The sequence below is a fragment of the Girardinichthys multiradiatus genome, chromosome 15, assembly GCF_021462225.1.
Source record: "Girardinichthys multiradiatus isolate DD_20200921_A chromosome 15, DD_fGirMul_XY1, whole genome shotgun sequence".
NCBI lineage: Eukaryota > Metazoa > Chordata > Actinopteri > Cyprinodontiformes > Goodeidae > Girardinichthys > Girardinichthys multiradiatus.
The window spans coordinates 33316017-33423068 of NC_061808.1; the positions used below are offsets into that span (position 1 = coordinate 33316017).

The 107052-nt window shown below is 40.8% G+C and overlaps 1 protein-coding gene and 2 non-coding genes across 6 annotated transcripts; 1 reads left to right on the forward strand and 2 right to left on the reverse strand.

Moving 5' to 3' along the window:
• Positions 1-6924: 6924 nt before the first annotated feature.
• LOC124882193 (CD2-associated protein) lies at positions 6925-82853 on the forward strand. Of its 4 annotated transcripts, XM_047388432.1 has the most exons (19): positions 6925-7389; positions 23857-24014; positions 30699-30870; positions 34897-34997; positions 35340-35466; positions 37962-38170; positions 40176-40263; positions 41347-41450; positions 42772-42870; positions 43548-43601; positions 46526-46562; positions 48395-48457; positions 51865-51985; positions 57674-57783; positions 69066-69184; positions 70296-70379; positions 72761-72969; positions 73178-73241; positions 80159-82853. In XM_047388432.1, exons 1-19 carry the CDS (start codon positions 7386-7388, stop codon positions 80198-80200), a joined length of 1965 nt encoding a protein of 654 aa, XP_047244388.1. In that variant the 5' UTR covers positions 6925-7385; the 3' UTR covers positions 80201-82853. The 4 variants fall into 4 exon arrangements, with proteins under 4 accessions (XP_047244388.1, XP_047244389.1, XP_047244392.1 ...); XM_047388433.1 differs by lacking the exon at positions 42772-42870 and having other exon boundaries at positions 6927-7389; XM_047388436.1 differs by lacking the exon at positions 23857-24014 and having other exon boundaries at positions 6927-7389.
• Positions 82854-90176: 7323 nt separating this feature from the next.
• On the reverse strand, positions 90177-90287 carry trnal-caa. The gene is made up of 2 exons: positions 90250-90287; positions 90177-90222 (listed from the first exon to the last, which is right to left on the reverse strand). It is a non-coding gene; the product is annotated as a tRNA-Leu (tRNA).
• A 1985-nt stretch (positions 90288-92272) lies between these two features.
• On the reverse strand, positions 92273-92345 carry trnak-cuu. The gene has a single exon. It is a non-coding gene; the product is annotated as a tRNA-Lys (tRNA).
• Between the last annotated feature and the right edge of the window lie 14707 nt (positions 92346-107052).

A 107052-nucleotide genomic window follows, 5' to 3' on the forward strand; every position in this document is an offset into this window, starting at 1 on the left:
TTTTGTATTAACCGTTCTTAGATCTATGGTTTCCTTTATTGTTAATTAGTTCCACCTGTCCCTTATGCCTCCATGTCTCCTTGCCACACCTGTTCTTAGTTCCTGTGATTACCTGCCTTTGTTAACTCCTTGTATATTAGTTGGTCTGTGTTCTTTGTTTCCTGCTGGTTCCTCCGTCACTATTCCTCGTTCACTACCCCTGTTTATGCTCAGTTTTGCTACGGTACAGAACTGTGTACACATGTACGTTATTGGCTCGACTCATGTTTGTACTTGCTGGATTATGTTACGTTTTGGAGACCTTTAATTAAAGAGAAGCCTTCCTCTCATCATGCGGTTGCCAAGTTCTTATCTGCACTTTGGTCCGATCCAAACCCAGAACGTGATAAAATCAGCCTAGTGCTGTTCCCCTGATCCCTACAGCATATTCCAGCCTTTCTAAGAGAATATTATGGTAGACTGTATCAAATGCATCACTGAGATCTAACAGGACAAGTACAGACACAAGTCCATTATCTAAGGCCATAAGAATATAATTAGTGACTTTCAGCAGAGCTGTTTCAGTGCTATGATGAGCTCTGAAGCCTGACTGAAACTCTTCAAACAGGTCATTGATGTGTAAATGCTCACACATTTGATTAGCAACTATTTTCTCAAGAATTTTAGATAAGAACGGAAGATTGGATATGGGTCTGTAATTTATTAAATCATCTTGATCAAGCGAAGGTTTCTCAAGTAAAGGTTTAATTACAGCTACCTTAAAAGCCTGTGGTACATATGCTCTTACTAAGGATAGATTAATAAAATCTAGAATGGGGCTGGTAACCAAAGGGAACACTTCTTCAAATAATTTGGTTGGGATTGGGTCTAACATACAAGTTGAAGGTTTAGATGAAGCTAATATTTCTGACAACTTTGCTATACAAATGTGAAATTAGCTAAAGCAAAAGCTCCCCTCTGATGGATGCAATTTTGGTTCAGTCTCTTTCTTATTCATCAATCATGAACCAAAAAAAGCCTGCACTGCTTTAAGTGTTGTTAAGGGTTCTGTTAGATAGACAGGCCACTCCTGCGCGGGTTCACCACGGTTTCATGTTTACTCCATTTGTGGATACTGGCTCTCACTGTGGTTCTCTGAAATCCCAAAGTCTAAAACATGGCTTTGTAACCATTTTATAGACCGGTTGTCGATGATTTTATTTCTCTTCTGTTCTTGAATTTCTTTATATCCAGGAATGATGTTATGTTTCTTGACAGTTTTTGACACCCACTTCATGTAGTCAGACAGGTTCTATTTATGTCTTGATTCGACTAGCCTGGCAGAAATCAGGCCTCATTGTGGCTAGTAAAATGAAACCAAAACATGTGGTTCATCACACTTCATAACTTAACAAGGGGGGCAGTTATGTTTTAACATCGGGCCAGGTTAGTTTAGCATTTCCCGAAATCAATGAAATCATAATTTTAAACAGTTTTGTTTATTTTCTCAGGTGAAACTGACATTGAAATTTGTTTGATCTTAAACACTTAAGTGTGACAAAAAAACAAAATCAGAACAAATCCATAATGGGGGAACGCCTTCTTGTGGTACTCTAGATATTTAAGCCTGTATAATTTTGACCCTGTTTGGATTTAAGGGAAAAAGACACAATAAAGTAATTCCTGTGCACCCAAATTTAATTTTTACAAATATTTTTGGTTGTTCACTGTTGTTCCTCTCTAGAAATGCCATAAATATGTGCCCATAGTTGTTATCAAAGTTTACCCATGGTCCTTGTATGTAAACCTCCTGCTGGTCCTTTGTATTTCACTTCTATTTGGTGGTAAATTCCAGAGCAGTAGAAACTGCTCTATATTTACTCTCATTCACTTAAAACTGTGCACATATATTTATATTATATTGTAGATATGTTTATACTGTTTAATTTGTATTGTATTGCACCGACTACACCAAAACAAATTCCTTGTATGTCCAAAAACGTACTTGGCAATAAAGCTTTTCTGATTCTGATTCTGAAATGGGAAATTATTCAGAGTATTTCAACCAATTAAAGTGTCATGTACCAAGTCACCAATAATCTGGTTTGTGCAGCTCGCTAAACACATTTTCCTGTTTTGCAAAAATTTAAGTCAACAACAAACCACAAGGCTTTGTAATACACAGAAACCATTAGTACAATTTAGGGCAGTTGTGGTTTCTGGGTCCTGCTTGGGACAATGTTTCATTCACTGCAGCCACTGTGTGTGTGTGTGTGTGTGTGTGTGTGTGTGTTGTACTCCTGTGGTCAAACACATTTGCATAACATTTGTGTTTTGCATTGCCTTTAAACACTTGTTGACATTTTGCTCAAATGGCCCCTTTGAGAGTAAAAATTGCCCTCAACTACTTCCTTTTCCAACAGATCACTCTCTGGTGGCACCGAGATAAGCCGGGTAATTGGCAGTGGGCTCTGTGCCCGTCTGCAGCCTGAACTGTGGAGGAACAGCTCAGCTTTTCATAGCAGAGCAGGCAGGGATTGAGCACAAGGCAGTAGGATCATTTCCGTCTCTGGAATGATTACATGCCGCATATTCTAGGTGAGAAAAGTGTGTTTCTTAACACGTTTCCTGCTATGAAGTCTTACTGTGAGCTTTGACTTTATTTTTTTCACTTTATTTCTGCTGTTTGGGATCAGGCCCTAACCATTAACATGTTGTCAGTCAAGAAACAGTGGAAATCTGCTTAAAAATCATGAATTTCATCTGGAGTGCAGGTAAATCGGAGTGGTTTATGTGCAAAAATTAAAGACGGGCAGCGTGTGTGCGTGTGTTCACTAATGCTTCCGCAAAGCACCAAGCTGCTCTGAATGAGACACTAAAATAGCAGCATGGATTCTCACCCTTACTAACAAACCACAGCAGACATTCACACAGTCCTCACATAAGAAGCATAACCTTGTTCCTCCAAGGCTGGTTGCAGTTGAACATTGAGCTTGGTTATTACTCACAAATGTGGATACCTGTGACCAGTCTTAAGAGTTTATTCATTAATTTATTGGGATTTTATGCAATAGAGCAACACAAAGTAGCACATAATCATGAAGTATAAGGTAAACATGGTTAAATTGTTTTACTAATAAAAACCTGAAAAGTGTGGTGTGCATTAGATTCAAGTCCCTTAACTGCAAGGCCTCTAAACTATGGAAGCAAATGTGTCCCAATATTCAATTAAAATGGATTAATAGAAATGCTTTTTCATTTTCAAAATGAAGCTCATAATTTTTTGACTCATAAATAAATTGAATTATAAATCATTGAAACTGCATTTTCATTTTCTTCTCCAAGACTGCTCAATTTGTAAATTAATTAAAATGATGAATAAAATAACGTTTAACATTTCATTTTCAAAACGTCTCAGCAAAAAGTGACCAAAATTCATTTTGAAATGTCAAATTTGAAAATTAAAATTTATTTACAGAAATGCTTTTTCATTTTAAAGTCATAGCTGCATTTTTTGACTCATAAATGAAATTTCTAATAGATTTTCAAACTGTGTTTTCATTTTCTTCTTCTTTCTTCTAGTGGCAGCTTCATGATGTGGTGATGCTTGTCTTCAACAGGGACAGGGAAGCTGATCATTGTTGATGGAAAGATGAATGGATCTAAGACTTGGCCCAGTCAAATCCATTCTGAGCTTTGTTCCATTGAAGAATTGGGACAAATGTAAGTCTGTAGATGTACAAAGGATGTAGAAATATACAAATGGTATGAATACTTTTTCAAAGCAATATATGAAATGTGGGGGTAGTTTTACTTTTTTTACTGTAGCGAGAAAGAGTTTGCCATTTTTCCAAGGACCTGAAATCTAGAATGTTTGCTCCAAACTCAGACTGTGTAAAGCTGACAGAATCTGTAAAACCCATGTCAGACTTTGCAGGCCTCAAGTTAACATGCTTTTTCTTTAAGAAGATCAGCGAAAGATTAAGGTTTGCCAATGTTCATCTGAACAAACCAAAGAACGCTGGAAAATCCAACAGTGGAGATGTCTGCTCGTAATACGTGGCACGAGAGGAACCAAACACAGCATATCAGCTCAGGCCCTTAATAACAATGACATGCATGGTGGTGGAGGGTTAATGACTAGGGCTTGATTAGCTGAAACAGGACCTGGGGACCTCAGTATACCAAAGTGTCTTGGAGTCAAATATGAGGCCATATGCTAAAGGTTTCTAACACAAGAATATGATCCAGAAAACAGCATGGCAAAAAGAGAAAAGAGCAGCTGAATTGTTACATTGAATATTGAACTTAAACCTTCACATTTCTAGTCAGGTTTACATAGAATATTTTTAAAGTTTCTGTGATATTTACAAATTTGAGAATATAGAACAATGGAAAACTTTTTAAAAAATGAAATATTGCACGATTCAAAAGTAAAAGAATATACAGTTATAGCTGTCACTGTCTAAAGACACTTACTAAAGGTGGTGTGTGTCATAGAATCAGCTTAAGGAATTCATTGGTAGCTCACTTGTTAACTATAAAATATCCTGTTTTGCAACACCCATTTGGTTCAGATGTGTAAGAAGCTTAACAATAAATTCATTTTTTACTGAAGTAGGATAATCTCATTCTAAAAGATTTAGGAAACTTCAACCATTAACCTGAGTTTTAGCTGGAGAATATAAGCATACTGTCCACAAACTGATCTTTCTCCTGGATCCGTCCTGGATCCTTTATAGTTCACTCTTTTCCTCAGTTCACTCCACAGGTTGCAGCACTTTACATTTACACACGTGGACAAAATTGTTGGTACCTCTCGGTTAATGAAAGAAAAATCCACAATGGTCCCAGAAATAACTTGAATCTGACAAAGGTAATAATGAATAACAATTCTATGAAAATGAACAAATAAAAGTCAGACATTGCTTTATAAACATGCTTCAACAGAATTATTAAAAAAAATAAACTCATGAAACAGGCCTTGACAAAAATGATGGTACCCTTAACTTAGTATTTTGTTGCACAACCTTTTGAGGCAATCACTGCAGTCAAGCGATTCCTATTACTGTCAATGAGACTTCTGCTCCTCTCAGCAGGTATTTTGGCCCACCCCTCATGAGCAAACTGCTCCAGTTGTCTCAGGTTTGAAGGATGCCTTTTCCAGACAGCATGTTTCAGCTCCTTCCACAGATGCTCAATAGGATTTAGGTCAGGGCTCATAGAAGGCCACTTCAGAATAGGCCAATGTTTTTCTCTTAGTCATTCTTGTGTGTTTTTAGCTGTGTGTTTTGGGTCATTATCCTGTTGAAAGACCCATGACCTGTGACTGAGACCAAGCGTTCTGACACTGGGCAGCACATTTCTCTCTAGAATCCCTTGATAGTCTTGAGATTTCATTATACCTGCACAGATTCAAGACACCCTGTGCCAGATGCAGCAAAGCAGCTCCAGAACATAACAGAGCCTCCTCCATGTTTCACCGTAGGGACAGTGTTCTTTTCTTCATATGCTTCATTTTTCCATCTGCAAACATAGAGCTGATGTGCCTTGCCAAAAAGTTCAATTTTTGTCTCATCTGTCCATAGGACATTCTCCCAGAAGCTTTGTGGCTTGTCAACATGTAGTTTGGTAAATTTCAGTCTGTTTTTTTGATAATTTGTTTTCAACAATGGTGTTCTCCTTGGTCGTCTCCCAGTAAGTCCAGTTTTCCTCAAACAACGTCGGATGGTGCGATTTGACACTGATATTCCTTGAGCTTGAAGATCACTTTTAATGTCTTTAGAAGTTTTTCTGGGCTCTTTTGTTACCGTTCGTATTATCCGTCTCTTTGTTTTGTCATCAATTTTCCTCCTGCGGCCACGTCCAGGGAGGTTGGCTACAGTCCCATGGATCTTAACTTTCTGAATAATATGTGCAGCTGTAGTCACAGGAACATGAAGCTGCTTGGAGATGGTCTTATAACCTTGACCTTTAACATGCTTGTCTATGATTTTCTTTCTAATCTCCTGAGAACACTCTTTCCTTTGCTTCCTCTGGTCCATGTTGAGTGTGATACCAAACAGCACAGTGACTACCTGTAGCCCTATTTATAGGACCACTGACTCATTACAAGAATGTAGACACCTGTGATGCTAATTAATGGACACACCTTGATTTAACATGTCCCTTTGGTCACATTATTTTCAGGGGTGACATAATTTATGTCCAGGCCAGTTTCATGAGTTTATTTTTTTAAATAATTCTGTTGAAGCATGTTTGAAAAGCAATGTCTGACTTTCATTTGTTCATTTTCATAGAATTTTTATTCATTATTACCTTTGTCAGATTCAAGTTATTTCTGGGACCATTGTGGGGTTTTCTTTCATTAACTGAGGGGTACCAACAATTTTGTCCACGTGTGTATTACATCTAAGGAACAAAATAAGACTTTTCTTGAAGAAACAGTTTGTGGGAAAATCCTTTTTATAATTGCTTTTGTCAATGACAGCAGTTTGAATTGTTTAGAGATTTAATTAAAAGTTAAAAGTAATTAAGAGTTAGGGAATTTGTCTGATTGCAGGGTGTTATCCTATTTTTTAAAGTGAAATAGAGAGCACAGAATTTTTTTCCACACTTTAACAATCAGAGGAGCTGTCATTGTTCTAAACTTGACACTGGTGCTAAATAATAAATAAAAAAAAATGGGAAAGTTCTGTCATTTGCACTTCAACAGAATTTTCTACTGTGGGATTTGACAAGCCCTGAGTTTATGTAGAGCAAGTAGAAAATATACTCATCCTGTTCCTGCTTGCACAAAGGAGCAGATAACGGTCCTTCTGATGGGACCTCCGTTATATATTTGGCATCGTGTATTTCAATTCCAGAAATTTGACTATCCTATGTGGGCCTCTCAAATAAAAATCCCCATCGGGGCCCCATGCAATTTTGGACCGGCTCTGGTGGCCAAAGCGGCGTCTGTCACACGCACACCGTGACCGCGCTGGTACCGTAGTTACTGTACATGCTGGGCTGGATGGAGATTTAACATTCCATCGACTATTCTTCTCGCGGATCAGTCCCACCTGAAACCTCGCGAAGTTTCCAACTGGGCTGTATTTTGGTGGGCAGACAGACAGGAAAACAGGCACCGAGAGCGGTGTGGAGGCGAGTCCAAGAAAGGTGGAGACTCCTATTCCTGGCTAACTTCCTGCACTGTAATCTTCAAGAGAGAGAACTCAGGAGGACTGAAACGTTGCTCTGGCTAGGACGGATGGATTTACGGCTAATTTAGCTTGTTTTCGGCGGTAATTCGACCAACCCTTTCCCTGCTTTGGCTTGTTGGTCCCATCTACCTGGACAGTAGCGCGTTAGCTGTGAGGAAGATTCCCGACATTTGATTCTGCGGGGCGTTCCGAGAGACTGGAATGGGTGAGTTTTCCAATGATTTGGCGCTTGTGTTTTGACGCTGTCTGTATTTTATTTTCTCCTGTCAGTCTCTAGATGCCTGGTTGATCCTATATGCGAACCATTAAAGCAAGTGTCAGGGTCTAAGATTATTTTTTTATTCGCTTCTGGAAGCCGAGAGTTAAAGTTAGCAAAGCCCGGAGCTAGCTGGTTAGCCTAGCCAGTTAGCTCTGTGGTTGGCAGGATAACGCCAGTGGCATCCATGGATGTGACGGTGTTTTTAAATATATTTAGTAAACTGTGTTTAAGATGGAGTCGGTTTGCCTGTTGAAAACTCGAGTGAAACATTGAAGCTCCGTCCGAATTCCCGGTTTTATTTCCCACCTAACTTTGCTCAGTCACTCCTAAGTTTTGTGGATAACTTGGGAAACTTCAGCTATGAGCTATAAAGGTTAACATCCTCTTTTAGCGTTTGCTTTAAGGCTGACGGCATGAATATGCAAATCTACATGCCCAACAAGAGATCCATGAGACAAGCAGACCTGCTTAGAAAGATATCTGTGATCTGTCAGCTTGTGGAAGGAGGATCAGGAGTCTGTTTCTTCCAAAGTATCCCCAGAGTTCAGTCTGAGAACAGCATCTATTGTAATCTATCAACCAATGTATTTAAACGCATGAAGGCGTCTTCTGGTACATCTTGGGGTTTGAAATGAAACAGCTGCAGCTTAATCTAGAGGAAACATTTAGATGTTTCTTCATATTTCGCATCATGTCTCCAACCTATTGCATTGATGTGCAGGCTGTGGGTATTGTGGCTGGGTTTCTCTGAGACTTGCCTAAGGTTTCTGCTATGTGGTGAAACCGGTTCCTGTTAGGGCTGCGTCAAGCGTTCAGCTGCTGGTATGTTCAGAGCCAAAGCAATGCTTAAAACAGCATGGAGGCTGCCTAAACAGCTTCCTTTTAAAGTTTCTGTTTTCAGTCTGTACTTCTGAAGGGACGGATGTGTTCTCTGTTTTGGTGTGCTCTGTATCAGTTCATCAGGTTGTGTTTGAACATGTTCAAGCTGTCAGTGTGTGGCCCTCACCTTCATCCACTTCACTCAGTTTGTTTGGCTACATTCCACCAACAGGAGCTTTTCTTCCCTTTATGAAAGCATTGCGTTTGGGTTAAAACTGTCCTCCTCTTGTTTGTTTTTGTCAGATTATATTGGGAGAAAAAAAATGTGGTGTACTTTAAAACATTTCTTTTTTACGTTTAATTTTATTTATTTTTTAAAGAGCATGGAAATGTTTTTTAACTTTACCAGATCTACACCGATCAGGCTATTCCTGCAGAATTCAGCATTTAGGAGTGACAGACAGAAGTGAAAATGAATGAAATGAAAAACAGAATACAATGTTAGTGGATTCGTACCGGTCTAAGTTCCGAAGGCGATCGTGATTCTCTTATTTCACAATGTTACTGATCATCATGTCCAGTGGATCATCATTCATATGCTCGAGAGATATATTGCTGAACTAATTACAGCAGGTCTGTTCAAGATTTGTCAAATAAAAGATCTATCTGATTGGAAGAACAGACCTCAGAACCCATGTCAGGATTAGTTAAAAGTTGCTCATACAACATCGTGTTTACAAAGGCCAGCAAATCACTGTGAAACTCAATTTTTTGTGTCAACCTTATAGTTTAGCCATCTACCACTTGTCCCTACGACCCCTGGATGTTCACAATGCAGAAACATCTTTCTTTTAGTTGCACGTTTTGTAAAAACTTTGTATTTTTATGAAATCATGCAATGGAAATGGAAATTCCTATTTTTTGTATACTGTTTTTTTAAATAACTGAACAATTGATGAAAACGACATGCATCTCTGGCCATTTCAAGAAACTGTGTGGTTTGAGCTTATATTGTGCAAAATCCGGAATTCCAATCATTGCCACAATGTCAGTGGAGGAGCAGAGTTAACGCTGAGGTGACTGGTCAAGTAAAAGGTTTAGTTTTAGTACATATCTATCCTGGCTACAGTAACAGGGTGCCTTCCAACATTTCCACAGACTGACCCAAACAAAGGCTGAACAGGAGCCAGACATGTCAGCTTGAATATTAAACCCAGCCCCACCTGATCTGAGCTAATATTTACCAACCTATGGATGGTCTTGGTTTCCCACCCTGCTGTTAAATGATTTGATGAATGTCAGTTTATCAGGCTTGCTTTGTCAATAGGTGGGTTAAAACACATACTTACACTAAAACACCCTACTTTACAACACTAATATACAGTGTGCTACCTTTGTATCATTGCAGTTATCATCGCGTTCTTCTGTAAGGTGTGAGAAATCTAACGGATCTGGTGAGGGCAGAGTAAGATGGTGTTTCTGCACACTGAAATCTGCTGCAGATCCCAGCACATGGACACATTAGAGCAGCAGTTAACATGTTACTGCTCAGAGGAGAGCAACTGATAAAGTGGCTTTATTGATTTGTCTGCCAACATTTACTCATTGCTGTTCCACAGACGCAGGAGTACATGATGGCCCAAATACACACCGCAAGCTAGGCTTGCTTGGAGTTTTTGATGTAAAGTTATTTATAGAATATATTTTGCAATCTCCACTATTACAAGAAATGCTGTCCACTCATACATCCCCCTAAAGGCGTTATTTCTTAGTTTAGTTTTAAACAGGGACGTAGAAACACATTCTCTCAATAATAAAGCTATAAATGAAGTAACGTGTAATTAGGTTATGTTATTTTTGCCTCTGCAACAGAAGTATTAACTTGTCATTCCCTTATACATTTTTTTTTTTTTTTAAGCGTGTTTGGATAACTGGCACCTCTCTCTGTTTACCAGTGCTGAGTTTGTTTTTAATGGTGCAATGCTGTAAGACTGGACAAGGGTGCATGCAACGTCATGAGATGAAAGGAAGAAATTCAGGTGTTTCAGCAGCAAAGTAGAAGGCAAACGGAAGCATGCAGACACTCACAAAGGTAAAAACGATCAAAAACCAATAAAATAAGAGTTGACAGCAGAGTCAGGGAAAAAGTACACCATAAGAAAAACTATTCGGTACAGTTATTAGAAAGGGCATGCTCAGATTAAAGGAAATGTGCTACTCAGTAGGGTGATTTCCAAACTGTACAAAATTAGCATAGATATTTATGCATAAAAACAGCTTTGTAAATAAAATAAATCAGTGCAGACAACAGCAGGGATGGAAACACTTATTGAGTTTGTTGGAAGCAGTAATGGTTATAAAGTCGAACAGCTCCTTTGTGCACCTAGGTGCAGCGGTCTTTTACTGAAGGAGCTCTCCAGTTCTGCAACAGCTTCATGCACATAGTGAAAATAGGTCTTCATACGCGCCCCCTGCTCTCCAAAACAGCTCAGTCTCCTCAGCAGTACAGTCTGCTCTGACCCTTCCTGTAAAGATCATCATTGTTGGGACTCCAGTCCAGTTTATTGTTAAGGTGAACACCCACGTCTTTATATTAGTCCACTATTTCAATGTCAGTTCCCCAGATGTTCACCGGTGTCGGTGTGGTGGGTCTACGCCTGCAAAAACAATGTGACGTAAGAGCAGCGCATCTCTGTGAAATCTCTGCAAAAGCCAACCTTTCCAACTGAAGCTGGGAATTTTCTCACTTTTCCCGATCCCTGGACCGGACCAGCATTGTGAACGCGCCCTTATTGTGCTGCACTAGCATCGCAGTCACTAAAATCTTTATCAGGTTTATCAAGGACAGCGAGTCCATTCATCTGGCCTCATTGGCATCCAGAGCAATAATACATGACACTTGAACTTTCATAGTTGTGTGTATTCAGTCAAACACACACACACACACACATACTCTACTGAGTGTGTTTGGTCAACTCTAATTCTGCAGCTGCGTGTTCACACTTGAGCACCACTGTATGAACCAGCAGCTTCACACTCACCCAGTGTAAATGAAGCAGTTTAAATACACTTGGCCTCCATCATTGCATTTCCAAAGAGCGCAGCAAGTAGCTGGGAAGACTCTGCCTGAGGTGTGGAGACTTCCGCAGACTTATGAGTTCTTTCTGGTTTCTTCTAATTCAGCCAAAGAACCAGCCTGAGTAAACTGGGCTGGGCGATATGCCATTTTGTATTTAATAATGCCAAAGGCAAACCTAACATATAGGTTACAGATTTTTTTTCCCCCCATTTTTTAGCTTAGAGGTCTTCTATAGTTTCACATTGGTGCAAAAACATAAAAGCCAGAAATGTATAAGAAAGATTCAGCTCACGTTTTACACGGCCATAGCTTCCTGTGAGTTTCCAGTAGATACCATGGTAGTGACACTGAGTATTAATAATGTCAGACTTCTCTGTCATGTTTGGTTTTTTAACATCCGCCACTCACAACTGCTGTTTTCTCACTTCTGCAGTTCTTCTGAGCGCCTATGAAAGTTTCATTATCTGTAGTATGTGGTATAGAACCGGTCAAACGTAGCTTTGGAGTGTGTGTATGTGGAAGAAAACTGCAACAGACTTTATACCAATGAATAGCAGGATTCATCAAACAGTAGCAGCCCTTCCATTCTCTGGATTTGTTTAGGTAGAACTTTCCCCTCCGTATCAGCTACCTCTGGGACCAGTAGGAAGGAATGCAGTTATGAGTTTCCTCTTCCCTGACTGACTCACTGCTTCAGACTGGCTGCCTGGCATTCAGCTCGCCTGCGTGGCCTTTTGTAAATCCTCACTCTTATCCTCCTTCCTGACTCTTTCCCACTGCAGCTTCCTCCTTTCTGTCATCCACTTACATTGGATCCTCACTGTGCACCAGGGTGACCTGGAAACAGCATGCAGAGACAGGAAGTCCATCATCTTAACTTAAAAAACATGCCCAACAAAGAGATAACGTAGCTTTGCTGTTTTCCTGCTCTTTGGCTGTCTTTATAGTTAAAAACAAAGGTCTGGTTGAAATTTAGAACAACTTTAACATGGACAAGTCAACCTGTATGTAATTTAATCTGAATATTAATCCAGTTCTGAGAAGGGCTCTTAGGTTTGGTAGAGAACATTAGTGAACAAACACCTTCATGAAGACCAAGAAACACAGCAGACGGGTCAAAGAGAATGATGTGGAGAGGGTTAATACAGAGTTAAGTCATAAAGCAATATCCCAAGCTTTGAACATCTCACAGAGCTCTGTCAGAGTTGATGAGGATAAGGGTCAATACAGGACAAACCTAAACACACTGGCAGAGCTGCAATGCTGTTTAGAACAATGCAGTGTCGGAATATGTGTTTTCAAATCCTGTCACAAAGAGATTAGGGCTGTCAAAATAATTGATATTTCAATGTAATCAATACTAGAAAAATGGATCAATAAAAGATACTCATTTGCATCAAAACTGATACAAATTGACCCATTCACGTTTTCCCAAATTGTCGCACTTCTTCTAGCCACTGTAGCTAGAATACATTTACATGAAGCAGATCTTTGTTTACACTGTAAAACAACACGCTTTGAATGCAACCGATCCATGTTTGTTTTGAAACACAATTTATTTTCCTATAGAGTGATCCTTTATTTGTCCCGCAGTAGTAAAATTTATTTGCATCAACAAGTGTTATCTTGCCAAACAGGGAGGAAACACTTAAATTCTATATTTTTCAGAACGAAGGCTTACTTGTCCCCTACTTATTGGTTTTGCCCAAATTTGGAAACATAGCCTTTTTGCATATTGTAATTATTAATTATATTGTTTCCTCTTAACTAGGAAAAAAATGGTGCTGGGTTATTTTTCTAAGTATCGGTATCAAGCTTGAGGTTTTAGTGTTATAACCTTAATAGAGATCAAGAAAATAATATGCATGATCTGTCATACAGTTTTGAAGTGTGTGCACATGAAAAAGGAAGTAAAACCTGGCTGATCAAAGGGCTGCTGCTGCTGCTGCTGCTGCTGATAGTCACAAACGTTACGCCTGAAACAGGAGTCAGGGGTGAGTTTTGTCCAGGACTCCAAAACGAAACATCGGAAGCCCAATCCGGTACTCCAGAGTCAGACCGGGACATCTCTACTTGTAATGGGTAGTTTGCAAGTGTGTTCTGTCATAAAATGCTGTGTTACACTTGTGTTATTCAAGGTTCACTCTGATTGATGTTTCACAAAACCTATTTGCACAACCAGATTCCTTCCTCCCTGTTTGCTCATAATATCTTCAGTAGTTCTTATTGCGCTGCTCTCAGTTCAGCTTGTCATCTGCTCCAACTAAGGCTAATAATTAGGAAAAAATACAAAGTGCAGATCAGGTCTGTTGTGTGAACCGCCTGGCCTAACAGACCTGGTATCAGTGGACCAAAAGCACAGCAACCTGTAACATTGTTTTGGTGCGTGAGGAGGTTCCTCCCTAGATGCCGTTTGTGTCCGTAGTTCACAGTAAATTCCTTTCAGACAGCTCTGGACTGTAATCGTTCTCCTGTTTTCACCAGATTCACAAGTTCTGCTCAGGTGTTTGAGATGGGACCATCAGTGACTTGCTGGGTATGTTTTGAGGTGACTGTTCCCACATTGATACGACTCCTTCAGCTTGAGTCGACCTTTTTCGATCAGGTCTCCGTCGTTGCAGATATGTCAGGAATCCTCAAAAGGCCACTCCCAAAGCCTTGGTGTGAAACCACTGCTGGTGTAAGCTTCAAAGCCTACGGGCTGGACAGGAAGCTGCTCGCCGGTTTGATTTGTTTGGAATGAGCGAAAATCAGATGATATGAGAAATGCCTGATATTATAAAATCTTCTTATGGGGGTATCAGTTGCAATATGTGCCTATGTTTTTCTTTCTCATCTGTGCTTCAATCACACTATGACTTTTAGCCTTTTGGTAAATGTCTTTGGGTCGGTTGCATCTGCGGCTGTGAGACTCTGGCTAAAAGTTACATTAGCATGAAAAATGCAAGCTCATAACACTTGGAATATATTGGCCAACAACTATTGCAATCCAAACAGTCCTTTGCTATATAAATAGTGGAGACATTGATAGTACAATGATTATATTTATGTCTGTGTGCCGTTTATCCCCCATTTGTTTTCTGTCTCGCTCCATGTCCGTTCCAGGCTGGATGAGTTCAACAGAAGAGACTTCATAACCCATCAGTTTTTATTCATTGAATATGCTGCAGGACATGCAGCTCTCTCTGCCTCTTATCTTCACGCCTCTTGCTTCTTGTTGTAGGGTCATTTATTTAACTATGTAGTAAACTAAACCTGGATTAGACATGCAGTGATGACACAGCATTTAAAGCAAATCCAAATTTTCTGAATTATTTTTGTAACAGGAAACAAAAACTAAAGATGTTTGGATATGTGTGATGAATGACGGTTTTGTCTTGGAATGCAACAAGCTAAATGTTTCTCTGATAGCACTCATTCATTTGATCCCCATCCATATGGCCAGAGTATGCTGGCCTCGTCTTCTTTTGTATTCAGTATAAATATCTCTTTTGAAGCTCTGTGGCTGTTCCTCGGACAGTGGCCAAGACTGGATGAATGAAGTCATTCTCTGGTATCTGTAGCTCTAAACACTGCTTAAAGGTCCTGGCATGATGAGTCTGGAAACATTCACTCCAAGTTACGCTGTTCCCACAAACCTTTTCTCTCCGTTTGACCCTCTGAGCTAGTTCAGAAGTTAGAAGAACTCCTTTTGTAGCCGGCATTAAGTTTTGCCCTTTTCCATTAGCCCGATTTGGCCCTGCTCGACTCCACTCGGCCCGCATTGGGAGCGTTTACAGTGCTGTTTTTTTTTTTTTTTTTTTCTCAGAATCAGAATCAGAGGAGGGTGTATGGGGGTGGTGTTCTCCAAAAGTCCACCACCATTTCCACAGTCTTCACTGGGTTGAGTTCAAGGTAGTACGGGTATATAGTTTTCTTTTAGTCCCTGCTCCTGAGTAGGTCCAACTGAGGCTGAGTAGAGACTACATGTGGCGTGAACAGACTGCTGGTCACTGATTGGCCATGGGACCAGGAGAAATAAGAAGGTTTTCACTGAGGTAGAGCAGAGAACATTTTACAATAATATTGAGGTCCACTTTCGCCCGATCCGGTGAATTTGAAATATAATTTTACAATTTACAAATTATAAACCATGCCTGAAAGGCTGAAAGACAAGAAAAAGGACACATCAGCTTTCGGAATTACAGGCAGGTAGAGGGGGGTTTAAAAAAAACAAAACCATTATGAAACAGTGTGTTTGATTTGGAAATGTATTGACGGTCCTTAAGTGAACCAGCGACTGCAGGAGGAGGGAGCAGGCAGAGAGCAGCTGGCTGTAATCAGACTGTCTGCATCGGATTAAACTGGTGGAAGACGCTGCTGAATCTGCGGAGTGTTAATATCCAACCTAAACCAACTTCACCGCAGTCAGAAGTCCGTGGCTTTGCGCTTTAAATTCCTCGCCCTCATTGTTGTCATGAAAGAGACACAAACTTCCTGATAAAGCCCAACATTTTAAATTCTTCAAGCAAACTTTGGAGCTTCACCAGTTCAGACAGCAGCATCTCTCCTCTCTGCTCCTCCTAATACAAACATTATTAGTCCACTGCTCAAAAAAAATAAAGGGAACACTCAAATAACACATCCTAGATCTGAATGAATGAAATATTCTCATTGAATACTTGTTCTGTACAAAGTTGAATGTGCTAACAACAAAATCACACAAAAATTATCAATAGAAATCAAATGTATTAACCAATGGAGGCCTGGATTTGGAGTCACACACAAAATTAACTACAAGCTGATTCCAACTTTGATGTAATGTCCTTAAAACAAGTCAAAATGAGGCTCAGTATTGTGTGTGGCCTCCACGTGTCTGTATGACCTCCCTGCAACACCTGGGCATTCTCCTGATGAGACGGTGGATGGTCTCCTGAGGGATCTCCTCCCAGACCTGGACTAAAGCATCCGCCAACTCCTGGACAGTCTGTGGTGCAACGTGACGTTGGTGGATGGAGCGAGACATGATGTCCCAGATGTGCTCAATCGGATTCAAGTCTGGAGAACGGGCGGGCCAGTCCATAGCTTCAATGTCTTCATCTTGCAGGAACTGCTGACACACTCCAGCCACATGAGGTCTAGCATTGTCCTGCATTAGGAGGAACCCAGGGCCAACCGCACCAGCATATGGTCTCACAAGGGGTCTGAGGATCTCATCTCGGTACCTAATGGCAGTCAGGCTACCTCTGGTGAGCACATGGAGGGCTGTGCGGCCATCCAAAGAAATGCCACCCCACACCATTACTGACCCACTGCCAAACCGGTCATGCTGAAGGATGTTTCAGGCAGCAGATTGCTCTCCACGGTGTCTCCAGACTCTGTCACGTCTGTCACATGTGCTCAGTGTGAACCTGCTTTCATCTGTGAAGAGCTCAGGGCGCTGGTGGCAAATTTGCCAATCCTGGTGTTCTCTGGCAAATGCCAAGCGTCCTGCACAGTGTTGGGCTGTGAGCACAACCCCCATTTGTGGACGTCAAGCCCTCATACCATCTTCATGGAGTCGGTTTCTAACCGTTTGTGCAGACACATGCACATTAGTGGCCTGCTGGAGGTCATTTTGCAGGGCTCTGGCAGTGCTCCTTCTGTTCCTCCTTGCATAAAGGAGGAGGTAGCGGTTCTGCTGCTGGGTTGTTGTCCTCCTACGGCCTCCTCCACGTCTTCTGGTGTACTGGCCTGTCTCCTGGTAGCGCCTCCAGGCTCTGGACACTACGCTGACAGACACAACAAACCTTCTTACCACAGCTCGCATTGATGTGCCATCCTGGATGAGCTGCACTACCTGAGCCACTTGTGTGGGTTGTAGAGTCCGTCTCATGCTACCACGAGTGTGAAATCACCACCAACATTCAAAAGTGACCAAAACATCAGCCAGAAAGCAAAGGTACTGAGAAGCGGTCTGTGGTCCCCACCTGCAGAACCACTCCTTTATTGAGTGTCTTGCTAATCACCAAAGATTTCCCTCTGTTGTCTATTTCATTTGTACAACATCATGTGAAGTTAATTGTCAATCAGTGTTGCTTCCTAAGTGGACATTTTGATTTCACAGAAGTTTGATTTACTTGGAGTTATATTGTGTTGTTTAAGTGTTCCCTTTATTGTTTTGAGCTGTGTATGTAATTTTTTATGTTTTTCTGTTTTTGTATTTATTTATTTACTTTTTATCATTTCACGCAGATTACTTTAATGTGACAAAGTGACACAGCAACGTTAACAGCGCCACAGCGCACTACACTGTCAGTGGGTCTGCATGTATGGTAGAAATCTAACGCTGCACATCACCTTGAACACACCCTTCCCCAGAGTGGAACATGGCGGTGGCTGCATCATGGTGTGGGGTTGCTTTTTTTCAACAGGGAAGCTGGTCAGAACCGATTGGAAGATGGATGGAGCTAAATACAGGGGGTCCCTGGATGGAAACCAGTTGGAGGCTGGAAAAGAGTTGAGTCTGCGGGGAGCTTCATCAACACCCCTAAACATACGGCCAGAGCTACAGTGTAAGGATCGAGATTGAAGCATATTCATCTGTTACAGTGACCCAGTCAAAGTCCAAAACTAAGTCCAATTGAGAATCTGTGTCAGAACCTAAAAATTGATGTTCAGCAACACTCTCCATCCACTCTAAAGGAGCTTTAGCTGTTTTTGTTTGTAAAGAAATGTTGAAAACCAGGTATTCTTTTACTTCAACTTCACACTTAGGAACTACTTTGCTTTGATCTATGACATAATAGCCAAATTAAACAAATTGATGGCTGTAACATGAAAAAAATCAGAAGGAAATCGGGGGCATTAATACTTTGGCTACTAAATGATCACTTATATTTATGAACAGAAATGTAATGCTAAAAATGTTAGATCCTTTTTCCCCTTCTACCAAGTAATAATGATGATCATCGTTTCTAAAGGTTTGTTTTCTGGCAGCACACAGAAAATCGCACTGGCTAAACTCTAAAGCCAGAAATCATTTTCTGTTCTTGTTTTTTTTTTTTTTAGAAGTCATAAAGGTCGGATTAGTGTGTGAGGTCAGCGGCCTCTGAGCTGTTTATGTTTTACAGTTGCTGAGGTGGTGAGTTCTGTTGGAGACCTGCAGGATGTCCCATGTCCTTCAGAAGCTCAGTTTGCAGTTACTGTTTTGTTTACTACAGCAGTCTGTTTCTCTTCCTGTACTTACATGAACAGATCCTGTAAAATGACAGTCCACAGCCTTGGCTACGCAGTTGATTTGTGTGAATCCTGGGTGGAGCTGCTTCATGTCTGCTCTTCATGTGTTTAGGCCGTTTCACAGTGGTGTGAGCTAGATCTTTACGGTGTACCTCCAGACTTTCCATTAATGTGTGTAGGCCAAAAAGGTTGCAGTGGGAGGCCCCACCTGTGTGGAAGAAAAGAAGCTTTTCTTTCATCTCAAAATGTACAATCCAGACGTTCCACAGTGTGGATAAAGGAGAATTCCTCTGAGCAAAGTTGGGTTGGGAAGGTATGCTGTTAGAAACAGGTGCTGGGCCACACATTAAAATGTTACTCAAATGTTTCCTGCTTTTGTTGAATAATTTTACTTTAAAGCTAAGCCTGCAACAGACTGTAGTATTTTTGGTAATCGCTGAAGGTAGTTGGATTGTTTGACCATACATGTGTACAATGCTATGAAAAATTATTTCTCCCCTTACTGGTCTCCTCTGTTTGTTTGTTATTTCATTTTTGTCTCACTTGCATGTTTCAGATCATCATATAACATATGACTTAATGCAGTCTGCAGTTTTTAAATAATTGAATTTAGGGGACAAAGCTATTAATGCTATGCAGGATATGTAAATGCCCTCTTAACCTAAAACAGTTTGGAAAACCCTTGGCTGCAACATCTTCCAGCGAGCAATTGGGGTAACTGGCAATGAGTCCATGAATGGACATTTCAAGGTCATGCCCCAGCATCTCAGTCAGATCTGTCCTGACTTTGACTAGACCACCTGAAAACCTGTTTTCTGTCTGAGCCAGTCAGAAGTTGACTTTCCTGTATGCTTTGGATCATTGTCCTGCTGTACATTCCCAGCTTCTCTTGCCCTTAAGGACACAAACAGATGGCTGGAGCTTTTACTTTGGGATTTTCTAGTAGAGAGCAGACTTCAAGCAGGTCCTGAAGAAGCAAAGCAGACCCAGACCACCACACTGCCACCATCATGTTTCACTTTCTGTATGATGTTCTTTTTTGGAAAAGTTGCTAGTTTTATGTCAGATGTAATGTGTGGATGGGTCGATTACATATTCAAATAGGGTCCAGTAAGTGTACATAGCCTATAACAGTATTTCTTAATAAATTACAGTGTTATTGAAAATTTGTTTTATAACTCAATTAAATTGTTAAACTCTTACTTTATGTATATATAGAGTGATATATGTCAAATATTTCTTCCTCTGTGATTATGGTTTACAGTTAATGAAACGTCAGATTTAGTTTCTCAAATTGGAATATTTGATCAGACTAATAATGAATGATTTTTAGTACATAAATGCTATGTTTTGTCCATGCTCTGGCCTACACAAATCATGATGAGAGTCTGCTGACTGGACAGTTGTGAAGTGGACGGTCATTGACACCCTCCACAAGCAGATGGAGTCACAAACGTTCATTGCCAAGAAGCTGACTGATCAGAATGCTGTTTCTAAGCATATGAATAGAAAGTTGAGTGAAAGGAAAAGGCGTGGTGGTAAAAGGTCTAACACAAAGCTGCACAATATAGCAAATGTCATCGCAATTGCAAAATCGGTATGTGCAATATTGCAATTGCGAAGGAATACTTGGATGCAATATTTGAAAGGATATAATATTTCTAGTGTCAGTAAATCACACACTAAATATCCATGATATTTTTCATGGTATTGTGCAGACCTTGTGCAAAAGCAACAGGGATAACTGCAGCCTTGACAGGATTGTGATTGTGCTCATTTAAGAGTCACAATGTCGAAACCTCTTACCTGGGCTGAGGGGAAAAAGAACTGGACTGTTGCTCAAAGGTCCAAAGTCCTCTTCACATAAAAGCAAAGTTTGCATTTGATTAGGAAATTGAGGTTGAAGAATCTGGCAGAAGAGTGGAGAGGCACAGAATCCATGTTGTTCAAGTTCAAGGTTACTTTATTTATACCCGTAGGTAGATTTTTTTTGCAGTAGTTTAAAACACATACATACCCACATACACTGTAAAAAGTAAAAACGTCAGCATACCTTGAACCATTCAAACATAGGAATGCTCAAGGTGCTTTAGGCTCCACACGTCAAACACAGCAGGACACATAAGAGAGCCAGACTTTAAAATTAAAAACCGGACTGTAAAAATAAATAAAAGAACAAATAAAAAACACGACTGAAGTAAACACACTGGGCTGTGATTAACGTTTCCTTTTTAAAGAAATTCGAAATCCGTCAAAGTCCACGGAAGTCCATTAAAATCCTTTTAAAATTGAAGTCCAGTGTAAAGTTTCAGTGGTCATCAGTTCAGTGATGATCTTTGGTGCCATGTCACCTGCTGGTGTTGGTCCACTGGGTTTTCTAGAACCCAAAGTCAGGAAAACGTCACGCTTCCCTCAGCTGAAAACCTTTATGGTGATGGCAGATTTAGTTTCCAGCAGGTCTTGTCACCTGCCTACGCTGAATGCTAGCTTTAATGACCATGGTATCACCGTGTTTGATTGGCTTCAGACTGCTCTAATTAAACCCTACAGAGAATCTACAGAGGAAGTTAACAGACACTAGAGCCAGCTATTCATATGAGCAGAAAGCCGCTATTACGTCAACCAGATACTAATTTAACTAATTCCCATTTCAATTTAAAACTATAAAATAAAAAGATATAATAACAGCATTTGAACTATTATTTCTTTCCTTTATACTACTGCTATGATTACAGTTTAGCACCCTATTTTGCCACAGTTTCCATGTGTTGTCCTTAAGAACCAGGATTCTTTAACTCCAGAAGGCTGCCATATCCAAATCCAGCATATTCCATGACAGAACCAGCCTTCCTGTTCTCTGCTGAAAGGCTGGCTCTTACATCTCTGTGCATCCTTGGACTTCACTTTTAAACACCTTATTTATACTGAAAATAGCTAGCAGTGAGTCTCCTTTATTCAGCAGCAGCATTCATACTGAAGAGCAACCTGGTAGCACTGGGGTATGATGCGCTCATTAATTGACAAAAATATTGTACGGACGAGCTGCTCACCAGCTGGTCTCCGGTGTGAGCTGAAAATCAGCCAGTTCCAGTCATCGACCATTTACTGTCTCTTTAGGAAAAAATACCCGACTGGTGAGCGGAAGGTCTGGTCCGGTCTGATCAGAATAAAGGTCTGGTTCCTTGAACCGCTGCTGTTCTGTCTCACTTCACAGTGTTTGTTGTAAAGAGGAAGGCTGGTCTGAGTTCAGCGTCTAGGGGCCAGTTTCCTCTTGGAGTTAGGCCCGGCTGCTGTGGTGTCGTGCCAGGGTTTGTGATGTAAGAGGGAGGGCAAAGACAAATGCACATACACACACATGCACACACACACACCTTGATGTATTAGCAACAGAGGTTGAGCCAAGTTTAACAGCAGGTAATCTTTTGTTACTGAATGACTGTTCCAGATGAGTCTGTGTGTTGTGCTTTGGAGGTCTGATGGGAGTGTGTCTTTTGCCTGTTTGATATGAGGCCAGTCTTGCTGGTTGAGCCAGTAAAAGAGCCACACGGTAGTTAAATACCTGGGCACCAGCCAGCTCTGCACGGTGCTCAATATACAGCCAATCAGAACAGTGTGTGTAGTTCTGTTTCTCATCCCGCCTTCAGCCTGCTGTTGTTAATTCATCAAAGCTTTGCAGTGGGTCATGCTGCAGTATTTTGTTAATGTGGATAGAGCTTGTTGTCTTGTGGGAGCTGGTCACATAAGGACTTTAAATGAGGGATTCAGCATTACTGGAGTTTGTTTATCCTCCATTTAATGCAACTGGACATGAGGAATTGCACAGATATTAATTAGGGTGCAGTTAGACAAACCAGCTGTGTCCTTCTGTCTCTGTTATACATTTTGTACAAGGTGGGAATTCAGTTTGTACCAGCTCCAAGGATTTTCCAATGCGTGTGTTAAAACATGCTGTCCATGATACCTAAAATCTATGTGTTCCATGAAAATGTAATTGACCCTATGTTCTTAATTCTATCAAATATTTTACTGTTAAAGAAATTTAACAATATAGCATGTTGGTGTACTTACACATGGAAGGGGGAGCATGCTGCTGATGGTTGCTGGTCAGATTACTGTTTACCAGATTTTACCCCCCTTTCATACCCACGCATTCTAGTTGTGTTCCTTCCTACTTCTATTTAGTATTCATAGAAATAAACAAGATCTTATTAATATAATATATGTCAGTTTATTTCTCTGTGGTTAGGTATTTGTTTTGGTAAATTAGGTAGATGAATGATGATCAACAATGCTGAAAACTCTCCTATAACTGGCCTATACGAGCTTCCATACCAGGGCATAAACCACAACAGATGATTTCTCTTTTCTTCTCCATGCTCTCCAGCATTATTCAAAAAATGCACCACCCTTGGATAATGGTAGGGGAAACGCTGATTATTAAAATAGCTTTCAGGTATACTGTGGTAGGAACCCATGATTTCCATAATGTGGGAAATGCAGAGAGAATTGAGAAATTCAGCAAATAAACTAAAATTTATTGTACAATACCACAATATTGCTCAATGTTTTCATAGGTGGATCTCTTTCAAAAATAACATAAATGCTGGACAAAGTCTCCCACCCCATTCATGGTGTTGCAGAACTGGAGAGCTCCTTCACTGACACACTGCTGCATCCGTGGTGCAAAAAGGAGCGCTATCACAGATCCTTCCTCCCAGCAGCTGCCACTGCTCCCAACAAATTCCATAAGTGTTTACGTCCCTGCTGTTTTTCCATTCTTGTAAATAGCTGCTTGTTGTTTTTTATGCACGTTTATACATATTCATTTTGTACTGAGTTCTCTGCGGTACTGAAACACCGTGTGTCTCAGTATTTAATACAAAATGTTGCTCTTTGTATATTTCCCAGATTATTTCACACTTTTATTGTAATCCTCAAATAAATAAATAAAAAAACAAACTTCTGGAAAAACAAAAATATTCACCAATATTATTGTTGTTTTTTCATAATGGAGCAGACCGAGTTTAGAGGGTTTTTGGTTGCATTGCCGGTTCTGATGGGTCCGTTGTGGATGTTGAACAGTGTTTTCTTGTTGCTAGTACAATTTACCAAGCTACACGCTTGATTTAGTACTTATATTTAGCTGATTGCTAGTTTTTTTTTTTTATCAATACCTACTGGTAAGATGCAGTATGTTTTTAACCACAGTGAAGAATCACTTATTTCTACAGCTGAAAGTTGCTTCTTTTGTTTTTGTTTTGCTAATCCTTTATGTTTTTACCTCTGTCCCTCCCTCATCCCATCCCTGTCTGGTGCAGAGGTCTTAGTGGAGTACGAATACAATGCGCTCCACGATGACGAGCTGACCCTGGTGCCGGGTGACATCATCAAGAACGTACGCTACATTGAGGAAGAGGGCTGGATGGAGGGAGAGCTCAATGGGAGAAGAGGAGTCTTTCCAGACAACTTTGTTAAGGTGGGATGACATGACTGGGCACTGCTGAACAACCACCAACAGCCATATAAGTTGCTCTTAGACTTAGGCTGCTTTCAGGCTAAAGCTTGGGCTCCTTTGGTCCATCACCTGGCCCTTTACTGAGGAATGATTTGTTTAGTGGGCTTAACTTTGAGTTATGAGTTTGGTGATAATACCCTAAACCTAAAATATAAGTCTCTGATAATCAATAACCCATTCCTTTTTAAAATACCAATTATAACAGTTCTGAAAACAGAACTCAATATTTTATGGCACACAGAAAATGATCCACTATAGGATGAATCTGTCTGTTGCTGAAAGTTTTCCTCTTCCAGACACTAATCAAAACTAACAATATAATTTGTCTGCCTTCAGAAGGCCTGGAGAGCAGCCAGCAGGACTGCTCTCAGAGAAAACTAGTAATATTGTAAATATCTATATTTATTTTGGTCATCTATTCTACCTTACCATTTGTAGTTTGTAGCAGAAGCAGCTCTGCTCCTATTCCAGAAGGGAACTCCTCCAGCCTCTAACTTCCATCCACAGCTCTGCTGAGCTGCAGCCTGTGCTACTGAGCTGGGCTGAGCCGTGGGATTTTATGAAGCAGACGCTCTGTGTGTGAAAGCACAATCTGTTGTGTGCTTCGGCGAAACACATTTCACTAGCGATATCACAGGCATGGTAGCAGGAGTCGGGAATACAGGTTTGGTCAGGATGCAGCACCACCCAGAGCTACAGCCTGTTCACCATATCTGTTTTTAAACTTGACTGTTCTAAACCATCTAGACCCCCCCCCCCCCCCCCCTCCAATATCCACCTTGAATGCTTTAAAATCATTAGTTGTTTTTTTTGTTGTTTAATTGTTTTTTGTTTCTAACACATTTTTGGACACATTTTTTGTATTTTATTGTTATTTCTTGTGACACTAGTGGCCTTTAATTTGTAGGCTGACCGACAGGAATTGAGAGAGAGAGAGGAAGTGACGGTGAAGGTTAACGGGCCGGGATTCAACGGTTGTGTCTAGGACTGTAGCCTCCATACATGGGTTACGTACTGTATCCTGGTGCCACCGCTGTGCCCCACACATTTTTAGTAGTTGCTTTCAACTAATTATAATGGCTAAAGAGATACGCTTATAGGGTTTAGATTTAATGTTATCATGTTCCTTCTGACTGATGTAAAATTCCTTGTTTTCATATTTGACAGATCGTCTCTACAACAAAAACAACAGTTTAAAAACAAAAACCCCACACCAGGAAATGTTTAAGATGATTTATTTATGCTTAATTCAAAAAGGCAACAATTATTACACTGCTGCTTCCAAGATATGTTAGATATTAATTCTTTCAGCTATAATAATTTTGTGTATTGCATTAGTTTGTCTTTCTTCCAGTATGGGAATGTAGAGAAATCAGGAAAAAAGCTTTTACTTCAGTCAACATTAGTGATATTAGACAGATGTACAAAGGGCTGGAAGACCAAAGCCACATATTAAACACCTATGAATTTAGTAGACCTTTTAACCCTCAAGGCTCTGAGCATATTTCCCCTTTTAAAACTTTTTAATAAATTTTTTGTTTTATATACCACAAAATGTTTAGTATCCTTTTTTCAGAACATCTTTATGTGGTAGCCAACAGGTGCAAACGTGCAGATAACTGCTAAATGTGCTGCAAACACAAAAATGATGCAAACTGTGAAACACACACCACTAGGGGGAGTAAACAGTATTGTACAACAGCATCATATGTACGTCTGTAATTTTACTGATCGACTCCCCCTGGTGGTCTGGCGCACTTCTGTTTTTGTGGAGCAAGTTTGCAGCTTTGCTTAAAAAGGGTTTTTGTGAAGTTTGTGCTCGAAATAACATGCCCAAGTCTAATTGAGCTTTTCTCAGCAATTACAAACTCTATTTAAATAATGTTGGTATCAAAAAGCTAACACTTAGGAGATTCCATCAGAAGTATAAATATGACTGTAGCTGCTAGTGTTCCAGAGATAATGGGGATGGAACAGAAGAAAATGAGGATTTGTTTTTTCCCTCACCAGACGTTTTTCTGCATTGTACAGCTTATAAACCTTTTAGAAATATGAATAAGGCTACAAACTTTTGAAAACCCTAAATCCACTTGTGGACGTTACCTGTGCAAAGATTCATGCAGCTGAGGTAAATTAAAGCAAAGTTACAGAGGTTTTAGTTATGACATACCTGGACGTTTTGCCCATTGGCACAGTATGATACTAGTTGGCACCAATTACAAAACAATGGTGTTTTTACGTGCAGAAAATTAACTTTTTTTTACATGTCGAAAATGGTTCGTGAGCTGAGACAAAGATTTGCGGTGATGGCATTTTGTGGAGTATGTTCACTTTACTGCGGGAAGTTTTAACTGTAAAATGGTTTATGTCAGCTTTTAGCCAAGTCTGACCTTTTTAAGGATACCACACATGTCTATGTTTACCTAAGGGAAGGTAGAGCAATGAATGTAGAAAAAAAAGGTAACATTCCTCCCCCATAACTCGAAGATGGGACTTACTTGTTGTTGTTTTTGCCATTTGCTACATTTTTCCTTGGCATTTGTTTTACTACTTCTTGGTTTTTGTTTCTCTCTATATTTTTTTTTAATCATTGCAGCGTTTTTTTGTTACATGTGTTTTGCTGGTTGCAGATTTTCGCACCTCTATTTTCTATGAACGCTGCATTGTTCTTTTGCAGCATTTTTCTGTTGCATTTGTTTTTTGTGTTTGGAGCTCTCTTAGCTGTTTGCTGTGTGTTCGCACCCGTTAGCCACCTACAGGACCTCATGCTTTTCAGTTTAACCTACTTGTTACGCGGCGCAGAAAACGCATAACTCTAAAATTAAATCTGAACTGAGAAAATAAAAACATTTGTTAAAAACCATAAACATGCTAAAAACTTGTAACTCGTAAAAGGAAATATAGGTCTACATTAAGTAAACATAAAGGTAAAGGTGCAATATAGAGAAACTACATACAAATATTTCATTTAAAATACAACATAAATAAGCTAAATGAACATAAAACATACAAAATAAACAAAGCCCAAATAAATGCTGGGGAAATCAGTGTTTCTGTCTCTTCCATATGACTTTGATACAGAGGATTGAGTAATAAGAACTCTACTACAACTACAATTAACTAACCTGTGATTATTATAAAAGTAAGAACAGCTACAGGAAATTGGTTCTTGTTTGTTAGCACTTTGGTCCAGTCATGACCTCAGAGGAGGTCATGACTGAAAGAAAGAGGTTAATTTATGCATTTATTCATGTTTTAAATGAGGCCAAAGGTTTGATTCTAAGGTATAATCCAGATCTCTTGTTGTCATGTTAATGATTTATGTGAAATAAGTCACCAATCTGCCATGGGCTTCTCCTCTCATCTTTTCTCATCTCTCTCCTTCCTGTTCTTTCGATCCTTTAATCCTCGCAGCGAGATAGGTAATCCGCTGAGCAGCCTGCCGCAGTCGGCGGGCCTAGATAAATAATCCTGTAAGGAGCAAGCTGGTGAACTTTGCTCCCTACAACATGACAGTCGTTTGACATTTTGTGTCGTCTCAGTGAGTGATAAGAGGCAGGAAACATGGAATGGATCACGGTAAGCCTGTTAGCTAAAGACTACCTGCTAATAACAGGATTGGAAGTATGGAGATGTGGTATAGGAGTTGTGGGTAAGGGCACAGAGAGCTGGTGCAACTGTGTTTTTATTAACTTACTCACGCAGGTATGTGTGGATTTACGGCCATCCGCTTTCCTCCTGTCCGTGGATTCTGAGCTGGGAGATTTGACTTTAGCAAGCTTTTTTTTCTTACTGAGAAGCCTGGCATCGTTCTTGGGTAAATCTGGTGGCCTCTGTTCAGTTTGTGTCTTTTCGTACTCAGGTGGATATATATTTCTGGAGGTATTTGAGTGAAATCTTCGTTTCGGTTGTAACTGTTGATCTTGTCTGAAAATCATTACCCGCAGATTTTCCTACTTCATCTGAACTTGACTATGATTTGAAAAATGTCGGACAGTCCTGATGAGTGATATATAATGAGGAAATTCATTACCAACACATCTACCTTTAGTATTACACTTTATTACCCATCAGCTGAAACATACACACCCATAGAGCCAGATACACCCATGAAGAGTGTGTTGGACCAAGACAGCAAACCCAGAACTATAGAGTTGTCTATTTCTCAGCCATGATAAAGAACCTGTATAAACATTTAGTACCTTGCAGAAGTATTCATACCCCTTTAACCTTTTCACCTTTTGTCATGTTTCAACCACGAACACTTTCAGCGCTCACACGTTTATCTACCAATACACAGATTGGCAGGCGACCTCGGGTTAAGGCGCAGTGACCATTTAGTGGGGACGCTGAAATTGAACCCAAGCCGACTACGACCCCCCGCTGAGCCACATCCGCCCTCCCTACCAGCTTCTTTGCAGTGTAATGCTAATGTCAGGCAGAGAGGATGGTGTGCTTTTCTGAACATACATTTTCAACTTATGTCACAGATTCTTGTTTGAATTTAGGTCTGGACTTTGACTGGGCCGTTCTGAAAACATGAATATGTTTTAACATGAATCATTGCATTGCTGCTCTGACTCCATGTTTAGATTCACCGTCCTGCTGGAAGGTAAATCTCTGCTCTAATCTCAAGTCTTTTGTCTCTGCTCTGACATAAGTATTCTGATCTGATTTGGCTCAATCCGAAACCAATATTATTCTGAACGGGAGGGGTGGTTTATGCCGACCCTCAATCCGAACCGCGTCCATGTAAACACTTGTTTCAATCGTCTCATTCCGATTCATTTGTTGTTATTTTTTCCCACCACAGGCAGAAGTAAAGCTTCTTCTTCTGTGGTTGTTTTAGGGAAATTTGTTGTGTTCAGTCCGATTTAGAAATTGTACGCATTGTAAACACAACTACTGTCTTATATTTAGCTCCATCCATCAAACCATCAGCACCAAAAGCTTCCTTCTCGCTGCCGAAGGAAAGCATTCCTCCACAGCATGATACGGCCATCACTATGTTTGCCTTGTGGATGATGTGTTCAAGGTTCTATGCAGCGTTAGTTTCCTGGCACACATAGTGTAATCTGAGCCCCATTCTTCCACGTTTGCTGTGCCCCTGTGTAGTTTGTGACAAGATGCATGGTTTTCTTTTAGCAAAAATGGGACAAAGTAATGCTAACACACTCTGTTTGCCATCCTAATGTTAGCAGTTTTAATAAATGCAGGGATGGGTGTGTATTCATTGAAATGATCTTGCTCAACATCGCCGTTTCGTCTGCATCTGAACATTTTTTCTACATTCCAATAAAACCGATGTTTCCTCTCTGTTTTGATCACATCACAATAGAAATTGCAATACCTTTTTTTGTCTTTGCTTTTAAATAATTAACACGCTTGATGTGTTGTGGGTGTGGCGTCAACGCAAGTCTGTGCTTGTTACCAGCCTGTTGCTATGCTTTCCCAGCTCAAAGTGCAGAGCTCACACTTTGTAGTATTGTGTGTAGCCAGCAGTAACAGAAGATCAGCCTGTTTGTTTTCACCTCAGGTTCTTCTCAGAGTTTCTGTTGTCTGAAGAGAAAGCTCCTGATGCAAAGCCTCTTTCCTGCTGTTTCACACACAGCTGGACTTCCTGTCCAGTGGAACTTTCAGCATTCCTAAACCAGGAAGTAAATGATGAACTATGTCGCTGTGCACACACACATTTACAGGGCACGGCACTGAAGAACCTTTATGGATCAACGCATTTCTTTCTTTGGAAAGTTTGGCATGGAGAGAACACATCTGACTGTGAGCGATGGTTGTTGGAAATCACGTCAGTCATCTAATGTCTGTGGAAGTCTCTCTTGTTTCAGCTAAATGATGGAAAGATGCAGAGAAGAGATTTATTCCACTGAATGACATTAATTCCATTATGGAGTTGATCTAATAAATCTGGGTTTTCCCTTGATTTTACAGTGACCTTCATAAACAGTCAATTTTAGTTGATGGAGTTTCCTTTCAGCAAAGCATGCATCAACTAAACTATCTTCTGGCTAAACATAGAATGTTATAGAAAAGCAAATGAAACAAAAGAGGTTTTAGTCCCAGAGATGCACTGATCAGATTTCTGTGGCCGATTTCCGATCTCTGATTTTTGTAAAGGTTTTACCTGCTGATAACTTTTAGATTAGCATTAGGTGCTATGTAGCAAGTTGCTGCTGGAGAAGAGGAATGTTGGCATGCTAACAGTAACCACCTCTGACTATTAAGCCCCCCCCGTATCACTCCACGCAAACGTTGGGGGAAATTTGCTAAATAATGTAACTTCTCTATTTTCTGTTGCTGCAACCACAAAAATCATCATGATGTCAGCTCCAATTTTATGTTAGCTGCAGACTTAATGTTGTTCTTTCACTGCATTAATACCAACATATCTGCACTTCTCCTCAAGACGCCTGCTTTACACCTCCCCTTTCCCCAGACATCGTTGATGCCTCTGTGCACAGTTCCTGTATGAAATGTTTCCTGAATGCATTCAGAGCTCCTGATGACCAAAGCCTGTTTTTGGAGCATTTATGTGCATTGCAGCTAAAACGGTGCAATAAATATTTACCAAAGCATGATACAGAAGTGTTGTGTAACATTAAAGTGAAGAAATATTTTTTTCTTCCTTAGGAGCTGAAAAAGGATCCCAAAGAGGTCAAGGAAACCAAAAATGAGCCGAAAGAGGAGGCCATCCAACCTCAGGGGAGAGAGAGGAGTAACGTGGCCAACCTGGTCAAGAGGATAAGCGTCATCGGCATCCCCACTGGGGGCTTCCATCCTATGCCACCAGCAGCATCAAAGAGTAAGAGACTGTTTTCTCTGTTGGGTCATTTAATCCTTACAGAGAGATTCATATGTAGCTGACTGTTTAATAAAAGCACCTCAAACAGAGGTTAACACTGTAGCCTGGTTGAGGTTGATACATGACCTCACTCATGTTGATTTGGTTTTAACATTAACTAACTGCTGTTGTTAAAAGTTTACTTAATAAAAAAATAAAAACATCTGAATTTCAGAAGGTACGCTGATGAATAAAAGGTTGAAAAGAAGTAAATCGGTTTCGTTTTGGTCAAAGGTTGAGTTTCTGTCTTTTGCTCCATTCAAACTGGTAGTTCTACTTCAGCATTGTTTGCATATAAAGTCCTTGACAGGGAAGATGCCTTCAGTACCCATCTGATTTATTTGGTGATTCCACGCCTGATCTGTTACTTCAGTGAAATCCATGTCTGTGGAGTAAAAGAACACACTACCTTCATCAGTACTACACAGTTCACTTTAGTATTGTCATTGTGTAGGATTTAACTCGCTTACTTATGACGTACTGGACACCGCAGGGTCTCCCTTTTGTTTCTCCTGACCAAGAGAGAACCTGCTGCTGTCTTAGTTTCGTCAGGTTGGCGTCAACCTGTTGCTCCAACAGGGGTTGGTTCTATCAATGCCTACATGTTTCCTTTGTTGTTAATAAATCAGCTCTCTCTATATTTTCTGTACGATCCAGTGCGTCGTGTGATGGATAACGTTGTTTTGCTTCAGAAATGTAGCACTTTGCTTTGAATGCCATACAGATTTGTAGGGGAGTAGTGGTACATGTATTCAACCTTTCAGTTCATTACGAACGTGTACCAAATGGACGCATCGTTGTTTTAAACCCGTACATCTGCTAAATGTTTATCTACAATACTAAACTGTAGAACATTATGCTTAACCGTGTAGCTTCAATTTTCAAACTCTGATTTTGGTTAGTATAAGTGCGTAATGTGTGTGTATGTATTTCAAAAAAAGTAAACAAACTTTATTCTGAAGGTGTGGCGCTTTTATTTTGCCATGGCGGTGGGCCATGATTAATTACATGTAGCGGAAACCCTGTTCCTATTCAGCTATAGTGATGATAGAGCAAGAAAGTTGGACTAGACCAGACTAGACTGTGATGCTTCGATTTGTAAAGCAACTGTAATAATTTGATATTATATATGTTAAATGCATCAAATGTCTAAATATTTTAGTAAACAGGGTCAGAATATGCGATGTTCTACAACATGCATGAAAATTAGAATCTGAAATTTCCTGAGAACACTTGAAGGAGGCGAAACGCTGCGCTACGTCATTTTAGTCAAACAGCACGACCCTCAGTGATCTGTTGTACATCGTCTGATTTGGGTTCCCTCGTGGAATCAGCTTTTGTTTTTAAAGTTGGACATAATTTGGATTTAAAATGAGCGGAAATTTCAGGTTGATGCACATTTAGTTTCACGGATACATTCAATAATACAGTAATCCATTTTAACGTGGTCTTTATTGGACACTATAGGACAGCTATTAATGAGGCGGTGGGGCCTGAGCTCCATTTAACAGGTGGAAAGCTGTAGCTTTTTCTGTTTTTTCATGACAGTTGTGCATAATTTATGTTGGAGTCTTAATTAAAACATTGTATCAATGCAAAATATGCAAAATGCAATATCTCCTTCATTTGACCTTTTTAAATCAGTCATACCAAAAATGTAGCCAAATGTGACTTTGAATCTGAGCCCTGTATATACTGTAATGTTACTGTTGTTGGGGATTGTGATAAGGCCTTGAACAGGATGTGGTGCTTTAGAGTCAGCGTGAAATAATTTCCTTTTGACCGTCAGGCTGTCAACAAAAACATCCACAGCAGAATTCAGGCATGCAATGCTGATCATTTTCAGGGTAGATAAACGATCTATGAAATGTGACATTGTTAGTTTCATAATAGTGTCAGATAAGGAGAAAAATGCAGTGAAAGTTAATGGGCTTTCCATTTGTGAAGTAAAGGTTTTAATGAGGTGGGACCGGACCTTTTAAAGGAATTTATAATTTTTTATACAAATGTTCATTTTCAGCCTCGTTTGAGCTTGTAGCTCACGGTGTTTATATTAATATGTGGAAAAAGTGTGAAAGGAAGAAAGCATCGATCTAATCAGTCTGCTGCTTAGATGGACCTAAGTTGGATTGTTTCAGTTTATACTGTGTTTAAAATGGCAAGAATCTGTTTTTTCTCCTTTTATAAAGTAACCATTGGCATCCCTTAGTAACCATTGGCATCCCTTAGTAACCATTGGCATCCCTTAGTAACCTTTGGCATCCCTTAGTAACCTTTGGCATCCCTTAGTAACCATTGGCATCCCTTAGTAACCATTGGCATCCCTTAGTAACCATTGGCATCCCTTAGTAACCATTGGCATCCCTTAGTAACCTTTGGCATCCCTTAGTAACCATTGGCATCCCTTAGTAACCATTGGCATCCCTTAGTAACCATTGGCATCCCTTAGTGAGGGTGATTGGTTAAATGTGGCTTTAGTGTAAAGACTTACACTTCAGTATGACTGGAAAAGTGCTGTATAAATTCAGTCAATTTAACATTAGAGATAAGAATTTATTGAGCAATCTCTGGTTAATGTAACTCTATGACCCACTAAAGCTGAGTTTAGGCAATTCAAACTTCTCATCTCCAACAATCTTAAGGACATTTCGATTATCACGATGACTCTAAAGATAATCTCTTGAGATAATCCTGCTGTGTGTGGTGTGCTACGAGTCATCTATTCTGCTCCGAATTTTATCGGGAACGCTTCAACCTCAAATCAGGGATATTCCCCATGTTGGATTGTTTTGGCCCGATATCCTACCATTTGGGGTGTTCCCCGACCACAAATGAGCATGCAGCCTGTTGAATGTGACATATAGCCAATCAGAAAGCAAGGTGATGGAAACACAGAGGGGGAATCTAAAATGGAGGAAAGCTCAGTGAAATATCACAACAGAGAACAATCTAAACACATTATGTAATAACATTTGCCCAGAAAACCCCCACAGCAACTCGCCTCTATATCATAATGTAGCAAGTAGAGCCCTTACTTGCAGATTAAGAAAATAAAAAAAAATCACACCGTGTGAACCAGGCATAATGTACAGTATGTTCACTAATCAGGGCTGGTGGGTTCTCCTTGCCATATGATAACCCTTGAGTGGAAATACCATGATTTCATTGTATCACAATATTAACACAAAAAATAAAAGTGTTTAATATGACTTTGTTCTGTAGATTCTACACCTTAACCATTTGCTAAATTGGTCTTTTCTGTAGGTTTTATAAAACACACAGTGTTGATTGACAATGCACAGCAACATGTAGGGAAGGGGCAGAGCATTTTGATTCTATGCTTCATCTAGCCGGAGGAAACTCTGGTCACTGACCATGTCCCTCAGCATCCGAAGCAGCAGCAGTGGTATGATCAACGTTTTGGCTGTTTTGGAGCAAATCTTTGCACAACTTGCAATAATTAGGCCAAATTTACTTTAAATATATATTTTTTCATTTTATGTCAATGATGGTTAGAATAAAAGGTTTATTCCTCAACATTGTCATCTTAAAATGTAGATAGAGTTTAGTTAGATTGCACACCATCTACATGGGTTCTACTGTTCAACAGAAACTATTTGCTTTAGTCTTTGTGTGGGTCATGATAAGAAAGGTTTTCACTGCAGATCTCTGCACTATACATTTTGCACAGTTTAGCATTCGTTGTTTTTTTTGTCTAGTTGTTTTTTTCCTTAAACATGGTTGTTTTTCTGGTTTTATGCCTCTTACGTCTTTGGTTTGCTAAAATCCGTCTTCTTCCTGACTCTCAGGCTGGATAAAGCACAATCTGGGAGGGCTGTGGATCAGGTTTTACTCCTTTCTTTGCTTTCTCCCAGGTCCTAGACGCTGACATTCGACAGTGAGCGGAGATACACAGAAGCAAACAGACGGTTTTTATTTGGTTTAAACACACAGATTGATTCATTTTTTGTCCGTTTTCCTCAACAGAACCGAAGAAGAAGCAGTGCAAGGTAGAGTTTGAGTATCAGCCAGTAAACGAAGACGAACTGGAGCTGAAAGTTGGAGACGTTGTAGACATCATTGAAGAGGTAAATTCAATGTTGCAGTTATCCTGTCTGTTAATAGCTGGAGTCTATAAGCACCTTCTAAATGTTGGCTGCTGAAGCTTGAGAAAAGTAACACCACTCTACACTAGGCTTGGTTTAATGTTCCATTTTGGGCTGTTTTTAAAGCACCGAGTGCTTCCTGACTCTGTGTTTGGCAAGTTAGAGCATGCAGTAAACTGAGCTATACACCATCTTAAACAGGCTCGTGTGCAGGTCGATATTTTTTTCTCATTCACCCCCCCCACCACCACCACACCCCTGACCTGAAACTCCAAACATTAGAGTAACAATGGTCGTTTCTGACTGTTTTTCTTCTTGCTGCAGGTCGAGGACGGCTGGTGGAGTGGAAGCCTCAACGGCAAATCCGGACTGTTTCCATCCAACTTTGTCAAAGAGCTGGAGACGGTGGAAGAGGAGGCAGAGATCAACGACACGGCGGCTGACAAGACTGGTAACGTTGATAGCTAAGATAGCTAAGCACCGTTCCTGGAGACACTGCAGCCTCAGACAGGAAAGGAAAACACAATCATTGTAGGAGAGCTGGAACGTTGGGTTCATTTGGAAGATATGCTACCAAAACAACTCAGAGCAGCAGATGAGCAAATGTCAAAGTGTTTGCTGTCTAAAGACGGCACAGTAAGGAAAGTGTTTAGATTTTTACTGATCTTCATTCATTCAGAGTAAACGTCTAAGAAATTTAAAGGTAATTACTTTCTTTAACGTTCCTTAAAGATACTTAATTATCTGCTGTTTTAACATCAGGCCTGCACATGTTCGTAGCCCAGGGTGTAAATCTGTGAGCTACAAAACAGATTAGATTTGAATAATCAGGCTGTTCATCCTGAAATGTTGCCTAAAAACCTGCCCCGCATACGGAGCCTTAAAAAGTATTTATACCCCTGGAACACATTTTATCACGTGAGAACCACAAACTTCAAGGTATTTTAGAGGCATTTAATGTCATAGATCAAAGAATCTGAATGGCAGATTGACATTCATTGTTATTTAGCCCACTTTACTCTAAAACCCCCCGCTGACCTCCAGTGTAACCAACTCCCTTCAGAGGTCCCCTGATGATGGTGATGATGAAGTAAATGGGCTTCATCTCTGTGTGATGTAACCTCAGTAGAAATTCAGCTGTTCTCTGAGGGCCTCTGAGGTTTGTTAGAGAACATCGGTGAGTAAACAGCATCATGAAGACCAAGGAACACAGCAGACAGGTGAGGGAGAAAGCTGTGGAGAGGTTTGAACAAGGGTTAAGTTATAAAGCAATATCCCAAGCTTTAAACATCTAAAAGAGCAGTGTACATAAAAAAGCTTTATGACAAACTCCACTGTGAAGCATGGTGGTGGAAGCATCATGCTGTGGAGCTGCTTTTCTTTATGAAGGAGGATGGAGAAGATGGATGGAGGTAAACACAGACTGGGGCAGTAGTTTATGTTCCAGGAGGACCCTAGATATATAATAATAATAATACTTTTGCAAAGCACTTTATTGAGTTCCAAAAATGCATCAACCTGCTGTAGAAAGTCTCTGTCTCTACACAACAGCAGGAAGTGAAACACCACCCATGCGGTGGTAAAGTCAGCTGTTTAGAAGTAGAACTGTTAGAACTCCTCAGCTGGATTCATTTCAGTGTTTCAGTTTCACATTTCTCTGGCTCACCATCAAATTTTTTTTTTTTTTACTGTTCTTTTATTTTTACAAAACGAATCAGAAATGCATAAAATTCATATTCTAATATCAGTTATTTTTAAGGGTACATATATGTAAAATCTGCCAGGAGTGAAGCTGTCCTGTATGTGTTGCCAGATGGCGACGGGGCTGTGCTGTGCCACGTGTGCCATGCTGCATGCTGGGTCCAAATTAGAATATTGTTACCTTGGCCTCAGCACGTCCAGTGACAAGAAACCATGCATACAAATTCCCTGGTTGCAGTAAGCTGATCATGCTGAGGATCGGGGTGGAACAGGTCGCTCCTCACGTTGTGCTCCACACAGGCTGAAGGAACAGTGGTAGCATTTGTACAATTGGTGCATCTGCTGAATGAGCCTAAGCTCCTCAGATCTTTCACAGTATCTGAATCCCTTTGAGACCTATAAATATGAGCTTTTCTTTGACAGCTTGACAGTTGTTAAAGTCCACTCAGTTGTTACAGTTTTGAGGAAAAGTCAGGACCTGAAATATTACTTGTAATATTACTAATTAATATACTTGAGGTGTTGTAGATGCTGATGGCTGTGGGCAGGAAGGATTTCCTGTAGCGTTCTGTCTTACAGCAGATCTGAGGACACTCTGTTGTTGTAGGACAGTCTCATAAAGAGGATGCTCAGGGTTCTCCATAATGTTCTTCATTTTATGAAGAATCCGTCTTTCCACAATGATCTCCAGAGGTTCTAGAGGAGTCCCCAGAACAGAACCAGCCTTCTTTCTAAGCTTGTTAAGTTTTTTTAAGTCCCTGGCTCTGATGCTGCTTCTCCAGCAGGTGATGGTAGAAGAGATCATGCTCTCCACAACTGTGTCCTGTAGAAGATGCGCGGCTTCTTGCTGCAATGACTGAAGGACCTACACTTCCTCTGCTCTGTCCCTTCTGGTAGACAGCTTCACAGTTGCGTCTTTACAGAACTGTAGGTGGAGATTGCAGTGCTCTGTGAATTCCTCCCAAAATGTTTCAAACAGGATTACATGACAGCACTAACAAGATAAACTTCATAAAGAAAATGTTTGCAGGGTGTAAATCCTCACATAGGGTGGATGATTTGGTCCAATAAGGTTCTTCTGTAGTTCACTACTCAATAACAGCAGAACTTGTAGATGTAAAACTGCATTATTTTCAGTTGTGCTTGAGGTAGAGCTGTTATGAGGTAGCACAGCGTGGTGAAATGCAGCACCATGAAATCATTTAGCCTTTGCCTTCATCATTACTTTGTTGGGTCTCCTTGCAGATGGAAGTGGAACCGAAGCAGTGGTCACTCCCACGTCTCCTCAGCCGGACTCAGGAAACGGAGCCACCCAACAATCCAGACGGATCATAGGTGTCGGCTACGGAGACATTTTTAAGGACGGTTCGGTCAAACTAAGGACGCGGAACAGCCCCATCACAGAGGACAAGAAAGGCAAAGACCAAGAAAAAGACAAAGCTGGTCCAGCTCAGGTACAACACCATACAGCTCTGATCACACTCATAAACTCTACATTCTATTGGTCAGAACCTTGATATGTGATATCAGGGCTCCCACATACCTGGGTACAAAGGTTAAAGTTGACCCCTTAGAACAAAGATGGCAGTCCTGCTGCCGTCACCAAGATTCATGTCTAGTTTGTGCTTGTTTAAAACATATTGCTAGGAAATATGATTGTTGGATGAGGTGGTTTTTCTGCTCTATACCACCTGTGGTCTGACCATCAAGCGGTCCAGATTGTAGTTGAACAGAGAAGCACTGATGTGCAGATTGCGGAGCTTCATGGCGAGTCTGGATGGAGTTCTGGTAGATAAAGCAGAGCTGCAGACAAAAAACATCTCTTATTTTTTTTGGGTCCAGGTAGAAGAAGGTAGTTAAAAAAAAGAAAACCATCTTCATCCCTAAGCAAACTGTATCAGGTCAACTGAAGTAAAAAGAGGACGTGAAAGATTGGCTGTTAATTTTCCCTACAAATTACTTGATTAACCAGATATAGCCTGGCCCAGCAGATTTGTGTTCACTTTTCTGAAATGTATTCCTCTTCTTAAAGAAACCATAATCTGGTCAGATTCTCAAAGCAAGCAGAAACTCTGGTTTCACTCATCTGGAAGAAAAGCTGCCACCTCCTTCAGATTGTAGCTGCTTCTCAAGTCACTTTTAATGGTCCTTTTCCACAAGTTCCTCATGTTTGAGCTACTGGGGCAGGAACCTCTCCAGTAGAGTATATGGTACTCTAGCTTTAAGGGAATACTACTTATTGTGCAAGGTATCCGTTCTTCTTGCTATTCTGTACTGTGAGAGTCTAACGAGGTGATGTTTGCTGTCGTAAATAATTCATCTATATCACCCCAGTAACGAAGCCTGCAGTGAGCTGGTTATTTGACCAGCAGACATGCTGATTCTCATTGCTTGGTACCAGTGTTTCAGAACATTATTTCCTTTAAAAACAAGGATCAGTGGCGTGGCTTTGAACACAACCTGAATTATTTCCAAACAGCCAACTTTGTTTGGGACAATTAAGTGCTAATAGTTAAATGGCTAACATTAGTGTGAGCTGCCTGTTAAAAAAGAAGAGATTTCTAATGGCTGTTAGTTACTGCTGCAGGTATTTTTAAGGCCTGTGTGTGGCGCTAGAGAGCTTTAATCTCTCTAATCAACTAGTACCAGGCAGAAGAATCCCGGTTGGGATGGCTTCTACAGTTACCGACCTTTTAACATGACCCTTAATGTCCCATTAAAAACCATGTTGTCAGTTTTTCTGCTGCTTTTCCAAATTTACCAAATTTGTGGTGATACAGGAAATTTTCAACTTTACAGCCATGTTTGTACAAGATGCGTTCAAAAGTCTAGTTTATGTATGCTTGTGTATAACTTCTGTTGCTATGTTAAGTTCCTGCTAATTTATCTGACTAGATGACAATTTTAGTATCAGTTCATGTATTTAAGAAAAAAACAAGATTTATTTGATCTTCTCCTTATTGTGAAACTGATGAAGAAACAGGTGACTGATAGTATTAACACACTTCCTTTAAATAGTGTAGTTTAACTTTGTGTTGAAACTCTCTCCTCCTCTTCCTCTCTCCTCTTCACATCAGCCGCCACACTATTCCACCACTAACTCTCCTCACTCTGCCCTGCTCCTCACCACATGTGGCATGCTCTCTTCTCTTCTTGGCATCAAACGTTTCCATGTGACATGGATCCACCTTTAAACAGCCAGTTTCTTACCTGTGTGCTACCTGCTGCAGGTTCAGTCTAATACTATTACTGTTATTCGTCTCCACTCCCATTAGTTCTATTTTAGTTACAATACGTTCAGCTTCTATTACAGAAAAACATTTTTATTCCATGTATCTTAGCTCATATATATATATATATATATATAGTCTCCATAGAGGCAAGATTCCCCGGAGCAAAGCCACATTTCCACTCATGTCCGATAAATCACTCCCATCTGTATGGTTTGCTTCATTTTAGCCAGTCTCATCATTACCATCAGCTGCAAAGCCTGCTCATCCCAACATGGCTGACTCCCAGAGGATGGAAGTAGAAGCCAAACCCAAAGGTAAAACACATTTCCATCCTCAGATTGATAACACTGTGATCTGTAACTTATGCATATTATAACTGGCAAATGTCTATTAATACAGTCCAATCATGTTATTTAGACGTCTTGTACACCCGACACCAAACACATAGGTTACTTTATATGATGGAAATAAGGAGTTTCATATGTTAAACTATTATATTTATACTCATTGCATGAGAATAGGTGCAGTTTATGTTAGTCGGTACTATTTAAATGTGGTTAATGATCTGATCGCACGTTAAATGGTGCAACTGTGCCACCTACTGGTGGAAATTGGTAACTGCATTGCAGCTTTTCTAAGGACTGAAAAACAGTGCCTTGCAAAAGTATTAATACCTCACCAACGTTTTCATGTTGCATCAGCAAGCTTCAGTGAAATGTTGGGGATGTGAGGGATTTTGTTTATTACTCCCACATTCTTTTTTCAGAAACTGCCAATAGAAAGTTATAGGAAATGCTGTTTGCAGTTAGCCACGAGCCATGAAAGGGACACAGGAAATGTGTAGATGAAGATGTTCTGGTCAGATAAGACAAAAATGCAGCTTTTAGGCCTACATGCCAAACAACTCTGGCAATACACATAACCCTGAACAACACTTTCACCTACAGTGAAACATGCTCTGAGGATGCTTGTGTTCCGCAGTGAGAGGGAAGCTGGTCAGAGACTCTGTGCAAAGGTTCACCTTCTAGCACGACCACAAACCTAAACATACAGATGAATGATTTAGATCAAAGTATGTGGCCCAGTCAAAGACCAGACTAGCATGTCTTGGCAAGACTTTAAACATGATGTTCACAGATTTGCATCCAATCATCCTAACGGTTTGACAAAGAAAAAGTGTGCAAAAATGTCCACTGCAGGAGGTCAGTCCTGGTAAATCAAGTTACACAAAGATCTCATTAGAGCAGATTCCTGCTTAAACTGAGCCCTCTGATGTGGAGAACATTGATCTAACATCTCGAAAACTTTTGAGCTTAGTGCTGACATTAGAACATCCAGAATTGTGAATGTCCTGTTGTGTTTGTATTAATTATTGTACATTGTGTGATTATGTGCAGTTTCACCAGCTAAGGAGTGCTGTAAGGTCAAGTTTGCTTACGAGGGCAAGAATGAGGATGAACTGAGCCTCAAAGAGGGGGAGATAGTGCACATACTGAGCAAGGTAAGAATCCACTTAAGTATTTCACTATTTTTATTTTAGTCAAATATGGTTTAGTTTTTAGTTACATTTATTTTAATGCAGTAAAAACTGTGTAGCACCCAATATTTCAAAGTCAGTATTAAAGACAGGAGTTCTGTCAGGACTGCTGTCTAAGAGCTGCAGGAGTGAACCTGTCGCCGGTTTCTAGCCTTCGGTCGAGGCGTCTGGCTCCTTCTTCCATCTGAGTGTGAATGTGTAAGCCCCGGGTTACGGCAGCTGTTACTAATCTGCGCTGCTAAGCAGGGCTGTCAGAGTTCAAATCAAACGGTTATCTCATTGTTTATGGAGTAGCATACAGAATAAATGACAGGGTTTCTCTGGGATCTGTATCACATTGGTGTAAAACAATCATGAATTAGATGATCCAATGTCCCTCTCAGCTCCCCTCACCATCCCCCGCAGGGCATGGTTTCCATAGCACTTTTAGCCACTCTGTGTGAAGAGTGTTTTAAAACCAGTAGATGCATTTGTTCACTGGCGTTTTCATTTAAACACACTTTGTTCTGAGATGTGGCCGTCGAGAATGGCCGTCTTGTGGAGGACAGAGGCAGAGACACCAGTGAGGCATAGCATTACGACCAAGTGAATTACACTGATTATGTCGTTATATTGCATCTGTTAGGAGGCGGGGATATTTCACTTGGGTGTATCACCTTCCTAAGCCTTGTTGCAGAATTTGTACACCCTTAAGTGGAATCTGTGTTTCCTGCTGATAAGGGCCTCTTTCAGCAGGACAATGTGCCGCGACACAAAGCAGGACAGGTTTGAAGAGAACGAGTTGAAGCGTCATGGGATGTGCTGGACAAACGAATTCAAAGCCTGCATTCCAACGTCCTCTAAACTGAAAGTTTGGAATAGTTTAAAATCCAAGTTGACTGACACTGGTGTGAATGGGGACTTGGTTTAGGAACCTGGAAATTCTGACCTCTCAGGTTAAATGGAACGCACCATACATGATGAGTTGCAGAAGATCCATAGCACATTGAGTTTACTGAATAAATCTATTATAGCTTCCTCGCTCAAAAAACAGTTTCCTGACCTGGAACTTGAATGCATTAAATACAGACATGATGTCATTCCACTCTCTTCTTTTTCACTTCAGGTTATTTTTGTTGCATGAATCTTGTTTGGATGGAAACACAGTCAGAGAGAGGGCGCAGTGTGTTTGTGGGCTGCTGCCATCTAGTGGATTTCCAGAGAAATGAGAGATGAATTTTATTTTTCATTTTGGAGAAAATGAAGGCACATTCAGTGGCAACACGTTCCACGCCTTCTCTTACAGGATACTGGTGAACCTGGGTGGTGGAGAGGGGAGGTTGGAGGCAAAGACGGGGTCTTTCCTAACAATTTTGTTACAGTTGCTATGGATGCAGAAAAGGAGGTGAGATGTTGTCCTTCTGTTTGAACACGAATGATTCCATCAGTGTCATTCATTCTTGTGCCTCCACATCCTGTTGGATCGGTTAAAACACATTATGAAATTAACAGCAGCAATAAGCTGCACCTGTGTAAAATAGGTAAATGCTTTAGCTGGGGGTTCATTTATAGCTCTGTGACATCTGCATTGCTGCAGCAGTCACAGGTCTAGTTAAGTAAATCTTTCATCTGTCACACCTGAGCCCTCCACAGGGAAAATGAATGTCTAGGGTTAGAATCTGCTGCTTTTCTTTTGAATAACTTTCCAGTTTTAACCAACTGGAATCACATTGCTGTCATTTATGGATGTAACATATATCCTTGGAATATAGTACCTTTCATCATCTGATTATTATGAGAGATTTCCCAATATGGACAATCCTGTTTGATTTCCCTAAAAGCATTCCCATGTTATCTAGAAAGCCCCCTGATGATTGGGAAGTAGATCAAGATGAAGTTCTGACTGGACAGAAAAGGTCAATGGAGGAGCTAATATTGGAGCCCTCAGATCAAGATACCGTCTCAGCACACAGAGGAAGTACGCTTCACTGTGTCTCTCTGCCCCCTTGAAATAGCTAAGCGATGTCCTACCCCCTTCATATCACAGGAACTTTAGTCTATGTTCTTGTGTTCCTGTTTCAGGCAGCACCATCAAGAGGATCTGTGAAATTGCTGCCAAAGCCAGAGACGGAGGAGGTAAGAGAAACATGCTGATCACACGCTTTCTGTGATCTCTGGCTGACCTCTAGGGAAAAGAATAGTGTTTGCATTATGGGTTAGTTTTTAATCCAGAAAAGCTAAATATTTAGTTTCAAACTGCTACAGGGCTCATTTCTCAAAACTCATACCAGCTATTGATGTGGTTTTTTTTTTTATCTATTTGTGACTGTTTTTACTAGCAAAACATGTACTGTTAGCTTTCATTTTTAAACTGGATTTTTCTAAATTTGACTTTGATCCAGTCAAGAAAGCATCTTTAATATCCAAGAGATTCTCTGATCATTGCTGTCCTGGTGGAGAATATCGGATTTCTTTTTAAAAGCTTTGACTTGATGATATCCCTTCTGGTTGAACTCAGTGTCTGTCAAAAAGCTGTAAATTATAGCTGTTTGATTATTATTGAACAAATATTAACTTGTCATCCAGGACGTCCCAATCAGGATGTTGTTGATCTAAGTCATAGTTAATGAAATCAATGTCATGCATCTGCTTGCTGATGCAGGGACTTTATAATGGAGTAAAATAAGGCTTAACATTTTATCAGTATTAAACTTACTCCCTGACCAACTATGACCATGAACCTGCAGAATGTCCTGTTTGTTTCTCCCAAAGGCCACAGATATTTTGTCCCAACTACAGTTTCTGCAGGACAGCCTCAATGTGCTCCTCCAAAATGTGTTAAATCAGTTACATAAACTACTAAGATGTTCTAACAACATTCATCAAAACTTTATTATTTGTAGATATAACTGTCTTGACACATGCAACCAGAACCTTTAGTAAACCCATATCTTGCTCCTGCTCACAAAGGTATGATGCCAGGCTCTAGGCTAAGCATGTTTACTTTCAGTTGTGTTGCGTCTGGTCGACAATTCGGCTTCAGTGAGATTCCAGTTATTGGTTACAGACAAAACTTGTAGAAAATGAGCTGCTTCATAAGGTTTACCAACTTGTGCTTTAGCGGTTCTCTGTGCAGCTCTGCTGCCAAGAAATACCAAATTATTTGAACTGGAAGCTCGAGCAGCCAATGGAATCTCTCCTTAACTGTGAACATCATTGTAAAGGGGGGAAGCCCAGATTCTGTAGATCAACAAAGTGATGCATTAAAAAAGTTAATAATAAGCTGTGCAATGCACGGTCACACATGTTGTATAATCACAGACAGTAGACCTACATGCGGTTTATTAGGAGTTACGTTTTGTCAAACAACACCGATCAAAACACCTTGCTTAGGATTCTGGCTGATACCAAATGTCAGGGCATCCTGACATTTATTGGTTACATATATATTATATTTATATTTTTAACTTTTAGCTAACTATGAGTGATTTTCATGTGGAAAAGATGTACAACTGTAAGGAAGGCTCCCACCACCCAGACTGGCAGGTTGAAAGACATGCCATTAATTCTCTTTTTTCTTTATCAAAACAGATCATACCAAACTTTGATTGTTCTCTGATCGGCAGGTACTCAAACTTCAGATCATAGTCAACTCTGGATCCAAGGTTGAAGAATTAGTCCTGCCTGCCAGCAAGTCTGACACTCAGTTTGTGCGTGCCCCCTTTCCTTTAGCTGCTAGGCAGCAGGATAGAGAACAAGGTGGACACAGTAAAGGGTTTTTGCTATTGGCTGTCTCTAATCTGCCTCTCTATCTAACAGATGTCATGTGCAGAGATAAAGGCGTTTCTATCTAAACTATAAACATCCATAATAATGCACCGTGGAATTCAGTTCTCTAAGACTTTGGGATGTAGACGTAACACAAGGGTGTAAAAATAGGAATAGCCTCTAGAAGCATGCTGTCCTGGACAGCAACTGTGCTGGAGGAACAGTTGTTTATATCTCACTGTTAAGTTTATATTAGTGGTGGCATCCAATTAAAAAATAATAATTAGAGGCTATGTAATTATCACTCACAATTAATGGCATTTTTATCCAATTGCAGTATTGTGTTCACTAAGAAAAGTTTTTCAATTACAATAAATGTATTAGTGGCTGAGTCATGTACGATTTCTATTATTGTGATGAAAATCTTTTTTTTCTGACTTAAGAGAAATTGGAATGTGCTTTCATGCAGTGGTTCATCCAACAATACAGGTCCAGAAGCAGTTACATTCAAAATGTCCAAGCATGGTGGCAACGCTGGCGCAGCAGTAGAGTGCACGGCCCATGTATAGAGAGGCTTTGACCCTTAACCCAGCTGTCCCCTGGTTTGAGTCCGGCTACGGCGACCTGTGCTGCTCGTCTTCTTCTCTCTCTTCACCCCATTTCCTGTCTGCCTATTAGAAAATAATGGCTCTTAGTGCCACAAAACAAATCTTAAAAAAAATGTAAAAGTATGACCAAACCGGATACTTTATACTTAAGATTCATACTTAAACAGACAACTGTGTCAGGGTTAAATACTTCTATGTTATACAGAGCAGTGATTCAGTGTTCAATCTCTCTGTGTGTCGCTCTTTACAGTCACTACATTTTAGACAAAGTGTAGTCTTTGCATCCTCATCATAGCTCGAAGCTACTGTGAGATGTTTGAAGTGTTTCTTGCAGATGTATGTCAGAGTCGGCCCAGGACATTCGCTGGGTTTACTGGTATATTTTGCGTCATTGCAGCGTCCAGTTCTGCTTCAGCTTTATTTTCTTTTACTGAGGTCTCTCAGTTTCCTCCAGCGTCCCCAGACTCTTTAAAAGCAGATGTCATCATGTTTTTAGGATAGTTTTAAATACTAAAAACAATATAATCAATTAACTTTTTCTTTTGTCAAGAAAAGATGGACAGTGCCTCTTTTTGTACTAAGTTGATCGATAGACGGTCTGTTTTTGAGTTGCTATCAGTCTTAAAGTCAACGTTTGGTTTGTAATGCTGACACATTTTCTGCCTCCTTTTTTCTTTCTGTTAGAAACCAAGGAAACCACCTCCGCCAACAAAGACACCAGGTAAAGAACATTTTGCGTGCTCTGTTTTATTTCTCAAATCAGTGTGTGCGCTAAAGGGTCTTGTTTGTGTGTTTGGTATGAACCCCCTACTGGCTGTCGTCTTTTACGTGTCCAGGTCTGTGCACAGTGGTAAAAAAAAAAATGTACACAGGGCTTTTCAGACATGTCTTTATCTAGTGACATTTCCTGTTCCTCCTGGGGTTTCTTCAGATGTTCCCAGTTTTGTCATTCCACCGGCATATTTTGGGTCCACTTTGAGCCAGCCCCATTCAGGGAAATTTCAAAAGCAGTCCAACCGGGCGGCACCAGAAAACAGCATTTACTGGCCTATTTTAGCACGAATGAGCAGATGTTCTACTCCAAGCTTTCCCTCCAGGACCTGAGCTCTTCACCAAGGCCCCTGTCACACTGGATTTAGACAGGATCTCCACTGACATTCAAATGAACTGCATTGTGGTAGAAACGAAAATCCCGTCTTCCATCATGAACACAGTCATAACAGTGCTGTGTTCTTGGTACTCACCAGATGGTACTTTCTCAGCTAACTTTCCACAATGTAACTGCCACTGGTGTTCACCATGATGTGACCTCACAATCTACATATTTTCCCTATTTTTATGAGAGGTCTCTGCACCCCCCACCATCAGTTTCAGCCTTTGCTGTAGAAAGGAAACACCATGGATGATTTCCTCATCATATTAGGAAGCGAAGGCTGATTCTGCACACCATTGAGTATGCAATCTTTCTCAGTAGTTTAAACCTTGCGCAGCGCTCTATGCACATATCTCTGCAAGTATAGTCAAAACAGTTATGCATACACAATCTGGGTGGTTCACTGATTAGTGTGAGCTGAAGACACAAACACTCTGAAGTCTGAGTTTATTTTTAGGAGTTGAATTGCAGCTCCTCCTCCCCTCCCTCCCTCCTAGCTAAACACAGTTTCACAGCTTCTCTTTGACAGTGTGGATTTAGCATTTGAATTTTAACTAAAACCTGAAGACCTCACAACCTCCCTTTGATAAACCCTCCTTTGTGCAATTTGGAGATGTGTGCTTCTTCACATGTGGAACCTCTGTTACAATCAGCATCTTGGTGTGCGGCCAGCCTTGTGAACAGCATGATGAACTCATTCTCTGATGACCAGTCCACACTGGGAGGTTCAGGCCAGTAGTCATAAATTGGCAACCACCGCTGCTACCACCGCTTAGCACCCAGGACCCAGATGAACATTGAGCCACCATATTGCCACAGAAGTTTTGTGCATGCAAATAACTGTTGGGGAAGTGTCACTCTCCAAGACTCTGCTGCAACCATCCACTTTCTGGCCAATTTTTAATCTCCTGCTCTTAGTCTGATGTAATGGGGCGCTAAGGCTGAGCCACCTCTCAGATCACAGACTTATTTATCTGGTTAAGGATTTTTGTCATGATAACCTCATAATTACATTTTGCCATCACCATTGAACAAGATCCTAACTTCCAGAGCCGGGATCTGCTACAAAAAACACAGCATATAATATTTTTGTATGTCAATATGCAAATTGTAGATGGCAGTCAGTCTTTTGTGTGTTTTTTGGGTTTTCCTATACTGCATTATGTTGCAGTGCACACTTCCTGTTCTTTAAATGTTCGTCTCTCAGACAAAGCCGCTGATTGGAGGCTCCCCCCACTGTCAGAGCTATAACTGGAGCTGTTTGCATGTTTCTTGTTTTTTGTGGGTGGTTTGTCAATGGTTTCTAATGTGGTAATGTGTTACCTGTCACTGTCTGTCAAGTGTTGAATGAGTCGGGTCGGACGCCCAGGTGACTTTCTGGACAATGTTTCGTTTTTCAGCTTCCAAGCCAGAGCTGCCCAACGCGGAGAAGAAGCCTCTTATCATCAGGCCAGAGGACAGAGGTACAGCTGGACACCCAGTCCTCCCTGTCTCCTCTCATCTTTCCATCTCTGTTATACCACAACTGACATTTTTGTCCAAATCCAGCTCTGCAGGCAGTAAAAAAACCTTGGTTTTATGTGCATTCAGCTGTGGCCTTCGTGTTTGTGATCTGTTTCTATCCGTTCCTGTTGCAGACCTCTCAACTTTAACGGTCTTATTGAAAACATGGGGGTGATCTTTCTCTTTGCTATAGCTTTTTCACCATGGAAAAGTGTGTATTAGTTTGGCTTGTAAGCAGACGTTTGCTAAAACCTGCTGTCCATAACATGTTTTATAGTATTCTAAAAGAAGGAGCTGAAGTCAGATAACCCCAATGTAAAGAACTGGGCTGAAGTCACATGCCATAGTTAAAAACATTATTTTATTTTGAAAAATGTATCTTTACATTGCCTAAATGGAGTCAGTTACTATAACTGAAGTTATTGAGATAACTTATTTTTTCTCATTTATGTTACAATATTTGAATCTTTAAAAAGCTTTGGTATTATTACAGTAAAAATGCTATGGTTTTTACATACAAATTTAAACATGTATAGCATGATCGAATTGCTTTAAAATAAAACAGAAAACTGAATAACTGTTCCAGTTACAATAATATAATATTTAGGGTTCATTATTTGACACAAAGACTTAAGCTCAAATAGACACCAAACACCCAGAATGTTTAAGTACTTATTGCACAGAATATTTTCCCTTTTTGTATTTTTGCTTGATAGTCCCATAGGGTTTAAGAAGCTGGTATTAGCTGATTAATCGGTTGGGCTCTGTGCTCGGATAGCTAGCCTCCAGGCAGCTGCGTAACAGACATGCCACTCTTAGCTTATAAAACAGCTTTGCCATTTAATCCAGCTAACCTGCAGCGTGTTGCAAGTGGGGCAACACCATGTTTGTGGTGTTGCCCCACTTGCAACACGCGTACTACACCCCACTCATACAGCCAGAAAAAGAGGCTCATTTCAACTCTCTCTGGAAGCTCATTAACAGAGACTTTAAAGCCCAGGAAAGTAGCAGGGTGGAACGGTAGGACCTTTCTTCCGTACTGATGCAGTTAGCTGGTTTTAGTCTTCACCTTCTAGAAAGGTAGAACTGATGATCCTAGGGTCCTTTTTTGTTTTTTCATCAGGTTATCTGTATTGCACAGTTGTTGCAGATATCATTTTACCTCGGGGAGGAGTTTATCCTGTTATGGACCAACTGAATTGATTTGCTCTGCTCTTGTTTAAATCTTTAACCTTTGATTTTCTGACTGTGAGAACAAACCTCAGCAGCACTGTCGCCACCATGTGTGACACTGAGCGTCAATATTAACAGCAATTTAAAGGAATTTTAGTTGTTGTACATTTATTGGCAATAAAATATTTCATTAATACATCTGAAGACATCAACCCTCCTATCACCCTTTTTGATATTACAGGCTAAGCTCTAACTACTAGAAAGTAGCAAAAATAAGGTGTTTATTAGACGTCTAATAATGGTGACAAACATCAGGTTTTCTTTAGCACTATTAACACCATTTTAGCCTTCTTGTTCACTCTTAATTCAGCGCTCATGCTACTCATGACAGTTAAATGGTTGTTTTAAGATTGTTGGTATCAGGTGCCAGATCTTTGGCCTTGTCAAAGACCCCTCACCTCCTCTTAATTCTTTGAGGTTTTTGTTCACTTTAAGCATAAGTTTTGTTTTTAATGTTTGCTTGTTTTTTGGATGATTCTCGTCCAGCTCTTTAAATGGTAAGTCTGATTTTGTCAGACACATTCTATATATCCTATTATTCAACTATGTTGATTCTGCTACTGTATTGCTAATAATTTAGACCCCTGGGATACATTCACTGCAGTGTTGAGCTGTTAAAGCGCTACATCTAATCAGATTAGATTTTATTCAGTTGGCACATGCAGGAAATCTGCTGTCATGCTTAGCTGATTTCTCTAATTTTCAGCTGTCACCACGTGTGGAGTCCCCCAAGGATCCATTTCTGGTTCTCAATGTTGTTTTGTTTTTTACTTTGCGTGCTCCTGTTAGATGCAAGTTATAAAAAAACAAAACAAAACAAAAACCCCAGAAATGTTTTGATGCTTGTTTGTAAGTGTAACAGTTCACAAGTCACAGTTCAGCACAACCGGGGACATGTGCTGAACTTAGATTTCCTCTGTTCTTGCATGTATGTCACATTTAAATGTTTCACATCATCAAACAAACCTGAATGTACCTCTGTTCTGCGCCAGGTGTATTTTTAGTTTGCTAACACAACAACAAAACCCATATGTAAGATAGCTTTTTAATTGTTTAGTGTGTGTGTGTGTGTGTGTGTGTGTGTGTGTAAATAAATAATAGCAGCTGGATTTTACTGTCTGTCATAAAGTTTAGTTTAGCATTTGGATGAGTAGGTAAGGTAAGCTTAATTATTATTCTTAGGTTGGGACTTTTGTTAGAAACATCTTAATAAAATGTAATTTCTTTCTCCGCATTTTGGAGATGTCTGTTCTCTAAGAAAAAACTATGATAATGAAATCTACAGCTAGATAAATTGTAATTTGGGTTTCACCTCCTTACTGCAGCTCCTGCAGGGCTTCGACATTGCTGCCCTTGATCCTCTAACATCTCTTCTTGATGAGTCACAAAGTGCAGATGCATCATCTCACAGTTTTCTCCTCTGCCTCTTTTTCTTCCTGCAGTCTTTGAACTTATTCATGTTCTCACTGTGAGTTTAGCAGCTGCAACATCCTTTTAATGCATCTTTATCTTTCAGCCTTCAGTGCAGCCTCTGTTTAGTCTATCTGGCTTGGTAAGGACTCTGCTCAGTCCTTATACGTGTCTGTCCTGACCTTCTCTGAGCTCGTCTGGAGAATCAGAAATCCTTTCTCTGAATCCCACAAGGCTTGTTTAAGTTGGATGTGAAGCAGATTAACAGCTGTGTCATTGGAAATAAAACTGCTGCCAACTCCTCCTTTGTGCAGCATCCCATGGTTTCTGTGGTCACCTTTATTAGATTTCAGAGAGTCACTGGTGGTACCTGCCTTTCTGATTATGTTTGAAATGTTCTCATGGGTCACAGAATGTAGGTGTCCTACGTTTTTTTTTTTAGTGTTTCCAACTTGAGAAAGGAAACATCAGTTTTAAGCAAAAGATTCAGGTTTTTATTTCGACATAAAATGTTCAACAAAAGTTGAGCTTTGGATAAGCACCAGCAGACCACATTATTATCCATCCATTTGTCCTGGTCATCAAGCATCTTCTCACTATGCTCTGTTTATTTTCTGTGTGAGACTGTAAAATTGGAGGCTGGACAGAAAAACAGTTTGTTTAGCTAACCACTGATCTAATGTCTTCTTTCCTTGCTGTCATCTCCACTGTTTCTATGTTTCAGCTGACAAGCCCACTCCAGAACCCAAACCTCTTAAACCTCCTGCACCGAACCCACACAAGAAGCCGGTCCCGCTTCCACCCAAGAAACCAGAGAAGCCCATTGCTCCCTCATTAAATCTCAAGTACGTACAATATCCTCGTTATGCTGTTTTATCTGAAACTCCCTGACCGACCTCTTTGAGGCTGAGCTGCAATATGTTAACGGGCTCCTGTAATACAGGTCCTTCTCAAAATATTAGCATATTGTGATAAAGTTCATTATTTTCCATAATGTCATGATGAAAATTTAACATTCATATATTTTAGATTCATTGCACACTAACTGAAATATTTCAGGTCTTTTATTGTCTTAATACAGATCATTTTGGCATACAGCTCATGAAAACCCAAAATTCCTATCTCACAAAATTAGCATATCATTAAAAGGGTCTCTAAACGAGCTATGAACCTAATCATCTGAATCAACAAGTTAACTCTAAACACCTGCAAAAGATTCCTGAGGCCTTTAAAACTCCCAGCCTGGTTCATCACTCAAAACCCCAATCATGGGTAAGACTGCCGACCTGACTGCTGTCCAGAAGGCCACTATTGACACCCTCAAGCAAGAGGGTAAGACACAGAAAGACATTTCTGAACGAATAGGCTGTTCCCAGAGTGCTGTATCAAGGCACCTCAGTGGGAAGTCTGTGGGAAGGAAAAAGTGTGGCAGAAAACGCTGCACAACGAGAAGAGGTGACCGGACCCTGAGGAAGATTGTGGAGAAGGGCCGATTCCAGACCTTGTGGGACCTGCGGAAGCAGTGGACTGAGTCTGGAGTAGAAACATCCAGAGCCACCGTGCACAGGCGTGTGCAGGAAATGGGCTACAGGTGCCGCATTCCCCAGTCCTGGGCTACAGAGAAGCTGCACTGGACTGTTGCTCAGTGGTCCAAAGTACTTTTTTCAGATGAAAGCAAATTCTGCATGTCATTCGGAAATCAAGGTGCCAGAGTCTGGAGGAAGACTGGGGAGAAGGAAATGCCAAAATGCCAGAAGTTCAGTGTCAAGTACCCACAGTCAGTGATGGTCTGGGGTGCCGTGTCAGCTGCTGGTGTTGGTCCACTGTGTTTTATCAAGGGCAGGGTCAATGCAGCTAGCTATCAGGAGATTTTGGAGCACTTCATGCTTCCATCTGCTGAAAAGTTTTATGGAGATGAAGATTTCATTTTTCAGCACGACCTGGCACCTGCTCACAGTGCCAAAACCACTGGTAAATGGTTTACTGACCATGATATCACTGTGCTCAATTGGCCTGCCAACTCTCCTGACCTGAACCCCATAGAGAATCTGTGGGATATTGTGAAGAGAATGTTGAGAGACTCAAGACCCAACACTCTGGATGAGCTAAAGGCCGCTATCGAAGCATCCTGGGCCTCCATAAGACCTCAGCAGTGCCACAGGCTGATTGCCTCCATGCCACGCCGCATTGAAGCAGTCATTTCTGCCAAAGGATTCCCGACCAAGTATTGAGTGCATAACTGTACATGATTATTTGAAGGTTGACGTTTTTTGTATTAAAAACACTTTTCTTTTATTGGTCAGATGAAATATGCTAATTTTGTCAGATAGGAATTTTGGGTTTTCATGAGCTGTATGCCACAATCATCCGTATTAAGACAATAAAAGACCTGAAATATTTCAGTTAGTGTAAAATGAATCTAAAATATATGAATGTTAAATTTTCATCATGACATTATGGAAAATAATGAACTTTATCACAATATGCTAATATTTTGAGAAGGACCTGTATAATGGGTTCGTCCATATGCCAATCTGGGAAATGGAAGGTAAAGCTTCAGCTAATCTAACCCTTTTAGGTTTATTTAAACATTTCATTTTATGGTCACTGGTTCTCCATCAGTATCAGCTTATTGTATATCATGATGAAAGGAAACCTGTTTTAGGAATATTAAAGGCACACACATCCAAATACATGGATTACAAAGAGACTGTATCTCAAAGGTTGTCTTTACTGAAACTAAAGGATGATGAAAGGACATTTGCTGCACTTGTTTCTGCAGCAGTTGAGAAATTCATTAATTTTGATGCATTGAGAGAAAAATGTTCTTTTGATCAGAACTGGATGATTCTCGACTTCACCAGCCTGACCGGGAACTCTGATCACATCCCATCATACAGGTGAAGCCAAAGGTTTACATTCACCGTTACACCGTCTGACTTTAAATCAGACTAACCTTTTTTCTGTTGTAGGTCAGTTAGGACTAACATTATTTAATTGGTAAATTTCAGAATAATAAGATAGTTCATTTAGAGAATTTTTTAACCCTCCTCAAATACAGGGTTTACATACTTTTCTTAGTATTTGGCAGAATTGTCTCATAAACTGGGGACAAACCTTTTGTTTTCCTTCCACATGCTTTTCACAAAGTTTGCTGGAATTTTGTCCCATTGCTATGACTGAAAATGTAAACTTCTGTTTTTGACAAAAATAACAAAACATTCTCTGAAGAAATCCCTCTCGTTATTTTGGTATTTAGCAAATGGATATAATGTTGGTAATCCTATCTGGGCTAAAACAGGAACAGTTCAGTCTGATTTAATGTCAGATAGTGAGGAACCAAAATGTCTGTCATTTGGTTTAACACTTCATTCTAATAACAAGACTTCGGTGTGGAAGATATAACAAATTAAAGAAGAGTCAGCTATTTGCAGTATGTCTGAAGGGTTTTTTAAAAAGAAGTCAGAAGCAGCTCAGAGAAATAGGAAGCTGTATAAAAGTAAAGTTCCTATGGAGACGGGTTGGTTGTTCTTTCAGGCTGCTTCAACACAGAGAACTAGACTTTGGCTGATGCTGCTCATTTCATTCCTTCCGCATTTTATATGATTCCAACTTTTGGTTCTTTGGTTCCCTACTTTAGTGGGCATGAAAAAGAGCCACCTGCCACAGGACAAATTAGGCCCACCTTGTTGATATTTCATCGACCTGCCAAAGCAAGACTTTAACTGTTCAGAAACGGTTTTAATAATGTATCTCTGTTCAGTGGATTATCCTGTTCAGGTTTGAGCAGTTTCAAATTTTGAGTTACTGGTAATCAAACACAGTCCGCATTTCTTTAAAAAAAAAAAACAGCATCTTATCTGTGGGTTAATAAGCAGCATTAAATTAAAATGGTCATTCCATAAACTAAAGCTCTAGAAATAATGAGTTGAGGAATAAATAATCTGTAACCAGTTGAGGTTTGACCAGTAGCTACAACTGGGATGCTTCAAATCAGATACCAACCTCAGATTCGTTGGCACCCAACAGATCTACAGTTTGTATAAAACGCTCTGGTCTTGTCTGGCTCTCTGTCACCATTTATCCCGTTAATATTTGACTTCCAACCCTCGGTTCATGTTTTGTTGGAACACTTGTGAGAAAGAGTGCATCAGGGCTGCATTAACAGGTGCCTGCACTCAGTGTTTGTTGTCCCTCTGTGGTTATGACACTACCACCACCGTGCTTATCTGTAGGCAGGACTTAACCCTGTGTCACATCTCAGCTCTAAAGCTTCGGTTTCCCTCAGCCGTTTGCCTTAGATGGCCTCTTCACTCCTCGGGCTAATGTGGCACAACTGTTGAAGTGTTCTACTGCGGTTCCACCTCTGGGTTCTCAGCGGAGGTGGACCTTAAAAGGTTTGAGGGGGTGTAAGGGTAATCCGGTGTTGTGGCCATGTATCTTCAGGACTTAGAGCACGACCTGTCACAACTCAGGCTGCGTTAAAATGAGTCAGTCACATTCTTCACATTCTAAAACATAAATAGTGCTGTTCGTTTTGTGTCTGCTAATGGCCACTCTGATAACGTACAGAGGAAAGGGTCATATTACGTCAGAATGCTCATTTGTGTCTTAAATTGCACTCATGATTTGCAAAAAAAGTACAGCAAATGAAATGTAAATACGAGGCAGGAGTTACGAAGCTAGTCAGGTTGCTCAGATCAAATTAGAAGTAAAGCTTGAAACTATCCTGTCATGTTGCTCTTCTTTCATTTTGTTTCGACAACAGACAAAATTCCACACATCAAACAGCAAAATGAACTGTTCTCCTTCATTTCCTATAAAATGACTAGTAAAATGTTATTTACCTGCAATCTTTCTTTGATTTGCCTCTGCCATAAGTGAAATTAGATCATTGCTGGTTTTAAATTTGCTTCCAACCAGCGGCAACCACGGTGACAGAGATAAATAGAAGTTTTGTGTCTGTGAATACAGCTCAGTCCCTTTACCCCGAAGCCACAGAGCCCATCCTCATAACAAGTCAGGTAATGTCAAACATGCTGCTTCTGGATCTGCCTTTAGGCTTTATTTCATTTTCCGTCCTCTTTCAGGTTTCTTGCGTTGCATTTAGCTAACTCCAGACAAGCCGTCACATCAGTGCAACATCCATTCAAAGCTCTGTTGGGATTAAAGTTGTTTTCAATCAAATCAGTTTCTTTTCATTCCATAGTTTATGTAATAGCATACAGCTGAATGGACCAGTGCTTCTCTAGGATCTTCAGCAGATTGAGGTGAAAAAGATAAATAAGTAGATCCAATCATATAAAGTGAGTTTAATTTTATAAAGTGCATCATCGCAACAGTAGTTCATCATTTGAACGTCTTGGAAGATTGCAGCTGTGTGGCAGTCTGGTGGTTTCTGGAGCGAGTCTCTGACAATGTTCCGTGCTCTGTTCCTGCAGCGGGTCTGAAACAGATCCTAGACACGGGGTAGGGACACTTCACCAAGCTCCCCTCACTATCCTCTGCAGGGCTAGGTCCTTTCATGGACTTTAACATGAAGCCTACATATTTGTGCCTTCAAGAACTCTACACATCAACAGCAACAAGGTTGGGTTTTCCAAAACGGGGTTCCAAATACACAGCAGATGAAGAAAACTACTGGTCAACCTATAAGCATAACAAGCAACAATGTGGAAGCTTGTGTTTGAACCTGTATGGAGATGTGCTGGTGACTCCTGCTGGATAGCTTTTCCCTCATTGACAACATGGACACACAAACTGTGTGTAATTTCTTTGTCAGTTTTATCTTTTTCCATTCTTTTGAATGGACAATTGAAAGACCGGCATGTTATTGGCCCCTGTGAGGCTGTTGGATATGGAGGGCCAAAAGGGATAAAATAAATATCATGAAATAAATAAATGTACCATTTATTTATTTAATACATCATTAAACAGTTCAACATACCATTATATTATGAAGTGCACAATTCAATAGTTAAATGTCCCATTAAACAGCTATACCTTCGTAATTATTAAATAATTGAATGTCTTTTGTATAAATAATTAAAAAATGAACCTAATTATTTCACTCTATTTATTTCACAACTCCCTTGCAGCAGTGTCTTCATGAAATAATTTAAACTGTCACCGTGACCCAAAAAGGTATATTTAATTATTTAATGATGTATTAAATAAATAAATAGTACATTTATTTATTTCATGCTACATTATTTATTTTATGATTATATTTAATTTATTTTGGCCTTCCATAGAGTGAACATTGTATGTCTCCGAGTGGAACGCTGAGTTCCAGTTGACCTTTCAATTAAACGGACTCTAGAGCAACACCTCATGGCTTATTCATTGTTTATGCATGAGTTGTGTATTATTGAAGCCTAAAATGCAAGTCTCTTACAAGTGACAGCACATAGATTGAATATGGTCACATTTTTATTCTAATTGTAAAAAATAAGCAACCTTTGGAGAGCTTTGCAGAATCATATTCTAATGTCTCTTTATGTTTGTTTTCTTTCACTTTCTTTTGCCTCTAGGCACAATGGAGAGGTGCCTTCTACACGACCAAAGTCAGATTTTGAGCCCGTATTGCCAACTAAACCCAAAACGCTGTCAGGAGACTGGGGGGAAAAGCATTCTGATTCAGGTACCCACGCAAAATATCGCCTCAACAGTCCAAATCCTTCAGTGAGTTAATTTTGAAGAGTAGAGCAGACATTTAAGCTGTAAATCTTGTTGAGATAAAAAAACGCTCTTGCAGCATGTTGACTTTCTCTCCGTTTTTCCTACAAAAACCTGATGACATTTTTTCCCACCTCTGTTTGCCGTAGCTGCTGTTGTTGCTTCTACATGTTTTTACTGTCAGTAAAGGCAGCAGCTGTGTATCGGCAGGAAACAGAGTAAAACACTGTGAATGCAGTTAAAAGTAGGGTTAGGTGTTTGGGTGAGAAGATGCTGATGTTGTACCCTGGGTTTCTGTCGATCATCTTTCAGCTGATATGAGCCTGAACATTTAAGCCCAAAATAGTTTCATAGAGAAATGATGCAGGGTTTGTATGGGTGCTTGAAGTCCGTGAAAATGCTTGAATTTTAATAAGATGTTTTCAAGCTTTGGAAAATGCTTGATTTCTGTATAAAGTCCTTAAAAGTGCTTGATATTCTAAGTTTAATTAAAAACCTCAATTTGATATTTATTTGTTAAAGGCTCAAAATAGAGAGCGATCATTTTGCCTTTTTTAAAATCTCAGAAAGCCTCGCTGCCACTCAGCGTGGGTTTGCTCCTTTTCTTAATACGGGTGTGTGTGCAGTAGACAGTAGACCCGATGAAAAGACCATCTGCTGGACTGGCGGTGTCCTCTGGCATAACTGTGAAGCAGACCTGTGCATAACCGTGTCTTGCAAGTTGGACTTGTCTTGGTGAGCGGGAGAAAACAGCATGCCTGGTGGTTGCCATTTTTAATGGCCGCTGGCTCGGAAACATTAGAAAAAAAAACATGGTTGAAATGAGGACCAAATCTTTAACTAGTTTTCTGCAACATATGCACGAAGGACCTGCAGCTTTTAGCGATGGGAGAGTCGGGGCTCTCAAACCATAAGCCACAGTAGTGGGAGGGATCTTAAATTTAAGCTAGCTTTGAACTTTGCAGGTAAATGCAAATTGATTGTTTAAAGGGTGGGTTAAGCTAGGGTTTTATGTCATCTACAGTACTTTAAAATGTGCAACAACAAAACATTTAAATAGCTAGTAAAGGTGGTTAGCTAATGGTTTTATTACACAAACAGTTGCTGTGGCTAGGCAATGTTCTGTCATGTGTGCTGTTCCTCTGATGTCTTCTGGGCCCCTGCCTATATCTGCATTTCATATTAATACTATAACTTGCCAAAATCCATTCAGTTTCACTGTATTTTAGATTGTTGTTAGTCTCCCTTCGTATAGGGGACGCTGTGTGTGCTGTGGCTATAAAGCTCAATGAAAAGAAGGTGCACAGAGATATAGACTGCTCCTAAGTTTGGTGCCGGAGAAGTTTGAAAATTTACCTTGAAAGTGCTTGAAGTTTAATGTTGGAAACGTGTACGAACCCTCAATGATAATGTCATAGTTTTTATGGACATTTAGCATGCACCGTTCAGATATGCTAGATAACTTGATGTTTAAGTGTGAGCACTCTTCTACTCAGCATCACCTTCTATGGAGGAGTTTTAGATCTGAGAGGAAGAGCACATAAGGCGTCTTTTATAGTAATACAGGTCCTTCTCAAAATATTAGCATATTGTGATAAAGTTCATTATTTTCCATAATGTCATGATGAAAATTCAACATTCATATATTTTAGATTCATTGCACACTAACTGAAATATTTCAGGTCTTTTATTGTCTTAATACGGATGATTTTGGCATACAGCTCATGAAAACCCAAAATTCCTATCTCACAAAATTAGCATATCATTAAAAGGGTCTCTAAACGAGCTATGAACCTAATCATCTGAATCAACGAGTTAACTCTAAACACCTGCAAAAGATTCCTGAGGCCTTTAAAACTCCCAGCCTGGTTCATCACTCAAAACCCCAATCATGGGTAAGACTGCCGACCTGACTGCTGTCCAGAAGGCCACTATTGACACCCTCAAGCAAGAGGGTAAGACACAGAAAGAAATTTCTGAACAAATAGGCTGTTCCCAGAGTGCTGTATCAAGGCACCTCAGTGGGAAGTCTGTGGGAAGGAAAAAGTGTGGCAGAAAACGCTGCACAACGAGAAGAGGTGACCGGACCCTGAGGAAGATTGTGGAGAAGGACCGATTCCAGACCTTGGGGGACCTGCGGAAGCAGTGGACTGAGTCTGGAGTAGAAACATCCAGAGCCACCGTGCACAGGCGTGTGCAGGAAATGGGCTACAGGTGCCGCATTCCCCAGGTCAAGCCACTTTTGAACCAGAAACAGCAGCAGAAGCGCCTGACCTGGGCTACAGAGAAGCAGCACTGGACTGTTGCTCAGTGGTCCAAAGTACTTTTTTCAGATGAAAGCAAATTCTGCATGTCATTCGGAAATCAAGGTGCCAGAGTCTGGAGGAAGACTGGGGAGAAGGAAATGCCAAAATGCCAGAAGTCCAGTGTCAAGTACCCACAGTCAGTGATGGTCTGGGGTGCCGTGTCAGCTGCTGGTGTTGGTCCACTGTGTTTTATCAAGGGCAAGGTCAATGCAGCTAGCTTTCAGGAGATTTTGGAGCACTTCATGCTTCCATCTGCTGAAAAGCTTTATGGAGATGAAGATTTCATTTTTCAGCACGACCTGGCAACCGCTCACAGTGCCAAAACCACTGGTAAATGGTTTACTGACCATGGTATCACTGTGCTCAATTGGCCTGCCAACTCTCCTGACCTGAACCCCATAGAGAATCTGTGGGATATTGTGAAGAGAACATTGAGAGACTCAAGACCCAACACTCTGGATGAGCTAAAGGCCGCTATCGAAGCATCCTGGGCCTCCATAAGACCTCAGCAGTGCCACATGCTGATTGCCTCCATGCCACGCCACATTGAAGCAGTCATTTCTGCCAAAGGATTCCCGACCAAGTATTGAGTGCATAACTGTACATGATTACTTGAAGGTTGATGTTTTTTGTATTAAAAACACTTTTCTTTTATTGGTCGGGTGAAATATGCTAATTTTGTGAGATAGGAATTTTGGGTTTTCATGAGCTGTATGCCAAAATCATCCGTATTAAGACAATGAAAGACCTGAAATATTTCAGTTAGTGTGCAATGAATCTAAAATATATGAATGTTAAATTTTCATCATGACATTATGGAAAATAATGAACTTTATCACAATATGCTAATATTTTGAGAAGGACCTGTACATTTTATGGAAACAAATTAGAGCATCAAAATTTATGTTGGATTATTATTATTACAATGTCAGGGTATTAACAGTATAATTAATAATAATTATTCTTTCTGCTGCTAAAACATCTAAATTGTTATAGTTATAATATTGCAACTAACTGTGCAAGCATTTTATTGTCAGACTTGGAAAAAGGCTGGTAACCGTCAGCCACTCCTGAATGGCAGTGTGCAGCAACAGATGCAGTAGGGCAGGGGTCTGCAACCTGTGGCTCTTTGGACCCTTCATAATGGCTCTTAATAACTATGGCTAAAAATGATAAAGAACAAGTAATCTTTTTGAAATATTTTAGATCCATCTTCTTGTCAATAGGTTGTGAACTATTGCAGCTCTAAATGAGTTTTATTTACCCAGTAGCAATAGGAAGGCTAACTAATAAAGTTTAGTTTGATTCTTTAGCAGTTTATCCTCTGTCTGCCATGAAATGTTTAGCATTTGGAAATATTGGGGTCATGTTAGAAGACTCTGACTAATGGTTGGAACTAGGTACAGGCAAGAGATTACAACAGTATGATGACCTTGAGTTAAAATGTCATAATTATCAATTAGCACAGTATAAGAAAAAGAGCAAAAACAGGAATGCATGTCTTGATTTAATTGCTGTTTAAAACCAAAAAGCAACAATTATTCCTTCTGCTGCTAACATAATTGAACTTTTATTTTAATTTTGATAGAATCTAGCAAAAAAAATTTGAAAAATGCAGCCTATAAATGTATTTTGAAAAAAAAAACCATGTTATACCTTATTAACCTTATACATTTTCCAACACACCTGAATCAAATGAAGGGGTAATGATCTGGCCTTTCCCAACATGCTGACACGCTTCACCTTTTGGTTCAGTGTTGGAGCAGGGATGCATCCAAAGGTTGCAGGACTGTGGCAGACCCCTGTTAAAGAGTCAAATTTCCATTATAAAAAGTTGATATTAGCTTGTTAATTGGTAGGCCGTCCGCTCAGGTTGTGTTTCTATTAACGGAAAAGTGTACTAGCCTTCTTTCAGCCAGTTGACCAGTAGTGTGCAGCAGCAGGTGGGGGAGTGGCATCTATGTTTCATACAGCCAGAGAAAACTCCATACACTCCCATGTGTTCTCTGCCATGTAAACGAAATGACTTCAAGTTTCGGAGCTTTTAAAACCTAGCTTTTCCTTAACGCCAGTATACAGCCCACACAGACACCCCTCTTACTCGCCAACTCTGCTAATCGCTAAACAATGATAAAAACAGTCTAAATATAAGCAGGATTTCATGATTTCAGTAAAATATTACATTTGGAAATATAATATTTTCTCATTCATGTAGTCACTTCTATTTCTGAATAACTGTTGCTAGGTGTAGCAATGTTTCACACTATTAGGTTCTGAAAAGCCCACTGGGCCCCAAACCCCTTCCATTTTAGCAGCTCTTTAGGAGTATATGAATAGATAGCACCATGGCCAAAACAACACTACATGTGTAAGTAGAAGCATTCTGGATCTTTAACATTATTATTTTTGTTCAGATATTGGGACGAGATGAAAACCCCAGAAACCTGGAAAAACATCTCTACTTGAACTGCTGGGAAGGTTTTGAGTTTGAGCTGTTTTAGTTGTCAAAATGTTATCTTGGGTGCCCCCTGGTTTAAGCTGCCGTTAGCTGGAGTCCCACATGAAACCTTCTTCCTGTTTCTCCTGGCATCACTTTGACCGCCATCTACCATGAGTACTCCACTCAACACAAATTGATCCATCGCTTTACTAAAGTAAAAACAAATTCCTCTGTTTGTTCACCCCCTATGGAGCAGGTTTATACATCCCTTCTGTTAAGACTAAAGGTGAGGGAATGGGAGCAGACTTCACCAAAGAATAACTAGATTGGAAACTGTTTTAAGAGCTGGAAAGTGTAGTGACAAACGGGAACATGTGGGAACAGAAAGGAAAACTGAAAGGTTATGGTGGGATAACATCACACATGGCTGAATAAAACTGACCTGAAGGCATGTCATGCTTTAGAGCTCTCCTACCCAGACAAGCAGCTTGTGAAGGTGCTAAAAGCCGGCCCATCTCCACACAAACAAGTCACTCACACTTTGGCGGCTGAACACGAAAACTCAATCTTTCCTGCAGTTAAAGCCAGAGCTTTCTATCTGCAGCAGATTACTGCAGAGTAGGCTAGAGGTAGTGCTGCTACACAGCAGCTTCAGAGGGGTTTTCATTGTTTTACTGAAAAGCTTTAAGGAACACATGCTGTTGAATGACCTGAAACAAATCTATTGTCATGTTGATGGATATGTAGTCAAAAGGGTATTAACATTTCTTATTTTAATAGTTTTCACTGCAGAAAAAAGCAGTTTTTTCCATTCCAAGAATCTCTGAAACATTTCCAAACACGTTTAAATTTCCTTTCTTAAGGCAAATGGTTTTTAATTTGCAGTAAGGCTTTTTTTCATGTGAAAGATCTGCTTCAAGTGCTTTTTTTTCCAAGTTGACTTTTACTTCATGGTAATAGAAACATTACTGGTGAAAATAAATTAATCTGTGAAGAATGAAAGCACTAGCTCTACTGGCTCTAGGGACGTGGACGTGTCACCTCGCTGGGGGGGAAGGAGCCTGAGCTTGTGCGGGAGGTCGAGAGATATCGACTAGAAATAGTCGGGCTCGCCTCCACGCACAGCATGGGCTCTGGAACCCATCTCCTTGAGAGGGGTTGGACTCTCTTCTACTCTGGAGTGGCTCACGGGGAAAAGCAGCGGGCTGGTGTGGGTTTGCTTGTTGCCCCCCAGCTCAGCCGTCTTGTGTTGGGGTTTACCCCAGTGGATGAGAGGGTCACATCCCTGCGCCTTCGGGTTGGGGATAGCTCTCTGACTGTCGTTTCGGCCTACGGGCCGAGCAGTAGTGCGGAGTACCCGGCCTTCTTGGTGTCCCTCCCGGGGACTCCATTATTCTGCTGGGGGACTTCAACGCCAACGTGAGAAATGACAGTGACACCTGGAGAGGCGTGATCGGGAGGAATGGCCTCCCCGCTCTGAATCCGAGTGGTGTTTTGTTATTGGACTTCTGTGCTAGTCACGGATTGTCCATAATGAACACCATGTTCAAACATAAGGGTGTCCATCAGTGCACTTGGCACCAGGACACCCTAGGCAGGAGGTCAATGATCGACTTTGTTGTCGTATCATCAGACATTCGGCCGCATGTTTTGGACACTCGGGTGAAGAGAGGGGCTGAGCTGTCCACTGATCACCACCTGGTGGTGAGTTGGATCTGCTGGAGGAGGAGAAAGCCGGACAGACTTGGCAGGTACAAGCGCATAGTGAGGGTCTGCTGGGACCGCCCTCGTCCAGGGATGCATTCAATTCCCACCTCCGGGAGACCTTTGACCAGATTACAGGGGATGTTGGAGACATAGAGTCCGAGTGGACCATGTTCTCCGCATCTATTGTTGATGCTGCTGCCCGTAGCTGCGGTTGTAAGGTCTGCGGTGCCTGTCGCGGCGGAAATCCCAGAACCCGGTGGTGGACACCGGCAGTAAGGGATGCTGTCAAGCTGAAGAAGGAGTCCAATCGGCTGTGGTTGGTTTGTGGGACTCCTGAGGCGGCTGACTGGTACCGTGAGGCCAAGCGTGCTGCGGCCCGGGCTGTGGCAGAGGCAAAAACTCGGGCCTGGGATGAGTTCGGTGAGGCCATGGAGAAGGACTACCGGTTGGCCTCGAAGCAATTCTGGCAAACCGTCCGGCGCCTCAGGAGGGGGAAGCAGTGCTCCGCCAACACTGTTTATAGTGGGGGTGGGAGGCTGCTGACCTCGACTGAGGACATTATCGGGTGGTGGAAGGAGTACTTCGAGGATCTCCTCAATCCTGCCATCACAAATTTCCTGGTGGAAACAGAGGCTGGGGACTTGGGTTTGGACCCTTTCATCACCCAGGCTGAAATCACAGAGGTGGTTAAAAAGCTCTGCGGTGGATGAGATCTGCCCTGAGTACCTCAAATCTCTGGATCTTGTGGGGCTGTCTTGGTTGACACGCCTCTTCAACATTGCGTGGTTGTCGGGGACAGTGCCTCTGGACTGGCAGACTGGGGTGGTGGTCCCCCTTTATAAGAAGGGGGACCGGAGGGTGTGTTCCAACTACAGGGGGATCAGACTCCGCAGCCTCCCTGGTAAGGCCTACGCCAGGGTATTGGAGAGGAGAATCCAGCCTTTAGTCGAACCTCGGCTTCAGGAGGAGCAGTGTGGTTTTCGTCCTGGCCGTGGAATACTGGACCAGCTCTATACCCTCTACAGTGTACTCGAGGGTTCATGGGAGTTTGCCCAACCGGTCCACATGTGTTTTGTGGACCTGGAGAAGGCATTCAACTGTATCCCTCGTGATGCCCTGTGGGGGGTGCTCCAGGAGTATGGAATAGGGGGCCCTTTATTAGGGGCCATCCGGTCCCTGTACGAGCGGAGCAGGAGTCTGGTCCGCATTGCCGGCACTAAGTCGGACCTGTTCCCGGTGCATGTTGGACTCTGGCAGGGCTGCCCTTTGTCACCGGTCCTGTTCATAACTTTTATGGACAGGATTTCTAGACGCAGCCAAGGGCCGGAGGGGGTCTGGTTTGGGGACCAGTGGATTTCGTCTCTTCTTTTTGCAGATGACGTGGTCCTGCTGGCCCCCTCTAGCCAAGACCTACAGCACGCGCTGTGGCGGTTCGCAGCCGAGTGTGAAGATGGGATGAAGATCAGCTCCTCCAAGTCCGAGGTCATGGTACTCGACCGGAAAAGGGTGGCTTGTCCTCTTCAGGTTGGAGGGGAGTTCCTGCCTCAAGTGGAGGAGTTCAAGTATCTCGGGGTCTTGTTCACGAGTGAGGGGAGAATGGAGCGGCAGATCGACAGACGGATCGGTGCGGCTGCCGCAGTAATGGGGGCACTGTGCCGGTCCGTTGTGGTGAAGAGAGAGCTGAGCCGAAAAGCGAAGCTCTCGATTTACCGGTCGGTCTACGTTCCTACCCTCACATATGGCCATGAACTTTGGGTCATGACCGAAAGAACGAGATCCCGGATACAAGCGTCTGAAATGAGCTTCCTCCGTAGGGTGGCCGGGCACTCCCTAAGAGATAGGGTGAGGAGCTCGGCCATCCGGGAGGGGCTCGAAGTAGAGCCGCTGCTCCTCCACATCGAGAGGAGCCAGTTGAGGTGGCTCGGGCATCTATACCGGATGTCTCCTGGACGCCTTCCTCAGGAGGTGTTCCACCGGGAGGAGGCCCAGGGGATGGCCCAGGACGCGCTGGAGGGACTATGTCTCTCGGTTGGCCTGGGAACGCCTTGGGCTCCCCCCGGAGGAGTGGGAGGAGGTGTCTGGACAGAGGGACGTCTGGGCCTCTCTGCTGAGTGTGCTGCCCCCGCAACCCGGTCCCGGATAAGCGGAAGACGACGAGTATGAGAATGAAAGCAATTTTGGAGGTGCTAAACGTTTTACTGTAGTAACATTAAAGCTCTGCTGTGGCTCTGCTGTGGCTCTGCTGTTTGTTTTCACTGAGTATCTACAGTGGGGAGAACACGTATTAATAATGATAAACTGCCTATTTTTCAGGTTTTCCCAATTGTAAAGCAAGTAGAAGTCTTTAATTTTTTATCATACTCTTCAACTGTGAGTGACAAAATCTAAAATAAAAATCCAGAAAATCACATTAGTAAATAATATGCATTTTATTGCATGACATAAGTATTTAATACAGCAGATAAACAAAACGTAATATTTGGTACAGAAACCTTTGTTTGCTAGTGCAGATATCAGATGTTTCCTGTAGTTCTTGACGAGGTTTGCACACACTGCAGCAGCAATTTTGGACCCCTCCTCCATACAGATCTTATCCTGATCCTTCAGGTTTCAGGGCTGTCGCTGGGCAATACGGACTTTCAGCTCCTTCCAAAGATTTTCGATTGGGTTCAGGTCTGGACCCTGGCTAGGCCACTCCAGGACCTTGAGATGCTTCTTATGGAGTCACTCCTTAGTTGCCCCAGCTGTGTGCCTCGGGTTGTTGTCAAGCTGGAAGACCCAGCCATGACCCATCTTCAATGCCCTTACTGAGGGAAGGAGGTTGTTGGCTAAGATCTCCTGATACATGGCCCCATCCCTCCTCCCTAATGGTCTTCTTTGAGACTGTGGTCCCAGCTCTCTTCAGGTCATTGACTAGGTCCTGCCGTCTAGTTCTGGGCTGATCCCTCACCTTCCTCATGATCATTGATGCCCCACGAGGTAAGACCTTGCATGGAGCCCCAGGCTGAGGCAAATTGACCGTCATCTTGAACAGGTGTCTTTCATAAAGATAACGAGTTCAAAGAGGTGCAGTTAATACAGGTAATGAGCGGAGAACAGGATTGCTTCTTATAGAAGAACTAACAGTCCTGTGAGAGCCGGGATTCTTACTGGTTGTTAGGTGATCAGATACTTATGTCATGCAATAAAAAGCTAAATAATTACTTAAAAATCCCACAATGTGATTTTCTGGATTTTTATTTTAGATTCCATCACTCACAGTTGAAGAGTAGCTATGATACAAATTAAAGCCTTCTACATGCTTTGCAAGTGGGAAAACCTGCAAAATCGGCAGTATATGAAATACCTGTTCTACCAACTGTATGTGTTTATGATTTGTGTCTTTTTACCCTTTTTTCCAGCATTTTCCTGAAGATTTATATTTTTACAGCATTAGTATTTTACCCTTTCCTCATCTAAATCACACATTTACAATAAAACAGGCAATTAAGCAGTGAAGTTACAGCAATGAAGCTTTTCATCCAGAGAAGTAAAGGACGTTCATCCCTAAGTAACTACCTACACATGTGTTCTTAGGTATAAATGTGTGTCTGTGCATTGAGTTCAGTCATGGTGTCATTTCAATAAGAATTATCTTTCACAGTTCAGAGTCTGACAATGAAAGCAAGCAGCAGTGAACTTGCTCTGCGCCACAATGAAAGAATGAGGTAAAGAAGAAAATGAAGATACCTGCAGGAATGTAGTCTCATGACGCTGCACCATAAATATGACTTTATAAGAATAAACACCTTCAGCATTGGTGAGGAAATTTGCTCTTTGACTGAGAAAAGAAAAGTGTTTGTTTTATAAAACTGCCCAACTAACTATGACTGATAGTTTTCCTAAACACATTTGAAATATGTCAGCCCCCTGCCTCCAGATCTACATAGTTCTTTCTTTTGACTTAGAGGTCTGTTCTTGGAAGGTACCCGGCCTGTGCTTAGCCTCATGTGGAATCACTGTGCCCCACACGTTTTCCCAATGTAGGACAAGCAGCTGAAGGGCTTGTCCGAAGCGTTGACTGAGTTTGGGCCACTGGTGAGCCCCAGTGGCAAACCATTGTAGTACATGTGATTTGAAATGCTTAGGTCCTTTGCCCAGAATGTGCAGCCCGCACATGGCCCACGCTTTGTATGGTTACCTGTGCCTCCGTGTGGAAGTTTGTTTGGTCTCTTGGATGGACCTTCAATGTCCCTGATCCACATATCTTGGCTCACTCTCAGCACTAATATGTAATTAACCACTTTTGGCCGTGGGAAAAGTGACAATTCACACATTTATACTGAGTTTGTTTGTGACAGTATTATTTTTTTGTCCTGCTGCATGAGAGTTCATAAAAGGCCTGAATGACTGCATTCGACACCCTTTAATAAGATAACACTTAGGTCTGAAGATAATGTTTGTCTGAATGTAATCTATTTCGATTCTAGTTAGACCGCTGTGTTCTTTTCATTTAGTTGTTTACGCAAATGTTCACTAAGGGTGATGTGGCATAATTCACCACATCACCCTGGAAAACATGCACATTCTAGGCTCTCCTCTGCTGCCATGTTTGCTAATTAGATTAGAAGGCAGAAAATAATATGTCTGCACGCTAGAAGTCAATTTGATGAAATGGAATTAAATCATTAGTGTCACTTCACCCTTGGATGTACCTTTAGTCATGGCTGAAACATTCCACTGAGAACTGATTCCCTCTCGTATGTCTTGTTCCTTATCTCTTCCTCCACATTTTCCCATCTCATCTGTTTTCAGGAGATCTGATGGGTTTTGATGACTTGTCATCTGCCTCGGAGAAGCTCACTCACCCAACTGCTAACAGACCAAAGATGCCCGGCAGGAGGCTCCCTGGCCAGTTTGTTGGAGGACAATCGGTGAGGATGGTAAAAACTCACGAATGATGGGAGGTTGTAGCCTTACGGCCTGCGAACCTCTGAGTTGGCATCAGAAAGACATAAGAATTCCTGTTTTATGGAAGTGCTTTGGTCAGATAAGACTACATTTAAACATCTTAGCCTACATACAGAAATGCTTCTTGGAGGAAAACTACAGCTATAAATCACCCTGGGGATCTAATCCCCCTGGAAAAACATTGTGGTGGAAGCATCATGCTGTGGAGATGTTTTTCTCCAGCAGTGAAAGTTAAGATGGTCCGAGCAGATGGACAGAGCTAAATACAGGACAATCCTGGAATAAAACCTGTTAGAGGCTACAAAGGTAGAGGTTCTCCTAGTAGGACAACGAACTGAAACATACAACCAGACCTGCAATGGAATTGTTTTAAATTAGTTAGATAGTTCAATGGAATGGGTACATTTATCTGTCCAGTTTGGAGATGACATTTCTTCTCATCTTTGTCCTCTGAATTGAACTTTAAAGCTCATCACATTCACTTTACCTCAGAAAGGTTCCAATTAATCCATGCATCCAAGCCTGGAATGGAAAGAATATAATGCAGCAGAAATATCATGAATAATGTATTAAATGACAGCATTTGTGGCACAAGCTTCTCTGGTGCACTAATCAACCTGTAAGTTGTTAGAGTTTTTATTTGTTCTGCAGTGCTTTAAAAGACCTGAACTAGTTATAGACATAACCTGTAAGCATATTGTTTCTGATCTGGGTTTCAGTTTGCTGTGAGAACCGCTTTTGGCCATCAGGTTTAATCACATGTGGTCTTATTAGGAGAAAGGGGATTTTATTTAAAAAAACATCTCCAAAAACACACAACCTGGTGTTTTTTGTGCCCTCACCTTTATCATAATGTAGCTTCAAAAAGGATCACAGTTTGTCTTTACAGGAAAAAGGAAATTAAAATGTTTATTCTGTGGTTAGTTATCAGCTTTATAACAGAGACCAGAATTAAATGTCTTACTGTGTTTGGCTTTAGAAAATCTCCCAGCACTAACTGATGTTGCTTTTCAGTTAGTAAAATAGAAAACTACTCTATTATCTCTAAAGATATGTATAAATGTCTCCTTGCAGCCTCCGAAGGAAGTGGGTGCTGAGAAATCTTTCAAGTTTGAGGAGGAGGATAGTGCCAAACCCAAGCCAACAGAACACAAAAAGGTAATTTGTTAAATTTAGGATGTGATGGTTGGGAAAACAAACTTTTAACCTCTGTGTTCATTAACTTTGCTTGTAATAATATATACTTCAGCTGTGGCTACAATGTAGCTCACCACTGTCAGCATGTGAATGTGTGTATGTATGGGTTGTAGTATAAAGCGATGTGGATACACACTACCGGTAAAAACATTTTAGAACCACTTTCCCATTGAATGGTTTTCTTAATGTTTATAACTATTTAAATTGTACGTAGATTCTAACTGAAGGCATCAAAACAATGAATGAACACATTTAGAATTAAGTAGCAAACAAGAAAATAAAAAAAATAATTTTAAATATGTTTTATATATTAGAGTCCTTAAAGTTGCTGCCTTTTGTCCTTTACAGCACTTTGAATTGTCTTGCTACTGAAATCTGCCATATAAATAAACATGCCTTGCCTTGCTGTAATGACTGAAATATAAAAATGTTTTCATTTATTTCACCCTTTTTGTTTACTACATAATCCCATGTGTGTTCATTCCAGTTTTGATGCATTTGATGAGAATCTACAATATAAATAGTCATGAAAATAAAGAGACCCATTAGGTGAGAAAGTGTGTCTAAAACCTTTGACCGGTATTGTATTTCAGTACATTTTTATAAATTGTGCTAAAATGAATAACCATGATGAATTTGTACATAATACTGATGGTACAGAATGCTGATACCACGACATTGTTACATACAGTAGGTTAGTGTCAGTGTGCTAAATGCCAGAAATGTACATACACTTACCAGTTTTCATTTGCTAAATGCCAAAATAATGAGATTTTTTTGCGAACATTTTTTAGCCGTCTTCAAATTAAGAAACAAAAACACATTTCCTCAGTATTGGTTAGTTGCCTTTTAATTTCTGGAGTCAAACGTTCTGGATATCCTTTTCACAAGCTTCTCACAACACTGACCAGATAGTCCCATGATCTTTGTACTTGCATATAACTTCCTAAGCAAAATAGCTATGTATCTTCAGGCATCTGGAAACTGTACTGAAAGATGAACCAGACCTGTGGAGTTCCACAATTCTCTTCCTGATCCGATACGTTTCAGTCTTGTTTAATGTCAATATCTGCCTTCAGCTGTACAGTGCTGTTCAATTCCATTTATGGTATGCTGTACTACAACATTGGATATACAAAACCCAAATAAACGAGTTAATTCCATAATTTGAATAACCAAAAATACATATAATTGCAAAATGAATTATTTACAATTATTTGGTGCTTTTGGAGATCCAAAAGTTCCAACAAAACAAGCCAGTGGTGATAAAGGTATGTCACATTAAGGTAAAAGTTATATTAATAAACTACATTACTGTCATTCAAATGCAACATATGTCCGCTCCTTGGAGCCTGAAGAAAGCATGCGTGAGAGGTACATTGGTTGACCCAGTCGGAGCAAGATCTCGGAATGGAATATATATGAATATATAAACTTTATTCTGAAGGTGTTGTGGCTTTTATTTTGCCATGGCGGTGCGCCACAATCAACTACGTGTAGCGGAAACCCTGGAATGGTGCACTGTGATAGAGCCGGGTCTGAATGTGTTCTTAGCCATTTTTTTGGAGTGACCAAAGAATCACCTACTCTATTGAAAAGGGTTTTGTTTTGAAATAGAAAATACGGCAGAAGTAAGTATGACATCTGCTCTGGTTAATGACCACTCAGCTGGGGGACTTTTCTGTTGTAACACACAAACCTGGCGTATACGGGGCGCTCAGAAAGAACTCAGATGTTCTGTTGGAAAATAACTAGGAGCTTCATTTAAAGACAGTTTCTGAATGTTTTCCTGGAATAAAGATTCAACTATGCTGTTGCTGCAAGTGTTTGTTTGCGTTGGCACTAAATGTTGACTGTACAATGAGAAACATGTGATGACCATCTACAGGCGCATAGAATATTAACTAAAAGTTAGTTTACTTCTTAAAAGAAACCTGTATAATGTATGAATTCATAACACTCAGTGAGATATTTCAGTCTGAATCTTTATAAAACATTGAGTTTTAAAAGTGAATTACTTAAATAATGATGATATACAGATTTATTGAAATGCACCTATACATTTAGCTGAATCTAGTCTTTAGGAATGATATATACTCTCAATCAGCACAGCTTCTTCAATATGATAAAAGCTAGCAGATGGCCTATGGAGCTATCTGCTAGCTTACAACCATGATTGTTAAATAAACCAACATTAAAAGTCCAAAGTGACAAAGCACCAAGAGTCATTCTTCATTATACGGCTTTTAAATAAATTCCATGCAGCACAAACTTGATATTCTGAGCGTGATTAGAGTATTTATAGTATAAAGTCTCATGTTCCTGTGCTATTACATCCACAGCCTTCCAACAACTCCAACCAGTCTCCGCAACTGAGCAGGCCCTCCGAAACCAAACCAGTCCTTGCGGCCATCCCCAGTTTGGACACCAGCATCTCGCAGAACAGCAAAGCCCAACCAGAGCCAGAGGAGCAGAGAGCCCAGCAGGATGAGCTCAAAAGCCAAATACAAGAGCTGCTGTTGTCTGTGGAGCTGCTCAAAGCCCAGCAAATGTAAGGGAACGGGATACGTTTGACTCGGGCTGCAGAGACATTTCTACTAAACTGAATGTTATAACCCTAAAAATGTCTGTTGTATAGAATGTGTATGTTTCAGATAAGTTTACAATCAAATAAAGCATTCATCACCAACAGAAAATGTTTAGATTCTGAGTCAGAAGATTGGTGACACATCCTAATCAGTGCGTTTGTGTTTTCCCAGGAAAGAAATAACGGAGCTGCGACGAGAGCTGGATGAGGAGCGAGTGAAGCGCGTGACCCTGCAGGTAGCTTCGATTGCTCTGAGACAGACGCTGAGCTGTCTGCATTCATTAAGCCGTCAGGTTCAACAAGTATTGATTCTTTATGCTCGCACACAGAGTAGCTCAAGCTAAATTATACACAATGTTATCCAGAGAGTGGTGAGTTGGAAGCAGCCAATTGACACCACAGCATCAGGATGGGAGCATGAGGTTGGTTATGGGGAGAAGAAAAGTCAATGATTATCTGTAGCTATGTTATCATGTGGAACTTAATGAAAAGATGACCAAACAGTCCCCATGGTGGCCAATCCATGTGTGAGAATGATGTCTCATGCTCTCTGAACCACTCACAATTTGCACCCAATTTATCCTGCCATTGTCGTCTTGGAGTATGCCTGTGCCATTAGGAACCTGGTCATTCAGTATATTCAGGTGGTCATCTGACCTCATTCTTTGGGCACATAATGTTGCTGAGCCTAGACCCGAGCAGCTGCAGCAACCCCAGATCACAGCACTGCCCCCAAAGGCTTGTATAGTAGGCATGATGGGTGCATCACTTCACCTGCCTCTGTTCTTAGCCCAATGTGCCCATCACTCTGGAACAGGGTAAATCTGGACTCATTGAGCTACATGCTTCCTTCCATTGCTCAATGGTCCAATCTTTATGCTCCCTAGCAAACTGTAGCTTTTTCCGGTTAGTCTTGCGGATCAGTAGTTGTCTTACAGCTACACAGTTGTTCAGTCTCAATCCCTTGAGTTCCCTTCATATTGTTCGAGTGGAAATGCTCTTACTTTCACTATTGAACATACCCGAGTTCTACTGTTGATTTTCTTTGATTTGATTTGGCCAAAAGTTAAAGAGATCGCCGATCACGATCATTCAGGATTTTTTCCCGACATCACATTTCTGCAACCTCCTTAGATGTTTTCTCTGCTTGATGCCAATGAACTCGAACCCGGCCTCGTCAAGGACTAAAGTCTGTGCATGGGTCGTGCGCTAAATGCCCTGCGCCACCAGCGTCGCACCCCACATGTAATCGTTTTGAATGTTTTTAACATCTTATAACTGACCTAGTTAGTTAGAGTTAACAGGCTGAATATTAAATGTTGTAAAATGGAATTAGAAATTAACGACCTTCACGGAGGCGTTCTTCTTGGGTTTGTATTACTCCCTTTAAGAAATGGCTTGGTTAAATAGGTTAAATAAAGTTTTGCTTTGATTTCTTGCTGTAGTGGTTTAGGTTTTGCATCTCACTGCCATTGAATGCATTATATTATGTCCTATTGGTTTGTTGAAGCAAACATTTCATAAACCCATCTCCCCTCACAGTTTCTGTTTCCTGAAGGCATCGTTACTTCGTAGAAGTGTACACTGTAGCAGTTTGCAACTATTTCCACCATTAAACTTTTATCTGCCATTTTTCAGAAAAGGAAGATGCTAAAAATCTAACACTTTGTTATTTTAATTGATTGAAAGTAGTTTTCTAGATTTTCACATTTTATTATATGCTGGAGGAGCCTCCTGATAGACAGCTGCTCTGTTTCTGTTGGAAAACTTATTAAAACATATATGGAAAAACAATTCTTTAGTTGGTCTAATTTCCACCATGTCTCACCGGTACCAAATTCTAAAAAAATAAAAGAGCCAGTCAAGCAGTTGGTCTGATCCTCAGCTGTGTGACTAAATTACAGTACTGGGTTGTTTAAACATGTCGGACATTTCAAATCAGCCCAGACTGTATGTTTGCCCATGCCTATGTTGCCTTCCTCCTAATCTCTGACACTGAAACCAGCAGGATGCCTCCACTACTGCGCTTCACAGCAGAATAATTGTTTGTAGATCAAAGGCAGTGTAGACTCTGGCATATCAGAGACATTCTGTTTTTTCTCCAATGCGAACAGAAACTTCTCCAAAAGACGATGTTTCCCCACAGCTTGCCTAAATTGAGCTCGTTTGAAGAGAACAGCAGTTGCTGAATGTTTGACAGCAATCAGACTGACAGCTACAACCCCTCCACCCCCCTGTCCCTGAGCACAGCAGCTGGTTGTCACTGAAGGATTTTACTGGATAAACCTGTAGGAAATCCAAAATGAAGAATTATTTTAAATATGTTCATAACTTAAATGGATTTGGTAAATCCTTGACTTTAAATTCGACAGGTGTGAACCTGTTAGCCAGCAGCCTAAAACTGAGGAAAAAAAGCAAAAGGTAATTAGATTGTAGAAATCAGTTTAATATTAAACATTTAGATGATTAAATCAGATATCCATAAAAAAGATAATTTCATGCTAACTTACAGATTATCACTTTTAGCCAGTGGTCGAGCATTAAGGGTTGCTTTCAGTGGAATTAAGCGGCACACCAGCCGCACTTCTGCACTAAACTTTACACAGTGAGGTCAGACCAGTACTGTTCCCCTGGCAACCACCAAACCCAGATTCATCTATGGGATTGCCAGACAGGCAAGCAGGATCCATCACCCCGGAGAATACAGGTGCTTCTCAAAATATTAGCATATTGTGATAAAGTTCATTATTTTCCATAATGTCATGATGAAAATTTAACATTCATATATTTTAGATTCATTGCACACTAACTGAAATATTTCAGGTCTTTTATTGTCTTAATACGGATGATTTTGGCATACAGCTCATGAAAACCCAAAATTCCTATCTCACAAAATTAGCATATCATTAAAATGGTCTCTAAACGAGCTATGAACCTAATCATCTGAATCAACGAGTTAACTCTAAACACCTGCAAAAGATTCCTGAGGCCTTTAAAACTCCCAGCCTGGTTCATCACTCAAAACCCCAATCATGGGTAAGACTGCCAACCTGACTGCTGTCCAGAAGGCCACTATTGACACCCTCAAGCAAGAGGGTAAGACACAGAAAGACATTTCTGAACGAATAGGCTGTTCCCAGAGTGCTGTATCAAGGCACCTCAGTGGGAAGTCTGTGAGAAGGAAAAAGTGTGGCAGAAAACGCTGCACGAGAAGAGGTGACCGGACCCTGAGGAAGATTGTGGAGAAGGGCCGATTCCAGACCTTGGGGGACCTGCGGAAGCAGTGGACTGAGTCTGGAGTAGAAACATCCAGAGCCACCGTGCACAGGCGTGTGCAGGAAATGGGCTACAGGTGCCGCATTCCCCAGACCTGGGCTACAGAGAAGCAGCACTGGACTGTTGCTCAGTGGTCCAAAGTACTTTTTTCGGATGAAAGCAAATTCTGCATGTCATTCGGAAATCAAGGTGCCAGAGTCTGGAGGAAGACTGGGGAGAAGGAAATGCCAAAATGCCAGAAGTCCAGTGTCAAGTACCCACAGTCAGTGATTGTCTGGGGTGCCGTGTCAGCTGCTGGTGTTGGTCCACTGTGTTTTATCAAGGACAGGGTCAATGCAGCTAGCTATCAGGAGATTTTGGAGCACTTCATGCTTCCATCTGCTGAAAAGCTTTATGGGGATGAAGATTTCATTTTTCAGCACGACCTGGCACCTGCTCACAGTGCCAAAACCACTGGTAAATGGTTTACTGACCATGGTATCACTGTGCTCAATTGGCCTGCCAACTCTCCTGACCTGAACCCCATAGAGAATCTGTGGGATATTGTGAAGAGAACGTTGAGAGACTCAAGACCCAACACTCTGGATGAGCTAAAGGCCGCTATCGAAGCATCCTGGGCCTCCATAAGACCTCAGCAGTGCCACAGGCTGATTGCCTCCATGCCACGCCTCATTGAAGCAGTCATTTCTGCAAAAGGATTCCCGACCAAGTATTGAGTGCATAACTGTACATGATTATTTGAAGGTTGACGTTTTTTGTATTAAAAACACTTTTCTTTTATTGGTCGGATGAAATATGCTAATTTTGTGAGATAGGAATTTTGGGTTTTCATGAGCTGTATGCCAAAATCATCCATATTAAGACAATGAAAGACCTGAAATATTTCAGTTAATGTGCAATGAATCTAAAATATATGAATGTTAAATTTGCATCATTACATTATGGAAAATAATGAACTTCATCACAATATGCTAATATTTTGAGAAGGACCTATATGTCTCCACTGCTGAAGACTTGGATGTTTCTTAACCATGGAAACTAATGGTGCTAATATGAAGGTCACAGGAGACCCTGGAGGTCTGTGGCTATTCACCCTGCAGAAGGTTGGTGGCATCTGTGTACCTCAGCATCCTCTGACCTTACTCTGTGATTTCATGTGGCCACTTGGTGGCTGAGTTGCTGTCGTTCCAAATCCCGTCCACTTTGTTATAATACCACTAGTAGTTGACTGTGAAATACCACGGCAAAATTCACTGAGATCCTGAGGGCGACCCATTCTTTCACAAATGTTTTCAAAAGCACTCTGACTGTCCAGGTGCTGAGTTTTATGTACTTGTGGCCATGGAAACAATTTGATTCAATTCAAATTCAATTCAAAGATACTTTATTGATCCTCGAGGGGAAATTAGAATTCCAGTACAACCCATCCAAACATACATCATGACACAAGACAAATGGGGGGACGGGTCACCGAGGCTTTGCTGCCCACTCACAGGCGCTGCCCTTGCTAGATGAGAAAAGAGGCCACATTAGGTAAGTAGAGGGAAAAAAAATCATATTTCACACTTTATTCTTAGCAGGATACAGTTTGAGATTGCAAAAAACCTCAGAACAAAGAAGCAACAAGTTGACAAAACAACATCATGCCGGGAACGGTGAAGATGGTGTGAGGGGTGCATATGTTTATCTTGAGCATGTGAGTGTGTGCAAGTAAGTCCATGAAGCACTGTCCCAGAGGCCATTGTCCTTGATGGTTCGTTGGAATGTTCATCAACTGGCCACAAAGTTCTGAGCAGGTCCACAGATGTCCTCAGGGAAGGGAGGGGGGCACAGGGAGCAGAGCGTCATGTTTCCAAACTTCCAGGAAGATAGCCAGCCATCAAGGCCGTGCAGGGGAGCCAGATTCAGAAAAACAATAATTATTTGGGTTAGGCTGACTCTTAATTTTCCGTCAGCCTTGAGAGTCTCGCTGGTGCTTCTCAAAGGCGAATCCAAATGACCAAATTCCTGGTCTTTCGCCAGATCCGAGCGAACAACTTTCTCCAAGATTTATCCCATTTCACCCCTGAGTCCAGGAACCGCAACCTGCCTGCGATCCTGTGTAAGGATCACATCCAGTCTGTGATTCAGCTCACGTAACATCTCAGTCTGAGTGCTGATCGCTCTGAAGATCCCATCACATATGCCAGGCAGCCTTACAATGGCCAGAACAGCTGCTGACATTCTCCGAATTTTCCGATATGCCAGGTAACCGCTGACTCCAAAAAGCAGAAATCCTGATATCAAACATCCAATTATATACATATCTTCCACATCCTCGACTGACAGTATCGACAGACACACAATCCTCCACTTCTGCCAGGAATCCATCGTGTATCCAGAGAAAAACGTCCAGTCCGGACAAGTTGGGCTCTCCTTCACCCTGTCTTCTCCTCGAGAAAATTTGATCAATTGCATTGAGAGACCAGCTGACCAAATCCATAACTAAGAATTTGGAAAATATGCAAGAAGAGGATCCAAAGACAAGACACAGAGCTGAAGCAGGGCAGATATAGGAGGGGGTGGGAGACAGAGAAAAAGCGTCCTCCTCCACCGAGAGCAGAAAGCAGAAACACCTGGATTTATTTTAGATGGGTGAGCCAAGACTTCACTGGAGCATAACATATATATATATATATATATATATATATATATATATATATGCTAACATTTTAGCTGGTTATAGCATCTTATATTAGAGATTAGCATGGTTAGAGCAGCTAGCATTACAAACAGTAGGCTTCACATTTTGTTTCCTAAAGAAAGTAGATAATTATCTTAACTCTAAGATTTAAAATCCAGAATGTCTCACAACAGAGGTTGAAAGCAGAAAAGCATGAAGAAGTATTTATGCTGTAATCCACTCAGCCATCATATTTTCTGCAGCAAGTCTTAAATCCCCGAATGAAGACAAGTTATCGATATTATAATTTCTTTTTAAATATCTTCTTACACCTTATGTGCTTCCTTTGACTTCATTTTTTTTTTTACATCTAACACTGAAAATGGCTGAGTCTTCTTCATTCGGTAACAACATCCACACCAACGAGTGTTGTCATCCCAACCTGTAGGCACCTATTTACAGTGTGTTCCCTGTTTGGGGATAAAAAGATTGTTGTTTTTTTTTGTTAGGGTTTCTGACTGGCCTGTCTAGGTCTGTACAGATTAATGTAAAAATGGTCCAGTTCCAGTAAGAAGACAAACAGTGCAGCAACAGGTGGGGAGGAGCTGCATGTGCTTTCTCTGGCTTCTGATTGAAACCTTAGTAGAACTTTATGGCGGTAATCAGTCCATGCCTGACCACTTCTGTTCTGCACATTCAGAGCAGTGTTCTTAATGCATTGTAGCACTGTTGCCTTGCAGCAAGAAGGTCCTGGGTTTGACTCCCAGCCGGGGGTCTTTCTGCATGGAGTTTGCATGTTCTCCCCGTGCATGTGTGGGTTCTCACTGGGTACTCCGGCTTCCTCCCACAGTCCAAAAACATGACTGTAAGGTTAATTGGTCTCTCTGAATTGCCCTTCGGTGTGAATGAGTGTGTGCGTGGTTGTTTGTGTGTTGCCCTGCAATGGATTGGCGACCTGTCCAGGGTGTACCCTGCCTCTCACCTATAGACTGCTGCAGATAGGCACCAGCTCCCCCGTGACCCACTATGGAAGAAGCGGCATAGAAGCTGAATGAATGAATGTTATTAAATCTTTCAGCACCAGACAACTTCAGCTGTGAAGTAGATCTGATGGAGTCCACTTGTGGCTCAGATTCCTTCAGACCTTGAGCTATAGTGTTCTCCAAGATCAAGTCAAAGTGCTGAGTGTGTGTTGTTTTTTTGTGTTCCTCACAGATGGAGGTAGAGAAGCTAAAGCGGGCCATCCATTCAACGTGAACCATTCTGCCCGATCAACAGCAAGCCTCAAGCTCAGTTGCCAGTCCGCCGAACAGCCAGGCAGGAGAAAGAGGCGTGTGGCGGCAGCGATGGACTGGTGGCTGAAAGGACGAAGAGAAGTTGGACGATCTGGTTTTCGCAATCTTCAAAAACAAACTCTTCCTATATTTGTACAAGTTTTTGCACATATCGTTTTTTTTTTGTTTTTTTTCAAACTAGGTGTAATTAAGTCATAGTTGTATGTTTCTTTCTTCTTTTTTTGTTAATTTGCCAACATAAAACAAAACGACAAACTGAGGCCTTAATTCAAACTACTGTGCTGGATGGCTCTGCCTCTCCTGTCCTCGCCTCGTCCCTCCAGCGTTCCTTCAGGTCCTCGGGGACGAGGTTCGCTCTCATTACTACTGACTCTTTTGAAAGCAGGGACTGCTTCTCCTCATCTAATCTAACTTCCTTCCTCTCATCGTTTTATGATGCACATATATTTGATTCTTTTTAAGTAGGATTGTTTCAGATATTTGATTTAAGTTAACATCTTTGGGATTCAAATAATTTCCATCTTCCAGGGCAGCTGCCTCTCTGTGGCTGCAGTGCTTTATGTTTTTTTTTCCATCTTTTATATGTTTTCTAACATTTCTATCCAGGGTAACACTACTGTGCCTGTTTAAAAAAACAAAACAAAAACAAAAGTATATTAAATGTTTATAATGGGATCTGGAAGATTTGCAGCATGATTATTGTATATGTATATTTTTTAAATCTATGGACTTGTTAAATATTATATAGTGGGCCTTTTTCCTGTTTGGACTCTTCTATTTTGCTGCCACTCTTTATATATATATATATATATATATATATATATATATATATGAGAACACAGGCATGCAAAAAAATCTCATCTAAAGGTGGAAAAAGTGAGGGTGTGAGGATCTGTTTTCAACATGGCCGCCGTCTTGCTCAGCTATCTTGGATTCAAACTGAATCTGATCCGACTGGATTCTTGTCTTTCTGCTGGGTAATCATTAAGCGAACTGGAAGCGCAAAGCAGCGATAAAACATAACCACCCCCCATTCCAACTCAGCCAGGTTTATCACATGCTTCATGTGATCTGGTGGCATTGACTGCAGGTCTTTGGGACATCTCAGAACTTTAGATCACCACCACTTTGAATGTGCAAACATTCGTTTCAGGCTGAAGTTTGATACTCCCTCTTCATTTACTCTGAGGAATCAAACTTTTTGGCATTTGCCCGGAGAACGATCAGCTATAAAATTAGACTTTGATTTCTTTATTTTTTTTGTTCCAAAGAATATAACACACAGGATGGATACAAACTGTTACGGTGTTGGGTAGAAAGTCTGAATCCAAGAGAAAAAAAGGAATTGCATGATTATCCACATTTGTGCATCAAAGCATCTGGTTGTTTAGAACTTTTAATTGATTGCTGATCTCTGGTCAATCTGAACAGACCGGTGCATCTCTATCTAAAATACCATTTAACTTTTCTGTTGTTTTTTATCGAGGTTCTGGTGAATGGATGAACTATAGTACAAAAAAAAATCTGACATGATTTCCTGGATGTAGGCATGGGTCGGAATGAGATTCTCACAATATGATAAACAACACAATATTTACGCAGAAAATTCCTAACATTATTCTGTTGTACTCAATTCAAGCAGCAATTATTCCTACTACTGCTAAAATAATACAACATATTATTACAGTTATAATGTAAACTATAAAATGTATTGATTGTGTTTTTTTTTAACCAGACATATAAACACCAAACAGATGTGAAGGAGCCTTCTTTCAGCAAACTGACCAGCAGTGGGGTGTTGGCAGCTCTGTGTGATGATTAAACTGGGGGATCCTTCGTTGCTGAACTTTCCTATTGAACACACTTTAAACTGTAGGTTCAGTGGGTTTGAAACTGTAACTTTTAGAAATGTGGTATTTTTTTTTTTTTTTTTTTGTGACCGGACCATTCCTAATAGGGGCTTAAATTACATTTTAATTCATCTGGTTTCAACTACCTGCAGAATCCTCCTCCAGCTGATTTTACGCTCACTGCTGTTCAGATATCAGACTGACATCATGGCAAATCTTTACAAAATGCTGGATTTTTCTTTTTTTTTTTTTTCTTTAATACATATTTGGAAGTCCAAAATCATGAGAAGTAAATCTGGAAAATTGTAATCACAAATGAAGCTGTGCAAGTTTCAGAGGTGTTTCTGCTCTGAGGACCATCAGGTTATCATTTCCAAGTCGAATGTTTCTGCTTTACATTTGCTACTGTGCAACACCGTGTCTAATGTATCTCACCGTTGTCTTAAAGTGTTCCAGAGTGCTTTGACCAAGTGAAATATGACCTGAACACATTTCTGTTGTGCTCGCTCCTTAACATGTCTGGAAATGAAATGGCTGTTGGAAAAGAGGAACCTTAGGGTTGGGTTGATCAAGGCTGCAGCTATAAATTATACCTGTAACAAAATGGCTTCCACTTGTTTTACATTCCAGAGTTTGACACCAAGAAAAGAAGACATCTCTGCACTTTTTTTTTACATGTTCCAGTGAATTCTGTTTACAAAAGCTGTATCTTTGCATGAGCTGAGATTCTTTGCAGAAATGAATAAATATCGTCTCTATTTCCTGTCCCAGAATCCTTGTGCTTTGTTTGGTTGCATATCACAAGTTTTCATAGACGCACAGCCTCCAGGTCTTTTCAGGTGGGAAATCTTGACAGGTTTCCTGGAAATATTGAATGAAAAGTATTGACTTCATACACAGGGAGGAAGATTCTGAGAAATGCTGGGATTCAGTCATGTGTTTTTGAGTTTTGGGCATCTGACCTCCTGTCTGACTCCAGCCCTCTTAAACCCGTTCAGATTCCCAGGAAGTGTAGGCAGCTCTGACACATCACTATCAAGAAAGCAGATCCAAAGAGGGATTTGTTTATCAGAGTGAAATAATCTAATGGGGATTTTCAATAATGATGGACCAAACCTTTGAAGTGGAAGAAAAATTAAACATGGTTTTCATTTTATTTTCTTTTTCTTTTGTTTACAGACCTTGGAAGTGTATTAATGCCCCTCTCCTCTGATACTCCTGAAATCCAATGAACCATCTGCTTCCAGAATGCACCTATTTAGGAAATGTAGTGTTAAATTTGAAAAAACGGCATCACTGAGAGGAATGTAAATTTACCAAGATATGACCGTCCAACTAAACTGACAGGCCAAGCAAAGAGAGCATTAATCTGAGAAGTAGTGAAGAGGTCCATGGTCAAGAGCGTAACTTTGGGACTACCATAGAGGGGGTTCAGCTCTCTGCCTAGTTATTTATTGAATCATTTACTTTTGTAAAAGGAGGCTAATAAGGCGTTCCTGTGTTAGAAATACATTGTAATGCTTTTACTGGGATTTAATTTCCTGTTTTCTCTGTATTTACTCTGCATCTTTTCTGTTCCACATTAGTTCAACAATTTATGAAAGACTTACTTTTCTTTCATCTTTTTTCTAACACACTACCAAATGTTTAACATTTTTAGAGTATCTTTATATTAATGAGTGCTGCATCACAGGGTTTTGGGGGGTCTGGAAGATAATAATTTGTGTTTCAGTTCATTTCAATGAGGAAAATGGATTCAGACATGAATAATTCCATTTAAGAGCTCCATCACGGAACAAATGAAATTATAAAGTAGAGGCACCAGCAGAGGTGTTTTTAGGGTCTTAAAACACTGGGGACTGTAGCCCGGGCTCTAAGTAGTTTTATTTTCATAAGACAGCAGATCTGTTTATAAGTCATTCAGAATGAAACAAATATAGGATAGTTGTACAAGTTATCTGCCTTGGCTGGGTGTTCATTAAATGTAAATTATGTAATAAAAAATCAAATTTTTTACAGTAAATTGACTTGGTTTTAATAGTTTTGTTTGTAGTTGAAGTGTAGGATAAATAGTATCAGTTTACAATTAATGAAAACATATCTTGATGCAGATTGTGATATTTAGCAAAAAACAGACTTTGCTCATTCCATCTGACAAAAGTTGTTCTTAAACTCAGAAAAACTATGTTTCTGGGCTTCTGTTCTCACCTAAGTAAATTACTAATTAATTTTTTTAATCCACTCATCAAATTGTTTTATTTCTGATACTCCAAGGTCTTAATGTCTTACATTTCTAAATTAGAAATTGTTGATTTTCTTAAGTCTTTAAGAGATCCTTAAATGACATTTATTTGTAAGAGTTTTCCAAATGTTAAATTAAAATTGATTCTCTAAATATGTTCCTTCTGTTTTACTACCGTCTTTCCAGCTCTTCATTTTACTTGTGAAGAAACTATTTTCATGTGGCCTGCAAAAATTAATATTTCCAGTCTGTTCTCCACTGAGCATTTGAGTCATTAATGGAGTCTTTAGTATTACATACTAGCCTCATCCTGGACCTTTCTTAGACTCTCATATTTTGTCATATTATCAGTATTAATATTACAGTTATTAATAACTATTCAATAACATGATATGTATGTATTAACTTGAGGAAAATTGTATCTTTTAATGACTTTATATAATATTACATATTACATGTATTATTCAGAAAAGAAATTGGTACACCTGTGAGTAATAGTTATAATTTGTTTCTTATTAAACCTGCACCTTTAAACAACCCAAAGTTGTATGTTTAGGATCAGCACAGAATATATGAAAGACAGGATTACTTTTCCTCTTCCTACAATGTCTTACTGGCACAGTACAAACTGTCCCAGTTTATTGAGTAACACTTTGTTGTGTCTACATCTAGAACTGGACTGGCAGCAGCAATAAGATGCTTCAAATGATCTGAAGGGTCTTTCAATGTGTTCAGCTATTTTAGGATTAAATGATTTTATTTTGACTGAACAAAAGGACCAGATATTTTTCACATTATGATGCAAATCCAGGTAGAAGTCCACAGAGGATTGTTACTGTTTTCTGTCACGGCCAGGCCATTTAACTTTAACTGCCACTTTGCCTCTCTGCTCCTCATTATGATCCTGATGATGCTCATTACAGTAAACCTCCACCTCATGTCTTGCTGGGTGAATAAGATTAAAATTAGCCCATTCTGAGCCAACTTTCAGGTTTTACCGCTAACAGTCTGGGTTAAGCCGCTCTGCTTCCACCTGTTTCTGTGTGAACACCCCCACCAGACTCCCGCCGCTGGCCCTGGACTGAACAGCTGTTCTGGACTTCTCCAGAATGGATAAATTGTCTGCCTCTTCCTGTGTGCACAGTTGCACAGTTCCTGTTCTGAGTGTGCGCAAATAACCAAGTTTTGGTCATATATATATTTTTTAATTCATTGTCAGGTTAGGTGGAGTGGGCAGTGATTATATGGAAAACAATTAAAACAAATCTGATTGTTTTTATAAATATGTGAAGTCTGTCATTTTGGGGATTAATGAATCTTTTTAACAGACATACTACTGGATGTTTTCTTCCATGAAATTCTGGCCTATTCACAAAATGTCTAGTGCTTCACCCCCAGAGGCTCATGTGACAGGTCTGACAAAACACCTGGTTACCCCTGTACCTCAGAGCTAGCCTAAACACATGCCCATGGAAGTGTGTCTGCCTGTACATGCATGTGTGAGCGGCATAGAGTCAATATTATCATCAACTAACTGAACGTATATATATATATATTTACCTTGTTAGAGTTTTCTTAAAGTTACCTATGTCTCCTTACAGGAACATAAAAAGAAAATATGTGATCTGCTCATTAAATGCCTTATTAGAAGTTTTATTGCTGCATGCACACAAGATTAGGGTTCATCACACCCACTGACAACACTGCTCAATCCAGTTGAAGCCGCTCCAGGCTGACACATAAATCTACTGATACACTGAGGTTTGTGCTTGGTCTCATGTAACAAGGCAGAGCTAGGAGTATATAATGATGTGTATTCCTTTGTTCGGGGTTCCACTTTCTTTATCTACGTGAGGAGTAGGATTGGGCCCGGGTACCATGGTTGTGCTATTTTTCTGCTTTTCTACATAAAATGTTCGAAATTTAGTTACAGAGTTGTGGTCTGTCATTTATATGTAGGAGACACAGCAAACATGTGGAAGCAGGTGCTCTGGTCAGATGAGACCAAAATGAAGCATTATTGCCGACATGCCAACAACCCTGAACACAACTTCCTCATGATGAAACACGGTGGTGGCAGCATTATGCGGTGGTGATACTTTTCTTCAGCAGGGTGCTGGATAGAGATAAATGCAGGTCAATCCTAGAAAAAAAAAACCTGTTAGATGCTGCAAAAAACTTGAAACTGAAATGTTTTCAGAATTATATAATCTATGCTCAAATTATATTTATCTGTCCAGTTGGGATCTAAACAATAATAAAAGACCAAATTACTTCTTGAACTACAAGAGAAAAACTCCTCGACGCTAACTTAAAACTTGAATTTTTTGATTTTAAATTTGTAGAGCACAGCTGCATGTTGCTGGTTAACAGAGAAATAGGAAAGCATTCTTGAGGATCATTAGGTGTTGATTTTGGCTATCATTAAAGACAACATTGTAGAGTTGCTCACAGAAATAAAGAGAAAGGTGAGCGAAAACAGCTGAGCTGCTGGAGAGGGACAAGGTAGCAGGCAGAGAAGATCAGGGACTTGATGAAATGGAAAAAAGAGCAGAAGAACCAGACCGCTGATAGTTTGGAGGGCAACGATGATCAGGGAAACGATAAAGAGAGGGCAGAGAAAGAGCATCACACAGAGAAGGAAAAGTCAGATCTCCGACCATTTAAAGAAGGAATCAGAGTGGAAACTAATTAGCTTCAATCAAATAATTATTTCATTTTATTGTAACAAATATATAAAATTTTATGGAAGGTTACAGGAGGGTCCATCTCAATTCTGTTGAATTCTTTCCCAAGTTCCATTTTTTTATTTTTATTTTTCTTAATTCAAAATTTTACAGTCAACACATTGTTTTAATCTGATCACATGAGGCATGTGTAATTTAAACAGCCCATTAATATAAAAATGTTTCTGTAAAGCTCATAGAACTCCACCTACAACCTATTTTAAATAGTCCCTTTTGTTATAAGATAAGATTATTATTATTACACAAGTTATTATAGAATAAAATTAAACAGTCTGACAGCAGTGGGGATGAAGGACCTGGAGTAGCGCTCCTTCCCGCACTGACGGTGTCTCAGCTCCTCTACAGTACAGTGCAGTGGGTGAGAGGTTATGTCCATGATGGATGTGAGCTTGGCTGATGAAGGCAACTCTGGCCTATAGAACAGAATTGTTATAGAACAATTCCAAGGTTATGAATTTAAAATTAAAATTCTGGTTGGGTTCTATCTAACCCACCAACCAGAGAAGATGTTCGGGATTTGTTTTTTTACGGTCGATAACCTTTCTTCAGCCTGTTCATCAGGACTATGAAAACAGTGCTGTCATTAGCGGAGCACATCCAGGTAGCCAAACAAGCTTCCTAAGTTCACTGCAGTGCACCCTTCCTATATTCTATGAATCTGTCATAGTGGACTCCATAAAAACTGAAGTATCTTCATTTAGTGCTTTCCAGTTTAATTTTGATTGATTCTACATACATCTAGAGGTGAAAACCTGGTAGAGATATCTAGCAAAAGCAATGAAGCTGCAACTGTAGCAAAAGAAGCTTGTGCAAAGATTTGACTTGTGTGGTGGAGAGAATTTTGCTGCTTTTTAATAAATAAATTAAATAAATTAAATAATTTTCCTTCTATTTCACTTTGTAGTACCATAATCCTTTCAACAGCAGGATGTATGTCTATAAACCAAAAGGGGTAAAGTTAAGTGTCCATGGAAATGTAAAATCCAGAGCTAAGTCTCACATAATCCCTCTCCCTGCTCATATTTTCCCAGGATACTGTTGTAGAAATATTTGTTTTTACCAAGACAGAGACCGATGCTTGTCACTCAGAATCAGCTTTATTATAAGAAGCACTGGCAATTAAAGGTTTAACTTGGGAAACATGAAATATAGGATGAATGCGTAAACTGGAAGGCAGACACAGACGTAGAGCTGAGGGACTGATGACAATAGCAGAGTCAATAATGTAAGGGCCAATGAAATGAGGGGACAGTTTTTTGGACATAGCTTTCAGTGGAATGTCTCTTGAGGACAACCAAACCTTTTGGCCAGGACGGTATGTAGGCGCAGGCCGCCGTCTGCGGTCTGTGTATTTCTTGTTCTGGTCTGCCGTACGAAGAAGTGCTCTGGTTGCATCTTTCCAGATCCGTTTACAACGGCATTTGTGGTGCCGAACAGATGCTACACCTATATCCTTTTCATCAGCAGGAAACAGAGGAGGTTGATAGCCCAGGGAAATCTCAAAAGTTGAGAGGCCTGTTGCGGCTGAGATTTGTGAATATTCTAGCATATTCTATCCAGGGAAGAAAAATACACCAGTCCAGACCAGTTGTGGTGACCAGTTATGGCCATGCATCTGACAACGGACTCCATCTGTTGGTTCATGCGTTCAGTCTGTCCATTTGATTGGGAATGATAACCTGAAGTCAGGGAAGCTATGGCTCCAATGGCTAAACAAAACTGTTTCCAAACACACGAGATAAATAGAGGACCACGGTCTGACACAATGTCCTGAGGTATGCCATGGAGGCAAAAAACATGTTGAACCAACAGCTGGGCAGTACAAAAAGCATAAGGAAGTTTCTTTAATGGTACTAAATGGCATGACTTGGAAAAATGATCAACAATAGTGAGAATGACAGTATTTCCCTTAGATATGGGTAAACCTGTGACAAAATCCAGAGTGATGTGAGACCAAGGGCGTTTCGGAGAACTGAGTGGCTGAAGTAGGCCATAGGGAGGTTGGTTGCACAATTTCTGTCTGGCACAAACCGAACAGGCCTGTACGTACTCAGTGACGTCTTTATGAACAGATGGCCACCAAAACCGTCTAGAAATGAGTGCTACAGTTCTGCTAACTCCTGGGTGACCTGAAAATTTGGCGGTGTGAAACCAGCAAATGAGCCTAAACCTAACAGAGGTAGGTACATACTTCTTATTAGGAGGACCCGTGCCAGGGTCCGGTTCGTTTCTTAGGGCATTGTCTACAAGGTTCTCTATCTCCCAAACCAGAGCTCCAAAAGTCCAATGGGACGGCACAATGGGTTCGGTCTCCTTCTCAGTAGAATCTGGTGAATGAAACTGGGAAAGAGCATCCGGCTTGATATTCTTGGAGCCTGGTCTGTAAGAAATGGAGAGATCAAAGCAAAAAAAAAAGAACGACCAACGTCCTGACAGTGGCATACATATTATCTCACACAGCTGCAATCAAAAGGCTGAGAAACCATTACTCTAAGACTAAAGAGGAGAAGAATGGAACAACACTCAGGGGTTCTAATACTTTTGTCAGTTCCTGTAGAGTATCAAAGAGCAAATCAAGCAAGGCACAAAAAATGTCCATTACAATCCACCCTCTTCGATTATAATGATACAAGTTTCATATGTTATCGAACTCCCAAGAAACTTTTTTACTGAATGACAAAGAAGGAAAGTACAAGAAAATTAATTTAAAAATGTGAATTGATTAGTAATAAATGAGCAATAAAAACGAATCAAAAATTGATTATATGAAATGAGTAGTAATAAAAATTTACTAAATAATGTAAAATGAATAATGAAACATTACAAAGCTAAACACTACAACAAATCCAGTATTACTGTCATCCTCTTTGTTGGAAACAATTTGTCATTTTGATGGAAACAAAAACATCTCTTCAATCAACAACCTTTTAAAGAAAGATCGGATAAAATGAATACACAAATAATATAAATAATTCAAACACTAGATAGATAGATAGATAAATTCTCTAAGCACAGAAAGAGAAGCTCTTCATTTGATGTCTTTAAAGTGCGTTATTGTTTAAAGATGGTCTGAAGTACACATATTTATAGAGATAACCATGTCAGGAATGGTATTTGAACCCATGCCTCCTTTCAGAGACCAGAAACCTCTGAAGGGAGCAAGGAATCACACCTTGAGTCTGGCGCCTTCGACCGCTCGGCCATCCTGACACAACATACAGGTCCTTCTCAAAATATTAGCATATTGTGATAAAGTTCATTATTTTCCATAATGTCATGATGAAAATTTAACATTCATATATTTTAGATTCATTGCACACTAACTGAAATATTTCAGGTCTTTTATTGTCTTAATACGGATGATTTTGGCATACAGCTCATGAAAACCCAAAATTCCTATCTCACAAAATTAGCATATTTCATCCGACCAATAAAAGAAAAGTGTTTTTAATACAAAAAACGTCAACCTTCAAATAATCATGTACAGTTATGCACTCAATGCTTTGTCGGGAATCCTTTTGCAGAAATGACTGCTTCAATGCGGCGTGGCATGGAGGCAATCAGCCTGTGGCACTGCTGAGGTCTTATGGAGGCCCAGGATGCTTCGATAGCGGCCTTTAGCTCATCCAGAGTGTTGGGTCTTGAGTCTCTCAACGTTCTCTTCACAATATCCCACAGATTCTCTATGGGGTTCAGGTCAGGAGAGTTGGCAGGCCAATTGAGCACAGTGATACCATGGTCAGTAAACCATTTACCAGTGGTTTTGGCACTGTGAGCAGGTGCCAGGTCGTGCTGAAAAATGAAATCTTCATCTCCATAAAGCTTTTCAGCAGATGGAAGCATGAAGTGCTCCAAAATCTCCTGATAGCTAGCTGCATTGACCCTGCCCTTGATAAAACACAGTGGACCAACACCAGCAGCTGACACGGCACCCCAGACCATCACTGACTGTGGGTACTTGACACAGGACTTCTGGCATTTTGGCATTTCCTTTTCCCCAGTCTTCCTCCAGACTCTGGCACCTTGATTTCCGAATGACATGCAGAATTTGCTTTCATCCGTAAAAAGTACTTTGGACCACTGAGCAACAGTCCAGTGCTGCTTCTCTGTAGCCCAGGTCAGGCGCTTCTGCTGCTGTTTCTGGTTCAAAAGTGGCTTGACCTGGGGAATGCGGCACCTGTAGCCCATTTCCTGCACACGCCTGTGCACGGTGGCTCTGGATGTTTCTACTCCAGACTCAGTCCACTGCTTCCGCAGGTCCCCCAAGGTCTGGAATTGGCACTTCTCCACAATCTTCCTCAGGGTCCGGTCACCTCTTCTCGTTTCTTCCTCAGGGTCCGGTCACCTCTTCTCGTTGTGCAGCGTTTTCTGCCACACTTTTTCCTTCCCACAGACTTCCCACTGAGGTGCCTTGATACAGCACTCTGGGAACAGCCTATTCATTCAGAAATTTCTTTCTGTGTCTTACCCTCTTGCTTGAGGGTGTCAATAGTGGCCTTCTGGACAGCAGTCAGGTCGGCAGTCTTACCCATGATTGGGGTTTTGAGTGATGAACCAGGCTGGGAGTTTTAAAGGCCTCAGGAATCTTTTGCACGTGTTTAGAGTTAACTCGTTGATTCAGATGATTAGGTTCATAGCTCGTTTAGAGACCCTTTTAATGATATGCTAATTTTGTGAGATAGGAATTTTGGGTTTTCATGAGCTGTATGCCAAAATCATCCGTATTAAGACAATAAAAGACCTGAAATATTTCAGTTAGTGTGCAATGAATCTAAAATATATGAATTAAATATGAATGTTAAATTTTCATCATGACATTATGTAAAATAATTAACTTCATCACAATATGCTAATATTTTGAGAAGGACCTGTAGCACAAGCTTAACAAATATGTAGGAACTAGGCCGTTTCATTATACCACATTCGTTTTAACCTGAGTGTTCTCAAGTTTGCAGTACTAAAAAAAAGCCGTTGGTATTCTAATAGAGCAAAGCGCAATGAGTAAATGTAGGCCTCCAAGAATAGTGTTAAAACATACCTGCAAGAGTCTGTCACAGGATAGACTAATTTCCAACAGTTCATGTATTAATGCAGAATTACGTCGTTAGACAAGACAACCACTGAAGTTAAAGCAGATGTCTTAAGAAGTGGTAAACCTACATCAATCAAACATGTTGAGTAAGAGTAAACTGGAACACCCAAAGTGGGGCTCAAACCCACAACCCTGAGATTAAGAGTCTCATGCTCTACCGACTGAGCTAGCCGGGCTTCAAATCAGGAGTCTCAGTGTATACTGATCCAGATGATTTTGCGATAGATAGATAGATAGATAGATAGATAGATAGATAGATAGATAGATAGATAGATAGATAGATAGATAGATAGATAGATAGATAGATAGATAGATAGATAGATAGATAGATTAGTTTAGTTTCTGGAGTACTTTGCCACAGACCATTCATTGCCCTCTCAATTTACGAGAGTTGCCGCTGCAAAATGCAGTCATCCGAGGGCCACGTAGCTATTCCTATTTTTTCAAATGCACTAGCAATTTTCCCGTTACTTTTCCCTGTGGGGTGAACTTCTTTCTGATTACACTAACAATCTTATGAAAATCTACATCCAATGTGTTGTTTGACCCAGTGTCCTCAATTGAACAGTTTTTTTCTTGTAACTGTACTAACCAGAAATGTAAAAGTTTTGAAAAAATAATATCAGACCAAAAACAATCTCAACCATATGTTGCTGTGGACCAGTTTCTTTTCTTAAACTCTTCTTTTGCGTACCATTAGGTGTCTTTAAAATGCCTTATTGGTTAAAGATGATCTGAAGTACACATATTCATAGGGATTACCATGTCAGGAGTGGGATTTGAACCCACACCTCCGTTCAGAGATGTGTTAAATAATTTGAAGGCATTGTCTTAAAACCATTGTGGGACAGAGTTAAGAATCATATAGGGTTCCCAATTAGGTTTGCTGATACAACAGCACACACGACCTCTTTTCAGTGTGTAATGGGCCTTGGTCTGGGTAACAAATGGCAAGAAAAATCTATGAGGTCTTGTCTATTCACAGCCCTTACAGTAGGTGGTGATAATGTACTGCAAGGCAAATTGACACTAATACAGTAGTTTCACAGTAAAGAAGAGGACATGTTACATATGCGAGCATGGATGACATGCAAGTACAACTTACACTATATGAGAACGATTTTCATGAAAACTAAAGGGATGATGACTGAATGCGCAACTCCCTCAGAATCAACACAGAAATTATCATGTTGCCAAGCAATGAACAATGAGCAAGCTGGTGAGGCTATAATGTGACTGCACCACAAAACTGCAGTTTTTAACTGGATATATGTTTTGGTGACAACAGCTGAATAAAAAACATCTTGGGAAACATTTTTACACGTGGAAAGAAAATCTTGGTTTTATTTCTAGGTCTTTTTTTTAATCTTGTGTCAAGCCCAGAAAGGCAAGTGAATTTTTTTTTTTTTTGTGGTCTTATTTTTCTAAGTGTGTATTTTTGTTATACCTCTTATGGCCACAAAAGGGGGGTGCAGCCAGCTGGGTGAAGGTGAGTTCAGAAAGTTATATTTTGTTTAAAAAACCTATATGTTTAGCTGCAAAAGATTGTTTGGGATGTTCTTATTCTAAAAAAACTTGAAAATGTTCTAATGAAGATTTTTTTTTTCTCACTTGCCTTTCAGGGCTTCTGTAGCTAAATGGGTGCACTGCTCTAAAAGAGCTAAAAAAAAAAAATCAGGATAATGAGCACTCCAAGAAATTCTTAAAATTTAATTTAGGCAGAAATGTGAGGACGTGTTTCACTGCGGCCCCCCGCAATTGTAGAACCAAAATTACGCTCTTGATCCCCGCTGACCTTACAGTGGTTCCCTTCCACATTCTCCCACAGAGTTCAGCCAGAACACATCTCTAGGATCATTCCTAGGTTTTAGCATTACTGGGAAACCCATTTTTCGCAGGTCATCTGTAGCTTGTTTTTAGGAAACTGATTCCCTTTTTCTGCCAGTACTTTCTTAATTGGCAGGTATTCTCTTTTATTTTTCATCCAACCTAATGTGTAATCGTGGTTGACGAAAATTTTCCATCGACGATGATCTTTTGCTCTAACCTCTTCTTTGGTGTTGCAGCTGAGGAAAAGCAGTGTCCGCAGGTTCAGGTCCGAGTGCTTTGTGTTCATGTTCGATGCCAAGGTCAGACAATCCGAGGCTCTCGCCCAGCTCCTTTTTAACAGGCTCTTAACAAACAGGCCCATTGAAGTACCTTCTGCTCCTCACCTGATTCCATAGATATGTATGTTATTAGCCCAGAAATGACCCTCAAGTTCTGTAATCTTTGCTTGTAATTTCAGCTGACTATTTTTTTCCCTCCGTCTCCTGTCTGGTGGAATAGCCCTCTTTAACTCAGTGGATTGATACTTCCAGGCCTGATAAATAGTTTTGACCTAAAAGCAGCAGCTTATCACCAAAATAACATGTTTATCTAGAAACATATCTAGCACTGAGTAGTGGGTCTCACCAGTACTCTCAGTTTTAATCTTTGTACTTAACTAATAAAGTTTGCTATAATTTGTGTCATCTTTATACACATACAGGGGTTGGACAATGAAACTGAAACACTTGGTTTTGGACCACAATAATTTATTAGTATGATGTAGGGCCTCCTTTTGCGGCCAATACAGCGTCAATTCGTCTTGGGAATGACATATACAAGTCCTGCACAGTGGTCAGAGGGATTTTAAGCCATTCTTCTTGCAGGATAGTGGCCAGGTCACTACATGATACTAGTGGAGGAAAACGTTTCCTGACTCGCTCCTCCAAAACACCCCAAAGTGGCTCAATAATATTTAGATCTGGTGACTGTGCAGGCCATGGGAGATGTTCAACTTCACTTTCATGTTCATCAAGCCAATCTTTCACCAGTCTTGCTGTGTGTAATGGTGCACTGTCATCCGGATACATGGCACCGCCTTCAGGATACAATGTTTGAACCATTGGATGCACATGGTCCTCAAGAATGGTTCGGTAGTCCTTGGCAGTGACGTGCCCATCTAGCACAAGTATTGGGCCAAGGGAATGCCATGATATAGCTGCCCAACCATCACTCTGGGCATGCAACATTCTGGGTGGTACGCTTCTTTGGGGCTTCTCCACACCGTAACTCTCCCGGATGTGGGGAAAACAGTAAAGGTGGACTCATCAGAGAACAATACATGTTTCACATTGTCCACAGCCCAAGATTTATGCTGCTTACACCATTGAAACTGACGTTTGGCATTGGCATGAGTGACCAAAGGTTTGGCTATAGCAGCCCGGTCGTGTATATTGACCCTGTGGAGCTCCCGACGGACAGTTCTGGTGGAAACAGGAGAGTTGAGGTGCACATTTAATTCTGCCTTGATTTGGGCAGCCGTGGTTTTATGTTTTTTGGATACAATCCGGGTTAGCACCCGAACATCCCTTTCAGACAGCTTCCTCTTGCGTCCACAGTTAATCCTGTTGGATGTGGTTCGTCCTTCTTGGTGGTATGCTGACATTACCATGGATACCTTGGCTCTTGATACATCACAAAGACTTGCTGTCTTGGTCACAGATGCGCCAGCAAGACGTGCACCAACAATTTGTCCTCTTTTGAACTCTGGTATGTCACCCAAAATGTTGTATGCATTTCAATATTTTGAGCAAAACTGTGCTCTTACCCTGCTAATTGAACCTTCACACTCTGCTCTTACTGGTGCAATGTGCAATCAATGAAGACTGGCTACCAGGCTGGTCCAATTGAGCCATGAAACCTCCCACACTAAAATGACAGGTGTTTCAGTTTCATTGTCCAACCCCTGTAGCTATGACAGTATTACACACAGTTTCAAAATATAAAATCCTTAGTCAATTGATTACACAAAAAGGATTGCACAGATGTGCCATACAAAAATGTTTACTTTTTTATTAAATCCACTAAATGCCCTATAGGAAATACCTCTCAGTTTTTGAATAGAAAATAATAGGAAACCCAGTCAGAAAACCATTTTAGGCTAAACGTATCATGCCAAATGTTTATTGACGATAAGTCACTTTTTTTTGTCTTTTGTGAAAACACAAGAGGAGAATGGATTCATTCAGATTTTTAGCTGGGAACTCACATGTTGTAAATATTGCAGGATCCCATACAGGGGATTTTGATACCAACATTCTGTGAAAAATATTTGACCCTGATTACACTGGATGGCTAAACAAGATATGTTACTGTTTAGTTAAGAGACCATGACCCAAGCTGAGATCACAGGATACAAGTCCTTTATGCCTTCCTTGATGTAGCAGTTGATTTTAGAACAAAGGACAATGTCGTACTTGTTTGTGAGTCTGTTGCAATAAATGAGACAATTACTTCAGGCAGCTCTACCCTGACAAACAACCTCTTTGCTTATAGACTGTATTTAGTTCCTGAAATGGGATACAAGGGGGAGTGAGTTCAACATCCTCACTCACTGTATTTAGGGATACCCTAATCTTCTCTAACAACCCAAATATTTATGCATAGGTAGGTCCTGAAAACTGTGAATGCCAAGAAGGTGGCAGGCCCTGACAAAATCCTAGGCAAGGTTTTTAAAGACAGCACTCAGCTTTCTTCAGTCTTCACAGACGGCCAAAAGGGCAAGTCCGCCAGTTTTGATGGGGCACCCGGCGGACTGAAAACCACCCTTGCCCTCCCGCTTCACTTTACCAGCTACGTTGCTGTTAGATTGACATACTATTCTTTTGTCTGCTTTATTAGATTCTGGTTGTGAGCTAGACCTGATAGATCAGGAGTTTGTCAGAAAACAACGCATTAAGACCGAGGTTTTGCCTATCCCACGCCGGGTTCTGGCTTTGGATGGCCAGACTCTCCATTGTATTACACACAGAACTGAACCTGTAGAATTAGTGTTATCAGGGAATCACAGAAAACGCATTACATTATTTGTTTTTCCTATTTCTCAAGCCTCGTTAGTCCTGGGTTTCCCATGGCTACAGAAACCACAATCCTCACCTGAATTGGACTGAATAAAGAGTCGAATCCTGGTCACCCCGGTGTTTATCTACTTGCTTACAATCAGCTGTTACTCCTAGATCTTCTGAGGAGAGGATGGAGGACAACATTTCAGACCTCACCCAGGTGCCGCATGAATACCATGACCGTAGCCCCGTTTTCAGTAAGACACAGGCCCTTTCTCTACCACATCACTGCCCCTATGATTGCGCAATCGATCTTCTGCCAGGCGCCCCGGTTATATAAGATCTCCCGGCTCGAGAGGGGGGCAATGGAGAAATATATTGGAGAATCACTCGCAGCCGGCATCATTCGGCCATCCACGTCCCCGCTCGGTGCGGGTTTTTTCTTTGTCGGTAAAAAGGATGGCTCCCTACGCCCCTGCATCGACTATAGGGGGCTTAACGCCATTACAGTTAAAAATAGGTCTCTCAGCGGCTTTTGAGCCTGTTCATGAGGCTACTATCTTTACCAAGCTCGACCTTAGAAATGCATATCATTTAGTTAGGATCCGCCGGGGGGATGAGTGGAAGACGGCGTTCAAGACACCTCTCGGGCACTTTGAATATTTGGTGATGCCATTTGGATTGTGCAACGCACCTGCAGTTTTTCAGACTCTTGTAAATGACGTCTTAAGAGATTTTTTGGATGTATTTATTTTTGTATATCTGGACGACATCTTGATTTTTTCCAGAACTGTTGAAGAGCACCGCCATCATGTACGCTTGGTCCTGCAGCGCCTCCTGGAAAACCAACTATTCGTTAAGGTGGAGAAGTGCCACTTCCACCAAACTTCCATCAGCTTTTTAGGTTTTATCCTTGAGGGTGGGCAGGTTCGCGCTGATCCGCACAAGGTGAAGGCTGTGGACAACTGGGGAGGTGAGTCTTTCAGTTTGAATTTTTGTCAAAACTCTATTTTTTTCAGGTCCAGAAAAATTTACTCTCAAATTTTCAAATCCACATCATCCTCCAAGTCCTCCTGTTAGATGATGTCAAGATTTGCAGTTTAAGCATTGTACAAGTTGAGAAATGCCGTATGCATTTTTTGTAAAATAGAGCCTCGGGCTTAAGAGGCTAAAAATAATCTATGAGGCACATCAAATCAGCTATCTCACCTACTGAAGATCAGCATCAGTATACATAAAGGGCAAACAGATTTGCAGAGTTTGCTATAGACACACCCCTTCATACAGTAACGGCCAATTTGGAGCAAAAGGGGGCATATGTCAATATGCTGTTTATGGATTATGGCTCTGCTTTTAACACAGTTCTTCTCAGCAGGCTGGCTGGGAAACTGCGGGACATTAGACTCAACAACCAACTGTTTCTCAATAAATGCATGCAGACTGTGAGACTCAGCTAGCATTTTAGTACTGGACTGACAGTGCTTAGCCCTAGGCTCTGATCCCTATATACATACAACTGCAGACCTGTCCACCTCACAAAATACAATCCTAAAATTTGGAGATGACAGAACGGTGGACAGTCTTTTACCAAACAGAGATAAGACAGCTAACGGAGATGAGTTCTGCAAATTGACTGTTAGTGTACAGCAAACAATCTGTCATTAAATTTTAAAAAGACAAAGAAGCTCCTTATTGACATCACACATAAAAATGAGGAGCATAGGTAAAGAAAGGTGGAGAAGGTCTTCACCTATCTTGTATTCCACATTTGCAAAGACCTCAAGTGGACCATAAATGCCACTGCTCTGGTGAAAAGGTCTAACAGGGATTGTTCTTAGGATTCTAAGGAAGACACCTGTCTCTGCTAAACTGATAGAGTCCTTTTGCATTCTAACCTACTGTGCAACAGCTTGGTATAGGCACTGTTGAGTGGTTGATGCAGCAGAGAAATTTATTGGCCTTCCTCTACCCCACTGGAAGACATCTACAGGGCTCACTTTTGCAGCAGAGCCTTTTGGGTTATAAAATGCCCCCTCTCTACGATTTGTCTTCACTACTGCCTTCTGCTAAAAGCTACAGGCCCCAGAAATGCTGCACCTCCAGACTGAGGAACAGTTTTATCCAAAGCGATTCAAGAACTGAACTCTCATCTTCCATTCCCATTCCCTATTATAACAATTCTAACCGTTTTTAAGACTTTCTTAACAGTTGAATTAAATGTTACATCTTGCACTTATGTGCTTAATTAATACCTGTACTCAAATTATATTTTTTTCTCTATTGTTTTTTATTTGGATGTGTGTATTTGCATGCAAGTATACATATCATGGTCTAGATCAATCCATGACGGGACACCAACATTGTGTAGATATTCGCCATTGCCTGGTCCACACAATGTCGGGGCCTGGTGTGGTGGTGGAGCTCAGATTGCAGACAGTTGCGGTGAGTAAGGTTGTAATTAATAAAAACTCACAAGGTGTGAAACAGAATGAGATGTTTGAGAAGTAATAAACTGAGTTTAGGTTAGATGATTTAGGGTTGCGTGTGTGTGTGTGGGCAAGAGAGAAGACTACAGTACTTCATTTCCTCATATGCATGTTAACCATGCATATGAGGTTGTTCAGTTGTTGAAAGTGGAGCCTCCAAAATCCTAATGCCATCAATCTGCAAAAGTGTTTTCTGTTTAAAATGTATGTTGCTTTAGTTCAGTTGATACAGACATTTTATATCCTCGGTCCTATGAGCTGATTGGCACTTTCAGCTCTTCTTCCATCACTTGCATACAACCTTTTCACTTACATGCACTTAACATGATCATATCTGTTCAGTTGTCTTTAAAGTTTGGTTTTATCAATAAGTTATGGCAATTAATAAGTACAAAATGGTCACAATTACATTTAATTGTATGCAGAATTGTTGTCTGAGTGCCAAGAGCCCAACAGATTTACTCTCACAGATGGAGCATTATGGCTAATGCTATAATGCAACTGCAGGTCAATATAAAATATCACAACACCTGAATCGAAAACATCTGTGGTTGTATGTGTGAGGTCGCCTGTGTATATAAGGTTTCTCCATAAAAATATGCAATAGCGGGTGTGAGGAGCTACAGACCTGCCCCCTAGGACCCGAGACAGACACAGAGGAGATCCAAGCCACATAGCCCCCCCCACCTTAAGGAATGGCAGAGGAGAGCCCCAGGGGAACCACCCAGCAGCCACAGTGCAGAAGCCCCAGGGAGCTGCAGTGACAAAGACCATCTGGGCCAGAGCAGATCCACCCAAGGACCCATAGACCCGAGACCCTCCAGGCACATCAACGCCAGCAGAGGCCCTGAAAAGCCAGGGACCCCAGGCCCAGCCAAGCAGCCACCGGGAGTGAGCCGGCCCACACCAAAGACCTAACCTGACGCATAGGCATAAAAACACTCACACACCCAACGCACAGACACACAACGAAGGATCGCACTCCCCAAACATGCTCTATCCTCCCAGGTCCAGCTACCGATACTCCAGAGGGGCAACCAGGACCTGGACCCAGGAGGTGGTCCCCTTCATTCCGGAGTGGAGACAGTCAGACTGCCTTAGTACTGTCTGAACCCGGACAACCCAGGCCCAAACCTCAACCCCCATCGACCCCTGCCCCATCCAGAGAGGGGACCACGTACAAAAGAGTTCAAACAACCCTGCCAACCAGAGCCGTCCCAGGATCAAAAAGTCAATCCCAACTCCCCAAAGAATTCCAATCTCAAACCCATGGTCCTCCCATCCCCTATGAACTCCAACATGGATTTCCCCACAGGGCCACCCCCAACCAGGACACAGATATCGAACACATGCCCCCGAACATAAATGCACCACCCTCCAGCCAGCCCGCAGCCCCGACAGCACCCCCCACCCAAGACATGACAGCCAGCGAAGCAGCACACCACCAAGACCGCCCAACCAGCCCAACCACAGGGAGACTGCCTTTCCATGAGAGAAGAACAAAAATGTATAAATAAATAAATTAATGAGGTAAACATGCACCCGCGCCAGCTGGCTACAAACCCGGGGTGACCAACAGTCCCAAGCCGAGCACAACCCGCCAGCCACCCCAGTTCAGGTACAACACAAATGCACACAAAATTTAGGAATGCACAAGACAAGATGTAGCCACGTATTTCTGATTCACACACTATTTGGGCCATCTTGCTAAGGATGTGGAATGTGATTAGACTACCCAGCATTTATTGGAGCTCCGACATCACAGCTGAGATGATAACACACCCTGCAGCTCTGTGCTTTTATCCTCCGCTTGGCCCAACAAAAGTATCTCTTCACAAAAGATTTAGTTACAACTTTCTCAGCAACCCGTTAAAGAAGTGCTTGACAAAGCTTTCAAAATCTGGCTGTCTGAGTACCCAGCAGATTTTAATCAGTCATCCTGATCAAAGACTTGGATTATAGCAATTTGTAAGACAGATGTGCGGAATCCGACTAAGGATTCCCCAAGGAGATGACCCTACCTCCTTGTGTTTTCTTTTTCAGTTGACTGACTGTGGTTCATAATAGTTTCTTCTATCCAGGTTCTGTTGAATGTTGGTGTTTTTACTGTGTTTTGAAAGTTAATTTATGTTTTGAAATGGTTAGAATGGACTGTACAGTAAAGGAAAAACCCAGGTCACAAAAAGAGAAATACTGTGTGGTTACCAAAATTGTTAACTCGGATTAAAGTAAGTAGGCAACATAGTCGGGTGACCGACTACCACAACTACAGAAAACATTTGGACCTCTGTTGTAAAAGTAAATTGTAAAGGTTTCTATACCAAATATTAAGTTATATGTTTCTATTGTATCCAGTACTACGTTTAAAAATTCCAAATTTTTAATTTAAATACTATAAATGTGATTTTCTGGATTTTTTTATTTTGTCTCTCACAGTTAGTGTTCCTACCATGAAAAATAGTGTTCCTACTTTTCCCCTTTCTAGTCTTTGTAAGGGGAAAAAGTTGCCAAACTGGCGGTGTATCAAATACTTATTTTACCCAATGTATTTTCCAAGCCAGTTCTCTTTGCATACTTCCCTAGTTATGTTGCACCTGCATTTCCACCCTCACCTTCAATACAATTTAGAGCAGAGGTTGCACTACACTTTTTTGTTGTCATTTTGACTGACAGGGTTAAAAAAAAATCCTGTCATAATCTATTTTTCCCTTATTTTTTAAAATGATAATAAAACAACAATAGCACAAATTTTTATTTATTTTTATGAATATTCAGTCTGAACAAGCTGAACAGAGAATCCACACCATCCGGATGTGACTGACTGTGGTCCCAGTTAAGTATAAACAATGAAATTAAATGATTGCATTTCAAATATGAACATGTCACCTGCTGTGGCCTGAATGTACAGCCTTACAACTTCCTCCTGGTCCACATGGACCTGAATCGTGCACCCAAATGTCTCGAGTAGCATTGCTCCAGATGCTTTTGTCATGAGGTTTAGGACTTTTGCCTTGGACAAACGACTTGTCTTGGCTGTTTTGATGTTGTTATGGGGGCTGAATTCAAGCTCTGCTGCCACACTAGAGACTGGAATAACAAAGGCCACTTCGGCCCAAATTTTGAAATTCCTCAAGAAGTACAGTCTGCACTGTTCCTTCTTCTAGATGGCTTCACAGTTGCATCCCCACTCCAGTCTGTTGTCCAGGTAAACACCAAAGTATTTATACTCCTCCACCACCTCCATCTTTTCTCCCAAAGCTCGTAGCACTGTTGCCTTGCAGCAAGAAGGTTCTGGGTTTGACGTGGGCCTGGGGTCTTTCTGCATGGAGCTTGCATGTTCTCCACATGCAAGAGTGGGTTCTCTCCAGGTACTCTGGCTTCCTCCCACAGTCCAAAAACATAACTGTTAGGTTTATTGGTCTCTCTAAGGTTCCCTTAGGTATGAATGAGTGTGTGCGTGGTTGATTGTCTTGTGTGTCGCTGTGTTGCCGTGCGATATACTGGCAAACCCGTCCAGGGTGTATCCTGCCGCTCATCCATATACTGCTGGAGGTAGGCAGCAGCTCCCATGCACCCATGCATGGAAGAAGCAGGTATAGAAAATGTATGATTGTAGGATTGTATGCACTCAGATTCATCCTTTTTTTTTTGTTTAATAACACTTATTACCTGTTTGTGCTTTACAAATACAGTTATAAACACATAAAAATCCACCCTCACCAGCCACTTCCTTAGTTACACTTTGCTAGTAATGGGTTAGATTACCTTTTGCCTTCAACTTGATTTCATTCTGTGGCATAGATACAATAAAGTGTTGGAAACATTCCTCACATCTCTGATGAGAATCTCTCTTTCCAGCCCATCCCAGTGTTGTATTAGATTGAGATCTGGTGACTATGGAGGCCAATGTAGTACAATGAGCTCATTGTAATGCTCAGAAAGCCACTTTGAGATGACTTGACCCTAGGTGCATTTTCCTGCTGGTAGTAGTTATAAGGAAATTGTTACACTGTGGTCATAATGGAATGGATATGGTTAGCAAAAATACTCAGGTAGGCTGCAGCATATAAAGGATGCTTAGTTGGTTAAAAGGGGCCCAGAGTGTTTTGATAAAATATATCCCCCGAATCAATATACTACAGCAATGAGCCTGAATTATTGGTCGAAGGCAGGATGGATCTACGCTTATGTGTATTTTTTGAAAATTCTGACCCTGCTATCTTCATGTTGCAACTAAAATTAAGCCTAATAGGACCAGGCAACTGTTTTCTAATTGTTATTGTCATTTTTGTGAGCTGGTGAAAATTGAAGCTTCAGTATCCTGTGGGTATCCTGATACTTTGGTTGTAATGAGTGCTAGTCATCTTCGCCACATCTAGATGCCTAAATGCATTGTGTTGCTTCTTTGTAATTTGCTGATGTGCCTTTCATGGACTGAAACGTACACAAAGATGCTGGTAAAAAAACTTTAAATCCATACTACACAGCCTTAACCTATGCTTTTATTACTTCCTGAAAGGAGGCATCATAGCTGGAATCACTGAATAAATCTATTCTCCAAGCTCCACCTTGTTCTCTTCCACACGACTCTCAACAAAGGGGCAGACAGGGGAGGCAAATGCAGGTGAATTGCTGACTTGCTGGCAAGCTGGAATAATTTTTTCAACTTACTTTCAAGTAGTACCCGCCGATCAAGAGCAACCGCAAAGTTAATTATGACCTGGTGCCCGAATAATCCAGTGTTCATGCAAAAATGGGTAATTAAGACTAGCATGTCTTGAAACTTCTCTTTTTGCACTTCTGCAGAAATGTAATCTGTGGCATCGAGGCCCCGAAGAGACCTGGTCTCTAACCGAAGCGTTTTTTCCCCACAGCTTGGAGTAGAAGGTATCAGAACTGCAGTTCTGCACTCTGATGTGTGCGGACCCAGCATAAGCTACCCCCACAGCTGCTTCTGAGAGTAGCTGCAACGTTTCTTTAAATGTGCCCGCCACGCGGCTGGACCTGGCTACCTTCACCACTCAAACCAGCGACATTGGACCTCTCGTCTGCCTTCTTCAGAACGACTCATGTAAGGGGTGCTGTTTGGGCACAGAAAATTAGTTTAAGATGAAATGATGTAAATATTGTTTGTTTTATGATGTCTTCCTTTGTTTGTGGTGCAAAACTAAACTATTTTAAGTGCTGGCAGGCTATCTGCTCAGCTAATGTGAACATGCTTCTAAGCTATAAGGCTAGTTATTTTTTCTGTGTTGTGTTTTGAAGTTGATACAAACTTGATTTAATGAGTGGTTTTAAACACAGATTGGCCATGATCACCGCCAACACTCATATGCATCTTAATCTTTGTATTAATGGTATTCAATTCAGTTCAATTAAGTTTATTTATATAGCACCAATTCACAACACATGTCATCTCAAGGCACTTCACAAAAGTCAGGTACACACATTCCAATTAATCCTAATCATTGACAGTACAGTCAGATTCAGTTATTTATTCAAATTGGATAAAAGGTTTTTCTATCTAAGGAAACCCAGCAGATTGCATCCAGTCAGAGACTTATAGCAGTTACTCCTCCGGGATGAGCATGTAGAGACAGTGGACAGTCACTGGTGTTCACTTTGCAGCAATCCCTCATACTGAGCATGCATGTAGTGACAGTGGAGAGGAAAAACTCCCATTTAACTGGAAGAGTCCTCCAGCAGAACCAGGCTCAGTGTGAGCGGCCATCTGCCACGACCGACTGGGGGTTTGAGAGAACAGAGCAGAGACACAAAGAGAACAAAGAAGCACTGATCCAGGAGTCCTTTCTATGGGAAGGAAAAGTAAATGTTAATGGATGTAGCTCCTTTAGTAATTTCACCTAGAAAGAATGAACAGATAAACTCTGAACCAGTTTTCAAGGTTAGAGTCTGAAAGAAAGCACATAGAGTTAGTCACAGTAGAAGCTAAGTCAATCGCCATGTCTAGGAGAGAGAAAGGGTTAAACACTGAAAGACAGGGCCATGTGGATCATCGGTAGAGGGTGAGCATTAAGTTGTTGCCAGCAGAAGCTCGGACGATTCCCCTCTCCAGAAAGGTGTCACAGGTAGACACAGAGTTGGGCCAGGTGTAGCTTCTAGGAAGAGAAGAGAGAGGGAACAAAGTTAAAAGCTGAAATAACAGCAAATAATGCAAAATAGGAGAGTAGTGTGAGAATGTAGCGAAGAGGGTGAAAGTGGTCATTATGTCCTCCAGCAGCCTAAACCTATAGCAGCATAACTACAGAGATAGCTCAGGATAACCTAAGCCACTCTAACTATAAGCTTTATCAAAAAAGGAAAGTTTTAAGCTTAGCCCTAAAAGTAGACAGTTTGTCCATCTAGAGCCCACTGATGGCCATTGTTATACTAAAAACTACAACGATTGGGATACCTCTCTCTGTCAGATTGACCATAACCATTGGAAAATAGGTATTTCAAGTACATGTGAACTAAAAGGCTTGGTAAAATGTTACTTTCCTTTGTTAACCAAAATCACTTATGCTAGCGCCACTAAAGTCAAATTTATATTTATATGTTTTACATGTGACTGGTCGTCTTCTTATGAGAGTCAATAAAAGTTTCCCGTCGCCATTTTAGTAGTCCATTACCCTATGTGATGGCTAGTTTAAACATTAAAAATCACGTATCCAGAAAGGTCATTAATTCTCAATTCAGCAGGATAGCTATCTAAACATCATTAAAAATTAATTGCCCAAAGGTTGATTTCTAATTTAGCAAATTCTTTAAAACATTATTTTATTAAAATAATGTTTTATTTACTCTTCTGATTTTGCATTTTGATCGGTTGTTTGAAGACATAACAATTGCCTTCATTTGTACACAGTTTTATTTATTCGTTTATTTTGCTTGACAGTTTTAGTTGAATTGCTCTAGCCTAGTAAAGATTTTGTTAGCTAAAATTAGTTAAGCTTGGAGTTAAATTGTTTTTGTCAATAAATTCTTATATTTTAAGGAGAAGTTGTGAATTTATTCCATATGCATGCAGAGTTCACTGTTCAATGACAGTGCTTAATTCACTCTTTCATCAATTGTTCTAATACCCCCCCATGCTGGGCCGGTGTTCCCAGGGTTGACAGACCGAATGGATATTTTATTTATTATTAAATATAAGCATCCTGATTGCATAACGATGTTAACAAGCTATTGAATGTCATGCCACGGAGCTGAGCACAGGTTTGTGTTGTGTGTGTGTGGTGTCTCTGTCACCTCCTCCTGCAGGATGCAACAGGCAGGTGCAGCCCAGGCCAGGTGCCGAGGGGCACACAAGGGCATTGCCCCTTCAAATGAAATGCACCGCCCCCTCAAAAATAAAAATAATAAATATATATACAAAATAAAAAAGAATGTTTAAAATGAGAAATACTGCATTTTCTACCACTTCTAACATTTTATTTAAAAAAAAAACAACATTCTTAAACAAATATAGTCAAATATGTAAGCTTAAATTTCAAACCGTACCAATCACATCCACTGATTGGTTGATG

What these genes read in the sequence shown, in the direction of transcription:
- LOC124882193 (XM_047388432.1), top strand. An exon ending in CATCAGGCCAGAGGACAGAG is followed by an intron (nt 48,458 to 51,864) that starts GTACAGCTGGAC and finishes TCTATGTTTCAG; the next exon opens with CTGACAAGCCCACTCCAGAA. An exon ending in GGAAAAGCATTCTGATTCAG is followed by an intron (nt 57,784 to 69,065) that starts GTACCCACGCAA and finishes ATCTGTTTTCAG; the next exon opens with GAGATCTGATGGGTTTTGAT.